The sequence below is a fragment of the Liolophura sinensis genome, chromosome 9 (genome assembly GCF_032854445.1).
Source record: "Liolophura sinensis isolate JHLJ2023 chromosome 9, CUHK_Ljap_v2, whole genome shotgun sequence".
Classification (NCBI taxonomy): domain Eukaryota; kingdom Metazoa; phylum Mollusca; class Polyplacophora; order Chitonida; family Chitonidae; genus Liolophura; species Liolophura sinensis.
Window position 1 is genome coordinate 15,713,102 of NC_088303.1, and position 144,179 is coordinate 15,857,280.

Here is a 144,179-nt window from a genome sequence, read left to right on the forward strand (position 1 = left end):
GTATCATACGACTGTCTTGACCACAAGACCGCATTGTTGACCCGACCGCCTGTCTCCTGTATCATACGACTGTCTTGATCACAAGAACGCATTGTTGACATGATCTCCTGTCTCCTGTATCATACGACTCTCTTGATCACAAGAACGCATTGTTGACACGATCTCCTGTCTCCTGTATCATACGACTCTCTTGACCACAAGACCGCATTGTTGACACGACCGCCTGTCTCCTGTATCATACGACTCTCTTGATCACAAGAACGCATTGTTGACACGATCTCCTGTCTCCTGTATCATACGACTGTCTTGACCACAAGAACGCATTGTTGACACGACCGCCTGTCTTTTGTATCATACGACTGTCTTGATCACAAGACCGCATTGTTGACACGATCTCCTGTCTTTTGTATCATACGACTCTCTTGACCACAAGACCGCATTGTTGACACGACCGCCTGTCTCCTGTATCATACGACTGTCTTGGCCACAAGACCGCATTGTTGACACGATCTCCTGTCTCCTGTATCATACGACTGTCTTGACCACAAGACCGCATTGTTGACACGACCGCCTGTCTCCTGTATCATACGACTGTCTTGACCACAAGAACGCATTGTTGACATGATCTCCTGTCTCCTGTATCATACGACTGTCTTGACCACAAGAACGCATTGTTGACACGATCTCCTGTTTCCTGTATCATACGACTGTCTTGATCACAAGAACGCATTGTTGACACGACCGCCTGTCTCCTGCATCATACGACTGTCTTGATCACAAGAACGCATTGTTGACACGATCTCCTGTCTCCTGTATCATACGACTGTCTTGACCACAAGAACGCATTGTTGACACGACCGCCTGTCTTTTGTATCATACGACTGTCTTGATCACAAGAACGCATTGTTGACACGATCTCCTGTCTCCTGTATCATACGACTCTCTTGACCACAAGATCGCATTGTTGACACGACCGCCTGTCTCCTGTATCATACGACTGTCTTGGCCACAAGACCGCATTGTTGACACGATCTCCTGTGTCCTGTATCATACGACTGTCTTGATCACAAGAACGCATTGTTGACACGATCTCCTGTCTCCTGTATCATACGACTGTCTTGATCACAAGACCGCATTGTTGACACGACCTCCTGTCTTTTGTATCACACGACTGTCTTGACAACAGCACCTTTTTGACTACACGATCATCTTGACCACGGTACCTCACTGATCACACGACAACACTGACCACACAACCTTGACCATACAGCCTCATTGATCACACAACCTCAATGACCACACGACCTCACTGATCACACGACAATATTGACAACACGACCTTGACGATAAGACCTCAACGATATTACGACCTCATTGACAACACGACCTCACTGATCACACGACCTTCTTGACCAAAGTACCTGACTAATCACACTATCTCACTGATCACACGATCTCAATGTTCACGGGATTCCACTGATCACACGACCATGTTGACCACAGTACCTCACTGATCACACGACAACACTGACCACACCTTGACGATAAGACCTCAATGATATTACGACCTCATTGACTACACGATCTCACTGATCACACGACTTCACTGACCACAAGTCCTCATTAACCACAAGACCTTCTTGACCAAAGGAACTGACTAATCACACTATCTCACTGATCACACGATCTCAATGTTCACAGGATTTCACTACATTGGTTAGATTAACCAGTTTCAGGGCTTTACAAAAAGTATAATTTTATCAGTCAACATATGCCTTCAGAATATGCTTTAATGAACACCTTGCAGAAATGCAAGATCCTATTTATGTATTAAATTTTACTAATTGCTATATTAACTTTGGCTGAGCAAAAACACATCAGATGGACACGTTTCTCCCTATGATGTTTTGTCTGGGCGCCAATAAAGGTTAAATGTCATGGGTACGTTTCTCTCGGTAATGTTCTGTCTGGGCGCCAACAAAGATTAAATGTCATGGATACGTGTCTCTCGATGATGTTCTGTTTGGGTGCCGATAAATGTTAAATGCCATGGATACATTTCTCCCGATGATGTTCCGTATGGGCGCCAACAAAGGTTAAATGTCATGGATACGTTTCTCCTGATGCTGTTCTGTCTGGGCGCCAACAAAGGTTAAATGTCATGGATACATTTCCCCCGATGATGTCCTGTATGGGCGCCAATAATGTCCTGTATGGGCGCCGATAAATGTTAAATGTCATGGATACATTTCCCCCGATGATGTTCGGCATGGCCGTCAATAAAGGTTAAATGTCATGGATACATTTCTTTCGATGATGTTCTGTATGGGCGCCAATAAAGGTTGAATATCATGGATACATTTCTCCCGATGATGTTCTGTATGGGCGCACGCCAATAAAGGTTAAATGCCACGTAGCTAGACTATTGTCAACTTTGATATCACAAGTTCAGCATATAGCTTGTTTATACGTACATCCAGTACCAACATGTACATGTAAGTGCAGATATATACCTGTTGGTATTATTTTATGTATTTATTTATTTGATTTCTGTTTTACGCCGTAAAATATTGGTGGCAGCATTATGATGGGAGGAGACCTGACAGAGCCTGGTGGAAACCCACGACCATCCGCAGGTTGCTTTCAGACCTTCCCACGTGCGGCCGGAGAGGAAGACTTGAACTCACAGCGTTGGTGAGAGGCTCCTGGGTCATTACGATGTGTTGGTATTATAGGAACTAAAGGTAACGTTCTTTATCATTATATTCCAACTTCGATTTAACCAGGTACACACCTTACGATCAACGTTAACATTGTATACAAATTTTAACCATTTAGAGAACTAAATGTGCGTTCTTTTAAATTACATAGGCATACATGTATGTGAAGAATCGGATTAAAATATACTCACGTGTATTCAAAACACTGAATCAAAGGTCATCATTGTTTTCAGCCACACAATATAATACATTGTATATGAGCATGATTCAGTCCTTTCCCACAAGCGTACATGAAACAGGTATAAGCATGTGACCTGTATATATCGTGGTGAACAAAATGTAACAAGTTTCACTTCTCATAAATGCCATTATATTTCCGGTTTCGTTTTTCTTATTATTTATATATAATAAGAAATATAGGTAAATATCATTTTGTTTAACAAACAGACTGCATGTTTATATTTAGCATCTACTATGCAATATAAGAAAGACATTGCAGGAGTAATTTAAATCTTATCCTATTATATAAAGTGTATACATTTTGGTTCTCGCTTTTACATTTCTTGGTCTCCTCAACAACTCTACATACGGAGATTAAATTCGTGCCTTTACTTAGGCTAACGCGCTGTAAACTTTCAACGGCTGTCATCTCTTCTACAGCACTACGCTTCCAAGCCTAAACATCCTCGCGTGTCACAGTTGTTACTGATAGTAAAGTTATTTATTTGATTCAAACACTTTTCACGTACATGATGGCGGTCAGGTTTATGGTTGGAGGAAAATCGGAGTGCTTCAATTAAACCACAGGTACCTGGCGCAGCCCTAACTTAAAGTCTCATCCGAAACAACGACAGCTGGATTCGAACACGCGAACGCATTATCGAAGGGCCTGATAGTCGCACCATGCCATCGTGTATATACTGATCAATGCCGGTCTACGTGTATGCTGCGTAGTTTAGCTGCAGCTAAAGAGTTTATTTATATACACTGGCTACCAAGATGTAAGGTAATATGAAAGACTACAGCATATGTGGCAAGCCGTTTTAAACACTTGTATTTGTTTATGTATTTGACGGATGTTTGACGACGTACCCAAGAGTATTTCACTCAGAGGCATACGACGGCGGTCAGCATTATGGTGGGAGCAAAACACTTACAAGTACGCTGCGTAGGCCTACGTTCAGCTGTCTTGTACAAATGTAAAATAAGCGTTTATTGTACATATATGTAAAGGTAAGGATGTAGCCAGTGGCGCTACACAGATATGTCCGCAATCATGACCAGTTTACGGCGCGCGCTAGCGCAGCGTAAATGATCCAGTGCGGTCGCTATGAGTTCAAGTCCAGATCATGTTGTCTTCCTCTCCGGCGGTACGTGAGAAGGTTTTGCAGCAAACTGCGGATGGTCGTGCGTCCCCCCCCACCTCCCCACCAAGCTCTGCCCGGTTTTCACCCACCATAATGCTGGCCGCTGTCGTATAAGGGAAATATTCTTGAATACGGCGTAAAATACCAATCAAATAAGTAAATAAATAAATCTCACCAATGTGGTCGCTGTGGGTTCAAGTCCATCTCGTGCTGGCTTCCTCTCCAGGATAATCGTGGGTTTCCCCCTGGCTCTGTCCGGTTTCCTCCCACCATAATGCTGAAACATAAAGTATAAGTGAAATACTCTTGAGTACGGCGTAAACACCAATTAGATAAATAAATAAAGTTTACAGCACGTCTGAAAAGGCACGCCAAATGCTCGGCACCTCAGTCTTCTGAACTTTATCAAATCACAGAAATAAACTTACTGCACACAATGCAGTTAAAGATATAAATATAGAATTGTAAGATGTAGGTCTATTCGAATCTGATCAAGGATCCCATTTCATCGCAATTTAATCAAGTTTCCTGTGTGGATCGCGTACGAGAAAAGGTCAGGCCGGGTATCAACAGTGACACGATGAGATGCTCCTGAATTTCAAACAAAGTTTATCGCCATCCATATTGTCAGAGGGAGAATGGAAACTTGGCCGTGATCGCAACTTCCGTAGGAGGCCCGGTCCCGGAATCATGAAACAATCCCAGACTAAGTCAAAATTTTGAATCACTTTAAAATTGTTATTTTTACTGTGACAACGTCAAAATATTGCTTGACAACGTAAATTTTCAGTATGTTATTGCACAACAAATTCTAGTTAAAATAAGGGAACGGAACATACCAAATTTAACGATTAAAATTTTGACTTAAATCTAAGATTGCTTCTTGATCCTGGGGTCTGGCGTACACTAAACCAAACGTTACATGACATACCGGTATCGGTACGCAATCTATAGGCCTACTGTGGAATCCCGTGACAACAGTATGACAGTTCAAGCAAATAAAGAGAAGCTGGGGATGTTCCAGTAGTCTAAATGCTTTCACAAAGCAGAATTGTGGTGGCTACTGACTTTGAGTAACTCAGTGTGTGAAATGATACGTTGTTTATAGATAAAGAAACGTAGGGGACCCAGATATACCGTTACCTAGTACAAATATAGCAGGCCGTACATACATAGGCTACATGTAACTCTAAACTCCACTCCGCAACCATGAACTTTTTAGAGGGGAGCCTTGGAGGCCTAGGTTGGACTCTAATAGAATGGGATAGAAGTAAAGGGAACTGTTAAAACTCAGTTTATATTATGGACGTCTCAATAAGGTTAGGTAAAATATATACACTGTATAGCTTGCATAGTTAAAATGACAGGCGACATGTGACTCGTACCTTGTTCACAGCGCCACCTGGCGATGGCTTCCAAGAATCGTGATGAGATGCAAGCTTTCTCCTAGTCCTAAACTTTCTGCTTTCATTTATCCCTGTAAATTGCGTTTCTTGGTGATCACAGTCATATGAAGCTCTCTTAACTGGCCTACAAAGACTACACACTCTTGTAAAACTGTTCCTTGAACCGCACTATGGTTCAAATGGCCCACCCTACGTGACGCAACAACAACAACGTGAGTATTCGGCTATTCAGGTTAGTCTGTCAGATGCCCGTGTGTCAAGCCAACGCAATGAATGAGGCTCCCGTTGATCTTCATTTTGCATCTATGCCAAAATCATGTTTGTGTTCGTGTGGCATATATCTGGTTGTCCCTTAGAGCTTCATATTAGGTTCATTTGTGTTTCATTTCTGGATTGTAATTAAATCAATCTGCAACACAATACATCACAGGTCAGTAGCTGTGCAATAAATAGTCATGAAGTAAAAGCAGAACTATGCAGCTTGTGAGCACCTTGTTTTTATAGTGTCAGTCAAGTCCATCATCAGTCTGTGATTTTTTGTATATTGGATTAATTTTGCAATTTAATTCAGATTTTTTGTGAATTATCATAGTTCTTTGACACAGTATATATGCACATACCGAAGACTCCTAGTCGTTATTTGTGTAAAAATCCAGTCATTCATATATACCCACATTCTTCAACCTTTTCAACCACCAATGCAAATAATATTTTGAAACATTCTGAGAGAACTGTGGGGTGTATAGTTCAATAAAATTAAACATTGAGGTCTATTTTCAACAATTTCTGATATTTACCTGCCTGAACATTTAATAGTTGAATTAAAAAACGCAGTATGTCCATTCCGCAAGGCACTTTGCGGAACAAAGTGGGCCTGTAAATCCACATTAAAACAGCTGCACACGCCAATTCTGGTGTGCATTGAAAAGAATATGACCTTTATTACCACTCCTGCAAGTGTAAATCCATTCCCCGAGTCCCAGTGTTGTTGAAATCTACAGAAATATTTCCTTGTCGCTCATCAAAATAACTTTGTGCTGTCGTAGTGAGTCGGGTTTATTTAAATCTCGGATCCCTGTGCCAAAAGATACGGAAATCACTAGCCAGTGTACTCAAATTAGTCCAAAATCCATTAGCTTTGTGTTGTAACCCAGGGCGTACTCTCACCAGCTTCTACAGCCCTCTAACCCCGTCGGCCATGGAGGCCCCACAATGCCTTTCAACAAAATATTGATAATATTCTGACTTTAAATCTGTGTAAATCTTTATATTAAGCAAAGTGATGTTTTCTATTACAGACATTTTGCCATTCTAATAACACTGGAGCCAGAGCCTTCTAGGACACAACCATGACCTCACTGAACAGTTACTTATTTACTGGTCTTGTATTGGTAAGACAGTTTAACGTACTCGATGAAAGCCTTTAGGCAAACTTAGGGCATCTTGGTTTCACAAAATCATGATCATGAACTGTTTTTGTGTTTGGACACTAATGTTACAGGCTAATGCGGAAAACTAGTATGGAACTTCCAATCAATTTTTGTTATTTTTTTTTTAAGGTGTTCTGATGGTCCAGTCTAGTCATTGTTTAATGTGAAATTTTCAGTAGGCATAATAGTATTGGAATTACGCGCAGCATTTTATATTCAGGTAGGCATGTATGTGTAGATCTTCACCTGCAGAATGGATTTGACTAAGAGAAGAATGGGCGGGGCGTAAGATGAGATGGGTGCAGTATGGTGATTAAGGTTGAGTGACTACCTGTCTTAGGGGCCATAAAAGCATTAATTATTATAGGTTATTGAATGAATATGGACTTGCAAGCACGTATTTGCTGTGGCACCTCTCAAACTATCAATTTCTTCCACATCATCCAATTTAGATGTAACAATGCCCAATTATATCAATTAATCAGTCATTAAATCAAGATTTATTTGCCGAAAATAAAACTTTGAAAATGAAGATAAATGAAATGAACAAAAAATGAAGATATTGAAACTCGTAACGTTGTTCTGAATGGCACAAGAAAGTGTATACAGTCATAAGACACGGTGTTATCAAATGACAGGTTGCTAATGCCGATGTACAATATGAATGTTGCTAATGGTGATGTGCAGTATGAAACATACGTGGCACGATTTCCACAACTTTCATAGATAAGCAAACGTGGAAGGTGTATAATGATTATATATATATATATATACCCTTCTCACCTCACCAATCTGTACTTTTCAGTTATTACTTTTCATTTGAATATTTTTCAGGCCACAGTTGTTGCTGTGGTAACCAGTGTACAGAAATCAGTGGGAGACAACTCTGATAGTTGTCCTTCTGGTCAGAAACACAGACCTGGACCAGTGCCTTCTGTGTCTCTGTGCTGTAAGACCTGGAACTACTCGTGTCCACTCAGTAAGTTTTCAGTTTAATGGGGAGGCGCTAGTATGAACTAGGACCTTGAGCCATTATTACGTCAAAAGTGGATTGTAGCACAACGTCCACAATGTTACAGTCTATCAATTTCTATTATGATGTCGCACCGTTTGTTTGGTGATGTCATCATGATGAGCTGGGAAAGGAACATAAATGTCAACAAAGCAACGTCAAGGTCCCGCTGCCGGAAGTTTGAGGATGTTGGTCAGGTGCCTACTGAAAGGCAGTGGTTTACTCCAGCTTCCTCCACTCATAAAACTGATCAAAAAAATGGGAGCTACCTCATGGTCAGACCTGGGAGAGGGGCACTTAATTTGCTAGAGTGACAAGGCTCATTCTGTGATAGTTTGTACAATGCAAGATGGACACAGTTTCATCTCACATTTCAATCTCTGCTCTACTTTGGTTTCCTGATCTTTATGTACCGTGGACAGCAGCACCATGTGTTGAAACGGGTACACGCAGTTTTAAAAAGACCAAGGTTCATATCATTGTTTATCTGTAATTTGGTACCTGTACTTCCCTGTGTAGATTGACCTGGTACACTTTTCTTGGAAAGTCCAGAAGCCTAGTATGGAAATAATTGAAACTGTGTACTGTAAATGCCTTTTTCTTCATGTAGTACTAACATTCGCAGATTTCGCGGCAGGCACATTTCCGCGAAAATAAGTACCATCGAATATAAAACCCATGTAAGTAGTGTATTAATGCAGCATGCATTACAGTTATAAATTCGTTAACAAGCACTACACTTCAAATACCTTTTCAAACATGTTAATTAGTAATACCTAATTAGAACGTATTCCGGCTTTCACAAATCCAATTGATCGTCAGTTAATCTTGCCTTCTTGAGGCTTAACTCAGTCTAGGTATCGCTACATTGCGACGTTGTTGTTGATTTATTGTCGCGGTTACAGACATACAAGTCAATAATTTGTACTGGGCATGTGTATGTGATACAATATACATGGTTGAAAGAGGCAGTTTTTTTATCGACTATACTTGCCTTCCAGTCAGATCACCTTTCCAGTGCGCCCGATACATCGTGCGGGCATTTCTGCACTTCAAACTTTTCATATGATGACTCTGGCCGTATGTGGGAAGGTCTGCCAGCAACCTGCGGAAAGTCGTGGGTTTCACCGGGCTCTTCCCGGTTTCCTCCGACCATAATGTTGGCCACTGTCGTATAAGTGAAATATTCCTGAGTACGGCGTAAAACACCAATCAAATAAATAAATCATAATGATGATTCCTGGGAAATTTGCTCAGATCTGTCACAGCTCAGTCAAAGTTTCACTCACTCTGCTGATGCATGAGAATTAAACAGTGGGATTTATTTATACCACATTAAATCCTTCATCGTCCCCGGGAGTGAGTGACACGAATATTTGCTCACACAGCTGGTAAGGGCTGCGTCTTATAAAGATTAAGAGGCTTCAAAAGATTAAAAGCTTAGGAGGATTAACTTCCTTTGTCTGATCAAGGTACTGTATTGTATAGAATTCTTGTCACATCTTACAGGTACGTACAAGTTTAAATGATAACATTGTTACGTGAATCTTTGAGTTGTTTTTATTACTTGACGTTTCTGTATTGAAGTTTAATTTTCGTTTATCAGTTGTCCAAAAATTCTGTTAAGATCTGCGAAAGTTGATCTCCGCAAATGTGTCTTCTTACCAAATCTGCGAAAGTTTATACCCGCAAATAAAAAGGCATTTATAGTATCTTTGAATTATAGAGCAACCTGGCAGTCAGGAAGTGTATCAATGATTTTCTTTGTGCCAGATTACTCCTATAGCTTCTGTACGGAACAAGGTGGATGGGACAAATGTAGGAAATGTCCAGAAGGATTTGTCCAGCCATTCCCCACGAACAGTGATAGCCCCATGAAGTGTTACAAAGACAGGGGTGGCTGCTCTGAGGGTAAGTAATCTTCTGCTGAAGGATTGCCCTGTACTTGATACTCGATGACTTCAGCAATTTCCGCATCAGCATTTCTGGGGGCCCCAGTTGTGCGAAAGCTGACTAATGTCATTTATAATTCTCCATGTATAGACTTCTCTACATATAGAATTAATGTGTTTCTTGACTTAGACTGTGGAAGGTTTGGGGAAATGTATATATACATGTACATTATAATTGTCCTTAGTAGTACTTTTTTTTATTCCTTTATTTGATTGGTGTTTACACGGTAAGAATATTTCATTTATGCAATGGAAGCTCACATGAACTCACAGCAACCGCATTGGTGTGAGGCTCCTGGGTTATTGTGCCACATAAGAACGCTAACCACCTTGGCCATGAAGCCCCCAAAGTAATATTAAAGGTTTCTTTTATAATGTATTTATTTTATGTCTTATTTTTTTTTTAGAAAAAATTGCTTTGAACACAACAGCAATGAAGTGTGTGTGTAATCTGGCTAACAACTACTACCCGATTGCTCTGTCTGGTTGTGATTTTAAAATTTGTCCGACGGGGGAGCATTTGCTGATAAATGGTAAGTTTGAATGCAGGGAAGCAACTGCTAATAAATGGTGAGTTTGAGGGCAGGGGAGCATATCTTGATAAATGGTGAGTACGAAGACAGCAGAGCTTCTGGTGATAAATGAGGGCAGCGGAGCAACTGCTGATAAATGGTGAGATTGGAAACAGGAGAGCAGCTGCTGATAAATGGTGAGTTTGAAGGCAGCAGAGCACCTGTGGATAAATGGTGAGTTGGAAGGCGGTTGGAAGGCAGCGGAGCAGCGGATAAGTGGTGAGATTGGAAACAGGAGAGCAACTGCTGATAAATGGTGAGTTGGAAGGCAGCAGAGCAACTGCTGATAAATGGTGACGCAAGATAGCAGCTGCAAATAAACAGTGAAATTGAAGGTAGTGGAGCTCTTGTGGATAAATGGTGAGGTTGAAGGCAACATAGCAACTGCTAATAAATGGTGAGGTTGAAGTCAGGGGAATAACTGCTAGTAAATGGTGAGGTTGAAGTAAGGGGAGTAACTGCTAATGAACTGCTAATCACTGACAAACGGTGAGGTTGAAAAAGCAGGAAAACAACTGTTGATAAATGGTGAGGTTGAAGGCAGGAGAGCTACTGGTGATAAATGATGAGGTTGAAGGCAGAGGACCAACTGGTGATAAATGATGAGGTTGAAGGCAGAGGAGCAACTGGTGAGAAATGGTGAGGTGGACGGCAGAAGAGCCACTGGTGATAAATGATGAGGTTGAAGGCAGGAGAGCTTCTGGTGATAAATGGTGAGGTTGATGGCAGAAGAGCCACTGGTGATAAATGATGAGGTTGAAGGCAGAAGAGCCACGGGTAATAAATGATGAGGTTAAAGACAGGAGAGCTACTGGTGATAAATGATGAGGTTGAAGGCAGGGAAGTAACTGGTGAAAAAATGGTGAGGTTAAAGGCAGGAGAGCTACAGGTGATAAAATGATGAGGTTGACAGCAGAAGAGCCACTGGTGATAAATGATGAAGTTGAAGGCAGGAGAGCTATTGGTGATAAATGATGAGGTTGAAGGCTAGAGAGCTACTGGTGATAAATGGTGAGGTTGACGGCAGAAGAGCCACTGGTAATAAATGATGAGGTTGAAGACAGGAGAGCTACAGGTGATAAAATGATGAGGTTGAAGGCAGGGAAGTAACTGGTGAAAAAATGGTGAGGTTAAAGGCAGGAGAGCTACTGGTGATAAATGATGAGGTTGACAGCAGAAGAGCCACTGGTGATAAATGATGAGGTTGAAGGCAGGAGAGCTAATGGTGATAAATGATGAGGTTGAAGGCAAGAGAGCTACTGGTGATAAATGGTGAGGTTGACAGCAGAAGAGCCACTGGTAATAAATGATGAGGTTGAAGACAGGAGAGCTACTGGTGATAAATGATGAGGTTGAAGGCAGAGGAGTAACTGGTGAAAAATGGTGAGGTTGAGGCAGGAGAGCTACTGGTGATAAATATTGAGGTTGAAAGCAGGAAAGCTACTGGTAGTAAATGATGAGGTTGAAGGCAGGGTAGCTACTGGTAATAAATGGTGAGGTTGAAGGTAGGAGAGTTACTTGTGATAAATGGTGAGGTTGAAGGCAGGAGAGCTACTGGTGATAAATGTTGAGGTTGAAGGTAGGAGAGTTACTTGTGATAAATGGTGAGATTGAAAGCAGGAGAGCAACAGGTGAGAAATGGAGACAAATAGCATGTTCCTTGAATTACCATACTTAAACTGGCAAACGGGATATTGGAGCAGAAAGGCAGTGGTATGATATCGGGGTCGTAATTTCTCTCTTTGAACAACTTTTTATTTAATTCTATGAGGTAAAGATACTTTTGTTACCTTTCCATCTGAATGGTTAACAGACCTTTTTTTCTCTCAGTGTTTGCATCTGTTTTGAGAGACTGTGTATATACAAACAAATGCTAGCCTTGTTCTGCTGTCTCCTAATCACAATTTAGTATTTTGATCCTCTAATTTCACAAATACGTGTACATCATTTTAGCATCATTTTCATTATATTTGTATGTATAAATTCCACTGAAAACAATGCTTTAAAATAATGTCGAAAAGGTTGAAGATTTACTGTACTTCATAAATATTCTGTAACTGCCGGTGTGCTTCAATTTCAATGAAGACATGAATGTAATAAGCTCTGTATGAACTGTTACATATGAACCAAAGTAGCAATGGTGTGTGCAATTACAGGGGCCTGGCAATGTTAAGTAGGGGCACGATTATGTATATTTCAGGTACCTGTACAACATGTCCCTTAGGCTCGTACAAAAACTGGTCAGGAAGTGGACAGTGTCTGCCATGGACAAAGTAAGTTTCTAAGAACAGAGATATACATGTGTTTTATGTTTCATTTCATCTTGTGTAGAGTTTATCTTACCGCCATGCTGTTGTAGCTGCTCTTGAAGAGTTCATTCCTGCTTCTTACAGATGAGTTAAAGGACATGACCAACAAATTCGGCTTGGTTTCAGCGGTTTCTAGATCCTTTTTCATAAAGGTAAAACCAACGCCCACTTAAATCTGTTCTAAAATTTTTGATTAATTACCAATTTTCTACAGCGGAAATGACATGTGATACAACAGCATAATACTAACGTCAACCAATGAAGTGTAAGTGTTAAGAAGTGTTGAGAAGAAGTCTTTGATATGAGCGATGCATGTATATTTTGGCAATGCAGGTTTTCAGACATTCGTATTATGTTGTTGTTGCACTACCTAAGTGCACTGTGTGTGTCACTACTATTTTAGAATTTAGTTACTTATCTCTCGTATTAAAACTGATATGTCAGATGTGGATCTAATGTTCGTGAAAAAGGATCTACGAATGACTGAAATCCTGTTGAATTCGTTGGACAAGCTGTTATTATTGTAAGGTGGTAACAGTACTGCAGGTTTATTTTGTGTGCACTCATGTGTGACCAAACTAAAAGACTTAACCCTTGATCTTCTGATGCCACTATCTGCATCAATTTTGTATGCCTTAAAGGATGTACATGACTAGGTACTATAAAACGAAGAATGTGGTTTCAAGGAATATGAAACGTACAAAAAAAATGAAACAGAATATTCATTTTTGAGGCATATTTTATATTTCTTTATAACCCCTCTATTTTATGCGTATTTTCTGTGAGTGGTCGGAAATATTCGGAAAACATCATCCAGGAACGTACTGAGGGCACGGAACCAGCTTAGCACGCCCCCCTCCCCCCCATTCAAGCTCTCCTACAAAAATGCAGCTATCACAGTTAACCATGGCAGGCTACTTAATTTCTGAACTGATCGCTGGGGGCTGTCGAGAACTGTAGCGCAAAGTTATTTTAACGCACAAAGAAGAAAGCTAAGGAGCTTTATGGTATTTTGGTATGTTTGGCCACCTCATATACTCTGTGTTAAGAAATATAAACCAACTGTTTGATGTTTTACTATAAATGACTGATTTCCAGCCTGTTATTCTGTGTGAAATGCAACTGGTAGAAATTCATACCACATGTCCGCATACACAAATGAAATATGTGTATTTTGGGTGAAACTTTGTCATTGGTATTTGTAGTTGTGAAGAGCTGGGTCAGTTTGTGTTCCGTATAGGCTCTAATGTAGAGGATGTCATCTGTGGTTTAAAACCTGAGCCCCACCCAGCAGGCTCAACCAACACAACCCGACCACCTAACCCCACCAACGACACAGGTAGCCTGTAGCATAGTTTACTTATTGCTATTTTACACCTAGTACTCTGTGTGTTGAAATACAGTGTAGATGTCCTTCTTACATATTTGAAGTGGTTTGTTTGTGTTTTGAAATCATATGGCAAATGGAATGTTAATAGTTTTCATATTCTAATCTCTCCATACTACTTCAAGCCCTTTCCACCCTCAAAGTTTGGTGAATTAGGTTATTATTTCCGGCCTAGTTTTATTATTGTTTCCAAATTTTTTAAACCATCTCAATATCTAATTTAGATTTATTATATAAATAAATAATTATAACTTTTTAGGTCATTTGTGATCCAGTAGTTAGCTGATCAGTCTAAATCTCAAAACTGACTCCATTGATTTTCATTAACTAGCTTTAAGGGTGACATTGTTTCATGAATTTTCCTGTCAACCAAGATTATATTTTATCTTAAAATGTTCTTGTTCTCTACACCAGGAGCTGACATCAAAGTTCAACGTGGAGATGGGAACAAGTTTGGAATCATTGGGTGAGGAATTTTGCTGTTCTTATTTAAATTGAAAAACCTGATGAAAACAAATTGAGATAACACTGACACATTTACAGTATTCTGCACTATTCCGTTATGACTCAGGCTTTTAATATGTAAGTAGTTTTGGCCCTCCCTTTTCACAGAACTTCTGTGAAAGGAAGTGTACATTTCGGGGTGTTGTAGTGTTAACAAAAAGATGAAAAAATAAGATTTCTGCACAGTTGGTTTTTACTGCACCTTAATGTTTCAGCGGCTTTGTTGTGAGTGGCTGTATCCTATTGATGATGATGATATTGGCCTTTATGCTCCGGAAGAGAGCTTGTCCTCCAAGTGAGTAGTACACTGTGCTTTTAAATTTCGTAAGTGTGATGGTCTGCCAGCAACCTGCAGATGGTTGTTGGTCTCCCCAGGGCTCTGCCCGGTTTCCTCCCACTATAATGCTGGCCACCGTCGTATAAGTGAAATATTCTTGAGTCAGCGTAAAACACCAATGAAATAAATAAATTTTAAATTCCAATGTACATGGGCTGATGTATACAGTTTGATGCTCCACTCTCCACTCCCTTTTCTGCCACTGGTCGGGAATATTCAGAAATGGTGTCTTGGGATCTTGGGACTAGCTTAGTGCTCCAATTAGGGTTCTTGTTATCGAAGTTGTTTTGTTGGCTGCCACCATTGACATCACCGCAGTAGTCTACTTAATTTCCCAATTGTTGCTGGGAGCCTGAGGAAAACTACCCTAAGAAGATAGCTGAACAGCTTTTGTACTGTTAGATTTTAGGTCACCTCATATAGTCCATATTAAGAAATAAAGATAAAATTAATCCTTTAAGATTTATTTATTTATTCGATTGGTGTTTTACACCGCACTCAAGAATATTTCACTTATACAAGAGCAGCCAATATTATGGCAGGAGGAAACCGGGCAGAGCCCAGGAGAAACCCACAACCATCCACTGGTTGCTGGCAGATCTTCCCATGTACGGTGTATAGTTTAAGACTTTAACCGAGAATTAACTTTAGTTCAGATGGAAATGACATTTACTTTGTTTTGGAATTAAACTGATGTTATATTTTGGTTCAGTCTGACTTTGGAACAACCTGTCCTGCTCCCTCCCAATGTCCTTTGATAATAAAACTTCATACATATACCTATTGTTTATGAATCAATGAATACAAGTATTTTAACAGAGCTTAGGTCACGCCGTGATAGTAAATCAGAACTGTGTAATATCACTTTGTGGTTTCTTATTTCAGAGGCAAGTAACGACCAGTTATATTTGGAGATGAACCTCAGAGGACGAACAGGGCGCCACCAGTATGAACAGGTCCAGTCTTCAGACGATGACCTTGATAACTCACCCACCTCTCCCAAAATTTTCCAGATTTCTTCCCACTCTTCAAAGGGTGGTCGCCAGTTCACATATCCGTCGGGGGCCGGTAATGGAGGCTATGGGAACCTAGTGATTTCCAGTGACCAGGAGAACTTAGCGGACGAGCTGACTGGCCTGACGGTCAATCTGCCAGACTCTCCCCAGAACAAACCACAAAGGCCAACGGGGGTCGTCAGCCGTAAGTCATGAATGTAAATGCTTTTTTTTTTTTTTTTTTTTTTTTTTTTTGAGTGGAAGTTTAGGGCTGATACAGTGAGCATGAGAAGAACTGCTGAAATGGGATATATCTATACTGTTAATTAAACATTTTGTGGTATACAGGTATACACCTGTGAAAATTTCTTAGTTGATATGTGTAAGTACATGTACCTCTATCTTGAGGTTGCTCAAAGGCTGCTCTTATTGGCATATTTTACAAAATCTACTTAGTATTATCCATATGGCCATTCTATTGACTCCAAGATTTTGCTTGTAACGTACATGATAGCAGGGAAATATGAGGGGCCTCCGTGGCTCAGTCGGTTAGCGCGCTAGCGCAGCGTAATGACCCAGGAGCCTCTCACCAATGCGGTCGCTGTGAGTTCAAGTCCAGCTCATGCTGGCTTCCTCTCCGGCCGTAAGTGGGAAGGTCTGCCAGCAACCTGCGGATGGTCGTGGGTTTCCCCCGGGCTCTGCCCGGTTTCCACCCACCATAATGCTGGCCGCCGTCGTATAAGTGAAATATTCTTGAGTACGGCGTAAAACACCAATCAAAAAAAAAAAAAAAAAAAAAAAAAAAAAAAAAAAAAAGGGAAATATGAAAAAAAAAGGATTTTAATGAGATAGGAAATTGTGTGCCAAAATAGGAGCTACGGAAAGTCACTCTGATCAGCAGAGTATTTTTCACCAGCAGAAAATTTCTTGCCTATTGGCGTATGAATCAGCCTAGTGTGTCTCTGGCTTGACGTTTATTTCTTTGATTGAAGGTATTTATTGATTTATTTTAAATGGGTTATTATGGATTTTTGGGGGGAGCTGTAGTCCAAAGTATTTCTCCTCCCCCCCCCCCCCCCCCATGGTGGTGATGATCAGGTTTATGGGTGGAGGAATCCACTCAGTGACTGTACCTCTGTTAGGTAACTGCAATACCTGTCATAAAGCTTCTGCCTTGGGGCAGGGGAACAGGCAGCCTGTTAGCATGAGCTTCACATGAGGTACTGGGGTGGATTGTCGGGGAAGTCAAGTGTGAGATTTGATTTGTGATAAATTTTATATGTACTTATTTATTTGATCGGTGTTTTGTGCCTTATTCAGAAATAGCTTTATTGTGGTAGGAAACCGAGCAAAGCCCGGGGGAAACCCACAACCATCCACAGGTTGCTGGAAGACCTTCCCATGCACACCCAGAGAGGAATCCAGCATGAGCTGGACTTGAACTCACAGCGACTGTATTTGTGAGAGGCTCCTGGATCATTGCGCTGTGCTGGCGTGCTAACTTCCTTGGCCGCAGAGGCACCCAATCTGTAATAAATGAAAACAGGATTGTAAATTAGATTTGACGTATATTTGTGTTTTAGCTCAGCCCAGGGAGGAAGATGATGAAGGTGGATTACGAACCAGTGGTGGATCTATTCCCTTTGATAGTTTCTTGAGGCTTACCCCACTGGACTCTGACGGCCACCACTTTGTGGACCAAGGGTTGCCTCCCTTAGACTTGAACGAGTCACAACAGCAACAGCTGAGACAAGGCTCTGTAGATCCAAGGTCTTTAACCCAAGTTAAAACGCTTGAAAATTCCAGGTGAAACCAGACTGATTTATTCGATGAGCTAAGTACATATAATTATATTGAATGTTGGGTGGATTTTTACTTTTTTGTATTTTTATTCTGTTCTTCAGTGTGCATAAAAAGAGCTGATGTGCTATTTCACTAGTCAATTGTTATCTTTTCACTGTTGAAAGATTTATTTCTTGTTAACTCTACAGAATGAAAATCAAAACTAGTCAATCTCCTTCTACTGCATTTTTTTTCATATAAAATGGGAAGGATTCTGGATTTCTGTTTCCTCACTGTTGTGAGATTTCTTTCTTGTAAATGACAGGGTTACATGCAAGTCATATTCAAAGTAGTGTAATGAGCTAGGAGCCTCTCACCACTGAAGTTGCTGGCTTCCTCTCCGGCTGTACGTGGGAAGGTCTACCAGCAACCTGCGGATGGTCGTGGGTCTCCACCGGGCTCTGCCCGATTTCCTCCCACAATTATGCTGGCCACCATCGTATAAGTGAAATATTCTTGAGTACAGCAATCAAATAAATAAATAAATAAATATTGAAAGTAACATTTATAATATCCTAAAAAGTGGTGAGATTATTGTCTGGCTTTGGCAGTGCACCCTTATTTTATGCTTATGCTTTAAACTTACAGGCTGGATTTTGTTGCATATAATACAATTTTCTTTCAAAAATTATTCTCTTTTCAAGTGATTGGGCCATTTACTGCACAATGGGCCTTAGTGCAAAACAACATGGACTTCCGACAGAATGTAGAAGCTGTTGCAAATTTGCACTGATTCTTTCTTTTCACAACAGTTGTATAATTGAGCACATAAATAACAAACCAATTTCAGCTAACCAATGTGTATTAAAGGTAAAGCTTGTCATGTGAACTGAGCCAAGCATAATGTTGGCACATCGGCATGTGTAGGAAGTGTGTGTACTATTCAACCATACAGAAATAATGTGATTTTAAGAAACAATAAGGATTTGTGTCTGTAAAGCTGTGGAATAGATTTTGTCACTAAAGAAAAAAAAAAAACTTTGTAAGTGTGTATATTGAATCTTCTAGAAACTGAAAAAATGTTTCATTAAGGATTTGTGTCTGTAAAGCTGTGGAATAGATTTTGTCACTAAAGAAATACTTTGTAAGTGTGTACATTGGATCTTCTAGAAACTGAAAAAATGTGTTGATAATTCAGATTTCATATCTTACCCAACAGCATTAATTTTCGTGTGACACTGTTCAGTCAAACTTGATGAACTCAGAGGACAAGTCTTCTAAACCTATTTCTAAATAATTAATTAGTCATGACGATGTATTCATATGAAAAATATGACATCCATTTGTCTGACCTGTTGTATATACATGTAGTATATATGCATGAATATTACACTGATGTGAAAATCGTGAAAATTTTCTACAGTTGTGCTTATGGTGCAGTCATGCAGATGTCACGTTAAACTTTATTGTGGTAAAGTGATGGGTGTAAGTGAAGTTTCTTTTCCTGAAAATGTATCCATCAGGATGTTAGGGTGTGTACATTTTAATTATATATGAAGCATACACATAACCTGTTCTAATGTAAGAAGGATCTCAATTTTTTTTTAAGCATTTTTTAAAGAATTTTTTTACCCATGAAATCCATGCAAAACTTCAGGTCTTTTTTAATATGTTTTTCACATTTTGGTTTATAAATTTTGAACAACTCAACTCTTTTGCATACACTTTTAAGTTCTTGACATCACTTATTCTGCACGATTCATGAAACACAAATCTGATTTTGCTCATATTTGTGGTATACAGAAATATGAATTCAGAATTACATACTGCATCATGCCAAACATGAAATTAGTACTGTTCCAGATACTGTACCTTTTTTAGGTTTTTGCTGTTGCGTTATTTTTTCTTTCCACAGTGTAAATAAGGGACTTATTTTAAATGTAAAATGACTCTAGTGCTTACATATATATTTATTATTTGCGTTGAAGTTTTTTTTTGTTGTTTGTTTTTTTGTGATTTGTGCTTATAATATAGAACATATTGTACATACTTGTATTGTTAAGATTTGTTTACTTCTGCAACTTGTATTTCTACATATATCTATATATTTGTTTTGCATGAGACTTGTTCACATTAAGCCACAATCATATGGTGAAGTTTGTAGTATGGACTGTTCAAATTTGACTAGACATATGAAAACTGGACAAACATTATTTCATGCAAATTCGATGAATCTCACCTGGTAAACCTGAGCTTTGAAATAGTGCTTGTTCTCTTTTCATTGCACTCATCGAGTTAGACAAAGGGTTACAACAAATCGCTCCATGTTAACATGACTTCGTGAACTCTGTTCTCAAGCTAAGGTCACCACAATATGGCTGCAATATTGCTGAGGTGGCGTTAAGCTATAATCATTCATTCATTCATTTAATCAGTCATTCAAGGGTCAGATAGGTCTTGAATATGCAATTTTTAAATTGGTATTTATTTATATCTGCACAGTGTTTGAAATCAGACATCTGATCATGGTAAAGCTGCAGAGGCAAGATGGGGTAATGTCCAGTATTTCTTTTTAGAATGATTTTTGATTTTTTTGAAAAATGACCAAATGGCACGAAGGTTCCGCTGACAGCATTACAGGGTTTTTCAAAAAGGAAGAAAGTATGAAATTTATACATGAATGGATCCTTAGAATTGAAGTCAGTTTCAGGAAATTAAAATTTCCCTTCATTCCATCAGATGTTTGCCTGTTTGATTTTTTACAAGAAACAAGACACGAGAAAAAATATATATCAGGAGTCTGTCATGCCCAAATGGAATCTTCTGTGACCTCTGGTTTGTAAAAGTTGTGGTATGCAAAAATATACACATTAGTAAGGTTAAAAAGACTATGCTGAAGTTCTACGTAAAAACAATAATTGATTAGTGCATTTCCAATGTTATTTTAAGAACAGTCCAAATTGTTACCATTAACAAATTTCAGATTTGTCTGTAAATGATTTACCATTTAAATTCAGTATTTTTGAACTTTTTCAAACATTAGAATTATCTTATCTTGGTAAATAGTACAGATACAGGTCTGATGTTTTCTGAAAAGCAATAGTTTGAGCTACTCTTTGTAAACAGAAAAGTATGATCGAAGTAGAGAATATGAATTTTTTGCCCAAAAAAAGCTGGTATATTCTCTTTATATTTTTATCCTTTATCGTAAAGTTACTTGCATATGTTTGTCTTTTAGAATGCTTTAGCTATGCAGCTTTAATGACCCTGTTTGCCTGGCATTAATCTTTGTATTTTTATTTTTCCTCTCAGGTAGATTTTTGAGGATATTTGTCTCATCATTTAAATGTCACACTAAGGTTCATAATTTTTATTTGCCTGGTTGCTATTTTTCAAACTTTATTTATTATTTATTGAATACCAAGTCTCTAGCTGCATATCACTATTCTTAGCGCTCTTAATTTTGCTCAGATATTTGTACATAGACTTTTTAAGATTAACTATGTATTTCATCATTTAAATACCAATATTAAGATTCATAATTTTTGTCTAAAATGGTTACTTTTTTGCAGTTTTTTTTTCTATTTCCATGCACAAGATTACAATGTATGTATTTGATAGTGCAGTCTTTGATACTCCAGCTGGAAACTCTGGTCAGGTATCCCATTTGTAGTATTGATCCAGTGTGTTCCAAAAAGAACCACAAGACCAATATATTTTCTGCTAGTTCAGATGAGTTTTCAATGTCTACAAATATAATTTTTTTATTTTCTTTATACACTGTTCCTGAATGGAAGAAAAAAATGTTCTTTATTATCAAAGTTTTATTTTGTTTTGTCACCATTCCATCAAAATACTTTCTTAATGTTTCCAATGGTAAAGCAGAGAAACCTCCATTTCTTCATTGGTATTTGCTGCTGTGTTTCATTTTATAATAGCTTTGTATTTACCAGCAACATACATGTACAGTAGTACCTGTAGTCAATATCAGAAGGATGTTTATTATTATTATTTTATAAAAGCTTGATTATGCTGGTTGAGATTCAAACACCATGATTCATGTAAAAGTATACTGTACAAGTATTATGACGTCATACCACCAAGGTCAGATTGGAACGTCATGAAACAAATGTTTCTTTTCCACGTCATCGCATCAGAGTGTAAAACAACAAAAATGTCAAAAACAAAAGCATTTCTATAAACTCTGCTAAATAACACATTTATCCCCAAAAGAAATTCAGGTAGTTCACCTTAATATAAATTATAAAAGTAAAACTAACATGTAAACAAACTCAAATTCTTTTATTTGTAGAAATAATCGCATGAAATATTATTGTCGAAATAATGGCAGGAAATATTATTATTCGGGGATGTTGAATAATATGTTGTTTGAAAGGTCATCTGTATTTAATGTGTATATTTGCACACAGCCCATAACTAGCAGCTGGGTAGAATAAATATTTGCTGTGTGTGCATCAAGCTCTGCCACGAGAACGGACTACTTAGTACCCAAGTATCTAAGATTTTGTCTTCTTGATGTTGCACTTTTTTCTTCTTTGCTGCAATATTATATTCCAGATTTCTTGTTTCACTTCAGGTGCAGAAGCCTAATGATAAATTCATTCAAAGAAAAGGTACTTATTCTATGAAATTTTTATACCATAAACTCTCTCTTCTCTGTATTTAGTTTTGAGAATATTTCCATTTTCCCCCACAATTAAGAACTGTTTTTGGCTTCTGTGCACTCTCTTATTACGATCATTTTTTTTTTAAATTTTTAACACAATAACAATACTTTATGAATTCTAAGCTCTCTCAGAACACTTAAAACCTAATGTACATATTTGTACAAGGCCCATTCTATTGTGGAGGTCTTCACCATGGAATGTTTTTTCCAGAATTTACCCAAATGTTGGAAGTTCACGACTTCACCCTAAACCTTTATAAAAAGCTTCATTAAGGTATGCAAGCTGAGGCTTTTCTTACATGTACACTTTATATGTACCTTGGCTTTCACATGTATAATTTTTACTGTGTGTTGACCAGTTGATGTTTCTGTCTTGCATAATTTATACATCCATATTTGTACATAGATGACTAGAAGGCCTGTTCAGAGTAGTACATGTATAAAGGCTAATAGCACTGTTTCTCTCTGTGATGTGCACAAGCCTGTTGTGTAGGTTAGTTAAAGACTGGTGAATATCTGGTTTTATGATCCAGTATTTTATCGCTGTTAAAAAACAATACCTGGGTTATGAGTAGTCAGTTGTCATAGCAACCCTGGGCCTGGTATTTAATCAGCTTGTACACTGTCAACAGAAACTCTTCCATGTGTGGTGCCATTTCATTTTTGCCTCTTGAATGGTTTTTAATAAAGCATGTTTGAGGATCTATTGTACTCATTAGAGATCTGTATTGATTAAACTGATCCATCAGCAGGATCCAATGTTAAATATAAACACAGTCTTCTTGTTTTGTTTATGGCCAATTTCCGAAATGGCAACTTGATTTAGACTTGTGCATCAGTAAGTACTGCAAGTACCATGTGACAGCATCTTACTGACCTGCCCAAGAAGGAATTGAAGAGATCTTGTGTTGACATTAAGGAAATAAGTACCTACATGTTATCTTTGTCAAAGATTAGTTACAAACCCCAAAATGCAATCAGTGGTTAATAACCTCTTTGTGTGTTCAGTTTTTACAAAATGATGCGATTGGTTTGAGACATATTTTCTCGACAAAAGTTTCACCAACAGATAACTTGTAACATATAATGGCTAGACAGTGCTACTGCAGGGGTGAGACTCTCAAATTAGTAACTGATGATCCGATTTACCCTATGACAGAAATCCTGTTTTCATGGAAAAAGTGGACCGTGGTTATTAGGACTCCCAATGAAATGTCAATAAACCAACTTAGTATAAAAACTTGAACGAATAAAAACTAAATGAGTGTATAACATTTTATACTGGATGATGGTATTGCACTTCTTGAACATTCTTCCCAATTCCAAATAAAGTATAGTTAATTTGCTTACTTGAATAAACAAACTTCCTGATTGTTTAGATGTTCTACGGGATTACATGATAAAACAAAACAAAAACATTCTATTATCTATGTGTGCTCCCTGAGTAAGAAACTTCATAGATTATATTAGGCCTATCTATGTGCTCCGCAACTTCCTGAATACTTAATCTTTCCAAGTACTACAACAGAAGTAAACCTTTGACTTCAATACCTGATGACAGTTGCGGTGGTCTGATGGTTAGTGCATCCATCTTGGAAGTTGGGAGACCTGTGCTCTAATCCAGGTCAGATCATACCAAATGGTACTTATTGCTGCCTTGCATGGCACTCAACATTGAGAGGATAGACTGTTTGGCCTGAAGTACAGCAGCTTGTTATTGTACCCTCATCAGCTTCTTTCCTTCAGCAGTCATCATGCAGAAATTAGATGTCAAGTAAAACGTGAAGGCAATGCTTGACAGAATATAATACAAGACACCAGCCCTTTCATTTCACTTGGCCAAATTATATCTGAAAAATGCCCTATTAACTACATCTTCTGCTTTATTGACACGGAATTCTTTGGACACAATAATACAAGGTGAAGTTTCAAAACACAAATTTGTACATGCTGGAGTATTAATTAATAAAACATAAAAATTTGTTACTTCTGAGACAAAAAATAGGTGTCCTGCCCTGTGGAAAGTGAAACAACTGTACAGTATGGGAAATATAGTATTTGTGTAAAACTAGTTTTTTCCACAATAGAGTAACATGAAACATGAAAATACATAACCAAAACAAAAGTGTAAATTAACAAGCTGCGAGATACAACAGCATAATGTACAAGAACACCACAATGTTAAATAATGCAGAAAATGAAAGCTGCCAACTGAAATACATATAGGTACCAAGCAGAAATTGTTGTGAAGTGATGATGAAGAAATTTTAACATGAAAAGATTTGGAAACTGGCATGAAGCCTATAATGTATGTGTGAATGCAAAAAGAAAAGAAAAAAGAATAAATATACCAACAGTAACACAGAAGAGCTGCGCAAAGCTCATATAAATGTAAACATTCAATAAAAACAACATGTGAGAACAGCGAAGAATTTGTAAATGTAACATGACCTATATAAATCTGTCACAAGGAACAACTGCAGAAAAGAAAACCATGACATCCCTGTGTTTCATGGTAAGCCAGCATACCTAAGCTTGTGCAGGGATTGAGATGGAGCAGAAAATGGAGATATAACATCAAAAATACTCTTTTCAGGACCAAGAAACCTTCCTCACAATTTCTGAGACACTGTGGTCTGTAAACCATCTGGATGAAGCACCCTTGGGTTGCCATGAGGGGCAATCACAGGAGTCCTTGCCGAATGAATGATGTTGCTACCCTCTGCAAACCAAAATGTCAAAGAAAATAAATTCACTCACTTGCAAAATACTGGCAACCATTAATTTTGTGCAGCACCAGTAATTTATTAATTTTTGACACATACATTCCAAAATTACAATATGCAGCACCAATATACCCGTCACACACTGTTCATGCAGTAAAAATAATTTCCTGAAACTCAACATAGACAAACCTTGTCCAGCAGTTCCAAAAGTCAGTAAGTTTCCTCCTCTCCAAAAGAACAAGAAATCACTGCCTTTAAAAGCTTCAAGAATATTTTTTCACAATTAAAAAATCAATCATATTTTTAGTCCTGTAAAATCAATAATGAAGTACTTAAATCTTTTAAATGTCTTGCTTCCAACTGTCCAATAAAGGGGTCAGCTGGCTGTACATATAGCATTCGTCAAATACTTTGTTAACAATAAATATGGATGGAGAGAAAAACAAATGAACGACAGGGGATGACAATTCAGGCAATTTATCGGCCTGAAGGGAGTAAGAAAAACAGTAAATGAAAAAAACAATTTTCCTCAGAACTGAAGCAGCAATGCCACAGGTCACATTAATCAGAACAGAACCTTGTGTTATCCAATATCTTAATTTTGGGACAGGCAGCAAAATATTGCAATACATTACTATTTACATACATGCTGGCTTTAGATTACCCTAATTTTGAAGTATTAATTTTTCTGTTAATTTGGGCAAAGTCAATGCGTTTAATGGATGTTACAATTGCATATTATTATAATAATTAAATTTTGATGGTTACCTAAAAGTTAATTCAAAATTTATAAAACACTCTCTTGACTCCAAGTATGACAAGTAATTTGGTCATCTTATTTTGCACACAAATTTTCATAACCAAATGGTAAGGTAAAACTTTGTACATATATCTAATTTATTGAGGCCATTTTGATGCCATGTCAGAAAATGCCTGCAAAAATCTTGTAACTCAGAAAATGAAAATAGTGTTTGAGCTAGTAGAAGTTTCCTTACTTGCACTATTTAAATCAGTGATAGAATTGTCCACATGGTCCATGTCCAATGAACGCCTCTGGCGGATCCGGTTTTCTTCAACAGGGCAAGAACTCTAGAGATTCAAAATAGCCAGTCCATTAAAAGTGGAGAAAAGATTTGATTAGATTTATTGGCAGTCAACCTTGTAAATATGACTATAAAGAAGGAAAACAATTTGTCTAGAGTGAGACAGAAGCATCATGAAACAATCCTCATATAACAGCTACAACCACCGTCAGACTACAACAAGTTTAATCTAGGTGAGGTCAGACAAACATGCTAAAACCAGTCAGATCCAAACTACATGTCTGATGTGAACATGTTAAATTGGGTATCAAAAGTTAAATGTATATAACCTGATTCAAAGAATATGAACACTGAGACAATAGAGAGGTTTCACAAGGCAATGGATAGAGGCAGATATACAATAACGAGTAAGTAAAAATCTTTCAATTCCACCTTTTGTTTCCGTGGAAATTAACGCAGGTTCATGTACTGAGAAATACTTAATTTTCATGTGGAACTAACTTTCACGGATTTCGCAGTCAATCATTTACCGCAAAAAATAATTCCAGCAAAAAATATGGCTGATTGACAGCTACAGCAATGTTTGCGGTCTCTGACCTGCTACAGAGGGCGACTAAAACTGAACACAATGCAAAACTTACTGTGTTGCTTGATAAAGAATGACTAATTGGCGCCGATAATGGTGAACATGTCTGTATATATGTATCTGTACTGATGTGTACGGTGGCTGATATCTGTTGGACATATATAAGAAAGGCCTGTGTACATCAGATGTATACATACCACACAAACTGATGACATGTGTATCAGAAACCATAGCTGTATTATGCAAAACCTCATGAACAGTACAAATCTGTACCAATTCGTACAAGGGACACGCACACTCAGCTACTAGTAGCATATGTAGATATACTACGACGCAAATATTTGCCCTGAGTATATGGTATACTGCTGACCCTAAAGAGGACATCTGTACTAATAACAAAGTTGTCTCCAAGAACTGTTCTTGGAGGAACCGTGTAATTCAAACTCTCCTGCAAACAGTGTATAAGAACTTACGCCATCACAATTGGAGAAGCATACGGTAAAGTTACATTCAAACACAAGCAGATTACTGCCCATAAGCCTGAATGCCTTGAAGACTGGGCTGCGGGCTGTCATCCCATTTGTGGTGAAGCCATCAGATTTGGAGAATACCTTCCCATCACCGCACCTATTAACATAGAAAATCAGCACAGATAACGCGATGAGACCATTACTAACTTTAGGGCATAAGTAAATCATTAGGACTTTTCTACAGTCCTATAATACAATAGGTGGGTAATGTGGCTGTTGTATTTAGAGTCAGGAGAGAGCATTTCAGGTCACATGATACCTACAACACAAAAGCGAAATCCAAAATGGCTGCCCTAGAATCTAGAATGTAAACAGAAATTAACCAGTTAAAATTTTTTTAGACAGGTACTGTCCATGTTATTCATACACTTACCCTCCACGGATAATGCCGTATGTTGTATTAGTTTCAAAAGAGATCCCAACAGCGTTACAACTGGTAACTCGAAAGCCGACTTCTCCCTTAGTTCCTGAAACATACAAGTCAAGGAAGACCGATTTCAAACTACTTGAGGTGTTTACTTAACCTTGCCTTGAGCGTGAAGAACCGTATGTATCAAATGATGACTAAATATCAATTACAAGACTAAATTTCTTTCTTATTTGTATTGTCCAGCTTTCCTTCAATTAAAACCGTTTCCTCCGAAACTACACTATAAGAATAAAATACAAGAAGAATTTAGTAGAAGTAGAAGTAGAACACATGTACACATTTCATTCTACTGTTTCATTGTTATGGACGACAGTACCTTGCATGACGGCTTTCAGTTGAGTTTTCCTACCCACTGGGAGACCTTCAACGGGTTGACCCAGTACATCCAAAAGCTGAACTTGAAACATGGCATCCGAAACAGGACCCCTGTTTCTCTGGTTTTCTATTAGGGGTAACCCTCTGTGAATAAATTGAGACAAGCAAGTGCACACAAGCCTCATAAATCAAAATTTTAACAAAGGATCAAGCAAAGAGCCACTAGGCAAATGAGTGAAAATTAACAGACTTATGAGATATAGACGATAGAAATGAGCTACATGTACATGTACTGTAACATATCAACCAGCAAGTTACCATTTCTGGCATGCATGTATAAGGAAACTTCAAGCATAAATCAAAACGCTACTTTAGAGTCTTAACTTTTGTCAGCTTTACTTCCAGAAGTGCTGACTGGACTTACTCACAAGTCAGACATGATCTGGGGGGCCGAGGAATCAGCAGTGTGTGAGTCAAAGCCACATGTCAACAGAGTCCTGTGCCAGAACTTCAGCACCACCCCATGCCCATCCCCCCACAGCACATTTACCGGCAACACATACACGTTTGTCAAGGCCTTTTTCTGAAAATGACGAGCAAACATCGATAAAAATCAATGACAGGGCAGCATTCTCAATAACTATTATAGATCTGTCAAATCAATAAACCAAAACAGTAATTACATGGATATATCTTCCTTCTCCAGGGCTAGAGGCGAACGAGAATCTTGTGTTTCCTGGCCATGGATTGATCGGATTACTTGTTTACTATATTCAGAAAATTTATCACTTCTCTGATGTTGGCGAGTTTTGGAGGTGGAAGAGATCAGTGTTCCTGGAATAAACCTCTGGACTCTGGCAAGTTATTGGCAACATTTGCCCAGATATGTCAAATTAGTGAGAGGCAAGCAGTCTCCAGTGAATCTTATGTAAGATCACACGAAAGAGTGTCACTGACTGCTTCTTGCAATCAAGCATGTCAAGCCTCCAGGTACAGTGGAATGGAAGCTGATAAATCTGGAAAATTCCTTGTCTGGCATGTCTGAGAATAGAAGTGAACCCATGTATGGCTTCTGTGACTTAGTGCTTGCAATACAAGCATCACCTAGCCACAAGTCCATGACCCACTCATCTGTTAACAAATGGAGGCATCTTAATCCCTCTCCCGTGAGGAGAAGCCATTTTTCCACATGTGGACCATCACTTTCTGGGCGCAACAGAGTTTTTCTTTCCACTGAAATTGAAGGCTTTTTTTGTTTGACCAACCACTTAAGATACTAAAACTGAATATTTTTGTACGTTACTATACTTCACTGATTAAAGTAATTATCACTGCCTATATATGAACTCAAGCTGGCCTCCTTGTTGATAAAGCTACTGTTAATGTATTTCAGGATACCAGTCAAGACAAGTGGGAAGACCTGACAAGAAAGCTTACAACCCAGAGCATCAGTCTAGATTAACTGAAACTCACAATATGAGCAATTGGTCTTGACATCACTTTTAAAAAATACTCAACAGTCATGGATCAAGACAGAATGGTTATTCATTAATGGTTAATGGAATATGTGGTTGTCACTCTCAGTCTGTAAAAGGACATGTCAGAAATGATCTAAAGAAAAACATAAACATGAGAAAATCAAAAACACCTGACATGCATACGAAAAACTAATCTGAATAGTGCGCCCACATGAATACTCTGTGCATTATCTAAATTCTCTTGAAATATTATCCTTACATGCCAAAATAAACGAGAATTTCAATCAACAAAAGCAGTTAAAAATGAAGTCTGATTTGACGGGACACTAATCACATGAAACCAGTCAGACCACAAATGCTCACATGCACTCACTTGCGGTCAAATTATTTGTGAGGATCGACTTGAAACTAACCAAACAAGCTTACTATGTGTCATGTTTGATTTTATACACCCCTCCACTTCCAAAAATTGCCTTCTTATATCTATTCCATGCAAATGGTCATGAAAATTTCTGTAAAAGGGGAAGGGGGCCTCCGTGGCTCAGTCGGTTAGCGCGCTAGCACAGTGTAATGACCCAGGAGTCTCTCACCAATGCGGTCGCTCTGAGTTCAAGTCCAGCTCATGCTGGCTTCCTCTCCGTCTGTATGTGGGAAGGTCTGTCAGCAACCTGTGGATGGTCGTGGATTTCCCCCGGGCACTGCCTGGTTTCCTCCCACCATAATGCTGGCCGCCGTCGTATAAGTGAAGCATTCTTGAGTATGGCGTAAAACACCAATCAAATAAATAAATAAATAAATTCTGTAAAAGGGAGATAACTCGTAACACGAATAGGCTGATTCGCAGAACTTAGATCTGTTCAAATTGAGTTTATGTAAAATTCTGAATATTTCTTTTAAAAACAACCTCAAATTAAATAAATATAACCAGTTATTGATTTTTTATTCAACTCATATATCGAATACTGTCTCGATCCTATGAACCCCTGCAAGACATGGCTGAGGAAGATGATACAACAAGTAGTGAACTGGTTTTCTAGAGGCAGTAAACACTGTGCAAAACACATCACTCAAAAGACATGACAAAATAGAGCATCACAGGAAGGGAAGGCTGTTTGTATGCATTCCTAAATAAGTGAATAATGACAATACAGAGGAAATTTGGGCTATCTCACCTGAAAGGCACAGATACGCGAGTTGTTCAAGCTGGAGAAAGTAGCATCAATGGCGTACGTGACTTCATCTATTTGCTTCATGTTGAAGATTCTGTCATAGCGACAGAGCACCTCAGCGACCACAGGGACATCAGCCTTCATCAGTATGGTGGTATTCTCAGCTGTGGTCTGAGGGCAGTGAGGTATCACTGCAGGATAAGATGCCATTGTCAAGTATCAGGGCAAGTTTTATACTTAGGTCAAAAAAAGTTAAGGATGCCAGTAAACAAAGAGTGAAATGAATCCAGAAGCCCCACAGACACACCAGCAGAGAGGAACTTGGAGTATGAAATATTATGATAACTGTACCCCAAAATAAAGACCTATGTTGAAATCATGCAATACTGGCAGCTTACTTTCTACCAGTGTACAGACAGCTACAAGCCGCAAGACATGGTATAAGGGTAGGACGCCGTAACTAGTAATGTTTGACCTAAATTTTATTGAGACTGAGAGCATATATTGAATCTTTCACAGCATAGGTCATAATTATAAATATCTTCATTGAGGGCAATGATTTCTTCAAAATCTCTTTCATAACCTGCATAAAAAAAATTTCCCACCTATGCTATATTTCCTGATGAAGATGTGCTACCCCCAAAAAAGGTCTATATAAGGATGGCCTTAATTATCACATCAGTCTGAATCTGTTTTACAGAAAGCTAATACATACTCACTATGAATGATTGGACGTGATGCTGGCAGCTTTTGTGAGCTCACTAACCACTGCAATCAAAAGCAGGATAAAGTTACATACAAACAACATCAATTCATGATTAAATTTAAATTAATTCAGTATGTTTAAATTTCATTAATTTAGCCGAAACAGTCCTCACAGGCCCTCTTCACAGTTACAGATGAAATCCAGTCAAAACTTAAACTCTTAAACTTGGCATTACATTTCATTGCAGGCCAGGAAGCATCCTGAAGGATGGAGCCGATGGGTTTGCCACTGCAGAAGTCAGGGCAACTGGACTTAAGCCTTCAGGTTAGGCCAGAAAGATGTATTAACTGATATTAAAGGCCATGTTGGAAGTCAGGTTTATGGGTGGAGGAAACTGGAGAAAACCAGCTACCTTTGCCAGGTATATAACAAACCTCCTGACCTAATGCTACAGCCGAAACAGAGGGAGCCGGATTTGAACATGCGGCCTTGAAGTCCTGAAAGTCATAACCGGCTATTGATAAAATCACCTAATCCCTCAAGGCACCAGGCCAGAGTAGTCTGGGGACAGATTTTCAGCAAGTTAATAGCAACTTGTAGGACTCTGAAATTTGAAACTGAAATTAAACTTACGCAACAGACAATCATGACCAACCACACCAGTCTCAACATGATGCAACACTGTAACAAAGAAAAGGAATATACGAAAAATTCCAGTTTTGGAAATTGTCAGAGTAGCACTAGAGACATACAGTGACATAATGAAATAAAGTTACTATAAGCTAAATACCAACTCTACCTCTGGTTTGGCTAAAACCTACATGTAGCTGATCAAATTTAAAAAGCCTTCTTGGAAAAAAAGGATGTTTATTTCTACTGACAGATTTGTAGATACAAATTTTCAGTGTCTGTGGTGTTTCGCCAGACATACATCTTACCTAGAATGTGGCAATGTCATCAAGCTACACACACTTAAACAACTGATGTTTACTGGGTACGAATATTCCACTATTACAATTGCATGTATTACTGGAGACACGATGTCTACATATTCTCTACTCGATTCAAATGTAATCTTATTACTTTACAGCTGCTTAGCTATATTCAAGAATATTTCACTAATATCGTGACTAGAGGCTATTTCATAAGTTTACGGAAGCCATATAGTTCCCAGAATAACCTACTACCAAATGAGACACGAGAGTTTCACCTGCAGAGTTAGGGCTCACACTAAAACTGTACCATACCAAGGTACTGCCTGCTGACATGGCTCGTACATGTGTGTGTGTGTATGTCTATACAATTGGGATTTCACGTTGTATACTTAACCATGTTTCAGCCATATGACGATGAGGTGTCATTAAGGCGTGCGTAATAGGCTGTGTGTTCTTGTGGTAGGTCCATGTCGCCATAGCGCTGCCACTACTGATTTATTTATTTATTTATTTGATTGGTGTTTTACGCTGTACTCAAGAATATTTCACTTATACGATGGTGGCCAGCATTATGATGGGTGGAAACCGGGCAGAGCCCGGGGGAAACCCACGACCATCCGCAGGTTGCTGACAGACCTTCCCACGTACGGCCAGAGAGGAAGCCAGCATGAGCTGGACTTGAACTCACAGCGACCACATTGGAGAGAGACTCCTGGGTCATCACGCTGCACTAGTGTGCTAATCAACTGAGCTCCACCACTGAAGTATCATGCCAAAATACCAGGCAGACATGGCACCCCACCCAGTAACATTATAGGAAGTAATGACAATAGTAAGACCTATTTATAAAATATAGGCTTATATGAAATTGATTTTAAATTTTACATATAAACAGATTTGTTTTTGAGAAGAGAGGGAACACCGGAATGCACCCAGAGATGTAGGGCCTAGGCTACTCTGCGCTCTGGTGGTAGTTCATATGCTTAAGCATGTCTTTATCACTAACGTGACAAAATGGATTAACGAGATTAAAGTTAATCCAGTTAAGAACTGGTATGACAACCCTGTACGCCTCTTCACCCATGAAGACATCTTGAGACTGGAGTCCTAACCTGGATTTAGTTTTTATCAGTGTAATCCTTTTGATTTTAACAATATACATCTTCTGGCATTAAACACTCATATGTAGTTATTACAAATCTAGAACACCATATAAAATGATGATTTTCTTCATATATAACTTAAAACAAAATTTGCCATGGATGCGTTCATTGAGAAAATGCTCCATTTGCCCCACACTTATGTACTCGAAGGCCGTTCACCACGAAGATTCTAACCCCAACTTCCAGTGTACGCACTAGCGCCCCCATGAGGAACTCTAGAGAACCTGAATTCATAATAGGCCCCAAACTGACACCTGGCCAACCAGTCCAGTTTCTTTGCTCTAACCTCTCAGTGCCGAGCACCAAGCTGCATGGCTCATCCTAGTCAAACAGCCATGCATTTAAACAAATTAAGACATTACACTTTCACAGCTTGCAGAACCCCTGTGCCTTACTTCAAAAAAAAAGGCCTTACTTTGTCAATCTCCGGTGTTACATTTGCTTGGTTATTTCATTTAGATAATATTCGATTGTAATATTCCATTCCCCACATAACATCCCATTTCCCTCATAAAATTTTTAAATGCCAACTGAATGACATGTCAGGCAGTAGGCCAATGCAATTCTAGGCAATCCACGGACTGCAGCAGACTGTCTAAGGGTGTATCAGTATGTCATCTTTGTGGGAAAAAAATGAAATAATCTTTCACAACCAGAACCTTCAGGAGCACATAAACGGTGTAAATTACCACCAATATTTAGACAAAGTAACGAAGTGTCACCAAAGTGACAGATAAATGTTTTGGCTGACTACTTGGCATTTTTATCCAATTTGAGACTCCCATATCTCCCATTGAATGTAAGTTACAGAAAGTCTTCAAAATTATAGTTTCCTCCGGCTTCAACAGAAACAGATTAGAAGACTTTCTAACGTATTTTCTCCGGTATTCGCTGATCTCGCAAAGAGTACCTTCGCCTTCGAATATCCCACTACAAATGACATCCCACAATCCAGCAAAATTTAAGCCAATCATTTCGTAGCAGTTTATTTGAGGCGGATCATCAGCAAAAGCGGTCACGGACATACACGATAATGAAGGCTCACTGTTAATAAATGACATTAAACCAAAATCATATATAGTCTCCAATTCTGAGTAAATCTAGTTTACAAAACATACTTTTAATACCCAAGATATGTGACCTGTTCCATAAAAGCCGTTTACGATGAAGTCCGCTGCATATTTTAGAACGCCATTCATCTGCACTTTTTGCGGCTGCATTTTCATATATCTCAAATTTTGGACAACTCACAACATTAACAAATCGTATATATCTTTGAAACAACAACGAGACTGTTATTCACATCTACTAAGTGAAATTTTCTGTACAAAACAATGTAATTTTTGTTACCTAATCAATACTATATCCTATTTTAACACAAGTGATTGCCTTTAATTTAGCAATGTTGTGTGGGTCTTGTGAATCATCTTAGGCCTGGATGAAAATGATGTTGATGAAACGAGATTGACATCTCCAAGTTATCCAACGTAACAGTTTTACGGCCTACCAGGCTTTACTGGGTGAGTTTATGTGATTTGCACCCTGTTTGTCTGGAATGCTACTGGCAACTTTCAACCGTACTGTAAGTTACATTTCTCTACTTTCAATTCGACAGCCTGGTGTTCCACCGCCTAGTGCTGCATACTTGCAAAACATCTTCACTCTGACTTGCAAACGAAATGAAATTCAGTGTCACATTGCGTCTCCGGAGAAGGATGATTTCTTCAGATAAAATAGACACCGTCATCAGTTTGAGATTACACTGACGTTAGCATGGTTAGGTTAGACAAAATTTTGTTTTAGTGACATTTAGAAGTTGGCACGGAAGCACACTGGACAAGGCATTGCTTATGGATTTACAACTTCTTGGTTTATTGTCACGACTTTTCGATGCAGATACTAGCATAATTATCAAGTGAATGACATCATGGCATAATGTGCTTAAATATAACAAGTGAGCTATAGGTCTCAGCAGGTAAGAAACAATAGAGTTATGTAGAGAAATAGTGCTCAGAGGAATGGGGGAATTAAGGGTAAGTCATACTGGCTAAGGCTCGGGAGGGTGTGGTAGGGGGGAGTGTACAAAATTTTGTTCAGTCTTAGATAGAAGGTTCCAAGCCAGTGACAGGGCTAGCCCCGAAAGACTTCAACTCCTTTTCTTATATTTGCCTAGCATCATTGGAGTCTTGACGCTAACAGTATTAATTTCATACTCAAGGAAGGTCCAGGCAGATTCTCTTTGTTATCGAATATGTCGCGTACAAATAAAAGCCACCAACCTAAAGACCGGCTTTCTGCACCCACTGCACCACGACCATATGCCCCTACTTTAGAATAGTTTTATTATAGACATGAAGACTTCCAGGACACACGCTCCTCAGCCGTGGCTGTCATCTTCCTACTGCTCCACTGTGAAGCAGGACATGCATATAGGCCTACATGTAGCTGCTGAACATGGCGGCCATGGCCGAGGAGCAGGGGAAGCCTTTATGACTGTAATAAATCTGTTCTAAAACAAGAAGGGACATGTGGTGGCGGTGCGGTGGGTGCGGAAAGCAGGTCGTCAGGCCGTCTTGAAAACACAACAATAGGTCATCGCTTGGAGACATTTTATGTGTGAAACGATACTTTATTGAAATATCATTAAAAAAATTTGTGTTTCAAATGGAAGAACATCTGAATATTTGTTAACCAACAGTCCGTGTACAGGGACTATCTGGGATAATACATAAACTGGTAGAATTTTTATCAAATACCATGTACAACGAGTGGCAGTTGTGTATCAAGGCATTAGTGTTATTTTAAGAAGTCACACATAAAATATCCTTCTTTGGGGAAGACACATTGTCTTTTCACTTTCTTTGCCAGTTTCTGACTAAATCTACTCTGACTCACTATCCTCACCAATGACATTAAAAATCTTTCACTTTTGTCGATACATTTTAACAGCAGAACTTTAATGGAACCAAACCATTCAGCCAACCAATCAAGACAACAAGCTCAGAGTAAATTATTAATTGGAATAAAGCTGGAATAAAGCTGGAGTTCAGTGATTTAGCAATCATTTTTAGTGATACCAAAGACAAAAAAGGAGTCCTGCGAGTTCGCGCAGATATTGACAACTAAGGGGCACAGGGTGAGGGCTCTAGCAAAGTAACACAGCTAAAAGGCAAGTTTTTATGGTACTTGCTAGACTGAGTACACATCTTGCATTGCCGGGTCTGTCGGTCCAATGGCACTGTTAGCAGCTGCCGTAAAATCACACCTTTAGCCACGCTAGTTTGCGAGAGCCCCCACCCGGTCTCGTCTCAACCTGCATGAACTCACAAGAGGCTTATGGACTCTGAGACTACATCATGGTGAATATCGAAATTTGAGCAAGGACATGGTAATCATATTTGTTTGGTACCATGCAGATATGCCCAAGTCCTTTGATGTATATGTATCTATTAAAGGCTCCTTTATACATAATTAACATAACATTGAGCTTAGTTGACTGTTTGTTGACTGTGCTAATTCATTGGTCATGTTCATGCTTAACATGTTCATTAAACTTACTGTAGAATCTTTGATACATTTACTTGTAGGAAAATGGCTGAGAAGACAACAAAAGTGGGAACTCGTGTTGAGGTCGTTGGGAAAGGATTACTTGGGACTGTTGCCTATGTCGGAACAACGTTGTTTTCAAGTGGTAAGTATAAAGCATGTGGCCATAAGTCAACACTCTTTACCATGAGTAATGACACTCTTGTAGCAGCATATTACCCCAGCAAAAGGCAAAATAAATGGTTGGTACAAATTTACATTTTTTGTTGATGCTCCATTCTTCATCATACTAATTTACTTCCCATTGCACATGCTCAGCTTACATATCTACAAACACAAGATATTGTTGATCATTTCATCCTGTGCAACATGCATAATGTTGACTTCAAACCTTATCACTGGTGGTGTCTGTGTATTAGCATGAATCTTTAAGTGTTTTGACAGCAATGATTTTGAGTAAGTATAAACAGTGGAGGAAGCTATTTTGTGAAATATGATTCTTTTCATTAGGTTGGATTATAATTGCGGTGTCACAAGTGGTCTGTGACCTCTGTAAAACTGTTGACCAGCTGACAGAGACGTAGAGAGCTTTTGACAGTAATTAATGAAAACTGTGAATAATCAGTAGTCATTTTGCTGGACAGATGTTAATGTTTTGTACCCTTTCAGATCTATTTATCATATTTATAGTGAGATTCTGATTCCATACCCAGGTGCATGAGTGCGTTATTTTGTACCTTATTTAAATGAAGGCAAGTAACAGATTGTCTTTATTTCCTGATTTCAGGGAAATGGGTGGGTGTTGTCCTTGATGAAGCCAAAGGAAAAAACAATGGCACAGTTCAAGGGAAGAAATATTTTGATTGTGAGGAGAATAAAGGCATCTTTGTGCGACAGTCTCAGGTAAATCTAAGTGCTTACTTTACAACAGCATTGTGTATCTCCTGTCAATAAAAATATGACTTTTCCCCAAGTTATATCCTCCTATGTATAACTTTACTCTCAGTGATAAAATTGCAGCATAAGATGACTGCCAATATCTTAGTCTCCCTGAAAGACTGTTTCATTTTGAGTGAGAAGAATTTTTGGAAAATTTTAATAGATCACATTTATAATTGCCATGTGATAATATGATTTGATAATATGGAAATTTGCAGATCACTCCGATCGGGGAGGCCTCACCTCCTGGGCCTCAGCCAGTTACTATGAAACCAGGGGTGGGAGCTACCGCAGAAAAGACGGAAAGACGCAAATCTGGAATTCGCCCACCCAGCAATATTGCTAAAAGTAAGTTCACCAGAAAGAAAATTTTATTATTTTAGTGATGTTGATGGTATGCAGTACATTGACACTATATGTATATAAGTTATACTAGATAATCATACGAAATTACAATGTGTAGATTGTCAGAAGTATGTCAGTAGAGAAAAGTATGCGTTTTATATGATTTCTGAATTCTCCTGTTTCTTAATGCATTGAGTTATCGAAACAGTTAATCTTATGTTCATCCAAGTATTTCTATTTATGGACAAATGTGTCACAATGCATGCTAGTTAAATTTTGTGGAATATGACAAAAGTCACGAAGAAATGTCACGTTAAAAGATAATGCAACCTGTATGTGCACATACTGAAGGTGCCACAAGGTGCCAAACAAAGCGATCAGCTTTGCCCTGGTATGGAAGGCAGTTAATAGTCAGTTAGGTGCAAAATACTATGTCAGTAATTCTGGGTCACATTGATCAAAATGCCTATCCAGATAGACAGGCAAGCAAACAACCGTATAGCGCAGTAGCATGCTTCTCTCAATTGACATACTTCTGGGAATGTGTATAAGCATACATATGCAAAATTAAATATGTCTTATTCTTCTGAATCTTGTGTATTCATGCATTTGCCAACATTATGTATACATTTGTATTTGTGCATTGACTTTATGCATATTTCATTTGTGTATACAGATTTTGGAATGTTTGAGGTTTCAAGATCAAAGATTTGTATGTGTTATTTATTTGTTAACTTAAACGCCAAGATAATTTTTCTTCTTTTGATTTTTGATTTTATATCTATGTGTGTTTCTGCATATATTGATTGATCACTAGAATGTAACACTCATGCATCATATATGTCAGAGAAATATTAACACAAACTCAATCTGCGGGAATTATTTAAGGGTTTCACATGTCTGAAAGCCACAGTGAAACTTTTAATGTAGTTCTCAAGGTTTTAATTCTTATCTGTCAAATGAAACCCTTTCTGTGTATTTACTGTCTCAAAACTTAAACTCTGAAAAATAACCTGTGGAAAAAAACAGCCGTCTGCATGAAGATTTAGACTGTGATGTTTGTGCATGAGTTTGTACATTGCAAACCCAACACGAAATGTGCCCCATCCCTTAGCTGGAAAGTTGCCAAGGTTTATCCGCAGCAGCATGTGTTGTTGGATTTCACAAGATCTTCGGGATCTTTAAGCAAAGTGACAAGATGATGTACAGTAGGTGCGTTGATGTATTTTGTGTCACCCTACTCATCCATTTTCGTGTTGTATTCATATTAAACTGCAAGCCGGGACGAAGTACTCCCATTATCTTGATTGGACAAAATCAGCCATATGACCTGCCAGAATGGAGATCACAGTCTAGCTGGCTGGAGTCACCACTTGCCAGTGTTTATATTTAAATTACTACATGTACATGTAAAAATTACCAAACTTTTTTGCTGGCCGTTTTTAATTCCCAAAACTGCGAGACCATTTTATCTACTTCCCAGACTTTTTTCTTTAAGCTAGACAGTGTTTAGGAAAAAAGGACATGTTTTTTGTTGATAAATGTCATGTATTGTATACCTTGATGGCAGTTTTGTGTGCGTGGAAATATATCTAGTATTTATCATGAGTGTTGATTCAGTAAAAGATTGATAAAATACTTTTTGTTGTTTATCTGACAGACAGGCATGCCCTCTGTCCGGTTTAAGATTGTTCTTGCATTTATGATCTTTACTGGAGCATTTCTTCTCAACCTGAAGTACTGTGTGTGGATCTGATACAAAGATTGAATATTTTGTTGTAAAAAAAAAAAAAAGTAATGTAAAGATCACTGCAAGATTTTCTGTATAAAGATCTGACTGCAATGTCATCTTAATACCTGACATGTTTGTGAAGTAAAGTCACTATCCTGTAAACTTAAAACATTTTTGTGCTAATATTATCTTAATTCAGGACGTTCAGTGGCAGGTAGGTACCAGTAAAATCCAGTTCAAAGAACTTTCAGGCATAGCCTCTCTTACAACAAGTGCACTAAGCCTAGCTAATTTGGATATTTTGCCATCTTGGACCATGTCAACATGTCAATATGAGTACCCTTGAAACTCAGCTTTAATTTAAAAGTTCATGTACATTGCAATCCAAAATTATTAACATGTTGGCTTTTTTGGAGCTTGTGTATTTCCCTTATGAGAATCCTGATTGGTTGGAAGCTTAGTCTTGTATGAAAGAGAGGCTACAAGAAAGACATCACCATATTTGGCCACATACATACATGTACATGATGTGCATGGCATCATTCGTTGTCTGTGATTTGTGTGGCATGATATCTTCTACAGTCGCAAGTCCATACCTTTTATTACCCTTGTCTTGATCTCAACTACTAATACCTGAATTTCACAATGTCACCATGAACAAACCTTGATGCAGTCATTGTTAATATTTGCTTAAATTTTGACAGTATTGTGTGGAATTTACTTGTGTATAACCTTGCTTAAAATAACCATAACTTGTGGATCAAGGATAGTAAGTTGCCTGTAATTTGAAATAACAGTAAATTCAATAATTAGAATAATCATACAGGTGAATATGTTAGCCTCCCCATGGAGTTTGTTAATGATTCCAGTGACACCCGATAATGACCACAAATGGTGAACTTCAAAAGATTGCACGCTAACTACATTTCTGGCCTTTACTTACCTAAGACTTGTATTATGGGTTACCCGTTTGGTTATGTATTCTGAACAGACAAAACGAGAATCTTAACTGCTTGATTTACTGACACTCATGTCACCAACCAATCCTTCATCAGAAGTAATATTTCACTGATGCAACTTTCATCCAGGTAATGAATATATATCCAATGAATTGCATGATTCATTATTAAATGTAATACCTTACCACTGCATGATTCATCAACATGATCAATATTTTATCAATACAGGAATTGATTAACTGACATATTATCTGAACGATATATCCTTCACCTTACAAGAAAATACTTAACATATGCCTCATTCATCTAACAGTATATTTATGATTTTATTAACCATGAACAGTGAGCACTTATTTTTTAGCATATACATGTATGGTGAATGTGGTAATTAACACTAATGTTTTTGGTGTAAACCTGGAGAAACATTTTTCGCTTGATTAATAAAGTAAAGACGCATTTGGAAATCCAAATAAACTCTTCTATTTAAGAAAATGGCTTGTGTACTTACTTTTCATGTGTAAATGTATGTGTGCAATAGGCATGGCTGGTAGACAAAGACTACATCTCAGATGCATATATTTTGAAACAGAATTTTAGTTATTTTAGACAATTAATGATCAGTTTGTAACAAACTTACATGTATTTCAAACCATTTTGATGTACTACTAATATTTTTAAATTGCTGCAATAAAACATAGTTGCAAGAATCAAGTGTATGTACCTGTATATGCTATTTGGCAGAGAGCTTGAGGTTTGTGCTTTTGTGAGATGCTGTTGTTAGATGATAGGATATATTGAATGTTCAACATGGACTCTGATTGGTCAGCTTATGCTAAAGTTTGTCACGCGCATGAGCCACTGTAAACTGAGTTTATTTGAAGAAATGTGATGCATGTTTTCTTTCAGTGCTTGTTTTCGGCATTCTGCAGAGAAAACAGCAGAATAATTGTGTGTAATGTTGTAATTTCTTTACACATTTAGAATCTTAAATGACAGTACGTAAAAAATCCTACCTTCTAATTTCAAAAAGAAAAAAGACCCTTTTCTTCCGTGTAACTATGTCTTTGACTTAGTACCTTTTTAAACAGTTTGATAAAGAATTATCTGGTTGCTAACAGTAAATTATCATTAATTTCATTCTTTGTAGATGTTAGCAAAGTGATGTAAATCCATTTTGTGTGATCAAGATTTGGGCATAGATTGCCAATAGATTTGTGTATGACTTTTGTCTTCCTCTGATTTCAGGTAGTGAGAATTTGGCAGAGATACAGTCCACGCCTGTCAAAGGTAGCAGAGATGGCGGAGAGATGTCCAAATCTATGTCTGCAATTCCAACGCCACGGTCCAAGCTGGTTAAGGAGACCACCCCTGCCGAGGAGAGAACACCCAGCAGGGGTATACCAGTACCTAAAACAACAGCAGTCTCTGCAGCAGTGACTTCCGCACCTGCACCTGCACCAGCACCAGCACCCACTCCCACCCCAACACCCGCGCCTGCACCATCCATTCCTGTGGCCTCGCCGGCACCAGCTGATGTGCCAAGTGTGTCAAATGTAAGTATGGATGCCAGCTCGTGGCTAACCCTCTGTTATACCAGCACGTTACCTTTGTACATCATCAGTGAAAAGAGTACAAGTTTTCATCCATGCACATGTATAACCTCTTACACTGTATCAGTCTTCTAGTCTCTGTAATACTCATTATTAAACAGAAATTGTCTGAAACAGGAGATGATATTTTAGGGAGATGTTAGGCTTTCAAATGTAGAAACATTTATTTCATTGTTTTATTTCATTGGTGTTTTACACCGTAGTCAGGAATATTCCACTTTTATTACGGCGGCCAACATTATGATGGGAAAAAACCGAGCAGAGCCCAGGTGAAACCCATAGGTTGCTGGCAGTCCTGTAGAGAAATTGTAAAGTGTACTGGAGCTGTACATAGACCATTTTTCCCATTGAGTTTGTGAAAAATTTTATGTGATTTTATTCACCATGATTCAGCAAAACTGAATTTGTGTGTCATTACTCCCAGGTGTCAGCGGCAGACATCAGTGCTATGAACACATCCATCAACGACAAGATGCAGTCGCTACAACAGCAACAGGAGATGGACGGACTGAACGCTGAGATTAAGGACCTTAACGAAAAGCTGGAGACTTTGAGACTAAAGAGACAGGAAGATCGGGCCAAGCTGAAAGAGCTGGAGAAGCTCAAGCTACAGGTGTTACAGGTGAGTCTGTTTGTTACAGGTGAGTCTGTTTGTTACAGGTGAGTTCGTTTGTTACAGATGAGTCAGATTGTTACAGGTTGGTCAGATTGTTACAGGTGAGATCAAGATATTACTTGTCTTATCCTGTTGTGAGTTCTAATCCGGCTTTCTCTAATTTGTCTTTTTGATTATTGCTACTGACACTTAGGTGCAAATTTCAGTTCACTTCATTTGACAGATATAATTGTGGGTGCTTTTGTTCGAACATATTGGAGTAAACATTCAAACTCTTTCAAGTACATCAAACAAAGATATCACAACTGTTAATATGTAACTGGTTCTGTGATTTCTGTATCTGTGTGTTTTTCAGCTCCAAGAATACAAGACTAAGTCCTCAGAGAATCAGTCGGACTTACTCAGACAGCTTCAGGCTGCCAAGAAGGTGAGAAAAAATTCAGCTGAATTATTCTGCTAATCTCCCCCACAAATGTAAAACAATATCTCTTAATTTCTTTACTAACAAAAAAGTCTATTAGCTATATGTTAATTTTAATGTTGTGCAAGTCATGTGTGTATATTTTGTGGTTTAAAATATATACAAAATTATGTTGTTATTAATTCATTACTTGTTTTTGTTTGACTTGAAAGAAAGAATGGTGTAATGGGAAAACTCATGACCTGGCAAAAGTACTTGTGTCAATACGGTTACCTCGCATTTGCCTGTGCTGTCCCTAACACTCAACACTGTGACAGGGAGTGTAATTGGTTCAACTGTAGAGTCAACCTAATTGGTTGATTTATGGACAGGATGTTGCAATGAGAGACCATAATCTAGTATAATCTAGGAAACTAATGGCATTTTAAATGCCTTATGCCTACCTCCTTAATTCATGTTGATAAGTCCTCAGTCTACACAATTTAACAATTTTCAGCTAAGACCATAACTCACCTCAAACACTAGAAAACACCTTCTGTGTCACGACTGTGCATTCAGAAGTTTTGGCCAGGTGAGTGTTGTTTGTCAGGGATGATATAGCGATGACTTGTGTAACTGTGAACTGTGGCCTTGTATGTTGACAGGAAACCACTGATGTCCAGGAGGCGTTTGACCGTTACAAAGAGGACCTGGCTGACCTGTCTGAGACGATTGAAATAGCCACACTGGACAAGGAGATGGCAGAGGAGAAGGTAAGGTAGTGTACTGGTTAGACTTCTGTAATTCCTCAACCATTTCACATGTTTGCGTTTTTTCAAGCCTATTCTTAGGGAATTATTCTGTGTTGACTGATAAACTTATACCTCTTGTGAACTCCTGAAACTGATCAATCCACCCAATGTGGTTTTGTCTCCAAAATTAAACCAAAAATATTCATGAATTGCTCTTTAATTTGCGAAATGGTTGAGGACTTGGACTATGTGTGAATGATTACTTACTGAGCATCTTCCCCAGAAAGTATGAGGTGGCCACCATGGCCTACTGGTTAGTGTGCTAGCGCAGCACAAAACCCAGAACTAAGAGAACTAAGCTGTCTGAAATCATATATATTGCACCATGTCAGAAAAAAATGGCTGAATCAACTTAGTCATCGTTGACTTTGTGGACAGGCTGAGGCTGCTCAGCAGGAAGTGGAGGCCTTGAAGGAGAGAGTGGAGGAGTTGACCGTAGACCTGGAGATCCTCAGAGGAGAAATCAGTGAGAAAGGTACGTCAAGCTAGTTCTCTCTTTGTAACAAACTTATTCATTATGCCCTCAATCAAATGTACAATGATCCCTGTGTTATTGCTTTCCAAAATCCAGAAATCGAATAAAGACGAAATTGAGAATACACCTGTTTCTATTGTCAAATATTGATGTTTTTATGATTTACCTGTTTTTCAAGGCTTTCTGAACATGTAAATATGTCTTCAGCAAGAGAAATTAACAAGATAATCCACATTTTCATAAGCCTTAACTACCAAGCTTATTATCATATTAGAGTGACAGTCATGTTTATGAGTGATAAAACGTACATTTTTAGTTACTGATTTAATTGGGCTGCTCTGTTTACCTCCCCAGGCACAGAAGGTGTAGCAGCGACATTCCAGAGCAAACAGCTAGAACAGCAGAATGAAAGACTGAAAGAGGCTCTAGTCAAGTAAGCCAAAACAACCTACTGTGAAGGACATAAAGTTTTGCCCTGGGACTTGAAAACTATACCCCTGGATTCATTGCGTTGATTGTGGTTGTTACTGACCGGGCACCCGGGGAGAGCATCAAGGGTGGTCAGGGGATTATACTGACAGATGGTTGTATCTATCTGTAGATAAAAACCACATACAATCACAGGGCTTGAAATTTCCACCCGTCTACCCTTCGATCACGGGTTATTTGATGGCAAAAGGCAACACAACAGTCTGTTGTTGCTGGTGACAAGTAAATCATGTCTGGCCAAAACTGTACAGGAAATTATAAAACATGCATTTTATATTTATGTAAAGCTAGTGACGGTGTTGTGTGAACTCCTGATGTGATAACAACTCAAGCAAATCATGTCTCCCAATATGCCAGACTTGCACATAGTGATACCGAAAAGGGGTAAAAGGAAGTCGTAGTAGTTTTTGCAAACCGCTCGTGGAGTATGTTTTCTGTGTTTAATTCGAGGTTCCCAATATAAAAACACGGGGAAAGGAAATCTGCAATAGGTGGACAGTTCCGACTATAAAGAAACAAAATGTTCATGTAGACTGACATACTTATTTGGAATTGTATGATGACAGATATTTCTCAGTGAAATTCGTTTTTAGCGGAAATACATTTGTACACATATCTGTTGCATGGTGAGGGCTCTCAGCAGACAACAGTTCACCAGATAACGGTTTGAGGTGACTTTCAGGTAGGCCTGACCCGAATAATCTGTTCGTCTGCAGTGTACATTGTGCATGTACATTCCTTGTTTGATGTGGTCATGCTTTGAGACAGAGTTTGGAATTTAAAGGATTTGATTTAATGATTTAATAGACATCATCCGCCTTGATACGTTGTTTGATTTTATTGGTGGGTATATTTAGAGATGTACGTGTAGGCCTCCTGGTCGTGAGACCTGCACACCTCACTGTCAGTGACTTGACCCTATAGTTGCTAAGTGCCATGCAGGCCAATCAAATGGGAGGGGCTGAGGTGGTTAATCACTCTCTTCTGTCATCTTGCTGCCATCTCAAATCGTGTGAAAGTAAACAACAGTAACTCACATGCTAAAGTCATTTACCTTTGAAATTTGTACATTCCATGTTGGAAAGTAACTTGATAAAGGTCACTGGTTTACCCTTGTTTCCTGCACCCATAAAGTTGATTCAGACTGCCATAATGAAAGTGAAAACTTCTTTAGCTCATGTATGGCATTAATAAATGTCAGATAAATAAATTGTGCCTCCCTTTGTGATCGTTACAGGATGAGGGATTTGTCAAACAATGAAAAACATGAAAACCAGAAAATGACTAAACAGATTGAGAAAATGACCTCTGACCTCACAGCTTTGAGGAAAGAGAAGGAAAAAAGAGCGGAGGAAATAGCCAAACTGTCCAATGAGATTATAGAGCTGAAAGAGCAGGTAACCATTTAGGGCTGTCCAATGAGATTATAGAGCTGAAAGAGCAGGTAACCAGTTAGGGCTACATTTTGGCTTTTGTGAAAAGACATAGGTATGAGTTATAAGTCAGGAATCCAGGTAAAAGTAATATACAATAATGTAGTGCTAGCTTGCTCTCCAGCCATAAATGGGAAGGCCTTCTAGCAACCTGTGGTTGGTCGTGGGTTTCCACAGGGCTGTGCCTGGTTTCCTTCCACCATAATGTTGGCCGCCGTCGTTAAAGTGAAATATTTTTGAGTATGGCGTAAAACACCAATCAAATAAATAAATAAATCAATAATGCAGTTAGAATTGGACTGCTCAATTTAAATGGCACTAACTGGTGAGCATTAAGCTTTTTCAAACCGTGTTTAGGACATGTTCTTTTAAGTCTAGGTTAAAATTCAGAACAGTACCAATGATCATTCATTTCTAATAATAATGTTCATTAAGATTTGTGTCATTTGCAGAAATCTTCTTCGGGAAAGTTTTGAATGCTTAAATTCTGTGTTGGGAGTGTACAAATGTGTCATTACTTTGTTTATGATGCATGTCACTGTTTGATTGGTTTGAGGTTGCTATGGTTACAGGTGGATGCTGCACTTGGTGCAGAGGAAATGGTGGAGCGATTGTCGGAGCGCAATCTTCAGTTAGAGGAGAAAATACAAGAGATGGAAGAAGAGAAGGCAGATCTGGTGAGGCAGCCAGAATGTATGGTTGACTGTGGTTAAATTGAGCCTTACATGCATAGTAATTTTGGTTGAGAGAAGGCGCATTTAGCTATTAAATGTTCTTTTGCATTGTGGTAGTGGCTTCAAAGAATGGTACCGTTTTTTTGATAAAGTCTTTCATGTTATATGTTCTCCCTGGTTTCCTTCCAGCGTATTGCTGGTGGCTGTGGAATAAGCATACTTCAACTTTAGACTAGATGATATAATAGATGATGTATGAATATTATGTAATTTTTCTGTGTTCAGACAATGTCTTCTTCATGAATAAGTGTTAAGTATTGTCTTTATACTGTAAGACTTATGTGAAAATTGTCAGTTTTGAATCTGGTTTCAAAGGCTGAAGAACTACTAAGGTACATTAACGGCCTTCTGTGTAATGGTTTATGTATTTGGCGAAAAGTTAATTTATTTTGCCCACTGAAAGTTTTTCAGGCCAGCCTTTTTGTGGTTTGTCTCTGGGCTTTGTATTACAGCTCTTACAGTCTGACACACTTAACATGTTTTAAGCCAGCAAAGAAATACATTTGGTATATTTCTGTTCTGTGATAGGAAGCCCTGAATGAAATGAATGAGGAGCTACAGGAGAATGCCAAAGAAACAGAGCTGGAAATCCGTGAGGAACTTGACCTGGCTAATAGCAAGATCAATGAGGTATGCAGCTCACTCCTACTTTTATTTCTAGACCTGGTTGCTTTAAAATCTTCATTTGTTCTCAAATAATCTGTGTTTGAAGATTCAGTCTTTTAAACCAATGCAGCTGGGCCCAAACTGTCTTTTCTATGATTTCTGAAATGTGTAGAAGAAAATGAATTCCATTAGATCCTTACGTCACCAAAAAGTAGTCGTAAATATTGATTTGTCAGTAATACATTCTTGGTGTCCACATTCACTGGGCTGACATGTTGTTTTCCCCAAAGCTGATGAGCTATGATGATTGAGGTCACAGGTTCAGATCTAGCTCTTGCTGGTCAGGAGGTTTATCAGGTACCTGGCAAAGGTCTGTGTTTTACTAAACCCGACTTTTGCTGTGAGAAAAATTGAATTTGTCATTACACACTTTTGTTAAATAAATAAAGAAATCATAAGTTTTTCCTCATCACACGCACTCGCTGTGATTATAATATAGCTGAGGTTGTGTTAAGCCAACGGCATTCATGCGTCTCACCCTTGATATGCTTGTTTTCATTCCTCCAGCTTGTGAGAAAGTTGAGTGCCTCACAGGAATCCATGGCCGACTACGAGAACACTATCTCAAAGTTCAGAGAGCTGGTTGCACAGTTACAGGTAAAAAAAATGGAGATTTTTCTGGTAACTCACATGTATACATCTGGGAACCTCCTACTTGACATTCAGACAGATCTGAAATTAAGTGATTGGATATAGTTACTGGATTTCAGATGGTAGAAAGGGTAGAAGTGTCTTCACAAAATGTATCTGCAGTGTCATGAGTTTCTAGACTTGGTTCCCTCAAATATGAAGCAGACATAGTAAATACCATCCAAGGGCCGGGTAAAAACTGAATTTGGCTGATGATATGAGGTGAAAATGTCTGGATTTATAATTACGTTTTACAAACACTAATTGACGCTCGCTTCAGGGGTTGTATATCCAGGGTCAGCCCTGTGTCGGATCACACATTAGACCTTGAAACAGGAAGTTGTAACTTCCTCGCTTGGTATTCACCTTTAAGGGGATAGCACAACGACTGTTTGACCCGTATCAGTATAATGGCTGGAGTGGGGCGGCTTACTTGCCTTAGGTAAGTGGTCTCATTGAAGCAGTACTAGATGAAAGAGCGGTGAAAATCCGCCGTGCAACATGGAGGCACATTACATGCACTCTAAGGACTTCTTTGTGGTCATATGAATTGTTAAATAAGACGTTCAACGTTAAGCACTCACTCACTCAAATAATTGACTGCATTTCCGTGGGTAATAATGCTGCATTTACCCTGTGCGGTTGGTTTTGTAGACTTGTCAAATTTGAAAAGTCAAATGAAAATAGGACTATTTATGACATAACTCTATTTAATAAACTGGCATCACATGATGCAATTTGTTGAATTTTACAAGTTGTATAAGGACATTTTGGCCTATTTTTTTTTTATTTTTCAAATTTAGTGAGATACCATATGAACACGGCTTAAGCAAAAACCAAGCCAGAAAGAAAAGGACAAATACACAGAGCATCCTTCCTGTGTGGTTGGATGAGGTTAACCTGGTTGCAGTCAGTTGAAGGGTATCATGTAACATGCCCATGTTCCTAAGGGTAGCATAGTAATCTACTTATATTCCCCACATCATTTTGTACAGGCACAGAATCGGGAGCTACGCAGCAAACAGTCTGAAGCAGAACAGAAAGCAGAAACACCCGTCATTGAAATGTTTGACTACAAGTCCAAGTCTGCTGACATCAAGGCATATGCCAAGGTAAGTTCACACCTCACTGACATCAAGTCTGCTGACATCAAGGCCTATGCCAAGGTAAGTTCACACCTCACTGGGTTAAGTATAGAAGTATGGTAAGTGGTTTTTAGGAAAGAAATCTTAAAGTAAGTGTAAGGGGTGATATCTTGAAAAGTACTGCATATATTGAGTTTTTCCACATACATTGTATATAGCGCACAATAACATGGGTGGATGGGTGGGGGTCAGGTGGGGATCCATCATTATAGCACAGTGTGCATATTAATTACTGTGCATTATAAATATTCACAACTGAGTGTATTGTGTATTATAATCAATGTTAAGGTAAATGTGGTATCTCTAAAAGTACTGCATGTGCTGGGCAGAAGATTTAGATACATATAAACCACAGTGAAACGAGGGGATGGTATATGGTGTACATACGCATGCTCTGTGTTCATACTAGTTATCCTATAGTAACAACTTCACAACTTCAGCGCATGTATTGAGCTGCAGTTTTGCATTCAAGTGACTCATACAGGCGAGCTCTTTGATAGTCCTGCTACTAAATCTAAGTTTAAAACTAAGTTATATTGCCTAACTTTTTGTATTCAAATTGGAGATTTTGACACATCTTTCAAGATAACATTGATGAGGTGGCCAACATTTTCATTTGTAGGCCAAAATATAAACTCTAAAATCATATTATCTGATTTGATGTTAATCAGAAATTGCGGTGTAAAATCCAACGGAAAGCTTGTTATTCAAAATGTTTTTAGAAGTTTATTCAATCTGTGAGGGTATGCTGTGATTTTAGATGGTTAGGATGAGTAGGATGAGTAGGTGAAGTTGATGTTCAAGTGCTAAGGAAAAAAAAAAACATAGTAAAGTTGGCAATGGGCATGATAATTCTGCTTTGAATCTCAACCAACCTGGCCTACATCAGGTAGGATAATTGTGTCAGTTGTTTCTGTCTCCAGACGGTTGACATGGAGCTGAGGAAGTTGGATGTTCAGCAGGCCAACCTCCATGTGCAGTTCCTACAGACCTTCATGCCTGACTTTTTCATGAACAGAGGAGGTGACTATATTTTTTACATAATGGGGAATCTTTCCCACACTTCCAGGTCAAGTTTTGGGGACCACTTTGACGACATACACCTTATGCTGAAAATGCCAGTCACAGATCCTACCAAGACTGCTCTTAGTTTAAATCAAGGAAAGATTCATATTTCAGTTTACTGCTACTTCACTTCTCACTAACAAAACAAGTATATGGATCCCAACTTCTATTTATGCTGAAATGTCACTTACTGAATAAATAGAAGTGTAAAGATCCATATATTTGTGTTGTTATCTAACTCACCGTCTAAATGCCATTGAAAGAAGCTTACTATTCACTGTGATACAGAGATTGTATCAATATCAGAGGTGATTCTTTGCTGATAAAGATGACACTGTGATACAGAGATTGTATCAATATCAGAGGTGATTCTTTGCTGATAGAGATGACAAATGGGTCGTAATTTTCCAGGTGATCACGACGCTGTGCTGGTGTTGTTGTTGATTCCTCGTGTTATAGCCAAGGCAGAGTTGCTGGCTTCTCAGGTGAAAGAGAAGGTAAGTGTTTAACAGTTGCTGAGTCTTTCACCTATACCACAGGAGCTATGTTTCTGCCCGCATGTATGTTTTGTTTTGTCTCTACAGAAAATATTATGTATGGATTTGGATTACGTTTTGTGAACAAACTGGCTTTGGGCTGAGAGCCAGTTGATTAAAATTTGATGGTGATCCAGGTGGGGATCTGGATCCAGGAATATTTTAATCAATAGTGCGCTATTAAGAGAAAAAAACTGGAGTGCAGTGGATTTGAGGGAATTTGTACATCTTGCTGGGGTGGAGGTTTTTGCTTTCACTTTCTTCTAGTATATACATACATCTAAATATAATCCAAAAGTAATGTTACCCAATTCTTTTCAATTAAAGATACTTTCCATGTTGCAATATTTACCATGAAAAAACAGTTTGTGGCTTCTAAATGTACCATTAATAGAAATTGTCAAATATAAAAACTGTAAGTGACTTTAGAGGTTGACTTTGACTGACAATGTCCTTTTGTTTCCAAACAGTATACAGGTATTTCATGCAATGTGTTATCCTTTTTCAGGTTATTTCAAAGAAGGTTGGATCATTTTTCTGTTTCAGATTTCTTTTTTTATTTGGTTCATTATTGATTCTCATTTTAGCTGCTGCTCAGTTTATTTTTCATGTCTGTTGATATTTTTGTAATTTTCACAGTTCGTGGTTGCATACTTTCATATCAAAGGGGCAAAGTTCTCTGTTATATACCAAGAAAATCCCTGAAGTTAACTTGAAGACATCTTTTTCAGCTTATACATATATATTTTCACATTTGTATGAATTAATCATTTAACATCATTACCTATGAAATAACATACCATATGCCTGTTTGATGTGACTATCCTATAGCTTAGTTTTTAAGAAGGTTGCAAGTAGTTTTTTATTTTTAAATGCAGCAACATTTAGGTCTATTCACAGCTTTGTGATTCAGTCTTTCTGTTCTGAGAAATTTTAAAGCCATTCTGAACTGTTCTCAGTATCTGATATCCAGCATCTAATACTGTCTATTTCCAGTTTGAAGTGTCAGATACAATCGAGCGTGAAGATGTGCTGAAGAGCCACAAGGCAGAACAGTGTAGTTATGCTAACCAGATGGTGATGATGCTGAATCACTTACAGGGAATACTGAGACAGTACGACAGGTAAGGAGGCTGGGTCCGGGGCAGAGAAGGTGGCCTGGGGTTGTCAGGTGTCAGTAAACAGAGCAGTGTCTTGTGAAAACCGTTTGTTTACAATTAATGGAGAAGAAAACTTTAAAAAATGACACTATAGGCTGAAAAGAGCACATTTTTTTCAATCTCGTGATGCCTGTTGCATAATTTTTCAATTTATCCTCGCCACACACGTAAAGCCTGAAAACAGTAAAGCTGGCATAAATCGCTGAGTCCATCGCGTCCTCCATCTTTAACACCCTGTAATTTATGCTGGAGGTGTGTTGTCTCTCAGCCACTGAGAGTCGTTAAAACTGCTGGCTTGTTCGTGTAAACTCCTAAGTCCAACATTCCGGTTTCCCGATCTTCAGGCAGAAAACGAACTGTACTGTTCGCTACCTTCTGGGAAAAAGAGTTCTACCAGAAATGTATGAACTGCACTTCGGCGGTTTCCAACAGCAATTCTCCTCCTAACACAGAAGACATCAGGACAAGTTCTTAGGCAAAATGGAGGTGCCCACAGCGGATTTTGGCACTGACTTTATTTATAATTTATCAAACTGAGGTACATATTAGAATTTTTTTTTATGGTATACACCTGGGATGAAATGCATACTCTTTTCAATGGTATTCGTTTGATAAGTAAGTTTTCTTCTCCTTTAAGCTGTAGTCGAGACCCCACTGGAAAAGGTATAGTCCCTCCTGATTGTGGGAGGCAAGTGGATGGCTTATCCAGCTGATACCAGGTTCTTGGATAGATTGTGTTATGTCTTAAAGCTTTATCCATTTCTTGATGTGTTAACTTATAATGTAATTACATTATTCATGACAGTGCCCTGAAGACATGCTCTGTGGACCTCTTCCTGAAAATTGGCACTCTCCTGCCCGAGATGGGGGCCCATGAGAAATCCGTGGACTACTTCATAGATCTGCTGAGGAAAGATCAGGTATGTGTTGCCAACTTCCACTGATGTCAGGTACATACAGAGAAAGAACTGCAACGTCCACTGTAAAAATGAACAAGATGGCAAACTGTCACCTCAAATTTAAACTGTTACAAAAGGTCTGACTTACCTTAAATGACCATAAGTTTGCACATTTTTCCTGATTCTAAAAGTTCATTGATTTTAGAAAGTTGTTTTGAGCTTTGCTGTGAACATGGGATGATATTCTACAAGAAAATTGTAAGTTTCAGCACCAAAAATAATATTATGTGACATTGATTTGCCTCTAAAAATGCAGTTTTCTGGGCGAATTTTTAGGTCATTTAGGGTATTCTCCATAACATAAAATTCAGGATAATTCATCAGTGCATAGCCGTACTCAAGATTAAAAGCTGATAACATGAAGATCTAGTAAAAACAAAGATGGCTGATGAGATGTTTTCACTGACTACAACAAGAAATATCTACCTGACCAACAATAGAATGAAATGTGAATTAATCATGCACAAATCAGATGTGGATAATGACATTTGTTATGTCAGGATTTAACAGATTTAGCACTGTGGCTTATAGTAGGATAACAGTGACTTTGCTCTTCATTTTATCATACATGAAACCCTGCTTCTGTTAATAGAGAAAGCGAACAAATTGATAAGGGTGATATTATGTTTGAAATGTTCAGATACTGTATAAAATTTTGTCATCATATAATTATGTTACAGTAGTTGATAATTCTGTTGATGTTACTCTGTTGATATTTTAAACCATGCTGTTGTAGTTGGATGAGACTGTATCTCTGGATCTGCTAGACAAATCCATCAGCTATTTCCAGGTAAGATTTAATTATCTCACTGAAAGATATGAGCCTTTGAAGGGAAAAAACTCATTTACAGCTCCCTCAAAAACATGGCTGTTTTTCCAAGCCTGAAACACGTAAAGCCTGAAAAAGGCAAAGCTGGCATAAATCGCTGAGTCCATCGCGTCCTCCATCTTTAACACCCTGTAATTTATTCTGGGGGTGTGTTGTCTCTCAGCCGATAAGAGTTGTTAAAACTGCCGGCTTGTTCGTGTAAACTTGAAACCTACTTCCAACATTCCGGTTTCCCGGTCATCGGGCAGAAAACAAACTTTTGTTTTTTTGCAATAAATGTCAATCCATGTTTTAGAATGGACAAGAACCTATTTGTTTAATATTAGATATGTGACACAGATAGTGGATTGACTGAAGTGTTCCATATGTAGGTCTACCTCTAGTCTCTTCCACAACTCCCAACACATTTAAGACTAAAAATTATCCTCTGGACAGAATCTCAATAAGCTGATGGTCATGGTTCACTTTCACAGAACTTCAGAGGTCAGCAGGATTTTTTTAAAAATCACATCTTACAGCAGAATAACCTCGAGAGTTTCAGTTAAAAAAATGTGATATATGAAGTTTTGTGAATGTGGTTTCAGCACTTTTAACACCAGTGAGAATCACCTGGTTACATGTGTAGGTAAATAACAAAATAATAAATTCATGTGAACGACTATAGTTGGTGCAGAGATTTCGTTCTACTTGTTTTGTTACAAACACTATTATCTGCATGTCAAGAGGCTTGTAACAAAGTTGAAACCAGCTCTGCATGAAAATAGCAACAATGTTAAATGATGTTTCATTCTGGCTTTAGTTTATCGTAAAATTCTCACTTAAATGCTGTGTTTTTCGTCTTAATTGTAAGCTTTGATTCTGAACAATGTATGCATTAGCTATTCATTTCAAGAATTTCAAGTACACTCAACAACCAAATCCCAGTAGTAGCATATGCTCCTCTGCATAACATTGTACTTGGATGTTAACTCTTGAACTTTTCAGCAACTGTACAGTGTATTATTAGCCAATGAGAAGGTAGATTGTACAACTCTGCTGTCTGACCAAGTTAGAGTGGTGTTAAGTGCATGTGATGCCATCTCCACTGACATCGCACGACTTAAAATACTGCTTCAGGTAAGTAATTCAGATACAAACACTCCTCCTTATATTAGGCAGTAAGGAACTGCTTCACCACATGTCAGTACATGTATTAGGCTATTAACTCTGTGGCACAGTTATATGGACCCCTAGTGGAACCTCTGCCCATACATATGAAGGTTTGCCAGCAACTTGGTCGTGGGTTTCCCTTAGGCTCTGCCCAGTGTCATCCCACCATAATGCTGGCCGCCGTCGTATGAATGAAATATTCTTGAGCATGGTGCAAAACGCTAATCAAATGAATAAATAAATAAATAAATACACTTACAGGCAAAGGGCACCATTATGCTGGCTGCAATCATAGAAGTGAAATATTTCAGTAAATAAACTTAATGGAACAGGGAATGATTTACAATTTAGCATTCATGTAATTGAACAAAGCACTTTAGAGAACAATAATTTTATGGAGTACTGTGTCTGCATATTAGTTTTACTCTCTCCTTCGTCCTTCTATCCCCAGCCTGGCCAGGAGCAAAGTGAGTTCTCCATTTTGCTGCGAGATCTGGAGACTTGTAACACAGATACAAAGACATGTGCACGCAAGGTGAGAAGCTGAACACCCTCCCCAGGGAGCCTGCTTTATGAAAGAGTCACATCTTGCACTCATTGAGAATGTAGATCACCATGGTAAATGCATGTGATACAGCATTGCAGCAGTTTGTAAAACAGGCTCCTTGAAAAGGTTTTCTGAGCGGTCATCACTTCAACCTTAGGTCATTTTGGCATAACATAAAAAGACCATGATCTTATGTAGATCTTGTGCACTTACATGTAGCATTGTCGATTTGTGGGAGTTCATTGATAATGGGTCATTGATTGATTGTGCCCTAATCATGTGCTGGTGGTGGATTCTAAGTTATTGAGACGTGTTTCACAGTGACTACATGTACATGTACGTTATGGTGATCCTGAAAATCAAAGCTCCCATAATTATATGGTCCTAAGCGAACCTCTTTAGCAGTCAAGTGACAACCAGTATGTACTGTTTTCAGATCTTTGCTGAAAAATATGTATGTAGCACTGGCTATCTGCATGCGTATTTATTGAAAGTGTTGACGATGTTCTAACATTTTGAATTGTTGACATTATTTTAACAGATGTGTTGACCATGGCCAGTCAGTTACATCTAATAAAGGTTTCACAACGTTGAGACCAGTTTTTTTGTTTTTTTTTTCGTTTGAATAAAAATTTTTGTTGAATGGTTATGTACACCATATTTACATTATGGAGTGTCTGATTTTTTTTTTTAGAAACATTCCATGTTTTGACTGCCGACTTAAGCAATTTATTGTCACAACTCCTCCTGTCACTGTTTAATGTTGTCAATCACAGATTAGAAGACGCCTGCCACAGCAGGAAGGCTCGGCTACAGCCACGCCTCTTATGTACCCGAAAGAGGTAAGATGTTTATTACCATCTGAGATGAAACAGATATTCAAAAGCTTTGTAAAAGTATTTCTTTCACCTGTAATCAGCGGATTTCATCAACCTACCCCAGATACTAAGAAAAAAAAAATCTAAAAACTAGACTAAGCTTTTGTAATCCATGCTATCATACATATCCTTCATTTATTGCTCTGGTTTTAAATTTTTGGAATTGCCCATTTATGTCCAGCTTCTATTTAATATGTGTTTGCTTGTATTACTCACCAAGCCTAATGCTTTGATGGTCATTACCGATGTTGATAATGTCTTACTTTTGCACATGTTGACTTTGATGGAGATAATACTTGTTGCAGATAAAGGACTTGCTCATGGACTGTGGCAGCAATGTTATCCGTGTCGCTAAAGTGTTACAACTTGTGGGGATAGGGGCCATGCAGCAAGCTCACCTTATGACAGGTAAATAATGACTGTGTATAGGTAAGATAGGTCTTAATTACAGGTGTGATGATTTATAGTTTAAATGCCATTCAGTTATTTGAATCACATATCCCAGATTCTTGTGTTTTGAGCATTCTTCAAACAAGTAGTGCTTCATGTAAGATGACACTAATTTTACATTTTTTTTATTCCTTGACTGGCAATCCCTCAGTGTAGATGATAGGATCACAAGTTGTCTGTCTCCAACAATCTTAAGTTTGCCAAGATGCTTGATTTGTGCAAGCAACTTGAATTGTTTATATACTACTATGTTTTTCAGTGTAAGATGCTTACATTTTAAAGTCTGAAATATATTTCCCCCCAGTGCTAAAAGGTTAATCAGCCTGTGAGGAACATTTCATTGTATCTGCCCAAACTTAAAATGGCAGCCATGCTTTTCTGCAATTTAAGGATATATCGTCTGCAGCTAGTGGTGATAAGTGTTGCATCTCTTGCTTATGCTTTTTGAGTGAGTTTTAAAAGACGGCTGCATTTATTAAAAGTGTTTTTCTGCCAGAACAATTGCTTCAATTCAGAACTAGAGCTGCTGTCATATATCAGTGTATGTAGATTTGCTGTGTATGGACATCCACAACTTTGATCATTCATTTACCCTGTAAGAAATAGAGGTCGTGAAGTTTCTTTTTCCTTATTGAATCGGGTAATATGGGATATAGACTGCTCTGAAATGTTTTTTTCTTGATCTCAGTCATATTCATGATACAGTTACGAATTTTTTGGCAAGGATACATAAATTTTTGTTCATACAGGGCAACAAAAGAATTCAGCAGAAACACTAAGTATTAAATCAGTCAAATACTATATGAATAATAACAAAGTGCATGTGACAGATGTAGTTGTAGATAGGCCTCTGATGTAACTCATGCCATCATTGATCATGGATGCATCACACATGGAAAAGTTCAGTTATAACTTGCCAAATGTCAGTTAGTTTAAGCTGCCTGAGTATGGAGTTAAGCATCAATTAAACTAGAAGATAAATCAATCCATCCAGTGTGAATCATCCCATGTGAATTCTTTCATGCAACATGGTGAAAAATATCGATTTATGAAATATTATCCTTTTACATGAAGTTTGTATAAACTGGAATCGTTATCGAAAGCAGATTTTATCTTCAGCAGTTTTTCATCACCTCTGTCTTGTGTGCCAGCTCCTCCCTTCACCCTTGCCCTGTGTAGTACTACCCTTTGCAGGCTTGTGTGCTGTGTCGTATTCATAGTAACTGATTGATTTTTACACAGGAGGCCGCTACGATTTGGAGTTTTACGAGGGTAACCAACATCGCCTGATCTGCCTGTGTTCTGTTTAGTTCTGTTCAGTTCTGTTCAGTTCTGTTCATAAACATCCATGTCTGGTCATGCATTCCTGCTTGAATGTTCCCCTACTTTGCTCATTTTATCATTGCTGAATGCCTCTTGATTCAAATATTTCTTCATTCTGTTCAAGTTGTATTTTTACATGATTAGATTTAAGCATGTACAAATTCAAGGGGGACCTTCTCCAGTTAATAGTACCTGGGATTATCAAATTGACTTATTCATGAATTTTATATTAAACATCCCTCACACTACAAAGTTGACATGCATGTAGTATTAATTTTTCTAGGTAATGAGCCATGATGTGATGGATGTACCGTAATTCATGTACAGTATCTCTGTATGATGGTAACAAGTATTCTGACGGACCAAGTTACATTGTAGCTATGCTGTCTAGCTTGGCCACTACAATTACATGTACTGATGCATTTATGCAGTTTCTGCAAACAATTTGCAGACCTGTATGATAGATTATGGTACTCTTCCATGTCATATATATGTGAGGCGTCCCTCTTTGTTCCTTACACACTATTTGCATATTCCATCATATCTTGCTTTATCTTTCATGTCAAAGATATCTCATGCAATATCATATTTCAGGTGCCAAGTGTCTGCTCTATCATTAATCCCTGATATGTATAAATGTTACATGTTTATAGGCAAATGTATGTTTCCTATGTGGTTTTGGAATTGGAAAAGATTTAAGGATTCAGTCCTTAAACCAAGCTAACGTTTCCAGAAATAACCAGAGCAGAAGTATTAATGGCACATTTTTGAAGGGATGTGTCCCAAGTCCTAAGGCTGCCAGTTGCACCTGTGACGAGTTGAATCACATGGCTTATATAGTTGTCAGTTTCTTCAACCTTTTCATTTGTACAAAATGTACTTTAGATGCAATGTTTGTACATATACCTGATCATACTTTCTGTGTATCCTCTGCCACACCCTCACGTTTCTCAGGTGTCAGTACAGACCTTGCTCCAGGTCATTATCTGCTTTTATCTCTTAACTCATAAGTATACAAAGAGTGACCTAGAGTGGAGTCTGAGTCATCAAAGAGACATATGTAAAAGGTAGATTACGAATGACAATCAATTTAGCACTCTCATATCTTCCCATTCACTGCAAACAGAGCTAGGCTACATGTGTAGCTTCAAAGGAAAGGCTATCAACTTGTTTTTGGATTTTTGGAGAGCATTGCCAAGGTTGGCTGAATTTCCTGACCCTTCCAAAAATAAATGTATCAAGATTATATTATTCTGACAATTACCAAAGGTTGGAGGAAAAAACATCCTGTGCTGAGCAAGACAAACAAAAGTTAGGAACTGGCAATTGGTTTTATGTAACTAAGAAAGAAGATTGTTACTGGCATACTGTATGCTTAGTTTGAGGCTTGTTGATGCATTTTGACAGTTACCTCCCTAGTGGAATAGTGTTAGGAGTGAGATTTTCTGTTGATGTGCATGGTTATGTAGTACTAGATCTTCTGCATCTTCTCAAAGAGGTGTCCATGAAACTGACGCTGTGTTCCGAGTTCTCAGGCTTGAAACAAGTTTTGTTTGGTTTTCTGCTCTGGGCATGGGGATTATAGGTCTGGGTGCGGAGAATATAAATGAGAATGGATAGGATATGTATTAAGTTTATATTTGTGGATAACAGTTTTCTACAAGCGTATAATTATGCCTGGCTCAAGAAACAATTATTGACAAATTCGTCCATGAATTTGGTATCAAGTTCTAAGCTTCTAAGGTGGTCGATTCTCCTTTTTGACAAAGTAAAGCTGCTGTTGACATCTAACAGTTACGTTGCATGCTTGCTTAAATTTACTGTGATCTCTTCGTTCATAATGTATAGCATTTAACACATCTGAGTGAAGACCTAAGCTCACTAGCAAAATATTCCTTAATTTCTGTCTTTTTTAACCAAGTTTTTATAACTCTAAGGAAAACATATGTAAATATTTTTGGTGTGAAAAAGAAAAGCAATCATATATAAATGAGGCTGGCGGATAAGTGTTTTATGATTAGGTATTGAAAATAATGAAAGTTCAGTTGTGAACCAGATTTTGTCTTTGCTGTCAGTTGGATAATGTATTAGCTGATTTTAGACTAAGAGCTGTGCCCCTTTTGCTGACAAATGGCAAACTATCTTTTGTGTTTTGAGTATTGGTTAGCAGATGATTAACACTAGGTGCAAGCACTTGTACATCGTTAAATCTGTAATGAATATGCTTGCCTGGAAACATTGTAGACGAAAGCTGTCTAATTATTTTGGCCATCTTACTTGATTAAACCTTTTTCTGTAATTCATGTTTCCTTGCTCTGTTCACTACTTGTAAAAAGAACTTTTCCTTACACAGAAGTAAAGGTCTCATTTTGTAATGACAAGAGACTTGGGTTGAAGTGAAGGGATTAATAATGTTTTTCACTACTAGTAATTGCCTGTGGCAAAATCTTTGACAAAAAGGTTTGCGAACAAAACGAATAATTTCATTTCGGTGTGAAGTAGTCAAAAACTCAACACTAATTCTCCTTGGGTATAAACATATTTTACAAACCCACTTCTGCAATGCAAGAAGAAGAGAACAAAACAGGAGGATAGTTTGGAACATTTTTAACATCATGCTGGCCTGGAATTTTACAGACAGCGATGGTATCATGCCGAAGAAGATGGAGGAGATAGCTTACCAGTCTACTGACAAAGTGTACAGAAAAGAAGACAATGGGCCATATGAATGTCTCCGGTAAATTCTATATCAAAATACAATGTTTTTAGTACATTTTGGTCTGGTAGAAGCTAGTCCAGATTTTGTTTGTTATGGCAATAGGCATGGTGCTGAAAAGCCTGTCATATTGAACTTACTGATTTCTTTTGTGCTCGTGAGACATTCGGGCGATATCAAGAAAGAAAGTGCAAATGTGTAGTAACTGTAACAGCCTGACAAAAGTTAATGTCAACATGATAAACATTACATGAGAATGATCATGTCGAAAAAGAAAGCAATAAATTTGTGCAAGCATTTGAATGCTGTAACTAAGTTGGTTAATTGTCTGTGTTTTAGGTTATCATTTGGCCAGGTGGTAGGGACCATGAACAAGATAGCTTCTGCCATGGAGAATGGAGAGTACGATTTTGACGGGACACATGAGAAGAAGGTAGGCTGTCAGCTAGTAAGATGATGCCTGTGTCATGGGGAACACGCATGTGTGACTCTTACCTGTGTACAATTGTACGCAAAAAGGTAAGATGCTGATCTAACTTATGAGTGAACAGTGTTGGTTTTCAACTTGGACTTTGCTATGGTGGTCGGGTCCAGGATCAAAGAAGTAACATTGTGATGATTTTAACTTGGTAATGAGTATTAGGACTGGCTGGCCCATTGTTAGTATATATGTACCATGGTTTGGTGTTCACCCAGAGTTAGTCATGTGTGTGTCCTTCCAACCATCCATCCATCCGTCTATATTTGGTATAAAATTTGGTGAACTTGTTTGTCTTTGGTCTAGTAGAAAGCCTGTCAAAAATGAACATTGTCATTCAATATTTTACTGACCATTGACCTATTTTCTAGTGGTGAGAAATAATAGTTTGCCTGATAGCATTGTATCTCCTAAACTACTGAGCCAAATTCAGGGATGTGTCATTCCTGATATGATTTTAAACCATATAAATAACCTTGAGAACTTCCCACTGCAAGGGTGCAATATTTCAATGAAATTCCAAAACACTGATTCTCTATATTATAACATGGATTACATGAACATTAATAACATGAAATAGCTCTTGGTTTTGGGCTTTAGATGGAAATTATAATCCAAATTATACTCTTAATTGTTTGTAACAGATCAAAAGCATTTGACCACAAATTCTCTGGTGTAGTAATACAGTTTCATGAAAGTTTGAGTATTCAGTTTCGAATATTTTTTCCTGTAATGAAGAATAAAAATTTGAACTAAGGTTCTGAAAGGCTTTGTGAAATGGCTCCAGGCACTGGTGTTAGTGAATACATAACTAGGAGTAGTCTCCCTTTACTCTGCCATGATCCTGTTTGTGCCTGCAGCCATTGCCACCAGTGATGATGAGAGCATCAGCTGTGAAGAGCCAGATTTCTGATATTGAGGTCATGAAATTCAAGCTGGATGCCAAGGACGATGATATCAAGGAACTGAAGAAACAACTGAAAATGAAGGTAATATATTTGTACATGTTCCTGAGATTTAAACTCTGGCGGCATATTTCTAATTTGTGAAACGGAAATGAGGGGAAAAAGAAAAAAAAAAGTTGGGTAGAGGAATTAATTTTTCATGTTACAATTGTAACAGTGGGATTTTATATTTAGTTTGTGTTTGTGTATCAAAGATTATTTGCCTTTGCTTCCAAGGTTATTGTGAGAATAGCAAAAGTAGTGAACACTTACTCAGTAACATGTGTAAAATTTGATTCATTTATTATCCATGTTTGTGTATTAAACAGCAAGAAGAAATGTCAGAACAAATGATAAGGATGGGGCTGGTGGAGAAAAAGTTGGAAAACAACTCCAAGGATGGGGATGATCGTGTGGAAAAGATTCAGCGTAAACTGGATGAGGCCAATCTTCAGCTTAAGAAAAAAGAAAAGTGAGTATCTACAACACTGGACATGCTGTAAAAAAACCATTCTTCAGCTTATTAAAATTTCCCCAAATTGAGTGCTCATGACAACTAGATTTCTTTTATGTGAATTTTTGTTCACATACCCTCTGGTCTAATACAGATATTCAGCAAGCAGAAAGAAATGTTTGGCTTCAAACGCAGCTTCAGCTCTCATGGATCACTTTCTGTTCATTAGTTTCGACCAGACTTGTCAGAATGCCCCAAATGTGGCACTACATTCACCTGCTTGTAGTCTTCCACCTTGTGTGCTGCTTTACTTTATGTCCTATTCCATGTACACAGAGAGTACACAGAGACCATGGATGCTTTGGTAGCAGACGTGGATGCGCTGGAGCAGGAAAAGGCCGAACTCAAGGAGAGGTTGAAGGTCCTGTCCAAGAAGACCCTCCTGGAGGGAATTTCCCGCCAGTCCAAGGACTCTGCTGGGCAGTCACGTAAGGCTAGTTACCATTCTTCAAAGTTTGGATGTCCCATCAGCCCTCAAAATTGGAAGCAATTTCTAGATTGAATATAAACACAGCAATGTATCAGCTTCTAAGTGTTAATACTTTTGGTATTTTTGTGGATCATGCTGAAAACTTATGAGTCGTTAATGTACTTAATTATAAAGTTGTTGAAATTGAACACTGAAACTGTTGCAGCCACAACTCCAACCAGTCCAGGAGGAAGCCCCTTGCCGGGACCATCTATGGTGAAAGATTCACCCTTTTTGTTACAACAGGTAATATAAGTGTGTATAAGAAATGGTGTATGTGGATATGACTATGCTGCAGATGTCTACTTTAAACTCTTGGTGAAGGTTGTAAAAATTTTCTTCAAAATTTGGCAGAGTTTTATAATTAATTTTTTGATTTCCAAACCTGAACTCAGTGGTGGGATTATTTTTTTGGTGTATTAAGAATCCTTACCTGCTTTGTTTTCCAGCTAGAGCCATTTATCGTGTTGGGTTATAATCATACAGTAGTTGTACATGGTACTGTTGATCTTTCTTTATTCATTGTACTGCTTTATCTTTCTTATGTGGTCCTCTTTTATTTTTCTTAGATCCAGAATCTAACAGAGGCACTAGCCCATCTCAAACATGAAAATGCCAGATTGAGAGCAGAGAAAATGAAGGTAAGCTCTGTGGTCATTGAGACACTTAAAATGTATGTGTAGATTCCTCATAGGGCAATGGATCTACAGTTGTTGGTATGGTTAAAAATTGTCGATGAATCTACTGATCTACTATCTACTAATCTACTAATCTACTATTTATATCCAAATAAGTAATTTGAACTACCCTCAACTATATTTGGTAAGAGAAAGTTGTGTTTGTGTAGTATACAGATAGTGCATGCTGTGGGGTGGGGCGTCAGGAATTGTCAGTTTGAGAGAAGTTATTTTGTTGAATATAACTTGTCGAGAGCTGACAGTTCCTGATGTCCCACCCCACAGCATGCATGATATGTTTTATTATAAAAGTAAACACTCTAAAGATGGTCCTGAAGAATAAAACTAAAGTTGTGGAAAGAGTGCAAACCTTGTGTTATGTGAGTGAGATATTTTTAAGTAGGACATATATGTTATGTGCACATCTGTTGATAAGGTGATGCGGAATCGGTTTCATGTATGTATTGCTGTATGTGTTTCCCAGTCCCAGCTAGCTAGTCTGCCACCCATGAGGGTACCAAAACGCCCAGTTGGTCTTGTCAGCTCTAAGGAAGGTCCGGGCACTAGTGAGCTACCTGATGGAACCCCTGGCAAGTCTGAGCTGACCTCATTAGCTATGAAAACTGCTGCACTACGCAAGGTAAGTGGGCATGTCACATTATACAGATTCTATGGTCTACATGTAACGGTAAATGGGAGGAGTGATAATATCTCAGGGTGTACTGTCCATGTCAATGAGATCATTTACAATATGGATATACAGTAAATCACCTAACACATTTTGCCTGATTCTTTAGGGTTCTAGTGATTTAGGAAAGGTGTGTTAGGGCGGTTTAGATGGTAGGATGATATCATACTGCGAAACACTAGAGGTTACATTTTCTGACATTCATTTGCTTCAAATGATGTTATTTATATTCGAAATTTTAGGCCACTTATTATATTAGTAGGTAAATTTATGTAAATATGTGTACATGTTGGCAAGAAAATGTCTTTTAAGAAATACTGGTAAATACAAAATATGTGTGAATAGATGTTGCAATGAGTATGTATATGTTGTTATTTACATGGAAATTGATTAAATATGTTTCACATCTAGCATTTTGAAAATGTTGTGCAGAAAACATATTAACTGCTTTAAGAAGTGATTTAATCTTCATTGCTTTTTGTCACTACAGGAGGCAATTCAGTTAAGCTGTACACCTATGATAGTGGATATCTCCAAGCAGAAACCAGGTGAGTTGTATGAAATTATTGTGTCTTGCCACAGTCTCAGCTTTATTTGACAACTAGAAGTGAAAATCATGTTGTGGAGTATTTATGAGGTGTTTCAATATCTAAAGAAGGTACGCTACTGTCAGGCTACAATATCTTTGTAGTAAATCAGTACAAAAGTCAGAGGTTGATCTCTTTTTCTCGTGGACTGAGATTAAGCTGACAGGTTTTAGAATAAGGTATCAAAATCTTCACATGATTTTCATCAGGTATTTTAGCCTGGTAAATTTCACCTTGTAGAAGTGACTTGGGAGAATTCATACAATGTATTTGTATTGTTACAACATATTCCCTTTAGATCATCTTACAATCTTCATGGATTTTTGGCCAGATTTCTATAAAGTACACAGGCAGTGTCACATATCTTGACCGTTTTGGCTCTGATTAAGTAGTTAATACATGTATAATGGTTAATTTCAGCACAAGCCAAAAAGACATAAAAACAAACATGTCAAAACAATAGCTTTTCACTTAACACCAAGGTTACTCCAAAGTCATGTCTGTCACGAGAAAGACAATTCTGAGAAATTTTGTCTTGCATATAGCTGTGAATAAAACTTTGCTGTTGAACTGCTTCAGGGACAGAGCCTTTATCTGAGCCTCTGAAACAGCTTGTGAAGAGAACAACACAGTTGGTACAGATACAAAGGCAGACTGCAGAGGTGAGCCAGCCATGAAGAAAGGCAGGGGAAGGTGGAGGGTGGGATGTGAAACAGGGTGGGGATGTGAAACGGGATGGGGTTGTGAAACAGGGTGGGGCTGTGAAACAGGGTGGGGCTGTGAAATGGTGAGGATGTGAAATGGGGTAGGGATGTGAAACAGGATGGGATGTGAAACAGGAAGGGATGTGAAACAGGGTGGGATGTGGATGGGATGTGAAACAGGGTGGGATGTGAAACAGGGTGGTGCCGTGAAACAAGGTGGGGCTGTGAAACAGGGTGGGATGTCAAACAGAGTGGGGATTTGAAACAGGGTGGGGATTTGAAACAGGGTGGATTGGGAAACAGGGTGGGGATGTGAAACAAGATGGGATGTGAAACGGGGGGGGGGATTGGGAAACGGGGGATGTGAAACAGGGTGGGATGTAAAACAGGATGGGATGTGAAACAGAAAGCTGTATACATATGCATGCCAGGATTAAGGGATTTCTGTGTATTGTTGGAGAGCTGCTTTTCTTATTTATTTGTCAGATTTCTGTTTTATGGCATATCCAAGGATATTTCACTAAAATGTACATGTATATGATCATGAAAAAATCACCACACCTCATGAAGAACCTGGGACCAGTTTCATGAAGCTCACTTAGCTAAGTAAGCCCTTAACTACCATGACAACGTATGTTGTACAGATATAAAGTGCACTTAGCTAAGGGTGACTTAACTCCCAGTAAGCTTCATGAAACCGGCCCCAGACAAACGTGTACACCTGCAGCATATCCAGCGTGGACTGTTAGAAGAGTTTAGAGTTTGAACCATTTTGTCGTTGACGGTAAAATTAGTCCTTCTGTACCATGACTTGTCAAAGTTAGGAAAATCTTGTTCACATTAATTTACTGATTATCTGTCTTGGCATGTTTTGGATACACAAATGAAACAGCTGTCATTTAGAAACTTCTTGAGTTCCCAAATATCCAGCACCTCAATTTTCTCCATCGTTCATCTACTCTAAATAAGTTACTGTGAATTCTTTGTAAGCATTTGTGTAAGCAAAAATAGTTGCCTAACATTTGTGACAGGTCACATGGTATGGTAGGATGTCTTTACCTTCAGCAATAAAAGAATGCAAACTAAAATATATGGCATGTAAACAACTATGCACCAAACAACTATACCGCATGTATTTCATTCTGGAAGTGTATGGCTTCACACCACCTGTTTTTGAATGTCATCTTGTGAACTTGTTAAGGTAAACGTCATCACTCACAATCACTCTACATCAAACAAGTTTAGACCCTTGATGTTTACCTCTTGTTTTCTGAAGAGATACGGTTATTAATTTGGGTATACCTGGCTGTCTTGGTTTGGTCTTATGCTGTACTTCTTCAATTACTTTTTTTTTTCTTTTTTTTTTGCCACTCTAAAAAAAAAAGAAAAAGAGTGTAATTCATTCATTAACTTTTGCTGGTTTAGCATCAGGTATAAATTCTCTGAATTTGCTTGTCTCACCTCATCCAGTCCGTGGCTACAATACCCCTGCAAAATTGCCATAGTGGTGTTAAATCATAATAATTCATTTGTTTATTTATTTATTTGATTGGTTCAGAATATTTCACATATCATTGGCGGCCAGATTTATGGTGGGAGAAACCAGGCAGAGCCCAGGGGAAATCCACAACCATCCGCAGGGTTTCATTTATTCACTGTCAGTCAGTATTAGGAAGCTGTTCTGTGTTTTATTTAAATTAGATGAAGAATTGTGTGTTTGCAGCTTATTTATGTGTTTTATACCTTGTTTCAGCTGCAAGTGGAGGTCACTCAGTTCTTGGCTGCAAACCGCACTGGAGGTCAAGTCAGGACAGATTTCTCTGCTTTCCCCACACCTCAGTATGCAAAGGTGAGATCTTGCATACACAGCTGTACCTGCCTATTTAGCTCTAACTATAGTCTGTTTCTTTTAACCAGTCACCAGTATTCTGCCACTAGTAAAATCAGTCATACCTGCTACAAAATTGCCTTTCATTAGTGGTACGTGAGGCCTTTTTGTACCTGGAATTTAGATATACTGACCGACCATCCAAAAATTGACTTACATATACATGTATCAGATTTTGATAATGAGACAAAGTGTAGCTTTCTCACCTTTCTTCACATGGATACAAGTGTAAAGTGCGATTAATAGATTTATCACATTTTTTTGTTCACGTGTGATAATCAGGACATCAGGTGGGAAAATGCCCTCTGATTGCCCATTAATGGACAATGTGAAAAAAGTCAATACCCATTATGCAATGAAGATAGGAAACTGCTTGGTTTAATCTGGTATCCTGCCAAAAAAAAAACCCCAGCAATATGAGTGCGATATTTTCTGTGTAATGTGTTAAACAGTAACCTGAGTTTTGTTCATTCTGACATTTTGTTAACCAATCTTCATTTCTCATTACAGGTTCTACATGAAAAGTGTGTTGACAGTAAGCTTGTTGGCATGGTAACCATCCCATCCCCAGGGAAGGCAGAGGTCATTCCAGTGCACATTCAGCCTAACATGATGAGAAAGTTACATACGTATTTCCAAATGTAGCTCTGGTGTCATTAGCCTGTGTTCTTGTGATCTTTTGTACAGGAAGTGCTCTCAGTTAAGTTAATACAGTCAAATCTGCTTTTAGATAAACATAAAAACAAAAAGCTATCCATGACAGATGTCCTTAGTTGACCTTGAAACAACACAGCGCCTGTTGTTTATTGCTGTAGACAGGCTTTCAATCCAACCAATAATTTGATGTTGGAAAAAGTTAATTAAGGTTGAACACCTTCTTGGACAACACTGTTGCTATGGTGACAAAACATTGGAGCTTCACCTTTGGTCAGTTTGACAATGTGTAAACAGCTGTCTTGTTAGCCTACCCTGTAAACAGCTGTCTTTGTTAGCCTACCCTGTAAACAGCTGTCTTGTTAGCCTACCCTGTAAACAGCTGTCTTGTTAGCCTACCCTGTAAACAGCTGTCTTGTTAGCCTACCCTGTAAACAGCTGTCTTGTTAGCCTACCCTGACCCAGGCTGGTGCAGAATGTCAATGTTTGCATCACTTTTGGTAACTTCGTCAAGACTAGTAACATTGATGTTACAGGTAATGGTAAATGTATTCAACTGAAGCTCAAAAGTGACCCACACAAGTGCTCAGGTAGAGAAAATTGTTTTCTCTTGACATCACTTCTGGTTTGAAAGGGATTGATTCGTAATGAGAACAGTGACACATTATTCCTGATGGTTAACTAAAAACAGTCGATGGGATGCTGATTTGTCCTAACATGCTTTGGTGAAGAATTAGAAGATTATTTTCATCCTCATTATTTATTTTTTTGATTGGTGTTATACACTGTATTCAAGAATATTTCACTTATACAGTGGCGGACAGCGTTATGGTGGGAGGAAACTGGACAGTGCCCGGAGGGATATTCATCTTTGTGAAAAACTGTGTAATGTGTTTGTGCTTTATGGGAACCATATCTCAGTCGTAGATGAACTACAAGTCAAGGCTGAATGGATCAGCTTCACTGTTACAGTGGTGGTGTGGCATTTTAACAAAGAGTCCCAGGGTAATGAGGTGTCAGGCAGGCATGTAGATGTACTTCAGTATCCAAGGCTCTTCAGTCCTGAGTAGTTTTCCTAGCTCAAAAAGAAAACATAATTTGTATTTACATGTAAATGGAGCAAATATTTTGGAGGTAAACTGCCCATTGATTTACTCAGTGTAAAATGTTGAATTAAAAACTACAGAGAAGAGAAATTAGAGAAAGTATTAGGACAAGTAAACTGCTCATTGTTGGTATACTGGAGACTCCAGTGATGTTCGACCATTAGAGTGAAAACACCAACAAAACCTGTGAATGGTTTACAGGCTTCAACCGAAGCAGATGTAACCACCCTAAATGACCTACAAACAGCTAATTAGTAACATTTCCAGGCTTTGAGAGTTGGTTTTAGAAAGGTATTCTGAGGTTTGTTTGGAAGGTAAGATCATATCCTACAGGGAAAATGTATGGTCCAGAACTGAAAATAAGTTTTATGACATTTATTTGCCTGTAAAAAAAACACACTTTCTTGGATCATTTAGGATTTACTTTTTATTTGTGAGTATTGGATTAAAACTAAATACATCATACAGGTATGCCTGGCTCATTACTGATATACTCCAAGGAGAGTTTACTGAAATACACCAGTGACAGGAGTGACTGTGACAGGTTTCAAACAGCAGATTTGACTAGATTAACTTACCTGGTGCAAATATTCAATTAAAGCTACAAAGAAATTTAAACTTGACAGTGTAGTTTTTATCAGGGGCCGTGGAATCATTTTGTTGTTTTTTTTGTTTTTTTATTTTTTTTTTCGTTTTGATATGGTTGAGGTCTTGGGCAGTGTTTGGAGAACTGCTTAGCTTCTGTCAACATTCTCTTGGGGGTATTAGAATGAAGCTAGTTCTACGATGCAATGTCATTAAATATATTTATTGAGGAAGTAGATTGCTATAGTCGAAAGATGTCATTTCTGGGCAAGATAGCACGTTAAAATACTTGTTTGGATCTTGTGATACTGACGCTTGCTAATGAATCAGCTTTTGCGATTATAAAGCAAAATTCACAAAATATAAATTAAGAACTCTGTAGAAAAAAAAATCAAGATGAATAATTGATTTTGTCCAATCGCTGTGCATGTATTTCATCTAGTCTGTGTATGATGTTGCTTGAATAAAGACGGTACACAATAAAAGTGTATATTGCTGCAAAAATAATTTTGTTATTTCAAGTGTTCGACTGCAAGTTGGAAAGTCAGACAACAACTTGCGGATGGTCATGAGTTTACCCCGGGCTCTGCCCGGTTTCCTCCACCATAATGCTGGCTGCCGTCGTATAAGTGAAATATTCTTGAGTACGGCGTTAAACACCAATCAAATAAATAAATAAACGTAAAAATAATTCAAGTGTTCAACCTCATAAAAAGACAGCTTTGCATCGTAACACGGTGAGAAAGAAATTCCTGCAGGATCCGTCGTGTGATTCTGTGTAATTATTACGTCATATTCGAGAACATTTGGCTCATTGTACTAGACCTCAGATTTCGTCAATGACTAAGTTACCAATTTTGCCAAATTCTGAGAGTTCTGTTGATGGTGAAGGTTGGAAAAATGTAAGTTTCAGCACCAAGGAAAATATTTCACAAGTTATTTTGATTCTAAAAGTTCTAATTTTAGGACAAGTACACTTCTGACGTCACAACCATGAAGAAATGATTAAACTCGTTAATGAACTGCTTCCGGTTGTCACTGGTCAGAACTTCATAACGCTCACTTGATTGGTTAAATGTGAAAACCACGTGACATTTGCTCCAATTTTCGAGGACAGTTGCTCTGAAAATAGACTTACCGAAAGCAAGACTCCCATGGCGGTGTTAAAGTTCACGTTTCTGTGGGTTTTTTTTGTTTACAGCCCGGAAAAGGATACGTTTGACTCGACAAAAACAGTGCGAGCCGACGGGGTCACCTTTCTAACGTTAAATGGCGAACATAATTGGACATGATGTTATCTGGTAGCTTTTTTTCGGAGTTAGCTATAAATAAACTTGTCTGAGAGTTGACAGCTTGTACTATGACCCGATTTTTACCCCATAACGGATGCGTTATAGTGCCTTTTCTGGTCCCTGACGAAGCCCATGAGGCATCTGGATGACAGTAGTTGCACGAGGTTTGTATAAAGCTTAGTTTCATAGTGAAACCCCCTAGCCTGTTTAACACGCATGGAAAGGAAATTCACATAACCGAAAGATGGTCTAGCGACAGAAAATTCACGTTGTCTAATTTTAACTCTTGCATAATTTTGAAGATGTTTTCTTTTATGCACGCTTCATGTACATATCGAGAAATGCTCTGGAAATTCCCAGACACTGAATTGTTCTACTTGCCAACATGCATTCATGACGAACTAGTATGACAACATAGACGCTTTTATGGTTGGGACTTCCTCATTTAATTTCGGTTTTGTTTTAAACCTCAGCAATGAAAACGCTAAAGCGTTCAAACATTTATAAGTACTATAGTTAAAGGTGTAAATGTCTAGTGGACATATCCCGTCTACAGGGTAGATATACAATCAGATAAAGAACATTTCTGATATTAAAGCAGGCATTTGATTTAACTTCTTTACTTTTCAACAATCCAAAATCTATGCCAGGGGCGTTGTCCGAACTTTGTTATTCAAAGCTATGGTTAATTTCCTTGCTTTGTTGGTTTGATGGAATATCAGTGTAGAGTATGTTAATGTTTTCTGTAGATACGAGGAGCGACTCGTGGCCAAGCGGTTAAGATGCTAGTCTTGGAATAGTTAAAACGCACTCTCAAAAAGAGTGTGCACCGTTGTGTACAGATGTGTTTGAGTAGCTGGTAAGGTGAGCAAGATATGTATCACCAGCCATGAACTTTTGGTATCACAGGTACACCAATTGGTACACATAAAATATAGGTAGCCTACATAAAGATGATATATGCAAGGTACACATTAATTTGTTACAAGTACGTTGGTTCAGTTGCAGCCTGGGACAGGTCATTCTCGTGGCTCTTTACTCGCCTTCACTCTTCCATGGGCTTTTGCGGTAAGAAGTGGTGGACGGTGCTGGGAACGAGGCGCAGGTAGCCTCGTATGAAGTTCTTTAGCGATCTCTTGCCCGGCATGCACCAATATGGCAAAAACACTTAAACTCGATCTACGTGAGAAACTGTAACACGTCGGAAAGTTCATCAGTTACCCGTTAAAAAAGGGCACTACCTGTACCCCCCCCCCCCCACCATCCCCACCCGTAAACTCATCGCCGTTATGTAAGTTAAAGAATGTCGAGTACGACACTGAAAGCCAGTCAAATAAATAAATAAATCATATGGACACGAGGCAATGGTCCAATCCCAGTACTGGCCGTAAAAATTATTCAAATCGATTTTATCTGGCATCTCGCTCGACCCTCTGCTAGACTACATTACTGTAGCTTCTGTATGTACATTGCATTCTAGTCGTGGGTTTCCCCCGGGCTCTGCCCGGTTTCCTCCCACCATAATGCTGGCCGCCGTCGTATAAGTGAAATATTCTTGAGTACGGCGTAAAACACCAATCAAATAAATAAATAAATACATTGCATTCCACACACACCCGGTACCTATTGTATAGTACACGAGGGAAGGTAAGCTAACGCTCGGTGCTAGAGGGCATTTCAGTTGTGGCTGCTGAAGCACATATGAGTAGTTAGAATAAAACTCTAACTGAGGTAAATTGACAAAAGGCCGAACTTTATATGTTACGTGCGACCATTTGTCAACCATCACTCGGTCGTCGCTGCTATGGTTTTACTATTTATGTTGTAGTCTTCTATATTATATTTCTGCAGGTGTACTGCTAGTCCCGAGGCCTAGTTAGTGCTTCTGTGACAGGAGGGCTTGTGTGTCTTCTGTGGTCACGCCGAGTACATTGTGAGAGAAGGGATTACCCGCCTGGTCTGGTCACACTGACTATTCTATGGGGTGGGGAGGGCGATATATTCTAGTCTGGTCACACTGAGTGTTCTGTATCATTGACAGAAAAAATTAAATGTCTTGTCTGGTCACACTGAGTAATTTGTGACAGATAAGATTACATCTCTTGCCTGGTTACACTGAATAATCTGTGACAGATAAGATTACATGATTTGTCTGGTCACACTCAGTAATTTGTGACAGATAAAATTAAATGTCTTGTCTGGTCACACTGAGTAATCTGTGATAGAAAACATTAAATGTTTGGCCTGGTCACACTGATTATTCTGTCACAGAAAAGATAAAATGTCTTGTCACATAGCGTGTTCTGTGATAGGGCGTATTGTCTGATCACACTGGTTGGAATGCTGAGTTACAGCCTGACACACGTGCATGATCTAATTACCGAAAACAACGCTGGAATTAAAGCAAGCAAGGGCCATTAAATATTCCTCATATGCCACAATAGGAAGTGCTAATTACTTACGACAGAAAAACACAGTTGTATACAGCTGAACAAAATCCGCTTTTTTGTGGCACAAAAAACACACCACCAACTTTTCACAATTAATTCTGGCGCGTGTGATATTTCTAAACAGATAACAACCAGCCCAACAGTAAATAAAATGCTAATGAACTTGGGGGAAAAAAGATGTTTTGTGGAGTTGTTCACGTGTCTTTAAATCCTGAATATTACAGATACTCTTCCAAAATAAATCTTGCGAAAGTTTTCGACCAAGGCCATTCATAGGGATTATGAGCTCACGAGGATGTGGTTGTTTTTGTGTTGTCACCCTCAGTTCTGTTCCCGCTATACCGGATGTGTTACTCAGCAAGCTGCTTCAATATCTATAATCATGTGAATACCGCAAAGGAATGTTACGTCATGCAAGGTGCTTGTGCCCTTTGCCCCCAGACTTTTTATGTATCTCTTTTTCTGCATCAGTGTATTTGCCAAGACAAGAACGAGTAAATTCAATCCCGATTAAGGTCGAGTCCTAGTCGAACGGTTATTTTTTTTTTTTTATTTGCTTATTTATTTATGTATTTATGTATTTATTTGTCGTTTAACGCCATAACCAAAATTTTTCCACGTGTACGATGGCATCTAGTTTTATGGATGAAGGAAACCACAGTAACCGAGATAAACCACCAACATTTGGCAAGATACTAACCACATGTCCCACGTGAAATATACAAGGAGTCCACAAATTCGCTGCCGAAGGCACGGTTTGAACCCCACACTTTGTATGCGATAGGGCCTGAAATGCAAGAGCCTTATATGCACTCGGCCACTGCCCGCCCCCTAGAAGTGAGGTTAAGATGCTTGCCTGTCAGTGGCTGGGACATACGAATCCAGCCTCGGGGAGGGAACTTTAGAGAACCGTTTCATCCACAGTGGTGGTAATAAGTGGTCGACAGTGCCACTCAGGATGTCGCATTACCTTTATCCTTTTACCACTCATTGATCCGTTAAAGGCCGAGAGAAAAAGAACTCACTTTTCTTTGATATAGACTGCTATATGTCTTATTTTATGAATGATGCTGAAAAGTACCTCATGGAAACAACTGTACAGCAATGGAATCTTAATCTCCATCGACGATCAAAATATCATTTGCATGATGAAAATGTTCATCGTGTTACATGCGGAGGGTATTTCGGACAATTATGTTAATCTTCAACACATTTTAACACATCCAGTCTCAGTTACCAAAACCATGAAGCTGGAAGTCAATGCTGATAAAACGTATAAAACTTGGGAGTCTTCGTTCAAGATTCCACAGGCGCTCAACATGCATGGTGACATGCAATTTTTTGGAGGGGGGGGGGGCACCTAAGATGTTAAGATATTAACTTTCTCAGAGATTTGTAGGCCTACTGTCTGTTAATAAAGTACACTATTGAGTTTAACTGCTGTAAATTGAGACGATGTCCACTTGCAATAAAGATGTAAAGTAGAATGTTAGGAATTTAGCAACAGGGCCTAGATATGAAATGATGGTCGGAAACCATTTTGTAAGTTAAGTTTCTTATTCCACCGCTTTATGTTTTGTGAGACTACCTCATGCATGTCTGATGATTATATTAAAATGAATTGTATATATGTTGGAAATATTTTATGGAATGATGTATTCTGATCTTGTAGATGTATTGATATACTGAAAAAGGACACAAAAACAAGAAGGGAAGATCGGTGTGCATAAGAATGGGATAGATAGGACATATTTACTATTTAAATCATAATTATCCCTCCAAAATTACCCTCATAAACATTCGTGTAAATCTCACCAATATATGACCGCTTCGCTGGCCTAATGGTTAGAGCGTCCGCCTCGAAGTCGGGAGACCTAGGACCGGTGGTTACAAAGCTTTTATAAATGGTACTTGTACTCTCAGCACTGAGAGGTAAGAGCAAGGAAACATGACTTGTTGGCCCCGTGTTTATAATTTAAATGGGAGGGGTGAGCATGTCTGGTGCTTTCGTCCATTTTTAAAACACTGGATACTTGAATGACCTTTTCTGACCATATAGTGAACAGTGAGGTCACATAAGGTTTTGTCACTTGATAAGTGCAATCTACCTTAAAATACACAAACATACTTGTATAGAGCCATAAATGCAATAACTGAAAAGACTCTAAAGCAAATTATTTCTTAATGGATATATCATTCGTTGATGAAGTCACTACTATGCAAATGAAGCATTATTCATTGCTTTGATGATCACTGAATTCTTGATATCGCGAGAAGATTGGGTTCGTGGAACATTCTACGACGAGCGGTGGACATCAGGCAACAGGAGTTGAACATGAACAAATTTAAAAAATGTAACATGACTGCCAGTTCAGTAGTATTTCACCATGACAAAGGCTTGGCTGTACTATCCAAATGCGATTGTGATTAACCTGTAACTATCATTTATAGAAGATTTTCTATGGATACACCAACTACTTCCAGAGCGTTCCACCCAAAACTTTTTTTGATAGGTCTCAAGATATTCACTCTTTCGAGGTGAAATTGTGTGCGTACTCTCTCCCAGCAGTAAAGTAGACAAACATGTTTCAAGGATTATCATGCAGATGCAGTTGTTCCCTAATGGACGAAAACAAACGAGCCTCCTGCCCAGTTTGGTTATTTTGGTGCAGATGGCAGCATACTTAAATCAGCAAACCCAACACTTGACCAAAGAATCTTTGCCCTACACAAGGCTGACCTCCATGCTGCAGTCGTGCATAAGAAGCTCTAGATTGTACACAAATAGCAGTCTTTCTCCAGAAATAGCGGTGTTAATTCATAATCATTCATTTATTCCTCCTGAAGCAGTGCAGGCGAGAAACAGAAACTAACAGTAGGAGGTAATAAAGGTACAATGAAAAACTCTCCTTACAAGGAACATTCTGCTTCTAAATCAAAAAGTGTCACGCTTGACAGATTTAACATCAAGGTCAAAATGTCCACAAACATGTTTCAGAGTGAGTTAGATGAATCACTTTACTTTGTTTTTCGGATGAGAAGAGAAATCTTCTCCTTTATCCGGACAGCTTAACCATACAACGAACCAATGGCTGCCAACCCAGTGTTCTACAGTTAAATCCACCTGAAAATGGTTCTGAAACCATGTGCTCAAGTTAGGGTCAAATTTATTTAAATATTTGATTGGAATTTTACGCCGTACTGAAAATTATTTCATTTATACGCAGGCGTTCATCATCAATGTGGGAGGAAACCGGGCAGAACCTGGGGGTAACCACGACCATTCAGGTTGCTAGGCAACCTTTCCACATAAAACCCCTAAAGAAAAGCAGACTGAGCTGGACTTGAACTCACAGCATCCGCACTGGTGGGAAGTTTCTGAGTCTCCGCTAATCGCCTAGCCACGGAGGACTCCAGGTCCCAGTTGCTCAAAAGTGTATTAGCATTTAAGCCTTGTATTACCTTTAGTCCAGACTTCGTATTAGAATGAGACTGGTATTAAGATTTAAGCCTGACTTAACTTTACACTTTTGAACAACTGACACTTTTGAACAACTGGCCACAGTTGGAGTCTGAGTGTAAAGAAATCTGCGTGACATTTGGCGACAGTTTTTCTCTGTACGGGGTGGCTTACTTCGGGCACTCCGTTTTTCTCCACCATCCAACAATACTGAGTAAGGCATTAAGTCGAAATAAGTTAATCAGTCCATCAATCACTCGTTGGGCTATATGATGCCTCTGAATGCCCACGGTTTTATTATGAAAACAAAGTGGAAGATCGCTGAGTTTTGGCGGTTTTTGACTCACCAACTTGTATTAACATGATTCTTATTCGCAGTGATCAGAAGTAGTCAGCCGTTCTGTTTCAAGCATGACTATAATGCCGGCCGCCGTCGTACAAGTGAAATATTCGTAACAGTCAAATGAATAAATAAATAATTAAATGTTTCAAATTGGTACTTATTTCAGAAATGGTTCTTACAGATGTGTGAGCAAATATTCAGATTTAGGCTCTATTTACGAGATAATTTGGAGATGAAATTAACCTTGTAGAATGAGGACAGGTAAACATTGCGCCGACCCACGAAAGCGTAACCCGTGTGGGCCGACCTTCTGTATGCCGAGCACTTCACTTAGCAAACATCAGTTCGAGCGCCTTCCAGGCATTTACCCTCGAATGAGTGATCGGTGAGAAATTTAACGCCCTGGTTATCAGATATAGGGTGGAAGGGAACTTCAAAGACTGTGACCGGAGAGGATATAAAGATTACGTCAACGGTGGTATGCAGCTCCAAACCCCATCCCTCCCTCCCCCACACCACCACCACCAAACTTGTGGGTTGCCTCCATCCCCAACACCACCACCACTTAACTTGTGAGTTGCAGTGACCACCCTATACCGTCTCACCTGGAACTTTCAGGATCATGACAGTAATATTTGCCCTGTTCGCCTGTCCTCAACAAAAGGTAATAGTGGGATGTTAGAGGCTGACCAAGACGTACAATACACAAGTAGAATAGTTCCAGAGTAGCTGTTGGCTATTGAGTCCTCTGTAGCCTCTCAGCATCAAGATTGTGTGCTCACATCCACGCCTCTCTCCTGAGTTGGATGGAGGTTTGTTACAAGCTAAGGTTGGAGTTCCTTAGCGGAATCCCCTAGGTTCTGTCCCATTTCTACTATCTGCAAGTCCAACAGCCATCGTATTAACTGAAACTAACCAAGTCAAAGATAGACCTTCATATTAATTGACTAAATTAACTTACTTCACTCAGTCATTTGTAATCTGCCTGGATGACAACATTTCACATGGTAATTTTAACACTAATTTTAACTTTTGCCATGAAGGACGAGGGCATCTCTCAGCCTTAAAGTAAAAATTCCTAAGGTAAGTCACAGTTTAAGCGCAGTAAACTATTTTGAAGCCAAAACTTTAACTTCAGTCTAAAAAACTTAGTGATCATGGGGTCTGAACATTTGATTTGATTATTCGTCCATATGACACATGTATACATGTATATGAACAACTGATGGATGCCCACGATGGAATACAACCATCAGAATTTGGGCAGTATTCAAATTGTAAATATTGTTGGGTTATACCATTTATTCGATTATTATTATCAGTCTGAGATTTCTTATACAGAAGCCAATCATAACTAATTGTTTGTCTTTTCACCTGTGTGTACAGACATTGTGACATGTCTTGTGTATGTACAGAAGACAATCATAATTAAATCTCTGTCTTTCACCTGTGTGTATTTACTCAGACCTGCTACAATGTTGAGATTTATTGTGTACAGATGGCAGTCATTCATGTGCACAATGCTGACATTTCGTGTGAATGAATGATAATCATTAAAATGATATCTTTCACGTGAATGTAAGGTGTATAAGGTTGGGTCAATGAGACATCCTTGTTTTACGCCACAAGCGGACGTTATTCTACGGAAAGGTCAACATTCTTCACGGATGATTGTAAGTCTGCACATTCACGGTGGTGTATATAGCGAATGAACGGTTTACCGGAAGACAGCGTCCATAGAACATACGCCAGGTGAAAATCTGTAGATTACAGCTTCAAATCCACCTAAACATTACTCTCTTCTAGAACTTGAATATTACCAGTATACATAACTTTAATGATGTTAAATTCAACAGTTTGCTGCAGCAGTGGCGGAGAGAAAACATTTATAGAGCTAGATTAACATTCTCAGGTTTTAGAAATTTAACAGTGTACAAAATGGTACTAAAATGTTTAGACTTCCTTATGTCAAATTAACACATTTAGATGTTGAGTTCTGCACCTTCACGATGCGTTACGCGTTAATATACACCTTAAAAAACTTTTGAAATCAATCTTGCTAACAATTATTACACAGCATAATGTTTTAAGGCTTTGGCTCTCTTATTTTGTAGCATTTAGAATTTTTTGTCATGTTCACACTTTATATTATGTTCACCCTTTATATCGATTTAACATTTACGTTTTAAGAGTGTAACTATTCCTCCAACTGATTCCCAAATTGGACATTTTGCTGCAGTTTCATTATGTAGCGCACATTTCATTATTTAGACATATTTTTCCCACAGTATGGCTGAAATATTGCCGAAATATCACATCACTTACGCCCGGGTACGGACTTGCGAAATCCTTTTTGGAAAGGAAAAATAGGTACAAAATAGGCTATAACAATACAAATCTTCACATACTGACGAATAAGTATATCGATAATGTGTTTTACGATAAAAGAAAACTCAAACTGCCAAATTTTTTTTCACGAATATTACACACTTTATTGTATTTAATTTATTAAAACTTGCTTTGTCGCATATGTGTTTGGAATCTCACGGATAACGTTCACTGTACCATGACAATGTTTGAGCTGACCGCTTTTTCCAACACTACAGACTAACCAACAGGTCTATCATCTTACACCACATAAAGAACTACAAATAAATTAACAGGACATAATCATGTTCCGCTTTCACATATAAATTCTTTAAAACGTACATTTAATGGTAATTAATTAAATGCCAATTAAAATAAAATATTTCGCATCTTCGAATGTATGAAATGTATTACCCTAAAGAACAATCGCATTAAAAATATCATAACTGTCACAAAACAGTGTGTGAAATATAAAGAAAGCTATCAGTATTTTTTGCAGCACAAACCAAGCACACTTATTAATTGATCAATTGGTCATGATTATAATACAAGGGAATGTTTCACAAATAAATATATCAGGGATATTTCTTCCTTTGGATTTCATTTAAAGCATAAATTAATATAAGCATGTTTACATTTTTTGTACCTTTCACCATAAATAATGTTTTGAAAGCGTTTACTGACAAACCCGATTTACCAAATACAGGAAATTCATCACACATGAATGTGTAAATTATTAATTAATAATAAAATTTAGTGTATAAAATGGGCATATTGTCACAACAACTTCAAAATTGCACATCACCAAAATTTTCACCACAAACACTCTATGTCTTCGACCTTTACACACACCTTCCTTACATTCATACATAACTAGAATAAATTAGTCGAAGAATATCACACAGTAAAAATAATCATAAAATACATTTCAAAAAACCTATCACAGATAAAATATAAAGGGACAAATATGTAAAGGATCAAAAATAAAATATTTTGCTCGAGGCCATATTCACTTCACAACAGTAGATAACACCATGATTAAATTTAAGGCTTCACTTCATACCCGTATTAAAGCCTGGTGTCTCATTCCTACAGTTAAAATGTATCTTTTGTTTTATGGACCATAAGAGCGGGAGATTCAGATCCGGGTTTTATTCACACACCCTTAATTATCAATGGTTGAACTGGATCCGCGTGGGCCAATCGGCGCGGACGTCACTTCGAAGCGGATCCAGTTGAGTGTCTGATGACAGTGGACGTCTTGGTTTTTTTTTTTTCGCGTGGAGTAAGTACTTCCTGTCTCCTGTTCCAAGCAGCAAACGTTTTCCAAAAGGAACGCTGCTCGCTGACTCACAGCTCACGTTTCTGGAGAGCCCTAGGAGTGACGGTATCAAACCAGTCTCCGAGCACCTTCATCAGAGGATCTGTGACGACCGTCGGGAAATGGGTGTAAAGGAAAGGGAGAGACCTGGCCAGGAATCCCCGGTAGTAGCAGGCCTTGGGGGCCGTGGACAGCAAGGCGTCTACCATCACATCCACGATCAACGACAAGTCCGAGGATAAAAGCTTCTCCTCATTTCCTAGAATACATAATGGAATAAATCATGAGTCTCTAGTGCATAGTAGATGGACTAATCAAGTGACTGAATATTATACAGGTCCTGATATTTTGGAAAAATCACCCAAGGCTTTAAATAACTTTAGTATTCATATCCTTGAATGTCTCCTCATGTTGTCACAGACAACGAGAAAGAGAAACCGGGACAACACACGGTGCTGGCTTCTACAATCTGTAAACAGTTATTTTGTTCTTACCTTGAGCTTTCGGCTTCACGTAGAATGCTTCTTTGCCAAAATCTTCTTTGACAACATCAGATGCACCTGCGAACCATTTTTCGGCCATCTTGGATTTGTCGTATGCAAGGATTCCTAAAATTCGAAAGAACCAAGAGTTAAGACAAAATCAGTATTTGGAAATTAAGGATTTCAGTACTTCTGTACATCAACAGATCTGGCCAGTTTTACAAAAGGTTGCAAAGTATGTTTTTTCTTAACAGGTTTGTTTTTCAGAAGTAGATCTATAGTTGTTATGGTTCTGATGGTATAAGGTGTCAAGATTTACGTACATATTTTCACAATATGATAATCGAAGTTTCACGAAAATCCGATTTTATACTTATTGAAAAGAGAGATGAAATTAAGTTAATCAGATGATCAATATAATCCCTCTCTTACCAGTATTGAAACCACTCGGAATGACAGTGGACACTTTCACGCCCCACGCCTGTAACTCTGCCCTCCAGATCTCGGTCATTGTGGCAACTGCCGCCTTGGAAGCACAGTAAGCACCCATTAGGGGGATAGGCACCAATCCTGGAGAGGAGACAATAATAATAATATCATGACTATTAATGAGAAAAACAGCATATTAAACATAAAATTGTTTCAAGGTTGCAGATTTTTATGTTTTCGATGATTGCAAATATCTCAATTATTAGACGACACTGCCGGATTTTGGGCAGGTTTCAACATATCATTTCCGCAGGTGATTTTTCTGGTTCAGGATTGGGAAGAAATGCAGATGCAAACCACAAAATTGTCGCTGTACAGTCAAGAAATGATACCTACATTTCCGGGGCAGACGGTATCAGACCACCCGGCGCCTTATCGGAAATGAATAAATGATTATTCACGGGTTAATAGTTTCCTATGATGACAACCCTATTTACATTGCTTCCGAATATTTTTTGTGGAAAAGGAATCTCTTCTAAAAGTGGGTCAGATTTAAAAAAGAAACCTGAATTTACTGCGTGTATACCGGAAATATCCAACGTAACCAGTAAAAAGCCAGAGCATGAAACTAACCGATTGAACCCTCAAGCTAAAAAAATAAAACTTGATTTAAGTAATACAATTCTCTTTTGTTCGCTAAAACACAAATGATTCCATAAATTGGGACGAACCTGCATTACTGGCAACGTTAACAACTCTTCCGCTACCCCTGCGGACAAGAGGCAAGAAGGCTTTACACACACGGACTGGTCCCCAGAAGTTCACCTCCATGATCTTTTTCATGTCCTCCATGGCCATGATCTCTGTGTTCCCGGCCATACAGATCCCAGCATTGTTCACAATGCCCCATAAGTCTAAAATAAACAAAGGACGCCATTAAATTCTCTTTACTAGGCGATCAAGTCTTTACTTAATGACAAGCTGGTTGAAGTATACTGGTACATGTACTTTGAAAGTTCAAGAAAAGTGAAGAAGATCTTGCCTTCAGACACAAACATTATTCTGTGCCGCTGTGAAAAAGGTGCTCTTCTATAGGTATGCGTGGATATTGTGATACAGGAGAAACTCTTGATGGCAAAACAGATTTTCCCAATATTTACCTGAACTTCCCAGGTGGGCTTTCACCGTCTGCACCCCAATCTCCACGTCATCGTCTTTTGTGATATCCAGTTGGATGGTCTTCAGCTTGTCCGAGCATTGGGCCTCTAGCTTGACCGCTCCCTCTCCGGTCTTATCCAGGCATCCAGCAAATACACGGAATCCCAGTTGATCAAGGCGGATAGCCAAGGCGTGCCCGAAACCACGGTCACAACCTAAACACAACAACACACACAGAGTCAATACAGATGGATGGATTTGGGGTTTCAAGCATAATGTAATGCAGAGGGACAGTTATAAACTGGTTCAAAGGCAACACAGTATTGTAACGGTAATGTTAGGTAATATACAAACACTAAAGATTTACCATTGTCCACTAATAACTTTTGCGGAAGGGTACTGTGCCGATATATTAAAAATACCGTCAACAACTGAAACATACAATTACAATTTTCTGGTTTATAAAAACATCATTTTACAAACGAAAAACCTTAGTGACAATGTATGTTCAGATATCTATGTTACACGATTAAATGAGAAATTTTACCTGTAATCAAGACTGCTTTGTTCTCCACGGCGAAAAACTCGCTAAGCAGGTGGGAATTGATGTAACAGATCATGACGAGTATTAGGAGAAGCGCCCAGCCTTTCCCCAGGGTGTCCAGTACTAAACTCTGCCACAGTACATGCAGTATGAGAAATTCTACCACAACCCGAGTGTTCAACCTCACCAACTTCCTTCTGATTTGACCCAGCACGAAGATGGTGTAGAGAAAGGCTACGATTGTATGAGGAAGGATTGCGGGATTTAGAATGCTGGACACCGTTGATACCCCACCGGTAGGGCCCGGGTGCTGGAGAGATCGAGGCACAGGGTCTTCCATGGGCTCAGCGCCGTGTCGGCTAGACATTCTCACCAGGGTAACTCCGAATAGTACCATTGTGTCCCAATGAACAGTCACTGTCAGGGTCGGCGAAAAATTGGAAAGGAATAGCCTACTACCTCCGATCTACGTTACACACAAAGTAGTTGTACAACGGTTGCTAAGTTAAAGCGCCTACAACAGGCAATACTGTATATAGTTTGAGCAAGTTGACCTCGTTCGTGTGAACGACTAGATGAATGAAGAGCTGCCCTCAACACAGCTTCATTTATACGCGCATGTGTCTCGATGACCTACGACCTTGCATCTAAATATAGCCATGTAGGATATTATACCGGTAAAGACTTCATCCAATGAATCACCGAGAGCTTCGCCATGATTGAATGCTTCGTAAGAGCCTCATTTCCCTGGCTCCGCCCACTCTTCAGTCGCACGACTGAATCTCGGCTTGTATTTTGGATGTAATTACCATCACTGCCGTCACAATTTCTCATCATTTGTCTAAAAATAAAACTCACCACTTAACGCAAAAACATGTCACATTGTCTTCCTGGTTTTAAAATGTTTCCCCAGTTCACATGCATGCTATGAACGGAAAAGGGTGATCATGCACGTATGTTATGGTAACAGCGGTAATAATCAGACTAAGTGTGATCTCATTGGAGTTGTTATAGTTAATCATGCATGGTAAACCAATGAATCAGGCAGGCAATCAAGTAGCCGTTCACCAATACATTAATGAAGACATGCAGTCAATCGATCAAATCACCAAACTCTTTCCACATTTGCTCAATGTTCTCGCAGTCAATCGATCAAAGCATCAAACTGTTTCCACATTTGCTGAAGGTCCTCGCTGTCAATCGATCAAAGCATCAAACTGTTTCCACATTTGCTCAATATTCTCGCAGTCAATGGATCAAAACATCAAACTGTTTCCCACATTTGTTCATGGCCCTCGTTGTCAATCGATCAAAGCATCAAACTGTTTCCACATGTGTTAAATGTCCTGGCAGTCAATCGATCAAAGCATCAACTGTTTCCACATTTGCTCGATGTTCTCGCAGTCAATTGATCACAACATCAAACTGTTTCCACATTTGCTGAAGGTCCTCGCTGTCAATTGATCAAAGCATCAAACTGTTTCCACATTTGTTAAATGTCCTCGCTGCCAATCGATCAAAGCATCAAACTGTTTCCACATGAGCTCAATGTCCTCGTAGTCAATCGATCAAATCATTAAATCATCATTTCCACATTTGCTCCATGGCCTATCAGTACAATTTCAACAAAAGTTTGCACCTGTGTGTTTTTAAAACGTTTACTTACAATTTTCAAAGGACCAATTCTGTTCTATACGTGCTACTACTATATATTAATAATTCAATCTTTCAACTGCTTCTGAAAAGGTGATCATATACTTCTTCACATGTAACATATACCAAGTGCCTTAGCACCAGTTTGTGGGGTTTTTTTTAACGTATCTTGAAAAATGCATTTTATAATACATTAAAAACTGCATAATTATGATATAAATGATACACTATGCATATTAAGGTCGTTTAGTAGCGTTTCTACTCAATATATACGTCAATGCATGTCTAATGCCATGTTGAATATCTGTTACTCACCACAACCATGCAAATCTGCTACCTCAGATCCTGTATATCCATGGAACCACGTCATTCAATAAATGTTACATCGTCAAGAAGTTAATACAATAAAAAAATAGTATATAGTATGTTTTATCTCGATTAGTAATAAATGTAAATAGCTATACGTGAGTTAATTTAGCATTTTCTCCACGTAGCATGTGCGTCTGATACAATATCTTTATTATACAGGACGCTGTGTAATTTTCACAGAACCTATATTTAGTGAGACATCCTTCTATGTTCCTGCTGTCTCTAGTGTTAAGTTCCGTTATTTCATTATTAGGGCATTTCTACAAATCCACTTGTCCTCACTCCATTTTCAGATAGTTATATCTTCTCCTACTGACTTTTATATGCATGTTATGTAAGCACTGGGCGCGTTACCCCATGTATGGTATATAGTGGCTGCTTGTGTGAAAGGGAGGGGCCCTTAATGAAAGAAATACCATGTATGTAGCATTTGGGAACAAGAACAACGGCATTCCGAGCCGTACATGACGTTACAGCTTTGTAACGTGGTGTTATAAAGAGGCTGCATAGCAATGCTTACTAGCAGGTTCTAGAAAGGTACATGACGCTTATAGTCTTTACATCGATACATTCCCTGAGGCTTGTGGTATATCTGGTCTCTTTTATAGTGTCTATTTGTTCTATTCATGTTTATCACAAACATAACACTTCACTTCCATGCAACTTCTCATATGTCTACTTAAACATTATGTAAATCATACATAGGTCTACTCATATTGTATCATACAGAATGCATATTCTTGTTGAACGTGTTTTTACACATGGCTAAATAGTTCACGTATGTATATCTTTGTGTGTTCATTGCCTGGGATCTCTGGGAGCTGTAGTTTAGTACATACATGAATATTTGCTGTTTCTGCTAATTTCTGCTAATCGCCCTTAATGTATTAGTGCAGACCTACACATGCATAGTATCCGTGGAAATAAATTGTATATTATAGCGTTTCTTCATCAACTTTGGTATACAACGATTTGGGACGTTTTGTCAACTACTTCAGATGCTATACATGTGCAATGGTTTACATTCGCTGTTTGCTTAGTTCCATCTCCGCTTATGCGTACATTATCCATTATCATCCATGACATTATCAAAAGTTTACTCCCACAATGATGCTGACCGCCCTCCTATAAGTAAAATATTGCTGAGAGCGGCGTAAAATACCAATGAAATAAATAAATAAATCAAGATTTTAAATTCACTTAAGTTTAATGCACCAAAGCTTTGTAAATGTGATCCATTTTTCATATACAGTTAAATAGCACAAATGTCGAAAATGCTTATATTCATCTGTAAAGATGACGGTGAGCTATACCTAATCCTCTGTAACTGTGTCTAAGGGTTAGTCTTTATAGGTTTGGCATACGTACAACACACGTTTGAAGATCTCAAACGCACTGGGTCCAAAGTCCACATGCTCAAAGGAAGTGGGCGGGTTCCTGTTTTCATATATGGTCAATTGGATCAAAGGGGCGTGTCCACAAAACTGAAAGAAAAACTAGGTCTTTTACAGATGTAGGTCAGAGCTTGATCCTATTTCTCTCAGGTCTATGTGATGAAATTCGTGAAAATAGATTAAAAAACATAATTAACACTGTTCGTACTACTGTGGCGTCAATAATAACCGAAGTCATCTCAAATATTCTTTAACAAAATCCCAGCTTTTTGTAGGCGTAGGTGGAATATGTTACGGTGCTGTGCAAACAAAAACAACTGCGATTTCTTGTTAGTCTCTGTGACAGTCTTTTCACCCCCTCCATAATTTACCACATCTCCGAAATGTTCGTGATTGTCATCATTCTAATAGCGTGGAACTTAAAGAAGCGCTGACTAAACAGGATCTTTGAATCATCAAGCGATACAAAGACGGTGCTGGTAGGGGGTGGTAGTGCAGGGATTGTGTTTGTGTGTGGTGGGGAAGGGGGCGAATGGACATTCGATGGACAGTGATATTGTCATATATTGCTAAATCAATCAATATATAACAAAATGTATATTTCTTCAAGGCTTACTAACCACTACTTCCCCTACTCCAATTGAAACTTTGCAAAAAAGAATATCGTTAAATATTGAAGCCTGTCATAAATTCAATCTTGCCATTAGATTATAGTAATAAAAGTGAATTTCAAGTAATTCTTCACTAATTGAGCACTGCCATTTAAACAAATACACATACAGGTAAACTTCAGATGAGTTTTGTTTTTAAAGATCTAGCATTGCTACCCTTTTAGGTTAAAGGATGTATGTCTGTCACTGACACATGGATAAAAAGGTGGGGGAATTATTAGGAGTCAGGTTTGTTTGTACTTATCAAAGATGAAAAACACTGTCGTTCATACATGTAAGTGACTCACACAAGCTAGTCATGGCTTACCGTACAGCAAAGATTGTCACTGCATGAACCCCAAACTTTTGCGCATGTGTATAAAGGCATGACAAGAAGCACTAACCAATCAGTGACTAGCTCCCACCATATGTGTGTATGTGTGCAAAAGCAAAGTGTATTGGGAGATCACGGTAAAGCTGGACTGTAGATTAAAGGTAAAAAATACAATTTTGTGTGTGTTTTATTTCATATGAAACTGGTTACGGCATTCCTACCAACATGTATAAACAGTTCACGAGCATGTCCACCTCCATGCATAAATAGTTCACGAGCATGTCCACTGCCATGCTTAAATAGTTTATATACGGGCATGTCCACCGCGATGAATAAACTTTTTACTGTCGACCGTTATCCATCAAGCAGTGTAGCATAAAGCACATATATCTGTCATCAAACCTATCTGTATCCGATAGCTTTGATGTGTTTATATGTATGTATGCATGGGGATTTACGCCGTACTTCAGTCATATGAAAGTCATATACTGTGGCAGGGCGACTCCATGCCGCCACGGTGCTGCCGCCACTGAAACATCATGCTGAAGACACCAAACATGACACCCCACCCAGTCGCATTATACTAGCACTGGGCCAATCAGTCGTGTTTCTTGATCCTACCTCCCAGTACCGAGTGCCAACCGAGGCATCAACAAGTATCATTGTTAAAGTCTTTGGTAAGGCCCGATCCCGGTTTGATTTGGAGTCTCTTGACCACCGAAGCGGTCGAGGTATGTAGCTGGTGTCCATATATACTAGCTGGTGAGTCCAGTATAACGTCTAGTATCTGCTTGATAGGCCCGTTGTTACTATATATTTCGGGTGTCATGTCTGGTGTCCTCTCGGGCCGGTGTTAGCATATACTGTGGATGTATATAGGCCGTCCTGTCTGGTTTCTGGTGTTAGCATATATATACTGAGGAGGAGTCTCGTGTGGTTCCTGGTGTCTGGGTCGCCCATTATTATAATATACCGTGAATCCTGGGCGTCAGGTCTAATGACCTGTCGGGCTGGTGTTAGCATATACTATGATATGCTGTGGTATCGTGTCTGTTATGGTGGCATGTGATATTTCACCGAGGCAGTGCTATGTATGTATCTGCATTAGCATATTGCTACAAGGAGACACCGTCTTAAAAAGACCGATTTAACGCTGGAATAGAAACGATAAATATTAAGTAAAACAAATACAAACAGCGTAAACACATGATGAATATATGACCTCACATCAAATGCTGAAACAATCGTAATAAGCCTTAACTGGCGTGAGTGTCAAATGTATCTTTAACGTCATCAGAGAGACTCGCATGCAGAGAGGAAAACTTGTTCCATCGCCTGGATTATACCGTCACAAACATAGGCTACTATAATTACTTAGTCCACACATACGCACATGAAGAGAATTACTCATTTTTAAGCTCAATGTGCGTTCGGTTCAACGTCCGCATCAAATAACAGTTGATCATGATTGGCAATTTTATGTGTTACCCGGCAGTAACTGTATATTCTAAATTAACAGATTATAATTTATTTATTTATTTATTTGATTGGTGTTTTACCCCTTACTCAAGAATATTTCACTTATACAACGGCGGCCAGTATTATGCTGGGTGGAAACCGGGCAGAGCCATCCGCAGGTTGCTGCAAGACCATCCCAAGCACGCCGGAGAGGAAGCCAGCATGAGCTGAACTCACAGGGACCGCATTGGTGAGGGACTCCTGGGTCATTACGCTGCGATAGCGCGCTAACCAACTGAGCCACGGAGGACCCCAGATTATAATAATCATGCGCTTAATGTTCACTTGAACGGTCTTACAGTATACAGCAAATAGATATTTAGTCTTGACTGAAATTACCCACCGATTTCACGAATATATATGGGGAAAATATATATATATATATATATATATATATATATATATATATATATATATATATGGGGAAAACTGAAAAGAAATGGTGGCCATGCTCTCTTCTTTACTCTCTTCCTTGGTAGGGAGGTGGGGGGAGGGACTGCCCTTTAGCCTAATGGTAGAAGGGTGGTCTACGAACCCAAAGACCCAAAGGCTACGATCAAGTATTTTCGAAGTAAGATAGACATAGGTCTATGATATATGCAGAGATTTCATATAGTACAATGCTGTAGTGCTGGACTTCCCAAAATTTTCTTTACCATGTTCAATTAAATCAACAGTGACCTGCATGTGACGACCGATTCATCTAAGAGTTAACTGGGTTCACAGGATAGCGATCACAGTTTCGACAGATGACTTGCTTCTTGGCCCTGACCATCTACTTTCTCAAAGAAAGCAACAGCTCTGTATCCACTTAAACATAATCAATCGACAAAACGAACTTGTATATTTCATTATATTTTGGCGCTATCACTGGCTCAACCAGTAAAACTAACTCTCTCTGTAGTTGATAAAGGCAAAGGAGGTCGTATGTTCGAATCCATCTCTCGCTGGGCTCGGTCGGACAATGCACGCTGATCCAACACGTAAATAGAGCCTGTACAGATCTCATTCCCTCCAGTTACATAACACTTGAACCTGGTCGTTGTATAAGCGCACTATTCTTGAATATGCTGTGGTCGTTGTATAAGCGCACTATTCTTGAATATGATGTGAAAATATAATCATATCATCTATACACTTAAGAATAAACCACACATCGATCTACACAACCACGCCTTTTGTTGCTTTTAGGGGGAAAGTTTGCTAAGTATGTGGCAATTTTGTTATCTCTACAATACACCTGACCACTGTCGTCTTATTTAAATGAAATATTCTGACGCACGACGTCAAATAAAATGAGTATATATATATATTACAAAACGCGTGTGCAGCACTAACGTTTTCTCAACATAATCCGGTATGTGTAGGCCGAGCACGGGATTTCTTCAGACGTCAAGAGCGGGGCCCTGGGGCACATATTTTCTAGTTGTTTAGGCCTATTGCACAACAAGCATGACCCAAATGGTAATACCCCCACACAGTGGGGATTTTTACTTTGGTATAACTGGGTCAAGCAATGTCAAGGAAGTGGGATGTGTCATTTATCTATTTGGTTATGCTCTGATAACTGTGGATCCTCATTACATTATGTTTACAGATCATCGTTATTTGGACTTTAGTCGTTAGCCTGTTTACAATAGTGGTGAATTCCCAAATGTGCATGCATGATATTTACACCTACAGTCTGGATCAGTCAGGCAGTCATTGACATGAGAGAGTCATGCCTATAGCATACTCGAACATTATGAGTAAATGGGAGGAAGTAGCACACACGCATAGAAAGAATTATTTTCTGCTTAAAAGTATTCTTATATTTTATATATTTTGAAGTCAAGTTGATAACCGTCCTTTTAACCACAAATAACAACAACAATCAAACAAATATCTATTTGCTTAGCTATTTGGGTGAGGGGCCTGCGTGGCTCAGTTGGTTAGCGCGCTATCGCAGCGTAATGATCCAGGAGCGTCTCACCAATGCGGTCACTCTGAGTTCAAGTCCAGCTCATGCTGGCTTCCTCTCCGGCGGTACGTGGGAAGGTCTGGCAACCTGCGGATGGTCTTTGGGTTTCCCCCCGGCTATGCCGGGTTTCGACCCACCATAATGCTGGCCGCCGTCGTATAAGTGAAATATTCATGAGTACGGCGTAAAACACCAATCAAATAAATAAATAAATAAACCTATTTGGCTGTTGCTTGTTAACACCATACTCAAGGGATACCATAATCAGTTTTATGAGATGGAAGATACGGACTAAAACAACCGACATTTGGCAAGTTAATTTTCCACATGTCACGTACAGAATTGCATACAATATTGTAGAAAACAAGTGCCGTACTGTGGAAACCGTCGGAAACAGCCACAAAGAGTGCTTTTCAAGACTGTAACGTCTTCGCAGATCCTTGGCTTGGTGTCATTATATATATGTTCTGATTGGATGATGCATCATGGCTGGTGTCCTCACCATGCTTGAGAAGTGAGGCAGCGAGCTATAAACTTGTTGATAATGGGGCTAGACACAAGTTATGTTAAATCCGATGTTCGATGTTTTATTTTCTGGTGAATAGAAAATTTGTGTTGAAAAAAATGTATGAATAAACGGGGTTAGCAATTTGTTGCCTGAGAATTACTTACCCCGATTCGGTCAACGGAGGTATATGACCTGTGTTAGACTACATGGACCAGGCCCGTTCACCGACCATAATTAAAAACAATGACAAAAACGAACGCTGTTTAATTATAATATATAATAAGAAGACGATGAATTTCACATTTGACAGTCTGGTGGTGCATAAAGTCCAGTAATTTTCACAGAAACAACGCTCATATTTAGAACGGTGGAAACTGTGTTGACCAAAATAAACCACCTAACAAAGATGCGAGAGCTGGGTTTGACATATGGCTATAATTGGGTATAGGCAGTGTGCTTTCTCGTAAATGTGAAGTATTGTTATCAAATAAAGAACACACATATTTTTATGCATATTTTATTTATTTGATTGTTGCCTAGAAATTCTCACCTCCACGATGTAAGTCAGTTTTATGGGTGGAGAGAGAAGACGCCTGTATATACTCATTTTTTACACTTTTTAAAAATGGCCGTAAATGTTTTCTAAAAAAAAGTTCAGCCCTTGACCAGGCAAAGTGTAATTCAAGTTTGGCATCTTCATGGACTTTATTCCTTTTTGACAGAAAACGCATTCCTTTCCTTCTGCCCACCTTCCCCTCATCCATCCACCCCTCCCTTCCTTACTCACTCTCTCCATCCGCTGGGGAGGTCGGGGTGATGGGAGAGGTTCCTCCCCGACCTCCGTGGCTTGAAAGTTACCAGGCCAGCCTGAAACAATGGCCCAGGAGCCTCTCGATGTGATCATTGTGAGATCTAATCAAGCTCATCTACCAGGAACGATTGACGTGAAACATCAATCAAGTAAATAAATAAATAAACCCCTCCCTCCGTCCATCCACCCACACTTTCATCTCCCTCACTCCATCCATCCATCCATCCATCTGTCCATCCATCATCCACCATCCATCCATCCATCCACCCACCCATCTTTCTTGTCACGTGAACCATTTTAAATTATGTCGATATTCTTTGTTGAAAGGTTGAGCATTGTGTCAGCTTTCGAAAGATTTCGTCAACTACAGATGAATTCTCTAATTCGTGACGAAGCAACTCAAACGGAAATCAAACATGATTATAAATATCTAAATTTACTTTGTCCTTTGTCTTGAACACAGCCAAGTCTTGATATCTGTGATTGCATGTCGTGTGGGCAACTTCAGCTGTCATGGTCCAAATATTTATATCTCATTGCTATCGGCCGATATATACCACAAACCTAGTATAATGCTGTGCAAAAGCTCAGTTGAAGCCATTGATTCATTTTTATGTCAACAAAACAGCGAAACCTCAAATCCTGGTTGATCTGTTACTTCAGCCATGCTGTCAGAATGGCATAATCGGTGTATTCGTCATTTCATCAAACCACATACAGCTGGATGCTAAATACCCGCCTCATGAGACACGAGGAGATAGTTAATACTTCAATAATACCCATCCGCATCGAGAAGTAGATAGGTTGTATATTTATATATGTAATAATATAATATATATGTAAGCATATATGAGCATTTGTGATGTTAGGCGGAAGTGAATCGCTGTTTTTTTTTTTTTTTTGTTTTTTTTTTTTATTTAATTGTGTGTCTCCAGCCAATGAAAAGTCTGCTAGTCCTGGAAGTATCATGTAATTACGTTTATACCAGTGATAAAATTGTGTTATTATTCTATTTCGGAAATACCCGCTCGGTGTAAATGATCCGGCTATAGGCAAGAGTGTTGCTGTGATCGCCAGATTGCTCAACACTGGCAGTGAATCATTCACGAACATAGCGTTATGTCGCTTGTGTGTATCTATATCCACCAACCCTGGCTATCTCATGCCATCACTTTAGTAGAAATAGATCGACTAAGGAAAGTACATAGGCAACGTGATGATTTTTAATCATTTATTTATACATTTTGTAGTTGTTTCAGTGGAAACACACTTATTATCGTTTCGTAATACTAGACGTTCAATGGTTGTTTTTAAATGTCCATGGTTGTTCTATTTTGAAGTAATAAAATCAATCCAGGATAAAATTCCACAACAAAGTATAACTTTTTGCATTTTTTGTATTTTAATAAGCGGTTTAAGTGCGCACCCGCATATAGTCATATAGCACAGCTGAAGTTTTTTTGTCCATTCACGTCACCAATGGCATATACTATTGTTGTTTGGGATAACATTTCACTAGCCAGTAAAAGTCTGATAAAGATAGAATTAACAATTAAGCATTTATTTCTTTTTTGTCACTGATGAAAATGTGAGATGTTGTTTTCGAGATACCCCATTTATCCGGCTATGGATACAGTGTTGCTGTCCGAGACTGAGTAAAACATCAACGTATACCTGATGACAGTTAGTCTTTTTGGACCGTGGCTTTCGTTTCTTTTTCTAGAAAACTGCAAATCGCAGTTATTAAAACGTTGGCAGCAAAATTCTCTCGGATATTCTCACTTAGGGTCTTGGCGTTTATTCTTTTAAGTCACTTTATAATTTGGCGGACATCGAGAAAAATCCTAAATTTGTAGGTAATTTGTACCAAATTGTATCCCAAAGTACGCACTGTTGACAACACCTTAAAATATTTGAGGTACGATCAATAGTTTTTTCGCTAGAAGTGTCCAAATGATATCATTGTATTTCAGAAATAGAAATTTAACTCTAGGGCAATTGGACAATGATGTGCTCTTAATTGCCTTGTTTATCGTGCATGATTTTCCAGAGCGGACTGTGTATCTTAGTACGTGTATATCAGCAAAGCTGTGTTACTGAACGATTGTCACGAACATTGTCATATCGCGAACTGATCTGTACTGACGCAGAAGCCGAAAACCACTTGGGCAATCTGCTTGGAAGCTGTAAAAATACAAGCAGTTCTACTTTTTCTTGTACTCTTATGTACCATTTTCTTTTCTTTTTTGTACAAAATAGGTTACAATCACTGACACTATATATACAGCCAACCTGAATGTTTCATAGTTCAGCTTGTCGACACCATACACTCATGTAATTATCTACTCGCCTACATCGCCCTTTTCCACCTGTCCCACATAGGCCTGTAGTTATTACGTTGCAGCTATCTATACTTACACTGCTCATTCTCATACCTCACTGACAAACCCTGCTGCCAACTGTTTAGCCATGTTACACTGAACAAGCAGAGGACGATGTCATGGATTTGTGTATTCAGCATTCAGTCACTCATCAATATTATTGACCTCTTCTCTCATTGCTTTCATTGACTGCTCAGTTTTCAAAAGCTAAGCCCCCTTCCCATCAACACCACGCATCTTATATGGCTTTGTGCATGATCCACGCTACATTCGTTTTAATATTCACGTTTCGTAAATTTGCGAATCGGGCCATACGTGTGAAGGTCTGTCATCAACCAGCGGATGGTCGTAGGTTTCCCCCGGACTCTGCCCTGTTTCCTCCCACCATAATGCTGCCCGCCGTCGCATAACTGAAATATTCTTGCGTACGGCGTAAAACAACAATCAAATACATAAAAAAAATAAATTTGAGAAATAAAACTTTATCGAAATGCTAAAACAATGCGTCTTCTTAGTATATTCGGGGTATCTATCATCTGCTATCATTTGCTCCCGGCACTCCGGTTTCCTGCACTCACAAGCCTGAACGCCGCCATATTAGAGGAAACTTCTTGAGCAAGGTGTTAAAAACAACCAAGCTCTCAATCAACATATACATTTGCACTATGCTGAGCCTATTGGTGGATCAACATGTCGTTACCATAGAGTAGCCGTAAATGTCTACAAAACGTAAACTGTTTCCCCTGGTTTACGGTAAAACGCATACATCAAAACCACACGCTGAGCTCATATGTCCGTGTCGCGTTTTCAGATTGAGTGTCATAGCCATATATGAAGGCAGCTTAAGGTATCAAGAGAGGCAGCATAATACAAGTAAAGATGACAAGTATGTTGGAACGGTTCAAGGGCGGACAGGGACCCAGTACTATGTCTACTTTCACTTCCTTTTTTCGGGGCTTCGCGTTCGTTATACTCGGCAGTCAGGGTAATTTAACAATATCCGATGTTTGCTTGTAGATGTCCCTGATTTTCAATGTTGCTTCCGTGGTACCACGAAGACGTCCACTGTTATCCACAGCCAATGAGTCGGCCTCGTCCACACATTATCAAGACAGTCGTTATATAAGAGTAATATTCGTCATTATTTACTTATTTATTTATTCATTTATGTTTGATCTTGTACTTTTGTAAGAGTACTTCATCTACACGACTGAAAGGCATCGGTCAGGGTTTCGGTGGATCCAATGGGATCTGCATGGATTCAATGAGTTACACCTTAAACCGCCGAGCCAACCAAGTTAAACCGACACGCACATGACTGAACATTCGGATTGAAGATGTCACGAGCTTCCATGTGCCGACAGAAACATAGGGCTCTTTGTCATCCGAAAACCCAACAGTCTATTTTGGGGCTTGACGTTTCCGCTGGTTGGGAAATTACGTTTCGAGACACGTAAATTTAGATGCCAGGTCATGATTGTGAGTTTGACATTTGAAAATTTGTCAGATGTCTGTAGCAGGCAGGTCGGTATTCACCTTTAGATTATTACATAACAATAATTGATAAAACGTTAATGGCTACATTAGGTGCCGTACCGTTGTACTTATATACCTGGTGCATACACTGATGGTATTAAATTCCTGGTGGCGAATAGGCCACTGGTACGTGAATTGGAAACTAGCTTTATAACTCGTGCTTTGTCGATCACATGACCAATAAACTTGGTACACGTGCACTGCTACAGAATCGACAATAGTATGTACATAAACATCATAGTCAGTAAAATGTGTAGTCAAAAATACATGCAGTATTTAATAAACACTTAAATTCTTCATGCAAATCCAGCCAGTTATGTAGTAAATTAGATGGGTTTATTGATTAAACGCTTAAATGTTGATCATATACTTTTCAATGTATATGATCAACATTATAAAGCGGTCTTATTACCAGTTGTTTGATAAACATGTTTAAGTATGTTATAATTAAACACTAAGTACGTTTATTAACGTACATCTGTTGTTTCTTTTTTCAATGTTCAAAGACAAATGCTAATTTAAATGCCAGTTGCTGATTTGCCTCACAAGACTGCGTTCAAATGAATCTTGTATAAAGTGTATTTCCATGCAAGTTGTTTTCGAATAAATAAAAAAGAAAATTGTCGAGAGTACAAAATTGAGCGTACTTCTTTAAAACAACGTGTTCACTGGATAAAATAAATAAAAACATCATCCTTGGACAAAAATTAGGCTAAATGTTGATGAAAGGCATAATAATGCCAGTCATTGGCCCCCAAAGTTATGTTCGTGGACGTGCCTTCGTGATACTAATCTGCTTGTATGGTACATAAATGTGCGGGTTGAGATTTTCCCGTGGAACTGTTTCAACCTTGTAAAATCTGAATTGTATTCTTAAGTCGTGTTATCCTCCAGTATCACGTCAGTACTCACGCCCTGGTCACTTCACTCCTGACACGGCTTAAGTAGCCATTTCCTGACCAACATGCATGTGTGATGAGCTGTGTGTCCACAGTTATTCTTGTGGGAGGCTGGGTCAGGCATGACGCGTGGTCAAACTGATATACACATATCAAAAATGTTTGTCATCATAACACTGTGATCTGTTGTTCTCAATACAAATCTCTAACATTGTGTAGACGAATTGATAAATGTAATAGTCTCTATTATAATCAGTCCACACACCTAATCTCTGAAGACATGTCCAGAATTGGCGTCTTTGTAAGACAAGGGAATATTCAAACATCAACGTTCCAGGCGAAAAATATTTTTACACGTATTTTTTATAACTTGAATTTAAGTAATATACTCTGATATAAGTACCGATACACTGACATAAAGCACAAGGCTTGTAAGTAACTTAGATGTTACCTAAAGATTAACCACAAACGTCGTATTTCCACGAATTTGTTAATATTGCGGAAATGAGCAACAGTGTTCCCGTTATGCATACGGGCGACATTAAATCAGAATCGTCCACTGAATCTCTCGCGATTGACAAGGCAGGCGGCAGCTATTGTTTGCATAGGAACAAAACGACCTACATTCCGCTGGAGTAAGTGGCGTGTGAGATCGCCAGGACAGGAAATTGTGACAGCGTTAATCAGGTCTCTGGCATGGCTGGGAAATGATATCGTGCCTACTTGAGAAAATCGCACAAGCGTTTCCCACAGGCAAATATCTATGCATTACAACTAGCTGTTAACCCTGGTATGACTATGTCAGGCTATTTTCGCATTTCTGTGACATGTACATGTGACAGCTGATTTTTCAAGTCATGACTATCATTTAAACGGTACGATCGCTATTAATGCCTAAGGTGCAAAAATGTGCCATACTTTTAGGTGATTAAATAGTTGAAGTGACAAAGCGTATCATAGCTATTGGTGCCTGAAGTGCAGGCTGTATCATTACCTTAAGTGTCATTTGTAAAGTCAAACCATATCATATTGGTGTCTGAAGTGTAACACTTTATCAAATACTTTTAAGTGTTTATATATAATATGTATGTATGTATGTATGTATGTATGTATGTATGTATGTATGTATGTATGTATGTATGTATGTATGTATGTATAATTATAATAATGATTATTATTATCCAATCTCTCCAATGCTATCGCAGTGAGTTCAGCTCGTGCTGGCTTCGTCTCCACCGTACGTGGGAAGGTCATACAACAACCTTCAGACTCAGCCCGGTTTCCTCCCACCATAATTCTGGCCGCTGCGTATAAGTGAAATATTCTTGAGTACGGTGTAAAATGCTAATCAAATAAATAAATAAATAAACCCGCATCACCTGGGTGTCTGTAGCGTAAAATAGTTAAAGTGTCTAATAGTTAAAATGTCTAATAGTTAAAGTATTAAATCGTAGCTACTGTTGTTTGAAGTGTATGACTGTGTTATACCTTTATGTAATAGCTGAAGTGTCAAACCAAATCATATTAGTAAAATTGTATCATACCATTAAGTGTTTATATAGTTGAAGCAGTAAATCGTATCTTATAAGTGTCTGAAGTTCTAAAATTGTATCATAGATTTAAGTACCTACATAGTTGAAATGCGAAACTGTATCACAGCTATTAGTGTCTGAAGCGCTAAGCTGTTTCATAGCGTTTTATACCTGGAGTGTTTAATTGTGCCATGGCTATTGTTCCATTAGTGTATAGCCTGGGATTAAGATAGTCGTCTATCTTAATCCCAGGTATGGCTTAAGCGTCAGATTTTATCATAGCGTTGTAACAGCTATTAGTATATCTGAAGTGCCAGACTGCACCATTGACATTCGTGTCTTGTTGAAGTCCGTCATTTAGCTGTGACGTTTACAAGCAGTTTGATTAGTCGATCTGTGTCTATCTGTCTTTTTGTCGGTTGATCGATATGACCGTCAGTCGGTTAAATGTTTAAGGCATTTCACTTTGGTGTTATTCAAACAAATTCGCAATGTATAAAGGATACATGAAAAGGAACTATAAAACGGAGAGTACAGTGCTAAAGAAAAAGAAAGATATGTCAAAAAATTAGAAAAAAAAATGACTTTTGAGGCATAATTTATATTTCTTAAAATGGCGGTGGTAGTTTGTTTAATGGCGTTTTATTTCTTAAAATGTTTATTAATATTATTTATGCTTATTTTCCGTCAACGATCGGAAGCCCCATTTCGGGCTCTCTCCCCAACAAAGTTGTTTTGACAGTTGTCATCGCTGACGTCACCACAGCAGGCTACTTAAATTTCCCGATTGATCTTTGGGGTCTTACAGGAAACCTGTAGTTGAAAGTCATTTTTATGCCCCCCCCCCCCCCCTCCCCCAAAAGAAAGGTGTGAAGCATTTTTGTATTTCTATATGTTAAACCATATCGTATACTCCGTATATAATACAAAACCGAGCTTTTCATGTATTGGTATCCCTTAAGCCAACCTCTCGTGCACGAATTAGGACACATGATAAACATTACAGGAGATACTGAGCTGGGGACTGATCTGATCTTCCAAAGACTAATTACATTATCTCTTATCATTCAAGTGTACTGAGTTTTGACAAACACACAAAGAGCTGAATAAATGTTCTAAGGCTGACTGAGGCGGATGTCGACCTTTCTGTATTAATTAATACCCACTGGGAACAGATACAGTACGTACACATTCGCCCTCAAAGAAGACTTGAGCTAAACATGTATAATTCATGGCTGTGTTTATGGTCATTTGGCACTGACTCTCCATTGCAGGCTGACATCACTTGTCTATGATTGATGAAACATAAATTCTACATGTAGGAAGTCCACAAATTCTTGTAATCAAAGGCTACAACCTTAATTCCCATCCATAAGAGCGCTCAAAGTACTACAGATGGATGCCCCACTGGTGGTTATCGCCGTTCTACGCTGGGCCTGTGTGCTGATCCAAGTGTTATGGATTCCACTTCAGGGTAATAGATAACTAATCTACCATGTTTTACCAATACTCTGATAACGTTTTTCGCCACGTCCCACCGAAGGACACTTTATGGACTGTAGTTTGCTTTATAATCTGACGTTGCTGTTTTACAAGGTGACACTTTACAGTGTGTTACTTGAATACATACATTTGTTTTCTCCATGCTTTAATTTACAATATTTTGGCATTACTTTAGCGTCTTAATTTCACACGTACTTGTCGGTAATTTTTAAACATCTACCTTATTTTTATGATAACTTTCAAGAATGAAACCAGCAAACGAGGACAGATCGGGATGCATTAAACCTGCCAGAATGGTCTTGGTAATAAGTCACAATGATCGTGCTGCTATTTCACTATGAGCGCCAGTCACGGAAATAAGTCAACACATATTGTGTTGTTATTTCAGCTGGAGGTTGGAGTGTCAGCCGCGGTAAAAAGCCACACTGACTGTGTTGCTATTTCAGTTAGGGCGTCAGTCATGGTAATAAGTCACACAGATCGTGCTGCTATTTCACTATGAGCGCCAGTCACGGAAATAAGTCAACACTTATTGTGTTGTTATTTCAGCTGGAGGTTGGAGTGTCAGCCGCGGTAAAAAGCCACACTGATTGTGTTGCTAGTTCAGTTAGGGCGTCAGTCATGGTAATAAGTCACACTGATCGTGCTGCTATTTCACTATGAGCGCCAGTCACGGAAATAAGTCAACACTTATTGTGTTGTTATTTCAGCTGAAAGTTGGAGTGTCAGCCGCGGTAAAAAGCCACACTGATTGTGTTGCTATTTCAGTTAGGGCGTCAGTCATGGTAATAAGTCCCACCGATCGTGCTGCTATTTCACTATGAGCGCCAGTCACGGAAATAAGTCAACACTTATTGTGTTGTTATTTCAGCTGGAAGTTGGAGTGTCAGCCGCGGTAAAAAGCCACACTAATTGTGTTGCTAGTTCAGTTAGGGCGTCAGTCGTGGTAATAAGTCACACTGATCGTGCTGCTATTTCACTATGAGCGCCAGTCACGGAAATAAGTCAACACTTATTGTGTTGTTATTTCAGCTGGAGGTTGGAGTGTCAGCCGCGGTAAAAAGCCACACTGATTGTGTTGCTATTTCAGTTAGGGGGTCAGTCGTGGTAATAAGTCACACCGACCGTGCTGCTATTTCACTATGAGCGCCAGTCACGGAAATAAGTCAACACTTATTGTATTGTTATTTCAGCTGGAGGTTGGAGTGTCAGCCGCGGTAAAAAGCCACACTGACTGTGTTGCTAGTTCAGTTAGGGCGTCAGTCATGGTAATAAGTCACACTGATCGTGCTGCTATTTCACTATGAGCGCCAGTCACGGAAATAAGTCACACTGATTGTGTTGTTATTTCAGCTGGAGGTTGGAGTGTCAGCCGCGGTAAAAAGCCACACTGACTGTGTTGCTATTTCAGTTAGGGCGTCAGTCATGGTAATAAGTCACACCGATCGTGCTGCTATTTCACTATGAGCGCCAGTCACGGAAATAAGTCACACTGATTGTGTTGTTATTTCAGCTGGAGGTTGGAGTGTCAGCCGCGGTAAAAAGCCACATTGACTGTGTTGCTAGTTCAGTTAGGGCGTCAGTCATTGTAATAAGTCACACTGATCGTGCTGCTATTTCACTATGAGCGCCAGTCACGGAAATAAGTCAACACTTATTGTGTTGTTATTTCAGCTGGAAGTTGGAGTGTCAGCCGCGGTAAAAAGCCACAATGATTGTGTTGCTATTTCAGTTAGGGCGTCAGTCATGGTAATAAGTCACACCGATCGTGCTGCTATTTCACTATGAACGCCAGTCACGGAAATAAGTCAACACTTATTGTGTTGTTATTTCAGCTGAAAGTTGGAGTGTCAGCCGCGGTAAAAAGCCACACTAATTGTGTTGCTAGTTCAGTTAGGGGGTCAGTCATGGTAATAAGTCACACTGATCGTACTGCTATTTCACTATGAGCGCCAGTCACGGAAATAAGTCAACACTTATTGTGTTGTTATTTCAGCTGGAAGTTGGAGTGTCAGCCGCGGTAAAAAGCCACACTGATTGTGTTGCTATTTCAGTTAGGGCGTCAGTCATGGTAATAAGTCACACCGACCGTGCTGCTATTTCACTATGGGCGCCAGTCACGGAAATAAGTCAACACTTATTGTGTTGTTATTTCAGCTGGAAGTTGGACTGTCAGCCGCGGTAAAAAGCCACACTGATTGTGTTGCTATTTCAGTTAGGGGGTCAGTCGTGGTAATAAGTCACACCGACCGTGCTGCTATTTCACTATGAGCGCCAGTCATGGAAATAAGTCAACACTTATTGTGTTGTTATTTCAGCTAGAGGTTGGAGTGTCAGCCGCGGTAAAAAGCTACACTGACTGTGTTGCTAGTTCAGTTAGGGGGTCAGTCATGGTAATAAGTCACACTGATTGTGTTGTTATTTCAGCTGGAGGTTGGAGTGTCAGCCGCGGTAAAAAGCCACACTGACTGTGTTGCTAGTTCAGTTAGGGCGTCAGTCATGGTAATAAGCCACACTGAATGAGTTGCTATTTCAGTAAGAGCGCCAGTAACAGTAATAAATCTACATTAATCGTGCTGTTATTTCAGTTAGGGCGTCAGCCATTGTAATAAACCTACATTGATTGTGTTGTTATTTCAGTAAGGGCTTCCTGGCGGCAATGAGTCTACAATGACTGTGTTGTCATTTCATTAAGGGCGTCCTGTAACGTAATAAGCTTAAACTGATAGTGTTATTTCACTAAGGGCGTCCTGTACGATAATAAGTCTACGCCGATTGTGCTGATATTTAAGTGAGAGCGCACTTAAATCACAATAATAAGTGTACTCTGTGCTGCTATTTCAGTAAGGGCGTCCACCTCGTACTCGTGTCGGAAATTCAAGATAAACGAGATATCGGCCTGGTTTTACCATGAACAGGACGGAAAATGCTACGCCCTTTCTCATAACAGAGGGAGTTGGAAACACGGAATGAGAGTCTGTAACAACAACGATGCCATATTTGGCAAGATAGATTCTCAACAGGTGTCTGACCACGTGACCAACGCCCTGATGGCGTTTTCACAGAAAACTGACCACAAAGACAAGTGTGCCTGGATAGGGGCAAATGATAACGACAAAGAGGGTAGATGGCGCTGGTCTGACGGTAGGTGACGACGCGATTAGCTTAAGAATTTATTTATTTATTTTTTATCGGTGTTTTACGCCGTACTCAAGCATATTTCACTTATGGGACAACGGCTAGCATTATGGTCGGAGGAAACCGGGCAGAGCCTGGGGGATTTACTTAAGGAAGTCACGGTCGTTTAATGTCTCATTATATTTTAACAGCTCATATCGCGTATCTGTGCACGTCCTTAAATGCCACCGGATGTATCGGTCATCCGAATATATATTCAAACATTCTGCAGCTCCAGTCCTGTATACGATGTCCTGTTGTAGAACAATGCATGGAGACTACACGTCTAGCATTTTTTCTCTATAACGATCATGTTATACATATCGGAAAGCTCCAGTCCGATATACGATGTCCTGTTGTAGAACAATGCATGGAGATTACACGTCTAGAATTTTTTCTCTATAACGATCTTGTTATACATATCGGAAAGCTCTAGTCCGATATACGATGTCCTGTCGTAAAACAATGCATGGAGACTACACGTCTAGAATTTTTTCTCTATAACGATCATGTTTATTTATTTGACTGGTGTTTTACGCCGTACTCAAGAATATTTCACTTATACGACGGTGGCCAGCATTATGGTGGGAGGAAACCGGGCAGAGCCCGGGGGAAACTCACGACCATCCACAGGTTTCTGCCACACCTTCCCACTTACGACCGGAGAGGAAGCCAGCATGAGCTTAACTTGAACATACAGCGACCGCATTTTTGAGAGGCTTCTAGGTCATTACGCTGCGTTAGCGCGCTAACCGACTGAGCCACGGAGGCCCCCGGTCATGTTACACATATGGGAACAATTTTGTTGCCTGTAGACCTCAGATATAACAGCAGTCTATTTCTAGTCTTCATGCCGTTTACCTGATTTATTGTTCCACTCAAGTACCACATACTACAGCAGGCCTTTTGTTCTCGACTTTCTTTGCATAGTTGTTTTATGGTTCACCGTGACCATCCCAAGTAACAACAGCAGTAGTAACCTATATATACTGTCACTCTTTACAACAGATTTATTGCACTTTCCTCAATGGTATATACACCGTGCACAGTTTATGTACTGCCGACCTTCAATAAGATTACAGTTCGTCATCTTCATCCCACTTATTCCAACAGCTATAATGTTCATTCCTGACAGTTTATTGTTGTTTTATGTTTGTTGCCACCTTATATTTGTAGATAAGTAGATAGATTCATTCAGGCTGAGGCTGTGAGATATTGCCTGCATAAATGAGACTGACTATAGATGTCAGATGTGGACACACAGACTAGTGCAGTGCGGTAGGTCTGACTTGATTACAACTGTATTGTACATCGTGAAATCCCTGCATTTTATTGTTAGTACATGGCAGAACTGGGTTGAACCTGCGTGTCTACGAACCATTTTGCTACGCGTCGACAGGGACTTCGATGAGTAAATCACAGTACAATAAAAAAAAACAACTGTGTATCACATGAGCGTGAAGTAACAACAAGAGCATGGGAGATGAAGCCCAGTCCTATACCATAGCGTTTGCTGTCCCTACTCCCAGATTCTCCGGAAGACGGTAAGACTTCCAAACAGTTTCTGAGAAATTTCAGTCCTGTGTGGGGGCTAACGCTGTTACAGATGGAACGCGCTGTACACACACACTGATCTCAAGTATGGGAGATGATGTGTACAAACTTGCCCCCAATCTATTAGCACCTGCAAAAGTTTCGGACGCTAACTACACTGACATTATAAAGAAACTGTTGGATCACCTTAACCCCCCTCCAAATGTTACCACTGCAAGATGTACATTTAATCGGAGTGTACAAGGCACATGTGAAGATGTAAATACATTTGTGGTAAGGCTAAAACGTCTCTCTGAGCACTGTGGATATGGTGAACAATTGTCTATGTGGTTACGGGATAGATTTGTGACAGGGATAGCAAATGAGTCTATTAGACGCCGGTTACTGCAGAAAAGTGCTGACTTGATATTAGATAAGGCACACAAAATTGCCTGCATGAATCTGCAACAGCGCGAAACCAACGCATCGCAGGACATCCAATACGAAATAAAGGGGTCAATTTTGTCAACAAGGTCAAACCGCAACAGTCAAGAGGAAATTTTTCCCAGAAAAATCCCAAAGCTTCACAGAAATCACAACGCAAGTTTCACACCTGTATACGCTACACTTCCCCACAGCACGGTATAGATCCGCAGTCAGACGCCAACCCAGTATTCTGTTAAGTCAGACAGGTTCAATTCGCTCTACGCGAAAAGGTGGAAGCTGAGATCGACCGCGTAGAAGCGGAGGGTATAATCGAAAAAGTCAAATATTCTCCTTGGGCGACGCCTGTTGTCCCAGTACTAAAGTCCAACGGCGAAATACGCCAATGTAGAGATTACAAGGTTACTGTAAATCGGTTCACCAGTCCAGACGTTTACACCATTCACAGAAAGGAAGAACTTTTGGCAAATTTGAATGATGCGGGAAGAATTTACAGAACTTGATCTTCGCCATGCCTGCCAGCAACTAGAGTTACAAGAACCACCCCAGATCCTAACTACTATAGATGCTTCCAAAAACTTCTACAAGTACAAACGCCTACCTTACGGTATCAACACAGCTCCAGCAATTTCCCAAAGGGTTATGGAAACAACGCTGAAAGGGCTTGACAGGGTGATTACATATTTTGGCGACATTCTTGTTTTCGGTAAAAATTACACAGATCATGAACATAATCTCAACAAAGCCCCGAAAACGCTGGAGGACGCTGATGTTCGCCTACATGTCAGTGCAGATTTTTTCTTACGGAAGTTGACTACCTGGGCGTAGGTGTCCACAGAGAATGACAACATCCTACTGCAGAGGAAATCAAGGCAATCAAGATGCTCCTGCGCCAGAGAATGTCGCGGAGCTGAGGGCATACTTAGGACTTCTGACACATTCTGGTGAATTTATGCCAGACTTGTCCACTCGACATGTTCCTTTGTATGATCTGAAGAAGGATAATCGTTGGCAGTGGGCTGCTAAACAACAACAAGCATTCAACCTCAGCAAAAAGAGCCTTAGTGACCATTCGCTACTTGTACATTCCGACCCTGACAAGCCTGTCATTATACCTTGCGATGCCTCTCCGTATGGCATTTGTGCTGTTCTTTAGTTTATACTCAACAGAAATGAAAAACCCATTGTATGTGCTTCAAGAAGCCCCAATAAAGCGGAGCGCAACTATTCACAAATAGAAAAGGAAGGACTGACTATTGCTTTTGGCGTAACAAAGTTTCGACAATACTGGCTTGGGCGAAGCTTTACAATTGTAACAGATCACCGCCCAGTACTTGTTCTCGCCTGCAAACTGCAAAAACAACTCTTCAGATGGACGCATCCTGCATATCAAACGACGACCAATCTGTTTCTCGTCATTTAACTATACCATACAGTATAGGACACCAAAGGCTAACAGTAATGCAGGCGGATTGTCACGATTTCCACTAAAGATAAATTTCAGTGGAAAACCTGAAAAGAACGGGGAACTGCGTGGTCATTTTAAGGGAAACTTCCTCTTACAGCTAGGGACAATGAACATGAAACTAAGAAAGACCCTAATCTTAGACGAGTCTTACTTGACGTCTTAGAAGGCTGAACGGATTACCTAGATTCAGTGACTAATGTAGACATCAAACCCTATTTCAGCGGACACAAAGAGATCAGAGCTACTTCAACAGACACAAAGAGATCAACGTGCAACAAGGTTGCTTATTATGGGGAACTCGAGTTATCATTCCAACATGTTTGAGAACAGCGATTCTTCAGGAATTACATAGTGAGCATTCCGGAATTGTTCGAATGAAGTCAGTGGCACGCTAAATCATCTGGTGGCCACTGATGGGTACAGGCAAAACCTTGCGAAAGGCTGCATGGACTATCAGGAGTTGTCAGCCAAACCTTTTGCCTCTAAAGCTGCAGTATGAATGTGGCCGCTATCTCCATGGAAACGACTTCATATTTACCTTGCAGGACCTTTCATGGACACATTTTCTTCGTGGTAGCAGATGCTCACTCAAGTCGGATTGAAGTCACCACTATGACTCGCATCAAGCATCTAAGACGACTTTTCGCAACATTCGGGATCCCAGAACACATCGTTTCAGACAACGGAAGCCCATTTACGTCTGTTGAATTTCAGCAATTTTCTGAACTTGAACGCAGTTTGACACACCTTGACAGCGCTTGGACATCCAATGACTAATGGTTAAGATGAACGTGTCGTTGAAAGCTTCAAGACCGCATTGAAGAAGATGGTGAACCAGCCAGGAGATTTTGACGATAAACTTCAGCGTTACCTGTTATCACACCGAACTATTCCACACTCAACAACAGGCAAAATACCCAGCGGACTACAGATGAAACGTTCTCTACCAAAAAGACTGACCGTTCCACAATCAGTTGACTCCAGGATGTCTCGGAAAGAAGATCCCATAATAAATGAGCGTCAACGCTCGCTCAACGTTAACCAACCGGTTTTTGTCCAGAAGTGCAGCTCGCGAGGACCGCACAGGATCACGGGAAACATACTGGAAAGACACGGAGCCAGGAACTACCAAGTGTCAGTAGGGAACACACATGGAAACGACATGTCGACTAGATCCGGCCCCGTTTTGTTGATTCATCAGAACAGGCGAATCCACCTATAGAGCTATCATTGTTGTCGCCGGTACATATAACGATCTCCAAGGTGTATCGACTAGGCCAATGACCACAGCGAGAACACCAGACAGGAAACCAACAGTCACAGGGCGACGTAAACCAGTGCGCGAGTGGAGACCACAAAAACTTTATTCTGAATGACTGTTATCGAATAAATTTGGCACATTAAATGCATAATAGGGAACGTTCGCAAGTCGGTAGCACAAAAACAGTGCGTAATCATGGACTGTCTGATAATTGTGGCACAATTAATTCTTGCATTCTAATGAACAATTTTAAGTGGCAAGTAACACTATAACTTCTGTTTTCTCATGTACTTGAAACCACAAAATGACTCCATGTTAAATTCAAATTGGACTCTGAAACGTTAGTTGTGCAGGTGAATTGAACAATACTGGACTTACAGTTTCTGAAAGAATCCCTGTTCATTGGGCTTTAAAATGATTTTTACATGCGATCAGGAAATCTGTTATGTTATTAACGTAATGTATAATGATTAATAATTAAGAATTCAATTCTTGTTGATAACTTCAAAATCTTATTCCAAGTAGTTCTAAGGTTTAAGTTCTTCAGACCCACATTAACAGTTCATCCGTTCTAGAGTTTCTAGTACGTAACTATGGGAGGGTAATGTTAGATATTGCCTGCATATATGAAAGAGGATGTATATCAGTATTTACTATGATCTAACAGAATCTTTATGTGGAATTAATAGACTATGTGTGTTTTATTTAATAATAATTATTTTTTGGAATAATTACCAGTACCAATGTGACTCACTTCTTGTAGCGAATTTCAACCAATGCAGTGACGCAGTTATATAATCTAGCTCTTTCTAAAAACTCACTGTTGTGAACGACCAAGCATGGAAATCTAAGAAAAAAGGGGAATCGCCTAGCCCCCTGCATCAGAAATCCCCACCGCATCCGCGTCCGCGTCCGTATCCTGTATATATGAGTAGCTGGCATATTACTTTTACACTAAATGTATTTACTAAAGTGTACATGAAGTCAAAAGTAATATCTGCTGCAAATGAAAGACAACAGAAACTGCGTCAAAACTACTTTAAATTACCCTTTTACATTTGTTCTTACCAAGACATTAAACAAAATCAAATGTGTTTATAATGCCACATTTTCGAAAGGTTTTGACATATTTTTGAGCCCTTAATTATCCATTAAAACTCATTAGAAGATCCTAGAGTAGTACATAGAAGATGATGTTACAGAAAATAACTTTTCAAAATGTTAGACTTAGATATTTCTTATGCAGAAAGTGATGTTACGTCACATCTCTTAGATGTGGTGCGAAAAAGCTCTGCGTTTTACTCCCTAAAAACGATTGTGTACAAATTTGCACATCCACAGTGACATGTATATCAGCGGTACACACTTATATAACAAAGTCACCGTGGATGTGTTACACAAATTACACAATTTGTTTACTACTAGTACACAAAATAATGTGGATGTGCATTTTTGCTACATCACCGTGTACCAATAGTACACAGTTGTTTTTAGAGAGTACCACGTATTAAACGCTGTTTATGACGTATTTGCAGATTCGAAAAAAAAGGAAAATAAAATAGTTTTTGGGTACATGGCCATTTGAATGGCACTAAATTTGGCACTTCGTTTACGGTTGTTAATCTCTATCTTAATTACCCGTACCAAAAGTTAAATATTAAGCTTCGTTTTTAGAATTTTTTCTCTCTCTTATCTTCTCTAGAAAGTAAAGTATATTGATTTATATTAGTGTTTACTATTTAGCAATCAGATGAAAGTGAACAAGTTTGTAAATAACTAAATAAATAAATCTTATAATTTTTCTGCATCCTTGGTAGGAGATGACGTGACCTTCAACCATTGGGAGAAGCAGAATATATTTGACAGAATTAGCACCTGGTTACTGGACTGCGGCCTGCTGTGTTTGACTGACAGTAACCAGCCCGAGTGGATCAAGACAATTTGTAGCACCAAACGCGATTACCCTTATCTCTGCCAGTACGGTAAGACACCGAGGTCCCGAGAGATGAAAACACATCCATGAAAACATTTCCTCTAACTACATGTATATAATAAGACATCTAGATCCCGAACACATAAAGAAAGTTTACAGATCCGAACAAAGCTTTGTTATTCCCTGCTACTGAGTTACGACATTAAAGTTACGAAGGGATGAAGAGAGAATGTACATATCCAACTAAAGACATACTTTATAGCACACTGTTAAGGTCTGACTGCATCTTAAATTCATTAAACATGCAGGGGTGTCGGATTATGGGAATAGCATGGGTGTCGGGTTGTGGCATAGTGGAGGTGTCGACTTGTCGAACAGGGACGTCTGATTGTGAGAATATCAGGGGTGTGAACTGTGGGAATGGAAGGGATGTGTGATTGCGGAAATAGCAGGGAATAAGAAATGGCATGGGACTATCGGACCGACAATTGCATGAGTATCGCATAGTGGGTATTGCAGGGGTGTCGGATTGCGGGAATAGAAGGGTTGTCGGATTGTGGAAACAGCAGGGTTGTCGGATTGTGGGAATAGCAGGATTGTCGAATTGTGGGAATAGCAGGGTTTTCGGATTGTGGGAAAAGCAGGGCTGTCGGATTGTGGGAATAGAAGGGTTGTCGGATTGTGGGAAATGAAGGGTTGTTGGATTGTGGAAATAGCAGGGTTGTCGGATTGTGGGAATAACAGGGGTGTCGGATTGTGGAAATAGAAGGGTTGTCGAATTGTGGGAATAGCAGGGGTGTCGGATTGTGGGAATAGCAGGGGTCGGATTGTGGAAATAGAAGGGTTGTCGGATTGTGGGAATAGCAGGGGTGTCGGATTGTGGGAATAGAATGTATCGGATTGTGGGAATAGCAGGGTTGTTGGATCGTGGAAATATAAGGGTTGTCGGATTGTGGGAATAACAGGGGTGTCGGATTGTGGGAATAACAGGGGTCGGATTGTGGGAATAGCAGGGGTGTCGGGTTGTGTGAATAGCAGGGGTCGGATTGTGGGAATAGAAGGGTTGTCGGAGTGTGGGAATAGCAGGGGTGCCGCATTGTGGAAATAGAAGTGTTGTCGGATTGTGGGAATAGAAGGGGTGTCGTATTGTGGAAATACCAGGATTGTCGGATAGTTGGAATAGCAGGGTTGTCGGATTGTGGGAATAGAAGGGTTGTAGGATTGTGGGAATAGCAGGATTGTCGGATAGTTGGAATAGCAGGGTTGTCGGATTGTGGGAATAGAAGGGTTGTAGGATTGTGGGAATAGCAGGCATGTCTGATTGTTCGAACAGCCGGGACTGAGAAATAACATGGGAATGTCGGGCCGAGAATTGCATGGCTATCGCGTAGTGGGAACTGCAGGGGTGTTGGGTTTTGTGTACTCACAGTAATAGATAATGTAATAGGTAATGTTAGCAAGGCCTACTGTTGATGTCTACAGACTAATTCTTTTGGTTCATTTCCATGTTATACCTCACTAGACGTCAGAAAGCAAAATAATCAGAATCTTTGGTTTTTCCCATGAATTTGCACTTTTATATGTATAGACATAAATTAGTAAAATGTGTGTCTATATTTTAGATGCTCATATCAAGAAACCACCAAAGCAAAAACCCAAAAGTCACACAGCCGTACAAGGTGGGTATTCATGAAATTTGCGTGCGTTAACTTGGCTAGTGGTGTCATAATCATGAACAGAGAGTGTAATACCGTTTTCTTGAGAATGAGAGGGATGTCTTGCCTCATGCCCTCAGCGCGAGAGGTCTGTCATACCTAGTATCTTGAGCAAGAGTGGAGTGTCACATCTGGTGTTTTACAGGTACATGATGGTTTGTCATGATCGGGGCCGATTCCACAAACCCAGTTTTGACTTAAGTCAAAAATTTGAATTATGACTTTAGATCTTACTTTCGGGCCCTGTAAATTAAATTTTGACCACCTCATCAGTGTTATCTCAAGACAAATGTGTGAACATTTCAACTTCCACTGCCGAAAACTAAACATTGTGACAACGTTTTAAGTTTTCACTTTAGTCAGAAATGTCTTTGTGCAGTCGGCTCCAATGTCTTAAGCGCGAAGGAAGTGTCATATACTTGGTGTTTTAAACATGAGTGGAATAATACCAGATTTTAAGCGTTGGTGGAGTGCCACACAAGGTGTCTGGATCATACGGAAAGTGTCATATCTAAGTATGAAGTTAAAAATCATATACCTAGAGTCCGAAGTGAGATTGGAGTGTTACTCCCGGTACGAATGGAGTGTCATGTCTGATGTTTTGAGAGTTTCACAAAAATGATACGGGTATTAATGAATATGAACAACTCTATATTTCATTGATAAAGGTAATGTACTTTTCCAATTAGTCAATAATTTGTTCGTGTATTTAGTGATTTTGAATTTTTGCTAACCCATATGCGCCCATATCCTGTGTGGTCTACATTACAATGGTTGTCAGAATGAAGCATGTCTGCGTATATAATGCATGTACAGATATGACGCTCACAACCAATCACAGTTCAGTGATAAAGAGTCGACAGAATATACATGATGCAATACATTGTGAATGGTGAATATATAGAAACTCAGGGTTATTCTGAGATATGATTATTTGATGGCTGCTCTTCTCTCTGTTGACAGTGCATATATGCACATGTGTAACGGAATTACTCTTTATGACCATGTCTTCAATATGTCAGGTGTAAATCATATCTAAAGACGTTCTATATGGACACCACAAAAATCAGGGGTCCTCGCTAGCTCCGACGGTTTAAGCGCAGGTTCGCTGTGACTGTCAGTCCCTTGACAACTGAGGTCAGGAGCTGAATCCAGTTCTCGCTCCTTCGGTCAGGCGGATTCATTTTCAGATACCTAGCGAAGGTGGCCTATAGCTATAGCTATATATGCAGTTTTGTTTGAACCAGCGTGGCACGCGCCGACATATTCCGGTACAGTCTAGCACAGTTGTCCTCGTCGCATGCCATAGGCCCTTGATCAATGACGTCGTGTGCCCGGATCCAGCAACCACGCGTTCGCTCGCGGCTTTACATCTGCATGAAGGTGTGTCAGGCACCCGGCGAAAGGAGGTGGTTTTCCACGGAATTTGTCTGGTTAAACCATCATCAGATAAGTGAACACGTATGTATGTATGCATGTATGTATGCTTGGGATTTAATAATACTTCACAATTTTTAAGTCATATGACGACGAGCAATTATTAAGTGAGTGTACATATTACTGTGTCCTCTTATGGCAGGGCGAGTCCATGCCAGAGTGCTGCCGCTACTGGAGTATCATGCCTAAGACATTAGGCATGACACCCTACCCAGTCACATTATACTGACACCTAGCCAACCAGCCTATTTCCTTACTCTAACCTCTCAGTGCTGAGCGCCAAGCGAGGCAGCAACAAGTATTACTTTGAAAGTCTTTGGTATGGCCGGACCCGGGTTTGAGCCTGGGCCTCCCTATCATGAGATAAATATGGGCATACATGTCGCAATATCGCCATGCAATTTTATTCATTTATTTGAAGCTGCATAACCGCGTACTCAATCATTTTTGATTTAAACGATAGCGATCAGTTTGGCAGGTTACTAACGAACTCACCCACACACACGTGACCCACAAATATGCACACCATATTGGTGGAAGACAATCAACGGATGTGGTTATCAACGGTTGTAAGACTGCAAGAAAGGCCACACGAGCGTCGTTAACCGATTATTGTCACCATGGTTATACAAACTACCTTGCTTATACATACCAAGTAGTCTAAACCCGCAACTCCTGTTGGAGACCACGAACATCCGGGCACTTCATGCACTCGTACGAGGTAGCCGCAGGCAGACGATGGGGTGAAAGAAAGAATTTCAGGGTATATTGAAATGAACAACATTGGGCGATATTCATAGAAGTACGAGTGATAACCAGAAATCAACAGAACAATGTGCACAAAATATACACATTGTGGACGTTTACAACACTTGGTTTTAGACATATGAGTTTTGTATTACCTCCCATGTTATTTAGGCCATGGAGGTATACCTCCATGTTTAGGTAAATAAAACGACAAATGCTTAGTCGCCGAAGCGATCTTAGGCTTAAGTCAAAATATCAAATCACTTTAAAATTATTGTTTCTGACGTAACAAGGTCAACATATTGCTTGACAATGTGTACTAAATTCGGCTTAAGTTATTGCAAAACAAATTTCAGCCAATATAACGGGAAGGATCATAGTAAGCTTAATGATTAAAATTTTAACTTAAGTCTTAGATGGCTTCGTGCTCCTGAGCCAGACGTCCGTGGTCTCGAATGGATTGAAAGGGAAGCACCTTAACCACTTCACACCAGTGCGCTTCCCGCCATGCGATTTGAAATTCCGCTGAAGGGGAGACAGCTGTCAACCTCGTTTAACGTTTTCTTCAAAAATAATTAATTTCCACCACCAGGGGACATAATAATTTTACTGGTTACTTTAAATTGTCAACAAAAACAAAAAAACATCATGACTGAAGAAAAAGAAGGTATACTCGTGTACCATTGTACGATCATGTATTTTTCTCCATTTGGTTTAGTTTATACCTCCGTCACTGACTGGAGAAATTACTTGCCGGCGATGACTCCTGATTGGACAGCTGACGCCTGGTCCGTCGGACATTGTGGACGGTCCTGCAGAGAGAAGAGTTGCTCGGTCTTCGTTTTCTGTTCCCCACCAACTCAGTGTCGAGGTTACAATACGGATTCTGTGTTAGGATCAACTGTGAAACGCAAGAAAGTCCATGGATGCGTCTCTTGGAAGGACCCAAACAAGTAACGACGGAATTATTTTCCTATTACTGTACCAGAAGCCCAGAGATAAACTGTAAAGTTCTTTGCTCGCTAATTCTTCAAAATGATGATATATTTATTCCATAATAAAGATGTATATAAATAAACAGGTCTTCTTCTAGTTCATCTCGGGTAATAAATAGCCATGGCACAAAATTTCCGTGAAGAACCACTTAAAAATGTTGGACATTGTGGATGGGCCGACTATATACAAATAGACGTTTGTCTCAAAATAAATGTGTTTCAAAAGAAAAAAAATATGACACACACAAGGCGTGTGAATAACTGCTGGGATGCGGTCTCTGGGGAACAGGGAAAGAATGGGGAGGAATGGAATTACATGGAAATGGAAAGGAATGATATTCGAACACGGCATAATTATATAGCAAGGCAAATACGCGAGAACATTACTGCTGCTATTGCTGTTTCTTCTTCATTTGTATTCTGTAAGTCTATCTATACATGTAGTTCTGACTGTAAAGCAGTCATTTATGTATCGTATAGAAATACCGTCGCCGTATATAAGAGAAATTCCGCGCAGACCCTCTATTCTACCCTGACAAGGAGATCAACATTCATTGATGACATTGACTATAAGAACACAAACGTCATCAATATTTAAGACTACAGCACAAAGAGCATAACTAAGAGCAGCGAGGATCTTGTGAAAGTTGATAAATGGCCACACGTAACCGGGGAAATATGGCCTCTTTTTTAATTTACCGGAGTTAACGTTTAAAGAGTAGGAAGTTGCCCGCCTCCTAGCACCATGACTTTAGTAGAATTAGGTAAAAAAAAATGCAGTGATGTTCACTGCAATACATTGGACGACACGTCTTGAAGACGCGTGCATTTGGTTTATTCAATGTGCTCAATTCAAAACCCAGTCGTGTTTGTGACCATAGTCATCCAGATCAAACAGTTTCATTGACATCAGTTATAATCACTCGATCGCTGTCGTTGCTGCTCCAGGCCTTTGGCTTGCGGAGTAGAATTCTTTAGACAAGGTGACGGGAATCTCATGGTAGGATTCGAAAGCAAATAACTGGCTTGATCTCAACTTGAGCAGTGCAGCTTCAACACCAAGGTGTTCATAACCCAGCTGGCGAGTCAGCTTGAAAATACCATAGAAATGGTTTGTCTGCTCCTCGCCAGACCTGCACGTTAACTGCATAAGATAATGAGTGAACATATAAACAAAACACGAGATTTCTTTGTCACATATGTGCTCTTCTTTTTATCAAAACAGATAACTCTGCAAATGTAAGGAATGAATTCACCAATACATAACACTGGTTATAAAATCTGAACAAGATAATACTAACGTTGACTTCAAATTCCAAGAACAATACCAACAAAATTACCCAGAGAAATTTCTTTTTCTGATCTTGAAATTTCACAAAAAAACTTAATTTTTGCCACTACTTTTGAGCCAACGTAACATTTTGAAAAATGCCCCGATAAACTGCACACAAGTTCGACTTCTTTCTTCCCGTGATTTCATGACATATATGTCCAAAGTTAAATGTCAATACTACCTTTTAAGTCAACCGATTCAAATTTGGTCTGCTGGCAGTATTATTAATTTATTTTACTGTCCCTTTTTTAACATATACCGTGGCAGTATGTAGGTGGAGGACACCAGAGCTATAGTCCATGGGCCAGACATGATATTGGTACCACCTTAGGTGTGATACTAACATGTTTATACGGTCAGTGGAAGTAAAACAAGATATGATAGCCTTCTGAAATGGTAGCTTTATCACATTTTCATAAAATGAAAAATCACCTTATAAGGCGTTGCGCAAATTACAAAAAGCCAGAGAAACGACAATATATCGAGTTAATAACTTAGCAAGACCAGTTAAAGAGGGTGATTTGTATCATTTATGACGCAAAGGAAATTTACCAGTTTAGATTCTGTCTATATTTCATGTACGCTATTAGCTGAATATTCCGTTGATCTGTACATTTACATGTAAGATTTGCTCGCTTTTCCGCTGGGTTGACAACAGTTTATATGCCCAGCTGTGTACCTCTTTCATTTACACCCATTCTTACGGTGAGTTTAGATTGGCTCAGGTAAGTAAACGCTCGTGTTATTGTGTGATTTCCTTACCTGTGATCTTTAAGTCTGAAAACTACTATGTCCGAGCAAACCTTTGATCAGATTTTTTTGACTTTCCATCAAAACTGCAAATTGAAAATTCCGCCCAACACTGAGATTAAGGACTAAATTATTCCGTAATACTATTTGCAGAGTGTAAATGTCTACTTACACTGTCTACTGTCTTTCTTTTTTAATTTAACCTGTATGTAGTAAGTTGTCTTTGAAGCGCTAGATACTGGAGTGGCCTTTTCTGACCATATTGTAAATAGTTGCGTCACATAAGGTTTTTGCCTGCTGATAAATGCAGACTGCCAGACTACTACACTAAAAGTGCGCATACATACTTCTGTAGAGCCATAAATGCACTAACGTAATAAATATATCATTCCTTGATGAAGACACTACTATGGAAATGGAGCAGCCAGGTATCATTCATTGTTTTTGATGACTCTGAATCCTTGGTAGCGGGAGAAGATTAGGTTCGTGGAACATTCTACAACGAGCGGTTGAGATCAGGCAACACGGGTAAATTTCAAAAATATATCATGACTGCTTGTTCAGTAGCATTTTCACCATGACAAAAACTTGACTGTATTATCCAAAGGTGCTTGTGATTAACCTGTAACTATCACTTGTAGATTTTCTAGCGATACACCAATTACTTCCAGAGCGTTTCACCCAAAACGTTGTTTGATACTCTCTCCCAGCAGTAAAGTAGACGAACATGTTTCAAGGATTTTCATGCAGATGCAGTTGTTCTCTAATGGACGAAAACAAACTAGCCTTCTATCCAGTTTGCTAAGCTTGGTGCAGATGGTAACATACTTTGAACAGCAATCCAAAAACTTGACCAAAGAATCTCTGCGCGACACAAGACGGACCTAGATGCTATAGTCCTGCATTAGAAGTTGTAAATTGTACACAAACGGGAGTCTTCCCCCAGAAATAGTAATGTTAATCCACAATCATTCATTTATTCCCCTAGAAACAGTGCAAGTGACGAACAGAAACAGACTGTAGGAGATAATGAAAACGTACAATGAAAAACTCTTCTCATAAGGAATGTTGTCCTAAATCAAAAAGTGTCACGCTTGCCAGATTTAACACCAAGGTCAAAACGTTAAAGCCGCCATGCAATCAAGACATCAAATTAAGGAGCACGATTCTGATTAAATATCCATGGCACCCGTGACAGATAAATCAGAGTGTGCATGTTTCTCTCAAAGAATCAAAAGTTCTTGCAGAAAACTGCTGATGTAGTTCTTCTCACTCCTGCAGCTCACCCATCTCTCAACCCAAAGAGGGCTAAAATGTCATCTGTCATCAACAAATATGCCATTATGTTTGAGAAGTTTAGCTTGAATAAGTGAAGGAAGTATTCCTAAAGGTAAACATTCTGCTGCTGAGTTGATTTGTTGGTTTAAATAGCGTGTCATGGTATGACTGTTAGCAATATACCAGTTAGCACACTGAACAATTAGCATGTATATTAAAGGGGGCATAACCCATACAAAGCTACCAATCTGCGAGGGCTATCATACCAAAACATGAACGAAAGACATGTACCAACTTAAAAATAGAAAGGATTTGGCCACCCTGGGTGGTACCAATGCGTGAAATTTTGGCTCTTGGCCCATGGACTACTAGTCGTATTTTGTAATAATATTACACTGCACTCAAACAGTAAACAATTAGTATTTTATCAACACAATAACACAAGCAGCATATGATATTCTTTTCTTTAAATTGGCCAATCAGCTTACAAGAAACCTTTTTCAAATGAAGACATTTGTTTCGCATAAGTGACCATATATCACAATGACAATGTTCACAGTGACCAAGTATCACACTGATCATGTAACACAGTGACAGAGTACCACAATGATCAAGTATCATGGTGACAATGTATCACAGTGGCATGCTGCCATGGATACTCTTGAAATGGAACATAACACCACCATCCAAAGGCTGACAGTGGTACATGTAGGACATAACCATTTTTAGATTACCCAATTCTCATAATTATTCGCTATCTGAACGAAACTTTACTTCAGCACTCCTCAGGGGAACAAATGCTTTACAACAGCAGAAGAAATCTCCACAATTCTTTTGTAAATGATTATGCACCATGATGGATAGTTTTTCTCTCATGTGCAGTCAAGAATAATGAATTAAGTCCAGCACATTTCTCACTTTGCCACTCATATTTAAACAAAACCCCTCCTTTCCACTAAGCTTTGTTGGTTTAACCGAAAGTTGAAAATTATGCACACCATTTCCATCAACTTTTGAAATGTACACAACTGTGCCAACAAACATTTGTCAAGGGAAACCTTTCCTGCCTAAAGCAATTTGACCTTAGCTCTGCAGTCTATTGTTCATTCCTGCCTTTTTAATTACACTTTGTCAGCCAACTGGTAAGCTATAGACCTTTCTGAACTGTCAACCAAGAACACGCAACTGATCAATCATAATTAATCAGTATTGTTGCAAATAGGTCAACCGGATGTCCCACACATTGGTTACAAATGCTCAATCTTTCTATGACGTGAAAAGTAACGCTGTCACGAGAAGGGGTGGTGGGACATCAGATGTCTTGGATTCATCCATTATTAATGCACTGGACTTGAACAATTCGGTTTGGATTTAACTGGCCACAGTACTGGGAAAGGTACACCATGTTGATTGTTATTTAGCGCTTTACTCAAGAATTTTTGACTTGTATCATGGTGGTCAGGTTTATGGGTGGAAAAAAACTTGAGTACCAAGGATAAACCATCTGATAAACTTTGACATTTCTGACGTACAGACTTGCTCACCGTTTATAACTGGTCATCAATGATAGTAAAATTGTGTGGACTGATGCCCTTGACAACTTATGGCCACCAAGGTTCCTATTCCTATGAACTGTGAAAGCTGGCATCTCCACAAATTCCCTGTCCAAGGAGGGAAATGAACCCACAACCGATGCATTGCACACCTTAATCAGCTCTCTACATTACGCACTTCTTAACCCTCTGTGCTTCCCATGCTTTCCTTCCTTCCAGACAGTTACAAGACATTACTGTCTAGATCTGGTGATCTATGAAGATCAAAGCTTGGGATTACCAACAGCTCTACTTTCGGGTTGGTTTATTGTGGTGTGAACACATCAGCCTCACTCACAACTAGGTTCACATGAAAGGCCCGTTAACTACTCAGGAGTTCTGCTACCTAGAAGTGCCCAGACTCTGGACTGGAGTTCTCCGACTGTCTCTAGATTTAGACTTCTGCAGTCGGAATATATCAGCCTCTCCTCCTTCCATGCCCTCGTCTTCAGCCCCCTCCGTGCCATCCCGCCCACTCTCTTCTGAGACCACCTCCATGGAGGCACTGCATAGCACAAAGCCACGAGACTGATTCCCTTCGGGCACAAACTGAGAGGGCACATGGTAACATACAGATTGGCCTGGCCCTGGGGCACTGAATGTATACACTTCACCACCCTCAGGAGAGTGGTCCATGTGTTCCAAGGTGATGATATGAGGTGTCCCTGCCTCTTGGTTACAATCTGTCTGACTAATACTGACTAAATTAGGCACTACATGACAGTGGACTGCTGCTTGTGTAGAACTCAAATTACTGACAGACACCTGACTGGTACTTTTCATAATTTGTTGACTAGCTTCCTGCAATGTAACTTGACTGGTACCTTGACATAACGGCTCATCACTATTGGGTTGAGAGATCTCAGGTCTGGGTAAAATCATCTGGTAAGTCTTGGTTGTACTTGATGGGCCATGTAACGCCACATCACCTAACATTTGCAGATTGTAGGCCATATTGTCTGTGTCAGTACTCTCACTGCTGACTGATTTGTATGTGTCAGAAGCTGTGGCCATGTTGGAGGTCAAATGATCTGTTGCCAATGCCTGCTGCTGGACATTGGATGAGGAATCTGTTTTCTGAGCAGGTGCCACATTTTCCTGATTCTGCTCTGGCTGATTAGCAGACGAACTGGAGGAGGAATCATTCACCATCTGATCCATTAATTCCACACTCTCATAGCGCACAGTCTGCAGCCTAAGGAACCCATCCTCATTAGGCTTGTACCTGAGAACAAGGTGGAGATATTTAGTATTATGAGTGATGTTTTTCAGGTTGTACTAAAGAAAGTGTGTTTATTTGATTGATTGGTGTTTCACAGAGTACTCAAGAATATTTCACTTATATGCTGGAAACTGGACACCCACCATAATGCCATGACCATCCACATGTTGCTTGCAGAGTAATATAAGCAATATAGGCAAGAGTACACCACTCCACTGGACAGGTACCTGACAAATCTCCTCACCCAACGCTGCGCAGGAACCAGCTAGAGTTGGATTCGAGCTTGTGACCTCACTGGTCATTGAAACAACTGCCCTAAACTTTAATATGAAATAGGAAACTATACACATGTATTCACATGCATGCTGCTTAATTCACAAAGCAATTTTACACTTTTTGTCTAAATCAGTAAATGCTGAATTCATATTACATTATCAGTCCTGAGTTCCAATATTCAAAACATTGCAGTTATCAAATGTCTTAGGCTGCTTTGTGAAAGCCCACACTGAGCTGACCAATTTTAGGAATAGCCCATCTGACATGAACTCACCTGAATCTGGAGTGTCCTGAAGGCCACTTAAACTTGTGTAATCGCTTGAGGTGCAGAGTCAGATGATGTCCCCTGGTAAACACGCTGTTACAAACATGGCAGGCATAACGGGCCGGTTCTAAACCCTGAAAACACAACGCCCTAAAGCTTTAAACTGTGTCTTTCCAAAAGTTCATCAGTCGTAACACTTCATTTTTTTTTTCAACTTCTATGACGGAAAAACTTAGAGATAGACAATCTAACATCTGCAAAAGAAAAGAAAAAACACAAGGCCTATGTAACCTGGCTGAAGAAAAGTTTATCTTGATTTCTACTATGCAGTTGGCTGTAAAAATACTTGAAAAGGCTGACCCTTCAGCCCTGGAGCTACATATACCTATATTTTTTTTCTAGTCCTACATGTATGTATGCTGAACTGTACATACTTACACACACAAAGAAAAACTCAACTGAAAACTTTGATTATGCTGATATTTGCTTACATGTATACACAAATTGTGGACCTTAAAGAGGCATACTATTCCAATCATCAAGTATGTAGCTGCTATAACAATATACTAGGACATAAAATTCACTTACATTATAGACCACAGAAATGCCTACACATCTCAGAATCTGTAAACAACAAACCTGATGCTCCTTAGTAAAATGATGTGATAGGCTCTGATAGCTTCTGGTTTGAAACTTGCAGGCTGTCATGTGACACTGAAACGTCTTCATGACTGTGTGAGTGTCAATGTGCTTGCGGAGATCATGTGAGGATTTACAACTGTAAAAGGACAAAACAAATTAGGTCAAAGATTGCAGACCAAAAACACAAAGCTCTGCCAACTGAAAACCCTTGCTTCTTAAGCTGCCCATCACACAAAGGTCCACCAATCATAAAACACATGACCCAATGCCCTATGAAATGTTTTGGTTTTAAACAAAACAGGAGTCTGATACACTAAGTCAAATGCAAGTCAAGCTGGTAAAAAAACTGATCCACCGAGGAATTCATTTATAAAATTTAATAAAGTTGGTTCAATAGTTTTGGAGGTACTGTGTCAATAAAGTGAACATTGCTTTAAAAGGAAATAACTTACTTTTGATAAGCTTTTGGACATAAATCATTTACGTGATATCCAGATTTTTAAGTAATGGACAAAAGGAAAGACACTATGACCATAATACACTTTGCAAAAAGTTACACAAACGTGAGACATGAGTCTAACCCAGATGTTATAATGGTAATATTTAGGGGTAATGGAGTTGAACGTGGTGCTCCAAATTTTTTACTTTGTATGATAACAGTCCAGTCTATGGGTAGAGAAAACTGCAGTTCAAGGGCAATGAAGTTTAAAGATGAACTACTAAAATGTTTACCATTTGGTGCTATTTTTGTTTTTTGTTAAATTTCATCAGTTTATGTTTTGTGATTATTGCATGTTTATTTATTTTATTCATTATTTTTTTTTTTCAGTTGCAGGGCCTGTAGTACGGAATAACACTACCTACCTGTAATCACACTGGTCACACTTGTATGGTCGATCCTCGGTGTGTCTGTAGCGCAGGTGGTTCCGTAAACCAGAAGGGGTGGGGCAGGTCATGTCACAGTATGGGCACTTGTAATGGTTCACTAACAAAGTAAACATCAGTGCAATGAGCATAACTAAAATCTGGCCCACCACTAACTCAACACAAATAACACAACATTTTTTTTAATAAATTTGGGCACACTTACCAAAGCAAAATAGTTTTTAGTAGTTTCCCTTCAGGTCTTCAAATCTGAAGTGTGATCCTTAATTTTAGTCCTCCTTGGTTTACCTGCTTTAAATGTCCACTGTAGTTTCATGCATTTACAGGTATGGCCTCCTAAAACTACACTGGACTACTCACCATGATGCCTCATGTGATCCCTCAACAACCTCTCTGATGTGAACCGTTTGTTACAGTGAGAACATTCATAACATTGGACTGAAAAAAAATAAAACAGTAGAAAAAAATCTTTATGACCACATTTTCACCCATCTCATTTTAAAAACAATATTAACATTGACATATGCCTTGGGAGACCCATAACCCAGTATATGTCACCATTGTTTCATTGCACTGACTTTAGTTATGTTGATTTTGAGTCCTTAATAAAATATTCAACTGAATTCAGTCTAGAACAAAGAACAAAAAAAAAAAAAAAGAACTTTTTCACTTCTTTCACCTGACTCACTGCTTCTGGAAAGCAATCAAACAGATAAATATATACATTAAATGTGTTCCCAAACAGATAATACACAGTCATGTATTTACCTGTATTTATAATTATCACCAACACTCTTGTCCAATGAACAAGTACCTAAAAGTAAAAAGTTACCTGTGTTACCTTCCACACTGCCCTGCCTCCTGAGGTGATCAAGGAACTTGGTCCTGCTGGCAAACAGAGCACCACACACAGGGCAGGCTATCATCTTCTCTTGGGTATGACTCCGCAGGTGCTCTCGTAACTTGTACTTACTCTTCACTGTCACATCACAACCTGTAATCACACAGCATACAGAGATGTACGGAAAGACTGTAAACACTTCTAAACATGATTATGTTTTTAAATTTTACAATGTATAATGAAATACTGTATCTCGTACAAATGTATAACAATATACCACACTCAAAAATATTTCACTTATACAACAATGGCCAGCTTTGTGCCAACAGAAAACCGAGCAGACCCTGGGAGAACACTGTTACTAACAACATACAAGGGCTGAAACACATACGTCAGATGTTCATATATGTACCATTAATATAAAATCTCAGAAACAGCTAAACAACAACCAGCATTTTGCTAAACTTTGTTTTTGGAAATAATGTCCATTATAAATTTTGTTTATAACAAACCTGAACTATAAGTCAAGGGAGACAACTCTGTGACTTGAAAAATTGCACATTCTCTTATCTCACCTTCCCACTGACACCTGCAACCTCCTGGAACATGGTTACCATCTGGATAGTTGGAGGCATGCATGTCCATGTGCATGTAGAAGTACTCAGGGTTATCATACACCACCTGTAAAATGAAGACAGCAACAGTAAAAGAAATGTAAATCTCCAAGTAAATAGTCTCAAATAAATGCTGTTGTGGACAAAATGGGTTGTTCCATATTGCCAACATCACACAAACTTCAAATAGAGCTACAGAATATTTTGGCTACATAAAAGTAACAAATAGATACTGAAAGTATTTAACTTATCAAAAAACAAAAAAAAAACACAAAAAACAGATCATGTGATGCCACCATCTGCCATTAACAGTTTTCTTGGTCAAACTTTCTCATTTTGACACACACACCTCACACATACTCCAGCCACAATGTAGTCTCTCTGGGAGTTCTGGTATGAGGTTTCTACTCTGTCCATCCATCTGACAAGGCGTCAGCTTACTCTTCTCCACTACGGCTGTTCCCACATTTTTTATTTTCACATGGAAAGCATGGAAGTACACGTGTCGATTGAAGTCTGTGGTCTGTCCTGATACATGGGAGCCACACTCTCTCCATTTACATTCAAACAGACCTGGATGTCAATGTTAAAAAAAAACACAACCTGTTAGGAACATCACTGAAACAGAAACGCTAGGACTCTGACAATCCTAATTAATCTATGATGGGATTATTACCATAAGCAATACCATTGTATCTTGACAGGCATGAATTTATGTGACTTTGTGAAGGAAAAGGATTCAGATATTTTATCGAACGCTGATGGTAGATCGTTGAAAAAACAATTAACAAAACAAGCCCTCCACTCTTGGTCCCTGGCTGCACAGACACTCAAATCTAGGCAAGGCCAGTTACCTTACAGGACAACCCATTAGACATTTTGCCAAACATGACCCACATCAATTTAATACTGAAATGTCCTATCATCTTTGGTGCATCTGGGTTGGGTTCCAATATTATTCTTCACTGAACTGACTGTAGAATACCTGATTGATGTCCATTCCATGTCTTGTAGTAGTCGCTGATATGATTTGTCATATGTTTGATGAACGTCTGCATGGAGACAAAAGACTCTATGCATTCTCCCCATTCACAGCGAAGTCTCTGATCCCCCAAATCCACAGCCACCCCTTTTGCCTTTACCTTCTTTGGAGGCATTTTTGGTCTGCTTCACACCTCACTGCAACTGACCATTCATGAAAATAAAACATGGCCATGTTCATAACAGTTTAGTTTAAAATTGTGTTGTAACTGATTGTTCACGCTGAAAAGTAGAGATCTGTCAGTTTTCATATATACCGATGCCTGAGTGCTGAACAGCTCAGTGTTTAGCTCTCCAATGTTAACTGGACACCCAAATTGTCAACTTCGAGTAAACTAACTACATGCCGTAGATTGAGAAATACTTTGGATACACTGAACTTCTAGTCACAGATGTTGCAATGCGCTTGAGTTGTAAAGAACAAGCTGCAGCCCATGAAAACTCTCGACTTTACATATCTGTATGGTTAAATCCACATCATAACATTTCCCCATGCAATCGCCCCACACAATTTTGTAATGGTAATCTAATAACCTAATCTAATCTGAACGGCTGAGTATAATTTGAGGAATCTCCTCGTTAATGATCTTCCTGTCAGCAAGGTTGATACTTGTAACCACCCTTGCTTGACTGTACATATAAAAGCCTTTAGAATCCTACTCTTTCAACACCCAATGGCACTGTGGCGCGTGCTTCCTTGTTTCGAAGCAAATGCATGGAAGTTCAGATCTGATTTATTCCTTGACACATCATTATACAACATCAACAGGTAGTGCTATGATGATGTGCAGGGTGTTATTTTTCTTGTGCCTGCAAGAAAATAAATTTATTCCATACGCCATATACTTCTCACTACAGCCTCATCCCACGTTGTTTTTAATTCCTGTCAGTGTTAATTTGACCATGAATCATGCAAATTTATGAAGGAAAGTTCAGGGCTTTGAAGAGTTAATATGGCTCCATGAATCAAGGTAGATGATGTCAGACATTGCTAGATGCCATAAACAGACTTTCAAAGTTTTTCTTTTCTAGCAGGGATGTTTTAGTCTCTATTTAGAGTACCATAATTTTGCTCTATCAGAAATGAAGTCAACTATGAAATATGGAGTCTACAAGTTCAACTGTTGGTGATCATTCAAGTATTCATGTGACGCAGTTTAAACGATGAGGTAAATGGCGGCTGTCTTAATCACTGGTGACAGCATAGCCTAGTGGCTTTTTTGCGAGAAACAGAGAACTGTGGGTCAATGGGAAAAGTGTATGTCACAATGTGGATTTGACTTAGAGCTTTAAGGTAAGTGGAGAGTTTAGTCAGGCTGCAACCTGTTCTCTGACTAGAGGTTCAGCAGCCATTATTATTGTGCATCTAAATATATCTCGACATACTAGTCAGTTAGCCAAGGATCTCAGCTGTGATGCAGTTAGGCGTAGATCACAGCCAAGGAGTCTTCCTGGTTAAAATATTGCTACTCAAGAAGAGCAATAAAAATCTGAGCAAAATGACGAATACATCCCTTAGCTGGACAAAACACCAATAAATTATGTTCATCAAGATATTCTCCATTCCTCTGCCAAATTTTTTCCACATTCTGTAGATTTTATGACCAGTAAATCCAAGATAATCCACAGTTGTGATTTGCTATCAAATGTCATGCTGACATCATGATACGTGACCTAATAAATCAGGTTGTTGCTCCCTGCGCATGTGTGGTTGACCCTACACTTTGACCCAGATTTTAAAAACATCGCAGTGCTTCGCGACCTGCTAAATATGAGCTTATTTCAGACTTTGGATGGGATTTACAGGAGAATGGTATTGTAAAGGCAAGTAGTGATTGTGGCAAAATGTGCCTAAATATTTTAGCTTTCAGAACTGCTGTGTGTTATGCGTATTCAGGATGAATCTAACTCATATGCATCAGAATCGAACGACGGGGTAGCTCTTTGAGAGCATTACACTAGAATCAGGACCAAATAGGTCTCAGGCTAAGGGTGGCCAACAGTCCCCACATATCAGCATATATATGCCACCCTTAGACCGAGGTCTAGAGCTGCTATTCAGTGTACTGGTACTCAGACTACCAACTTCTCATGTGTGAACCTCAATGAAACAAGGCTATTATGATTCTGCGATTGCGCAGACGATTTGAATTAGAGTAAAGCAACAAATTGAGCAAATTCACCATCAGTTCCCCTGTTTTGATTTCTCCGCAGATTTTGTTGCTTGACACTTGCGCTTTCGTTCACCCAGATGGACTATTTTATAAGAATGAGATGTTTGGTTATGACAACGGTCATACCAGCTAGGAAAAAAATTTACATGATTTAATTTTGCGACGAATTTATTCAGTCTAAGGTGAACACTTAATATGTTACCTGTGATTAATGTTTTAACAATGTAAAGGGGATCCAAACGCCAGTTCAACTTCATAACTATAACACAACGCTCGACACATTTGACTACCGTTGTCAAAAAAAGAAAATGTCTCCAGTACGACAGTCTTGCGAAACGTCGATTCCCTCCTCAATACATCTTTGATTGTCAAACTATTAATGTAAATACATTGTTTACTGAACCTTCAATCTAACCATGCATTCTTTGATTCATATGTTTTGTTAGTTGTTGTGAATTTTGCTTTAAATTCGCCAACATTTTCACTAACACACTTACCGTGAACTTGCAGACAACTCCTTTGCTAATACAGTTTCTACCTCCAAACGCAGGAGAGCTACTGGAATGAGCTGTCAGTTTTCGCGGGATATTTCGCAGTTGGGACAATGTCAACGTTAAAGTTCAATCCTGCGAATGGGTTACGTCTATCCGTCGTAAACATACCGATTTGTATAATTAAGTGCATGTTCATTCATGCAGTCTGGGACCATTATGTAATATTACCGTTTTCAAATTAAAGCTAGTGAAAAGAGTTAAGCCCTAATTAATTAAGTGATCAAGGCCCTACTAAATTTGACTCCAAAGCCCATAGGCCCTTTGGGCCGAATGCAGAAGGGCCTATTTTAAGGGGAATAAACTAAGGGAAAAAGAGAGGCCTTTATAGCTTAGTCCAGATATAACTTCTCTGTTACACCACAGTTGGCATGCATGATGCATAAAGCTGGTGAAAGAAAAAACTGTTGTGTAACGTTATTCCAGGAATAAGACGGTGGTATGCATACACAGACCTAACGATTAAATACCTCAACTTAGGCTGCATTCTGTGGTGTAAATCCGACAAATTTGTTGGTGTAGGCCTAATTTATTCTAGGGACTAATATAACAGTTAACAATATCTGCTACATTAATCCCAGTTTGTACGTACATGTACCAAAGGAGGTACGAAGGATTAAGGAGTGGAATAAAACCGATTGCATTACTGAAGGTGGCATTTACAAATTGGTGTCCTGCTGAAGGGATGCTGCCTGGGCCTAAATCATCGATACTGGTACCGGTAGTGAAAATTATTCTGCGAAAATCTCTTCATTCTTGAACTGATAGACGAAAATAAACAAAGACAACACTCTCGGCGAAGGCTGTTTTTTTTTTAAACACATATGCATGTTGACGGCGACAATTATACATTTATTTTATAATTGTTTAACGCCATATTCAAAAATATTCCACTGGAGTAACTGAGGTATACCATGCATCGTGGTAATTTACTGATCATGAACTTTCTGACGTATGACATGGCAAATATAGGCCAATGATGGTAGAAGAAATGTCGTTTTAACGAGCCTTAGACCATGCAAACGGCATGTAATATGGAAGCTCGTCAATTCATCGGCAGCTTGTAAGTCCGCCGAGCATGCAGTCAGAGAAGAGAAGCTACAAATTCTCTATGCATGACGGGGTTTGAACCGGCATCTTGTCCTAGCCACTGAAAGACAGGCGTCTTAACCGCTCGACCACGACCAACTCCACACCGTATGATTATTCAGATCTGATGGTTTATATGTGTGTCAGCCACATCTAACAAATGAATGGCTATACTTCCTCGCCACTTACACTTCAATTCCACAGAATAAGGCTACCGATATATACGCCGTGGAATAAGCTTATGTATGGTCACACGTCATTATATGCATAACGATTTTTATACACTAAGAAGAAAGGAATAACAATTCTTTCAATAGCCTAATCCACAACAACTGTAAGTAGGATTTAAACTGCGTCTGATTTTAAAAGCAAATTCAAAAGACTCCATGCAAGGTGTCAAGACGGAAGTGATACGGAAATATTCATGCATGTAATATGGAAGCTCGTCAATTCCTGGTTTTCTGGAGACAACCTGCATAAATACAGCCGTTACCATACCTGACCTGAAATATCACGCTGTATACTCCACGTGTCGTGATTTCTGACACTATATAATAGTCCCATGTAATACGTAGACTAATCTCACGGGCCTACTCTCGAGAAGACAATCCAACCCGGCTGTCCTCCAAACAAAACGATACCAGTTGACCGGATGATTCGTTGCGGCGGACTGTAAAGCAACGAGCGAGTTCATGCAACGTATATACCTCGCATCCCTCTAACAGAGATTGTGATAATGATACGGTAAATACAGATATATAATAAATACGTTTGTTGCAAGGATGGGCAGGTATTTTCTTGTGAATCTGAAGATTTTATAAACGACTGTAGAACTGAGAAAAAAAAAAGACAACACAAACTCGTGTGGAATTCATTTATTTCACCTCCAGGATTCCAATGCATAATGGCAAGTTAATTATATGCATGTACAAGCAGAGCTGCTAAATTTCTTTATACATGCTCAGTCCTCGTCAATTATTCATATGACCTACATGTGGAAAAAAAAAAAAGAAAACTACATTTCGGTCATCCTCAGACAAACACACGTTTCATCTGGAGTGTAGAGCGATATATACTGATACATGTATTTTATCTGCCAATATTATTAAACTGTGTATATATATATATTTTCCAATTAATTTGCATCATGATAAAATCACCAAGACACATCGTCCTTTTACTACAATGCAATCATACCCGGAATATTGCAATGTGCCTCATTTCTACAACTGGGCAATTAACAATTACAGTATACACATTCCAAATTGCTTTCATAAAAATATGCCTTACACAGCATGTACTGGTATTACATTTAGCACATTATATTTTTCCACCTTTAAAAACCTTCAGCTGCGCTCAGATAGAAGAGCATTCAGTAATAGCATAATAATAAAACAAGAAAGTAAAGAATAAATTAAAATTTGGCAACAAAGGGAAAATACTAGACAAGTATATATCAACAATATAAAAGGAAGAAAGATAACAGTCAATAATATTAAAGAGTAATACCATGATATCAATAAATAACAAAGGACAGAAGCCTTCTGGGTACTATTTCCAGAAGTGCTGCAATCAGCTTAATTAAAATCATAAACATACAGCGAAAGTGATAGTCATTATTAAAGCGATCTGGGTTTATTAAAAAAAGGTTACGATAACAAAGGAACACCCCACCCACCCACCCAAAACGATTCTGTGCATCAATATGCAGTAGAAAATACATGTAACCAATGACTAGATTGTTGATTTACCTATTTTATTTGGCCAAAGATGATCATATTATCAAGTGGCACACTTATTATTCTCTTCCCAAGAAATTCTCTTTGGAACCTTTACTATGCATGTTTGTTTAAACATTTCCCTTTTCAAATATGGATTCAAGTTAATTGGTATTTGAATAAAAAACATAGCAGTATAATATTGTTCAAGGACCCACTGAGATATTTGGTTTGTATTTGTGACGTTTTGAAATGATGTGGTAGTATATATGTTTGTGTACATAGAATAACAAATGAGCCTTCTCAACTTTCCACATCTTTATGTTCCGCCTGCAGTTTTGAACATCTTGGAATCATGAAATTTCATGAAAAGAACAAGATGTTTAAAACTGCAGTGGGAATACAAAGACATTGACAGTAGAGGAGGCTCATTTGTTTTTGTATCATTTCTCCACATCAGAAAAATCCTACTTTTATACCTAAATCTACCTACATAGATCACTCAAGTGTACTCACCCACACTGCCACTATCCCCAAAAAGCAATCAAGGATAAATTCACAGTCTGCTTACTTAATCCATTCATTATACATAAATGTTGTTCAATTTGGGGAGTCCAGATGTAATACATGTGGTCTGGGCTTACTATGATAGAACCGGACTGTTTGCTGGTGGTGATTCAGTAAGAACAGAAGTACACCAATAGATATTTATATGTACTTGTGGTAACACTTTGTTGCTTCACAGTAAATACTATTTATTACTATTACTCCAAAATAGAAGAAAAATAAAAGCAAAAAATAAAATTCAGCAAAAACAAACCAATAAAATGAAAAGTACACACATTAAAAACATCATTTTCATAAGAAATAATCTGACTACAAATTCATGCATCAATGTATACCACTACATAAGGTCCTCAATGAAAACGACAGTTATGAATGAATAAAACATCTCCTATCTGCCAATTCAGGTTATATACATGTAATTTCATATTTGAATCACAGAGCAATGCCAGAAAGCAATTCTGTATCCATGGAATATGGTGCATTGGTACTGTTTGGTTGTTTGGTTGTATGGTTGTTTGGTTGCATAGCACAGCTTGTGAAGACTACATATCATCCCATTGATGTATGAAGAACTTGGTGATGCTATGTGGTTATACATGTTGGTTAGCACCTGAAGTAGGAAGTGTCCATGGAGACAACGGTAAGGGGTACATCTAGCACAAATACATGCACCTTTTGTATAGAATAAATTTCACAGAATTAAAGCATTTTAGTGCATTTTAATCAGTCAACAAATCGAACAAAAGATGAGGTATGCCTGAAGGAAGTTTAATTTGGACTAGTTCTCAGAGAAAGTAAAGCTCAGGTAATTTTTTTCCTTTCTTACACACTGAAAAAACTTGACTGATAAGGCTTTCAAAGCTGCAAGCAATTAAACAACTTCATCAAAATTTAACTCCAGACAGGTAGAGAAGATGATTTACCATCAGATATAGTTGTCATAGTAACACCTCACTGCACAACATTTAGGTTTGTAAAAATTTAGAGCCTGTTTTAAACATTTTGAATAGGCTGAAAGATATGCAAGAAACTGTTCTGTGTAAAAAAAAATGTTTATAACAGCAAGTTGTCTAAATTAATAAATGAAATCCAAAATATGTGACAGGTAGGAGAATAATAGCCATACCCGAAACACAAACTTACATTCTAAGTACATGTAGATGACTGGCCTTCACAGACAAGAATCATAAAAATTTTCGGAACAACTGATTCTGACAGCAGAGATAGATTATTTTGACTGACAACAGCCAATGAGTAGACACTGATATATATACTTTGGATGAAACATCATAAATATGTTACGAGGTAAATATATCTTTCAGATTGTACAATTTGCAAATGCAACGGCTTATACAGTACACTATAATAAACCTGTACTGCTATACTAAGTACAATACACATGCATGAAGCTTCTAATCTGTCAGTGAATATTACATAATTTCAGTACACTGTCAGGATACCAGATGCTCACACAAACAGAGGACCAACATATATTTTATTTATGCTTTATGTCTTATTCAAGAATATTTCAGGCTCACTAATAAGCAACCATACCATGTCTCGGTACGCATACCTGAAAACTTTAGAGCCATAAATTGGCTGTATTTATTTGTGAAATTGGTTGGTGTTTTATGGCATACTCAGGAATATTTCACTTATGCAATGACAGCCATCATTTTGGTGGAATTAACCAGACAGAGCCCGAGGGGAAACCCATGATTTCATTGGTCAAGGATCAGTTGAGTGGATCAAGGCACTGTTGGGATCAAGAAAGTATAGTAATCCCTCATAGTGAGAAATTTGCATTCAAAGTCATAATTTAAAACACTGATGAACAAAGGTAATTGGTTTTACAAAAGTACTCTGTGAAGATACACTAGCAAGGCTGATACATGCTTAGTTTTCACTGTAAAATAATACGTCATTGTGACTGGCTGAGATCGGGATTTACATTTCCACTTCGCTGACTTTGAGTGGAACCCCGTCTTGATCTGGACTGTGTCAAAATGGAGTTATCTGCCCTTTGGTGAGGAACCAATCCAACTGTTTTTACCATGATAGCTTGACCCAAAATCGAAGCGAAGTATGTATAGCTAAGCAGCATCTGAAAGGAGAGTAAATAGAGGTACAGAAACCCTGTTATTTATTTGAAACATCTGATAATTGTTTAATTGCATACGCAAGAATTTTTCACTTTTACCGGTTGTCAGGTCAGTTTATGGTTGAGGAATGCTGACTGACTGTAGTAAACCACTGACCTTTGGCAAGTTACTGACAAATGTCCCACGTCTGTAACTTTCTAAAGTTTCATGTGACTTGGAAACATACACACAATACTAGTGTGAAAGACAAGTGATCTTCAACAAACAGAAGAACCATGCAAACGACCACATCAGTGTTGTTGACTAGGTATGACCAGGTACAGCCGGGGAGGAAGCCAGCATGAGCTGGACTTGAACTCACAGTGACCACATTGGTGAGAGGCTCCTGGGTCATCACGCTGAGCTAGCGCGCTAACCAACTGATGCATGGAGGCCCACCGTACCAATTTCGGTCAAATCGGGTGAACGGCATCACATTGACCTGCTTAATTTATTTATTTATTTGATTGGTGTTTTATCCCGTACTCGAGAATATTTCACTTATACGACGGCGGCCAGCATTATGGTGGGTGGAAACCGGCCACAGCCCGGGGGGAAACCCACGACCATCCGCAGGTTGCTGCCAGACCTTCCCACTTACAGCCGGAGAGGAGGCCAGCATGAGCTGGACTTGAACTCACAGCGACCGCATTGGTGGGAGACTCCTGGGTCATTGCGATGCGCTAGCACGCTAACCAACTGAGCCACGGAGGCCCCGACCTGCTTAAAGCAGACCTTATCTTTGAAATCCACAGAAATTTTGTAAGGAAATATCGAATAAAGGTCAGTGTCAATGGTTGTAAAAGGTGCATAAATGTCTTAGCTTGCAGACAGACCATGCATTGTGGATTTGGATATTAAGTATTGCGTATGCAGCAAGATTTGCTGATAGGGTAGCTGAATACAGGCACAATGTCATAAAAGGGTGAACACGTCGTCCGAGCTAGGGGATGGCAGCGGTCTTCGCGTATCAGTAAATATAGGCCATCCTTAGATTGGATTTTCAGAAATAGTATATCTTGAAAGAGTGCCCATCATCTGTATAAACAGAGTGACATTTCCAATGACAGGCAAGGAAAAAAACATTAAATGAAATAAAATAGAATAACTTGGCATATGTATATACACGAAAAAAGAATTTCGGTCGCAGCCTTTTTGAAGGGTCAGTCGTGTAACATCAAACATATAATATTTTAAATTTGGCCTAAGGGGCATAAAATGTGCTCATTAATCAGTGAGATAAATCAAATAAGTTTACGTATTTGTGGTTTTAAAGATTACCCTCAGATCACATTAACCAAACTGGAGCTGTATGACAAATAATGTTTTTTGCAATCAAACATTCGCTAAGAGTTAACCGAATATTCTTACCTGTAGGGAAACCATCAAATAGTTATACCAAGCATTTGGTAATACAATTGATGAACCTAAGAGAAACAAGAAGAAAGTAAGTGTAAATCAAACAGGCTTAAAGCTCAGGTGAAAGAGTGCAAAAAGTTAGCTGTAAACGTGGTCTTTTTTTTCTTTGATATTTCTTTGAAGAGAGAAAGACTCCTGAGAATAATTTTTGTATGGTGGGTATTTGGGGCCATGTCTTGGTACATACTGTCTTTGCGTAATAATGTTATAAATGAGGACGTAACATTTGTTGAAAAATATATTTGCATACAATTTGGTCTTTTCAGCTAACAAATGTGTGCAACCTGAATTACATCAAATTTATATTTTTTGTATGTTCATAAATATGATAATAATTCAGATTATATGTATGTGATTGGACATACACAACAAATTTACGTTCAAATAAATTTATTAGACATGCATCACATCCTTATTTAGAACATCATTATGCAATGGCAATATGTACCAAGAGGTCTCAAATACCTTCCATTCAAAAATACTGTCTTTCTCCTAAAAGAAAAAGTAAAAACAAAAATACTTGCAAATACGTTTTCATGCTATTTCATCTGATCTTGGCATCATTTTTGACCAGAAATTATAAAGCATTTCATGTCAAGGGAGAAACGTGACCTTGAGAATAAAATAACAGATTGTGTAGGAGTGCAAATAAGAGTAATACCTTGGTTTGGCAAAAAAAGACATGCTGTAACATACCACAGAGTGTTCCTGTAGACACAGAGAAAAACAGAAATCTGCAGTAAGATTCAGCCAACAAGGTGGGATTTTGTATTGCACCATCTGCGATAAATTTCCACCCATTCACCTGTAAATTACAATGTAACAGAGACTGACATCTATAAATTTGCCTTCTAAAGCAAACGAGCTGAACATATTACAAAACATATATATACAACCAAGATTCTATCTATTAACAGTAGAACTGGAAATGGAAAAAATCCAGTTGCTTAGTCTTTTTTTATGATGCACATCAAAATGCAAAGTGACAAAACTAAGATTTGAATCCACATCACATCATACACGAGGGTGTAGATACATGTACTGTAGTTACATGATTACCTTATTTCTTCTCAAATTTGGGACACCTGGTCTGCTCATTTTAGCCAATATATATGTAATTCTAGACGGAATATTGAGTCTCTTTTTCACACATGGTCAGACCATCTAATGAACAACATACTCATATCTTTACTTTTCCAATAGGCTGGTAAAGAAATGTAATATTCTACTTTCAACACTACTAATCTCTGTCGCAAATTTTAGAAGAATTAGGGTATGTTTTTATTGAAATGAGGGGCTATTTCCCATGCACTAGCGACTGAAGCTCCAGCTGGATCAGCCATTGTTCTTGTAACACAATCAGACATGAACAATAAACTACTAAGTTAAGTCCCAGTTAAGTTAGTCAGGAAAGGACCCCATTAAAGTTCACAATACAAATATAACTAATCCTGTGTAAAAATAACACTGTAATACTGCTAATGGACACTCCCTCACAAACTAACTGTAATTCACAAAAACTTCAAAAATTTGAAGAAAAAAAAACCCAATAATATCAAGCACTATAAATATTTGGTATTCATGGATTTTTGCCCTCATGTATTGAGAACATAACAATGAATTAAGACATACTGGTAGCTAAGCAATAAAAAACACTCACATCAAGTCTGCATGCAGCTGTGTATAGGCCAGCAAACAGTAAGAGAGTAGCAATGTAACCCTGGATCAGGAGGGTGCCACTAATGGAGTGCTTAAACAGCTGATTCCCCAACTTAACTGGAACAAATTCACAAAGTAATTATATAATCAGCTCATGCATGATCACATCTTTAATATATATAACAAAAGCAGCTGTTTTGGTATGTGTTTGCTATACAACCATGCAGCACAACTTAACTTAAAGGGAAAAATGTAATATAAAGACTCAACAAACAGGGTAACATTAAAGGGTTCTTGCATATAAAAGCAAAATACATCGAACAGCAGACAGTAGTTATAAATTATTTTTGATCATTCAGAAAAGTTGATACAATATGTACAAAATTTCAATGAAGTTACTAAAATGATCAATGTTTTCCCCTGATTAATTTGATAATTTCACACATTTCAACATATCAATCTACACAAGAATTATCCTGTGGACTACACCATGAAAGTTTAGAACCCTTATTAGCTTCAAACGGGGCAACCCAGAAGGCGTCTTTCCTAATACTGTTTTAATCTAAAAAAAAAAAAGCCAAAAACTGTTTTTTTTTGTATCATTGACACTTACATGTACAATGTATCTAAACAAACAGGTTGCAAGGCAGTGTCAAAATGCAAATACTCACTGGATGTATAAAGAACCAAAAGTAGATTTGCAACTTGTAGAATAATCATTACTGTACCACCCTAAACACAACAACAACAACATACATTTTTCACACAATAATCAAGGCATTTCAAAAGTATGACAGAAACATGCTCAAAAACAAGCATACAGTGTAATATTAGAGAAATATTTATAACAGGATTGGGAATAAATGATTACACATAGATATTACAAAAACAAACACCAAAGACACCTACAGGTCATATTTACACCATTCAGCTTTCATTTCCCTAAAGTATCATTAATACTATAATTTTCAAAATGATGGAAGTACGATTGAAACAGGAAGTAAAAAGTTTTCAACTGAGATCAATACAGCTCTTACTGGACATATGTGAGAGTGTTGAAGTGCTGAATCCCTTATCTTTTTTGTACCATACATAGTTTATATTTTGTATACAAACGTTACAGAAATTAAATGCAAAACTGCATGATACAAAAGAAGTTTAACTCAAATAAAATGAATGGCCAAAGCAGCAGAAAATGATGCATATATGTCAAAATACATTGAAAAGGTTGACAAAAGACAGTATTAGTATGCATGTGGCATGGTGAAATATAAACACATGTAGTAAATGTACTCACCACAACAAGAAGGACCCTTTTGTCAGATTTCGGCAAAAAATCAATAATTGTTAAAACAAGAACATCAAGGACCTTGAAATAAAAACAATGTGCATTCAATAATCAATATATAAACCAAAAATAGTGAATAAAATTTTCTATAGTTTGCTAAATATATATATGCTGTATTAAACTAAGAAACATTTGCTCTTTTAAATTAAGCCAACATGAGAGCCATAATGTATAAAGCTTACTTCAATGGCACTCATAAAACTCCGCAACAAATCAGAACTACTGACTTAACACTAAGCAAAAAAGGCTTTTTTTTTAAGGAATCTGATCCTTCCATAAGATTCATTTGAATTGTAACTCTGATTGTAAATTATCGTTTGAGTTTCTTTTTCACCAAATACTCACCTGTAAAACAAGTGACGAGATAATGATATAATCTGTAAGTTTATCTAAAATGAGACGGAGTTTGTGTAAATATCTGTGGCATGCATGGCGCCGGACAGGAGACAGGTTTGACAAATTCTCTCCAGATGTCTACAAAAGAAACCAAAAATAAAATCATGTGCTTATAACTGCACTTACGTGAAAATAAATCAGTTATGTCTCTCAAAAAAAATCAATCTGAGGTATTACCACAAGAACTAATGACTCATTTTCTTTTTAAATTTGTTCAAAAGAGAAACGCAGACTGATAACTGCTATGAAATTTATTTCAATTTTATTTTCTTGGTTGGCGTGTTATAAAGCATACTGATATGCTGAGTATCAATGCAGTTTTAAATTAAGTAGCAAGTTTTATAATATCATGATCACTTTGTCCATAGCAACTCTTTCAACTGACAAATGATTGTTCGTAAAATTTATCATGTTTAAATCAGAAAGTCTGTTTACCTGCTGGTTTTGCTGATCAACAAATTTTTTTAACACAGAATGAGCCTCCTCTAGGTTTGATAAAACTTTTTCTGCCTGAATTATTGACAGCTTTTGTCCAGCACCACTGATAGCACTAGATGGACTGCAAAAGAGGACAAGACAAATATGTTACAAAAAGTACACAACCCCAAGTACACAGAGCTGACAACTATCTTTAGTATCTTTATAAACATACCAAATCTAGAATCTGAGAATTTCTCTGATGTTAGATTGGGAAGATTATGTTTGGCCAAGGTTTGCCCAACCTAAACCAAGCCCGTGAGTGCTTCAGTTTAAAATCTTATGTACTTGTCCTTGTCTATTATGTCCAAAGTGGCACAATAGGGAACGTCAATTTAAGAATTATCAAGGAATCTCAGGCCCACAATGCTATCGAATTAACCAATCGACAATATGGTCAGAAAAATGGCCGACTGACTGGCCACATTTATTTATTTGATTGGCATTTTACAGCGTACTCAAGAATAGTCACTTATATGACAGCAACTAAGGTGGGAGGGAACCAGGCGGAGCCCATGGGAAACGATCACAACCGACAAGACATATTGTATGAGTACTTTATTTCTCAAGTTACGCATTGACAAACTGTTACGGCAACAGTACAAGCTTTTTAAATAGAGTGTGCTCTGACATTAATTGGCTTGGTGGCCATCCTTGACTGATAATAATTTTGCCAAACCTAATGTCAATGTAATATTGGACGGAAGCAGCAGTTTTAGGTTGATCAGTCAGATAGTCAATGGGCCCATTCTCAAACGTTCACTGTGAAAAGCTGGATCTTCAATGAATTGACATCACTGTACAACGTGACAGTAACCTCAAATTTAAAATTCCCATGAAACCTAGCCCAAAGCCAAGCTGGACGTTTCTATCGTAAGCCCAGCTTCGGTCATATAGACTTCCACGTGGACAATTTCAGTACAAAAAACGGCTCGAACCTTACCTTATTTTAGCCATCCACCGATTCCTTAAAACGCTTGAAATGTAATATGTCAAAGCCAGCATTGGTAAACCATCTTTAAACCAACAGTAATCCAGCCGTTTAAACTTTAAAACTTTCATCTTTGAATTTTTTTTTTCAACTTCAGGCAAGGTGATGGGCCTTGAAAATTTTTATCTTACCCCAAATTCTCTTTGAGAATTGCATACTCTGTAAACAGAGTGTTGGGTGGCATAAAAATCACCCTGCCGGAAGATGAAAAAACAAAATCCAAACATGGCAGACGCTGATTAGCTTTGGGCTACATGAAAACCTATCGGAATGCATCTGATACTAACTTTCGTGAGGTGTAAAATTTGTATTGCTGCTTTTGATTGCTACTGACCCACCAATTCAGCTGTTCACTGTGAAAAGCACTTTTCAATGAAACTGACGTCATGTCCAAAAAAGCACTATAAGCTTTACAACTGAATCTCACATAGGTCTAACGTTACATGTTCCAGTGATAGTTTTCGAATCAGAGTGTGAGATATTCTACAATTTCATTGGATGCTGTGGTGTACAAAAGCTAGACGTGATTATGCTGGAGGGTGCAACTATTCGCCGAACTTTCCTACCTGTAAAATGTGGAATAGCCAGCTCGATAACTGCCTAATGGAGAGTCACTTTCTAAGTTTTCACCCGCATGATCCCAGAGCAAACCTTCGTCCTGACCGTCCGCCATTTTGACCGGAAGTCATCTGGATTGTGCGGCGAGGCCAGATCACATGACCAAACAAATGACAGTTGCTTCAAGCAGTATCATCCGATTGGTGTAGACTGATGGTAAAGCTGAGTTCGAAATGATGAAAAAACTTTGCAGTTCACCTTGAATAAGGGTGTCTCTCTCTGTAGCCAATGTAAGGACTTGTCTCCTTTCTATAGTCTTAGTTCTGTAAGTCTATTTCTCTTAGCTCAGGTATATATGTGAGACGGTTATAAAGTTTGTGTTCTAGGTAGTTCTACCTACCTTAATTCTGAATCCAACAAATCAACTACAGTCTGTGAGACCTATATATTATTCTACATGCACATGCCCAGAGTTTTAACGTGCCGTGGTCAGAAGGGTGTATAAGGGCCTATAGCCTACGTAAGCCTATATATGTATGTACAGTGAGTCCGTAATATTACTCCACAACCCGTACAAGCCCATGTGGAATTTATTTTTTCAAAACTGTTCATCGTAATGAATTGAAAGTTTCGATGAATCAAAGGTCATGTTACAGTATCGGTCGTTTCGTCCATGTTTGACAAAAAAGGCGGTTCTCATGCCTAGAGGCCTATACATGTACATATAATTAAAACTTGGTAGGCCTATGTGACCAATACATCGTTATAAATATCAATGGCAGAGATGGGTAATCTTGACTGACAATCGCCCAAAAGGAGATATACTTCATTAACGGTCAGTTTTATTTAGCATCCACAAATAGGTGTTCGGTATATGTACATGTATGTACAACAGCGTGGGCCAATAACTGCAGTTCATTTGATTGGTGTTTTTACGGTACTCACTTTACGGTACTTAAGAATATTTCACTTATATGAAATGGTCAGCACCATTCTGCGAGGAAACAGAGCAGAGCCTGGGGGCAAACCCACGACCATCCGCAGGTTCCTGGAATACATGAACGAATGCTTGGTGTTTACCGTCGTGCTTCACAATTTTTAATCATATGACGATGAGGTCATTACGTATGTGTACATATACTGTGTCTTCTTATGACAGAGCGAGCTCATGCCGCCAGAGTGCTGGCGCCACTGAAGTATCATATGTCGAAGACACCCAACCCAGTCACATTTTACTGTTCATCGGGTTCATAGCCCTGTTTCCTTGCTCTATAACCTCTTATGCTGAACGCCAAAGGAGGCAGCAACAAGTACCATTTTTAAAGCCTTTGGTATCAGCCAACCCAGGTTTGCATCCCGGGACTCCCGACATCGAGGCGGACGCTCTAACCGGTTGCTTGAAGACCTTCCCACACTGCTCAGAGGTGCCAGAGTCATTGCGCTGTGCTGGCACGCATAATGCTTGCAACGGCCGTTTAAGTGAAATATATACAGAAGAATATTTCACTTATACGATGGCGCTGAGCATATGAGGGGAGGAAAACGGGGGCAAAGCCCGGGAGAAACCCACGGCCCACGACCATCCGCAGGTTGCTGGAAGACTTTGTCACGTATGCGGTTGGAGAGGAAGCCAGCATGAGCTGGACTTGAACTCGCATCAAACCCATTGGTGGGAGATTCTTGGGTCTTTTCGCCGTGCTGGCGTGTTAATCCCCTGGGCCACAAAGGCCCCCTATAAGTGAAATACTCTAGTAAGGCACCAATCAGAAC

At 38.8% G+C, this 144,179-nt stretch overlaps 6 protein-coding genes across 10 annotated transcripts; 2 read left to right on the top strand and 4 right to left on the bottom strand.

The window, feature by feature from the left end:
* The first annotated feature begins 5,545 nt into the window (after positions 1-5,545).
* On the top strand, positions 5,546-18,294 carry LOC135475639 (uncharacterized). Its single transcript, XM_064755571.1, has 11 exons — positions 5,546-5,705; positions 6,792-6,884; positions 7,758-7,902; positions 9,709-9,846; positions 10,295-10,420; positions 12,660-12,732; positions 13,974-14,107; positions 14,570-14,621; positions 14,875-14,954; positions 15,882-16,196; positions 17,575-18,294. Exons 2-11 carry the CDS (start codon positions 6,843-6,845, stop codon positions 17,799-17,801), a joined length of 1,332 nt encoding a protein of 443 aa, XP_064611641.1. The 5' UTR covers positions 5,546-5,705; positions 6,792-6,842; the 3' UTR covers positions 17,802-18,294.
* Positions 18,295-25,072: 6,778 nt separating this feature from the next.
* On the bottom strand, positions 25,073-30,947 carry LOC135475640 (vitelline envelope sperm lysin receptor-like). The gene is made up of 7 exons (XM_064755572.1): positions 30,741-30,947; positions 28,519-28,673; positions 28,092-28,234; positions 27,719-27,812; positions 27,289-27,442; positions 26,182-26,275; positions 25,073-25,182 (listed from the first exon to the last, which is right to left on the bottom strand). Exons 1-7 carry the CDS (start codon positions 30,945-30,947, stop codon positions 25,073-25,075), a joined length of 957 nt encoding a protein of 318 aa, XP_064611642.1.
* A 3,918-nt stretch (positions 30,948-34,865) lies between these two features.
* Positions 34,866-71,662, top strand: LOC135474659 (dynactin subunit 1-like). Of its 4 annotated transcripts, XM_064754193.1 has the most exons (39): positions 34,866-35,061; positions 37,129-37,232; positions 37,875-37,990; positions 38,245-38,374; positions 40,303-40,317; positions 42,308-42,615; positions 43,097-43,294; positions 43,644-43,715; positions 44,354-44,461; positions 44,879-44,975; positions 45,330-45,408; positions 46,702-46,861; positions 47,470-47,574; positions 48,160-48,261; positions 48,805-48,894; positions 49,923-50,039; positions 50,996-51,095; positions 51,549-51,634; positions 52,182-52,196; positions 52,670-52,797; positions 53,639-53,753; positions 54,529-54,582; positions 55,606-55,737; positions 56,222-56,305; positions 57,094-57,159; positions 57,501-57,603; positions 58,888-58,917; positions 61,606-61,705; positions 62,024-62,117; positions 63,023-63,151; positions 63,436-63,578; positions 63,897-64,048; positions 64,256-64,335; positions 64,659-64,730; positions 65,251-65,406; positions 65,945-66,002; positions 66,621-66,703; positions 68,499-68,594; positions 69,144-71,662. In XM_064754193.1, the coding sequence occupies exons 2-39, from the start codon at positions 37,133-37,135 to the stop codon at positions 69,276-69,278; spliced, it is 4,008 nt and encodes a 1,335-aa protein (XP_064610263.1). In that variant the 5' UTR covers positions 34,866-35,061; positions 37,129-37,132; the 3' UTR covers positions 69,279-71,662. The 4 variants fall into 4 exon arrangements, with proteins under 4 accessions (XP_064610263.1, XP_064610267.1, XP_064610264.1 ...); XM_064754197.1 differs by lacking the exon at positions 58,888-58,917; XM_064754194.1 differs by lacking the exon at positions 52,182-52,196.
* A 9,341-nt stretch (positions 71,663-81,003) lies between these two features.
* Positions 81,004-85,382, bottom strand: LOC135475279 (retinol dehydrogenase 7-like). Its single transcript, XM_064755116.1, has 6 exons — positions 84,828-85,382; positions 84,283-84,495; positions 83,854-84,036; positions 83,126-83,263; positions 82,706-82,819; positions 81,004-82,470 (listed from the first exon to the last, which is right to left on the bottom strand). The coding sequence occupies exons 1-6, from the start codon at positions 85,219-85,221 to the stop codon at positions 82,241-82,243; spliced, it is 1,272 nt and encodes a 423-aa protein (XP_064611186.1). The 5' UTR covers positions 85,222-85,382; the 3' UTR covers positions 81,004-82,240.
* Positions 85,383-121,442: 36,060 nt separating this feature from the next.
* LOC135475217 (histone H4 transcription factor-like) lies at positions 121,443-127,591 on the bottom strand. 2 transcript variants are annotated; one of them, XM_064755028.1, is made up of 9 exons: positions 127,266-127,591; positions 126,630-126,853; positions 126,242-126,347; positions 125,667-125,819; positions 125,186-125,263; positions 124,805-124,925; positions 123,938-124,076; positions 123,308-123,432; positions 121,443-122,760 (listed from the first exon to the last, which is right to left on the bottom strand). In XM_064755028.1, the coding sequence occupies exons 1-9, from the start codon at positions 127,435-127,437 to the stop codon at positions 121,878-121,880; spliced, it is 2,001 nt and encodes a 666-aa protein (XP_064611098.1). In that variant the 5' UTR covers positions 127,438-127,591; the 3' UTR covers positions 121,443-121,877. The 2 variants fall into 2 exon arrangements, with proteins under 2 accessions (XP_064611098.1, XP_064611097.1); XM_064755027.1 differs by having other exon boundaries at positions 125,658-125,819; positions 127,266-127,589.
* A 5,244-nt stretch (positions 127,592-132,835) lies between these two features.
* LOC135475641 (uncharacterized) lies at positions 132,836-142,524 on the bottom strand. The gene is made up of 9 exons (XM_064755573.1): positions 142,418-142,524; positions 140,819-140,942; positions 140,333-140,461; positions 139,937-140,008; positions 139,311-139,371; positions 138,641-138,756; positions 137,677-137,785; positions 136,933-136,988; positions 132,836-135,524 (listed from the first exon to the last, which is right to left on the bottom strand). The coding sequence occupies exons 1-9, from the start codon at positions 142,522-142,524 to the stop codon at positions 135,342-135,344; spliced, it is 957 nt and encodes a 318-aa protein (XP_064611643.1). The 3' UTR covers positions 132,836-135,341.
* Between the last annotated feature and the right edge of the window lie 1,655 nt (positions 142,525-144,179).

Coding starts and splice junctions, on each gene's coding strand:
- LOC135475639 (XM_064755571.1), top strand. CDS start 6,843: ATGACCTCACTGAACAGTTACTTATTTACTGGTCTTGTATTG. Junction 10,421..12,659: donor GGAGCATTTGCTGATAAATG/GTAAGTTTGAAT, acceptor TGTATATTTCAG/GTACCTGTACAACATGTCCC. Junction 16,197..17,574: donor GCCAACGGGGGTCGTCAGCC/GTAAGTCATGAA, acceptor TTTGTGTTTTAG/CTCAGCCCAGGGAGGAAGAT.
- LOC135475640 (XM_064755572.1), bottom strand. CDS start 30,947: ATGGCATCTTATCCTGCAGTGATACCTCACTGCCCTCAGACCACAGCT. Junction 28,674..30,740: donor CGCGTATCTGTGCCTTTCAG/GTGAGATAGCCC, acceptor CGTCATTTTCAG/AAAAAGGCCTTGACAAACGT. Junction 27,813..28,091: donor ACTGAAAGCCGTCATGCAAG/GTACTGTCGTCC, acceptor TGTATGTTTCAG/GAACTAAGGGAGAAGTCGGC.
- LOC135474659 (XM_064754193.1), top strand. CDS start 37,133: ATGGCTGAGAAGACAACAAAAGTGGGAACTCGTGTTGAGGTCGTTGGG. Junction 48,895..49,922: donor AGCTGGTTGCACAGTTACAG/GTAAAAAAAATG, acceptor CATTTTGTACAG/GCACAGAATCGGGAGCTACG. Junction 68,595..69,143: donor CCACACCTCAGTATGCAAAG/GTGAGATCTTGC, acceptor TTCTCATTACAG/GTTCTACATGAAAAGTGTGT.
- LOC135475279 (XM_064755116.1), bottom strand. CDS start 85,221: ATGGTACTATTCGGAGTTACCCTGGTGAGAATGTCTAGCCGACACGGC. Junction 84,496..84,827: donor CAAAGCAGTCTTGATTACAG/GTAAAATTTCTC, acceptor TGTTGTGTTTAG/GTTGTGACCGTGGTTTCGGG. Junction 84,037..84,282: donor AGCCCACCTGGGAAGTTCAG/GTAAATATTGGG, acceptor TGTTTATTTTAG/ACTTATGGGGCATTGTGAAC.
- LOC135475217 (XM_064755027.1), bottom strand. CDS start 127,437: ATGCCTCCAAAGAAGGTAAAGGCAAAAGGGGTGGCTGTGGATTTGGGG. Junction 124,926..125,185: donor GGATCACATGAGGCATCATG/GTGAGTAGTCCA, acceptor TTACTTTGTTAG/TGAACCATTACAAGTGCCCA. Junction 122,761..123,307: donor TCAGGACACTCCAGATTCAG/GTGAGTTCATGT, acceptor CCTTGTTCTCAG/GTACAAGCCTAATGAGGATG.
- LOC135475641 (XM_064755573.1), bottom strand. CDS start 142,524: ATGGCGGACGGTCAGGACGAAGGTTTGCTCTGGGATCATGCGGGTGAA. Junction 137,786..138,640: donor CAGCTGCATGCAGACTTGAT/GTGAGTGTTTTT, acceptor TGTAATTTACAG/GTGAATGGGTGGAAATTTAT. Junction 136,989..137,676: donor GTCTACAGGAACACTCTGTG/GTATGTTACAGC, acceptor TGTTTCTCTTAG/GTTCATCAATTGTATTACCA.